The sequence below is a fragment of the Myripristis murdjan genome, chromosome 17 (assembly GCF_902150065.1).
Source record: "Myripristis murdjan chromosome 17, fMyrMur1.1, whole genome shotgun sequence".
Taxonomy (NCBI): Eukaryota; Metazoa; Chordata; class Actinopteri; order Holocentriformes; family Holocentridae; genus Myripristis; species Myripristis murdjan.
Window position 1 is genome coordinate 26,944,625 of NC_043996.1, and position 144,179 is coordinate 27,088,803.

General features: G+C 41.8%; 4 protein-coding genes across 6 annotated transcripts in view; 1 reads left to right on the plus strand and 3 right to left on the minus strand.

Moving 5' to 3' along the window:
• Window positions 1-5,386: 5,386 nt before the first annotated feature.
• On the plus strand, window positions 5,387-24,867 carry LOC115375622 (arylsulfatase I-like). The gene is made up of 11 exons (XM_030075086.1): window positions 5,387-5,574; window positions 7,146-7,353; window positions 8,878-9,017; window positions 12,506-12,655; window positions 14,207-14,281; window positions 14,393-14,567; window positions 16,191-16,427; window positions 17,244-17,390; window positions 19,651-19,819; window positions 20,939-21,579; window positions 22,432-24,867. Exons 2-11 carry the CDS (start codon window positions 7,162-7,164, stop codon window positions 22,861-22,863), a joined length of 2,358 nt encoding a protein of 785 aa, XP_029930946.1. The 5' UTR covers window positions 5,387-5,574; window positions 7,146-7,161; the 3' UTR covers window positions 22,864-24,867.
• A 20,194-nt stretch (window positions 24,868-45,061) lies between these two features.
• Window positions 45,062-83,797, minus strand: LOC115374902 (enhancer of polycomb homolog 1-like). 2 transcript variants are annotated; one of them, XM_030074054.1, is made up of 15 exons: window positions 83,432-83,797; window positions 79,184-79,277; window positions 66,803-66,962; window positions 60,310-60,455; window positions 59,860-60,066; window positions 59,038-59,186; window positions 58,505-58,652; window positions 56,925-57,089; window positions 56,086-56,175; window positions 54,209-54,357; window positions 53,602-54,035; window positions 50,559-50,680; window positions 49,712-49,853; window positions 48,361-48,757; window positions 45,062-46,934 (listed from the first exon to the last, which is right to left on the minus strand). In XM_030074054.1, exons 3-15 carry the CDS (start codon window positions 66,900-66,902, stop codon window positions 46,862-46,864), a joined length of 2,322 nt encoding a protein of 773 aa, XP_029929914.1. In that variant the 5' UTR covers window positions 66,903-66,962; window positions 79,184-79,277; window positions 83,432-83,797; the 3' UTR covers window positions 45,062-46,861. The 2 variants fall into 2 exon arrangements, with proteins under 2 accessions (XP_029929914.1, XP_029929913.1); XM_030074053.1 differs by lacking the exons at window positions 79,184-79,277; window positions 83,432-83,797 and adding an exon at window positions 76,808-77,276.
• Window positions 83,798-85,041: 1,244 nt separating this feature from the next.
• LOC115375120 (integrin beta-1-like) lies at window positions 85,042-114,275 on the minus strand. The gene is made up of 16 exons (XM_030074448.1): window positions 113,975-114,275; window positions 99,571-99,637; window positions 98,729-98,814; window positions 96,750-96,972; window positions 96,046-96,216; window positions 95,697-95,935; window positions 95,159-95,314; window positions 94,771-94,866; window positions 94,508-94,597; window positions 93,973-94,113; window positions 93,579-93,781; window positions 92,467-92,705; window positions 91,675-91,897; window positions 90,907-91,139; window positions 89,468-89,634; window positions 85,042-86,522 (listed from the first exon to the last, which is right to left on the minus strand). The coding sequence occupies exons 2-16, from the start codon at window positions 99,635-99,637 to the stop codon at window positions 86,457-86,459; spliced, it is 2,400 nt and encodes a 799-aa protein (XP_029930308.1). The 5' UTR covers window positions 113,975-114,275; the 3' UTR covers window positions 85,042-86,456.
• Window positions 114,276-119,814: 5,539 nt separating this feature from the next.
• Window positions 119,815-144,179, minus strand: part of LOC115375258 (neuropilin-1a-like) — a 101,530-nt gene continuing 77,165 nt past the window's right edge. The window contains exons 10-19 of one of the 2 annotated variants that reach the window (XR_003929697.1): window positions 143,286-143,441; window positions 138,421-138,565; window positions 131,558-131,740; window positions 131,106-131,147; window positions 128,105-128,242; window positions 126,676-126,983; window positions 124,650-124,746; window positions 124,475-124,519; window positions 120,896-123,385; window positions 119,815-120,853 (exon numbers count right to left, since the gene is read on the minus strand). Coding sequence is in view for 1 of the 2 variants with exons in the window: in XM_030074667.1 (XP_029930527.1) it covers window positions 123,111-123,385; window positions 124,475-124,519; window positions 124,650-124,746; window positions 126,676-126,983; window positions 128,105-128,242; window positions 131,106-131,147; window positions 131,558-131,740; window positions 138,421-138,565; window positions 143,286-143,441 (1,389 nt within the window). In the remaining variant the exon portion in view is untranslated. Of the gene's footprint in view, window positions 123,386-124,474; window positions 124,520-124,649; window positions 124,747-126,675; window positions 126,984-128,104; window positions 128,243-131,105; window positions 131,148-131,557; window positions 131,741-138,420; window positions 138,566-143,285; window positions 143,442-144,179 lie in introns of both variants that reach the window. The other variant, XM_030074667.1, reaches the window with a different exon arrangement.

Below are 144,179 nucleotides of genomic sequence, written 5' to 3' on the forward strand. Positions count from 1 at the left end.
CTACTACTACTACTACTTACTACAAATAATAAGAACAATAACAACAACAATAATATGAAGAAGTAGAAGGTGATGATGATGATGATGATGATGATGATGCTGCTGTGAATTTCCTTCGGGATGAATAAAGTATCTATCTATCTATCTATCTATCTATCTATCTATCTAAGAAGATGAGGATGATGGTGGTGATGATGATGATGATGATGATGAAGAAGAAGAAGAAGAAGAAGTAGAAGAAGAACATGATGATGAAAAGGATGATGAGGATGATGGTAATAGAACAAGAAGACGACGAGGAGGAGGAAGAAGCAGAAGATGATGATGAAGAAGAAGATGATGATGATGTGATGAAGAAGAAGAAGAAGAAGAAGAAACGAAACAAAACTATTATAGAACAAACCACAGGAGGCAAACAGCACAACAGATACAGTATAAACCCATTAACAACACTACAGCAGTCACAATGAGACATTATACAACATTATACTAGCCTACATTAAACTACATTATGCTACCAGCGCTCTTTATTGTGGTGTAAATATAACCTATTTTATCGAGGGCAATATTCATATCTAACTGCTTCATATAATCTCTGAAATCCTTGTGATTTTTTTTTTTCTTTTTTTCAATGTGGAAAAAGTCAGCGATACAAAAGACCATTTTTAAGGCACCAGGCTGTAATTATTCTGTTTGTTTATGCCCAGTAAGCATTTTGGTTACGGACAGCGAACTTGAGCCCTGATTTTTTCTTTTTTTTCTTTTTTTTTTTTTTTTTTTTGGCCAGTGCTGATGGAGCAGGATAATGAGGCCTTAGACTGAGCAAGGAAACCTCAAAACCCAGGACGAAAAAAAAAAAAACACTAAAATATTCCTATAATATTCTTATGATGAATCTGTGGCGCTCACTGGTGAACTCGCAGTGACCTTACAACACTTTGTGGTATTTTTATTATAGCCCACGGTCTCACCATAATATTCCTACAATATTTTTTTGCAGGGGTTTAAAGGTTTTGCGGATCTTGATAGTGAGCTAAAGTGATTTCTGATATTTTTTTAATCTCCTATGGTATGATGATAATATTCCCGTAACATTCATGCGGGATTTCCAGAGTTACTGTAATGCACTCCAGTAGTTTCTCTGTAATATTTGTACAACAACAGCAGCGCAGTGGTTCTCTCTCATAAGTGAGCCATTAACACTGGCAAAATGATCCATGTGCTGCCTCAGGCACGACCATAAATCACCCTCAATAAATCACACACATCTTTTTTCTTTCTTTTCTTTTCTTTTTTTTTCCCCTCCTGGTTCTTGGTTGGTTGGAAACTTGGATCGGGACGCACCGACGGGGCGGCTCTCCAACGTGGACCGGGACAGTGGGTAGGCTGCGTTTCAGGCCGAGAGGTTGAGGGATAAAACAAGTCAGAAGACAAAAATTTGTCTTTAACAGGAACTGTAGGAATTTGGATACGCTCACACGGTAGCATTCCGTGTTTTTTTTTTTTTCTTTCTTTCTTTTTCTGCTTAATTTGAGCGCAGCCTCGGTATTTTAAAAGACAACCTGCTGTCAGTCCAATCAATCAATAAATCCATTGACCCATCCATCCATCGTCAAGTACAGTCAAAGACAAGATGACTTCTGCTTTCAACTTTCAAAATAAAACCCCTAATGATGGGTTGTGTTATTTTACAAAGCAGTACACGCAGTTGGAGAAAAAATACCCACGAAGTGAGGAACAAGATGCCCTGTAAATAAATAAAAATGCTCCCAAAAGATTTGTTTTTTTTTTTTACACCAGAAATATATTGAATATATTTAACTGGGTGAAAAGTTGATTTCATTTTGTGTCCAGGCGCTCACTCCCTGCTCATGTAATCTGTCTAACCTGATAATATGAATACACTGCACATTTTGCACATACACTGTATGGACAAAAGTGTTGGGCCACAGCTCTTAATCAGTGAATTCAGGTGTTTGATTCAGTCCCATTGCCTCAGGTGTATAAAATCCAGCAGCTAGTCATGCAGTCTGCTTTTACAGACATTTATGAAAGAACGTCTGGTTCTAAAGAGCTCACTGAGTTCCAGTGTGCTGCTGTAATAGTAATGTAATAGGAAGCCACCGCTGCAACAAGTCAGCTGGTGAAGTTTCTTCCCTCCTAGATATTCCACCATCAGCTGGAAGTGGGATTATTGCAAAGTGGAAGCGTTTAGGAACCACAGCGACTCAGCCACCAGGGGGCGGCACCACGTAAAGTTACAGAGCGGGGTCATAGTGCGTAAAAGTGTCCGACGCTCTGCTGCCTCAGCAACTGCAGAGCTCGAAACCTCCTCTGGCATCAACATCAGCACAGAAACTGAGCGGCGGACGGAGTGGTGTAAAGCATGCTGCCACCGGACTCTGAAGCGGTGGAAACATGTTCAGTGGAGTGACCAATCAGGCTCCTCTATGTGGCGGTCTGATGGACGAGTCTGGATTTGGGGAATGCCAGGAGAACGTTCCCTACCTGACTGCATTGTGCTGACTGTGCAGTTTCCTGGAGGAGGGATAACGCTGTGGGCTGGTTTTTCTGGGCTCGGCCTCGGCCCCTCAGTTCCAGTGAAGGGAACTGGCTGACTGGCCAATGTAATTTCCTGCAAAGGATTAATAAAGTATCATTCATTCATTCATTCATGTTGGTTATTGTGATTGCGAGCGAGCATCTCGCGCACCCACGTCATCACGTTTTCCGCTGACATATTGACGTGGCTCTGACGTGGCTCTGACGTGGCTCCAGTTGGCTCTTGGCCGGTGGAAAAGCAAACCGGTTCTTTGTTGGAACCAGTTAAGCACCAGCTCTAGCACCAGCACCAAACTAGCACCAGGTTCTTTTTGGTGGAAAAGGGGCAAGAGCCCTGACCTCAATCCCATCCAACACCTTTGGGATCAACTAGAGCAGAGACTGTGAGCCGGTCCCTCTGGTCCAACATCAGTGTCTGAGCTCACAAATGCTCGGGCAGAAACTCCCACAGACAAACTCCAACATCTGGTAGAAAGCCTTCCAGAAGAGTGGAAGCTGTTCTAGCTGCAAAGGACCAACTCCATATTAATGCCTATGGATTTAGAATGGGACGTCAGAAAAGCTTCTGTAGGTGGCCCAAAACTTTTTGTCCATACTTTTTGTTATACTTTCCTTCATTTCTTTTTTTTTTTTTTTTTCATTTTGGCTGCATGCCATCCTTAATTTGTTGCAGCATTGCGTCCATCCCCCCAGAGGCATCATTACAGCGTCATCTTATCTTCAATTTCCCTGAAGTGACGTGTTTAATGCTTCTATTTTTGAGAAGAAAAAAAAAATCGCTTCCGGTCTTTCCCTCGTGTTCTCCCGCTGGTTTTACGCAGCTTTTCTGTCTCTACGTTGCGTAAAGACGGAGAAATTCCTGGTTTGCGGTGGAGAATAAATGCCAGCTGGCTCCTCCGCTGATACAAACCCACAGAGAGTGTTAATAACGCCGGCATAATGTCATTTTTTTATGGTCACACATTTTGACCCTATAAAGAGGCGCGTGTGGGGCGCCGCCGGCGGACAGAGAAATGCAAATGCAAATGAAAATAAGGCAAAGACGCTAAAGAAATGGGTTGGGGGCTTGGTTACATTTTTTTGTTTGTTTTTGCTGCATCAAGTTACACACAGACTGCCCAAAGAGCGGTAGTTTGGCTCTGTTTCCTTCAAAATAAAAGATTTTAATTGCTGGGACTAGAATAACCGGATTAAAATGTAGAAATCATCTGAAAATAACCAGGTGCCCTCTGTGTTCATTTAGCAGCGAGCAAGAGAAGATGTGACATTAAAATAGACAGTGTAGGTGCACTGTGGTTATATTAAAACCTTTTTAGCTCCAAAACTTAAACTTGAATCATAACTTGAGCCATAACAAGACATATATGAGACAAATGTGGGACTGACTCACTCCACAGCTGCTTGCCTGATCTTTTGATTAATCTTCATATTTTTGATCTGCAGCCACAGTTTTATCTTTAAACTTTACAGAAAATCTGCTCGGAAGTGTTTCAAAGGCACACTCAGTAAATGTTTCTTTATGATCAACATGATAATAATTGTTATAAGGAAATGGATTAGCTGATGTTAGTCGATTTAATAGCTTTTCTCTGCTCGGTTGTTGAAGCAGGAGCAAGTATTTTACAAACACTGTGACTATTTGTTGTCTGTGTTCAATATGAAAATGTATACTTACCTTTGAAACTGGCCGTATAAATTAAATAAATGCAAATTAAAAATTTCCGTTGACTTTTTTTTCGTCTGAAAAGAAAACCACAGGGCTTCCCAACATGAGCTGCCTGCTCTCTTACCTCTTGACCCTTTCAGTCTAATTTCAGGCCACAGAGGTCATGTTGTGTTTAATATTTGTTGGCATTTATGAGATTTTAAATAAAAAAAAAAGTTTAAAAAGTTACCAAAAAATGTGCATGAAAATTGAATGTAACTATATTAAAAAATATACTACAGCTTTGCAAATATCTTTCATAATTTACAAAGTTTCTGTAAAGTTTTAAAAAGTAGTTTGCTAATGCCTAAGTGGCTAGCTGCCACTAATTTACAGCAACTGAGCTATAATATACAATCTTATACAGATGATATACTATACTATGTACTATAATTATAGTAGTTACTATACTTACATATATGCTAAATATACTATAATATTGCATACTAAAATATCTTTTTTGTGATTGACAAAGTTTCAGTGAAGTTTTAATTTTTTAAAAAATTTTTTTTATTTATTTATTTTTTTTTAAATCATTATAGTTTGCTAATGGCTAAGTGGTTAGCCATCACTAATTTTAAATGCTATTTTAAATGCTACAATTAAAGTTGCTATAAATAAATATAGACTAAAAATATAGTATCCCATAAAATATAAAATATACTGCACACAGTACTATTTGGGGCATATTAGTGTGTACCATACTGTATAGCTAATGCATGCCTACATATATATATACTTCAATATATATTTAAACATGTTGCATCCTATTATTAAACTACTGATTACAATTATTTCTGTATTATTATTGTAATATTTTTCTAGGATTAATGCACATATCTATACACAATGCATTTTTTTTTTTTTTTTTTTTTTTACAAATTTCTAATGCACATATTTTATATTTCTTGGGACTATTTTTTTCTGGGCCTATTTCACTTATGCTTATAATATATTCCTCTTATGAGAATTTGAACTGCAAGAGATCCATTTTCCCCTCATGGATCGATCATTTTATTTGACACGTTTGTCAGTGGGGAGAGGGGGTCTTATTTTGAAAGGAGGTGCCGGAAGTGCCGCCATGCTATTCTCTCCGTCTTGACGCTCCGTCGGGCCGCGGACGCTCACGGCTGGAGGAGGAAGGTTTTGTGGAAACTTGAGGACATGCGGCGTCTCCCACAAACTTTCCGCAAAGTCAACTTGGTCCGCGGAGCCGGAGGACCCCGGCGCTGACGGCATGAACTGAGGAGAAAGCGGAGAAGAGGAGGAAGAGGAGCCCCGATCACTCCCATTGATCTTCAACCGAGGTAGACATCTATTGATCTGGGCCTGGAGCTCCTCACAGGGATACAGCTGCTGCGGGGTGATGCGTTCACGGTCACATGTATTGATTGAAAACATAAGATGGAAAGGACCGAAATAATATTTTTTTTCCTTTTTTTGTTTGTTTGTTTTTGTTTTTGTTTTCATGATTTGGGGAAAAAAAAAAAAAAAAAAAAAAAACTTATCCTGATACACACGGATATTTGTCAGTGTCACTGAAGTTGGTGTTCATTGTTCAGGCTTCATCACAGCAGATTAATTCAGGACCAGCCTGTACTTGCAGGTCTAAACTAACAAGAAGTAGGCCTGCATGTCAAACAGATCACTCACTCATCTGCTGGAGGGAGAGGTAGAGAGAGAGAGAGAGAGAGAGAGAGAGAGAGAGAGAGAGAGAGAGAGAGTTTGGTTGTGGGAAATCAGTCATACCAGTTCCTGTCATGAATTAGTGTTATTTCAGCAAACACAGCTGTAAATATTGTTGTTAGTTGCCTTATGGAGGAGCCTTATAGAAGTGTGTGTGTGTGTGTGTGTGTGTGTGTGTGTGTGTGTGTGTGTGTAAAACCTAATGGTCACGGGACAGCTGCTATCAATCATCTACCCAGTTATAAAAGATATGATGCTGCAGTAATGCCTGTGTAATGCCGCTTCAGATTGCAGCGTTCTCTGAGAAAACAGCTAATTTCTCTCACAATAGATGCTTGACAGATTATTTTAACACATTTTATACTTAATAACTGGTTCTTGAGAAGGACGGCACTTCAAATTACAGGGTGCAAACAGGATTAAAACTTTATTTTTTAATTGCTTCATTGCAATTATGATTCATTCATGCCTCCAAACAACGGTCTCTTTTGAATACATTGCAAAAATATTCTCTCTCTCTCCTTTTTTTTTTTTTTTTAATAAATCAATGAATACAAAGACCATAACACATAATTAGGGAACTCAGCTCGGATTAAAACTTTGATGTAACTGTGCTTGATTCATTTTGAAGGCAGAGTAGACCGAAGCAAAACAAGGTAATAAGCAGCAGATTATTAATGATGTGAGGTGGATGCCGCTCGGAAAGTCAAAGTTTATGTTTGAATATTTAGGAGCAAAACAACCCGGTGCAGACTCGACCAAAAAAAAAAAAAAAAAAAAAGTAGTTTTGTTGGAAACGAACACAGAAAAATCATCGTCCTGTGAATTCAAAGTAAGGTATTTTGATAAACGGTGTCTTTCCTGTATAAAGTTAATGTGTTTGTCTTTTTTATGCGGTGTTTTATATGTAATATATAGCTCTGCTGATTGTAAATGTATCACAGATCATCACTTGGTAATAAAACCTCCCACTTCCCGCCTCGGGGGGGTTCAGCTCCCTCCACCAGATATTATCTTACGATGACAGCTGCTGCCAAGTTTGAAAGTCTGCTTAATATTTGGTTTTTATGATCTATGCTCTCCAGTGATTGCGTGCTTGTGTGATTTTGTGCCAACTCAAACATATGTGTGTGCTACAGCTCTGGTAATTTTGTTAATGGAGATCCTGGCTGTATTTTGCTCTGTCCTCCAGGGATCTCTCAGTGAAGATGCACACGGCGGCGGCGTCAGTGGCGGCGGCGGCGGCTGTGTGTGTGTGTGTGTGTGTGCTGAGCCTGACTGCAGCGCACTCCACACACAACCTGATGCAAGACCAGGAGGACGCACACACGCAGAGCCATGAAGCGTCCGGGGAGCAGAAGAGGCAGCCGCACATCATATTTATCCTCACTGATGATCAGGTCTGTGTGTGTGTGTGTGTGTGTGTGTGTGTGTGAATGAGCGAGGACTGGAACACGTTTACAACCAACAGAGTGGGGACATTTTTGGGGAAAGGGGACATTTTGGCCGGTCCTCCCACCTTCAAAGGCAAATTGTGTCTCATTGGTTAAGGGTTAGAATTAGATTTAGGTTAAGGTTAAAGTCAGATTATGTTGGGAATCTGTTACTTAATCCTATACTGGCATGGTTAAGATTAAGGTTTAGATTGGTTTGGGTCTAGTTTAGGATTTACGTCTGAGTTTGGTTAAGGTTGGGGTTTTGAGTCTGTTATTTAATCCCATTCTGACCCTGTGGAAAGACTGTAAAAGGCTGCAAAAAATGAATGGAAGTCAATGTAGAGTCCTCGCTAAGACAGAAAAACAAACGTGTGTGTGTGTGTGTGTGTGTTTTACCTGTGCGAATTACCTCTTGCTGTCCACTTGTTTGGTTTGGCAGGCCTGAGGTGTTGCATATAAAAGATAACTATTCATTATATATTTCAATTCAGTATAGTTTATCAGTGTAACCACAAATTCTTGAGATGCATAGTAATCAGATTACAAGTCAGATTACAATCAGATTACAACAGATTGTTCCCTTCAGTTGGGTTTTTCCAAGGCAAAGGGTATCTTGTTCACTGGGATTTTTACATCATTTTACTGCTGCAACTAAAGATTATTTTCACTGTCGATTATTCCATTTATTGCTTTTTTGATTAATTGATGAATAATTTAGCCTGTCAGATGTCACAAAATAACGAGCCCAAAGTGAGTTCTGTATCACAACTTAAACAAAAGCCCAACGTTTTCAGTTTTTTTTTAGTGATCAGCAACAGAGAAAAAAAACAAGCGACCTCTGGCATTTGTGAAGCTGTAACCAGTAAATTTTTTGTGATATTTACTTAATAAATTACTAAAACGATTAGTCAGCTATCAAAATTATAATCAGTTCATTATCTTTCAGTCGGTTAATCAATTCATAAACGAATCCCTTCAGCACTACATCATTTTATGTATTTGACATAAGGGGGATTAGTTCTTTATTAGTTTGTTTGTTCAACCAGGACTACATTGGTAATTGAACTTCTTCATGTTTGGAGGCAAATTAGGTGATAATGTGGATAATTTTCTGAAAATAACTTTCCCGACCCTGCTCATTGTGCACATTTTTGGACGTAAAACACACCACACAATCAGAGGAATGAAAACAGTTTTGTATGGCCTTTGTTTTAATAGCTTTTTAATAGAAAATGATAACATGCCAACATATTGGGATCAGTTCACTTGGTTCTTTTGCTCACTTTATTCAGCAATTTGAGACAAAGTGAAGAAGTTTCCTCGTCTGAAGATACTGACGACATTCTGCAAAAAGGTTTAATGGCGATGAAACAAACATCCGTGCTTTGTCTCAGGCATCAGGGAGGAAAATTAATGACCGATTGCTGGATTGATTGACTGACCGGGTAATAACAGAACTCCTTCGTGCCCCCACCCGCCCATCAACAGGGCTACAACGACATCGGCTACCACAACCCGTCCATCAAGACCCCCACACTGGACAAGCTGGCGGCCGAGGGCGTGAGGTTGGAGAACTACTACGTCCAGCCCATCTGCACTCCGTCACGCAGCCAGCTCATGACCGGCAGGTACCGACCCGTCCGTCCATCACACACAGCATCACACACACCACTGACTGGATTTTCGTGAATGAATTGCATTGCATTACGTTGGTTGGCCTCAGGGGGGAGCTTGTGCAATCAGTTGTCCAGGTGTGGCTCAGGTGTTGGACCAAAGCTCACCTGGTGATCCGCTTGATCCCTTTAAAGGCTCATTTGTACTCAACATTCAGTACATTCAGTTCGTGTCGTTTGTTTTCGTGCGCATTTTCAGAAAGCTTACGGATACGGACGAAAAACGGGGGCAGTGTAGACCAGTCTGTGAACGAGACACAAAGAAGAAATATTTAAAAACTGATAATATTAGAGATTATATCGTCATGTGTTTAATGTCCTCTCAGTCCCCTTTTCCACCAAAGAGGTTCCAGGGCTGGTTCGGAGCCGGTGCCTGACTTAGCACCGGTTCTTTGTTTTTCCCTCCACCCAAGCACGGGCCAAACTGGTTCCAAACTGGTTCCAGGCAAGCACCAACTTCGAGCAGGGGCTAAACAGGAGCCAGAGAAAGAACCGATAACGCAACCCACCACGTCATTGGTGGGTGGGGTTACAGACCCAAACGGGAGCAGCGAACGCTATAAACGTAAAGCTAAACCTCGTCGTCATTCATTCCGACCACGAATACGACGGGTAGCCAGCAATAATTGTGCTTTCCGCTTCTGGATCGCAGTGTAGGCTTGTAAAGACACGAGCAGTATTTGCATCGCCACAATGGCTCGTCCATGTTGGTTATTGTGATTCCGAGTGAGCGTCTCGCACACCCACGTGATCATGTTTTACGATGATGTAATGACGTGGCTCTGACTTGGCCCACTTGGCTCTCGGCCGATGGAAAAGCAAACCGGTTCTTTGTTGGAACCAGTTAAGCACCGAACTAGCACTAGGTTCTTTTTGGTGGAAAAGGGGCACCAGACCACCGCCATCTACAACGCCACCTCAGGTCCATTATTACCCCCTCCTCCACTGTTTGTTGCTGCCTGAACCGTTGACTCTGAGCTGCCCTCTAGTGGGTTTATTGATCAGCATCCATGCCGACATAAAGAATGCATGGAAGTGCGTGGGCAGTTACATCATTTGAAATGGACGTATTTATTTTCATACGCAAAGCACCGTACGTATGAATGAGCCTTAGCGCTGAGTTCATGCGTCCAAGTCGGTCGGTCACAGCGTCTTGGCGTAACGGTGCAGCGAGGTGGTTTCTCAACATGGCTCACCGATGCTCACAGACGAGCCGATGTGCACACGTCTTGAACATTTCTGCAGAACAGACACGACAAGCAGAATCACCATTCGTAGAACTTAGAGGACTTTATTCCCACTGCACATCGTACAATGAAATCCTGTTTGGTAATTTCTCAGCAAACAAGCTCAAACAGACAAACAATCAATAAAACATAAACACAATAATGAATGAGTATAAAAAAAGATAAAGTGACGTCAGTGTAAAAACAGCAGCAAGGTAGGTTCAACAGTGCAGTGCAAAGGATGCTAAAGTGACTCAGTCAGTACTTGGGGGCTGGGGTGTATGTGTGTGTGTGTGTGTGTGCAGAGGGGGTGATGGAGGCCACAGCTCTGGGGAAAAAGCTGTTCCTCAGTCTGTTAGTCCTTGTTTTTAGGGCCCTGTACCTCCGTCCTGAGGGCAGGGGGGGGAAACAGTCTGTGACCCGGGTGGGTGGGGTCTGTGGCGATGCTGCTGGCTCCTCTGGCATACACCGAGTCCAGGTCTGGGAGAGGACTTCCCACAATCCTCTGGGCTGTTTTCACCACCCGGGCCAAGTCTTTCCTGCCCTGTGCCATGCAGCTGGTGTACCACACAGTCATGCCAAGACAGAGGAAGCTTTCAGTGGGGCTTCTGTAGAAGTTTAACATTAGCCTGTTGACCCAAGACCACACAACACGATGGCAAAGGCTGATAAAGGCTTTCATACGATCCTTCAAACAGGCAGTATAGCGATTGCAAAGCTGGAAGGACTTTTGGTCCATCCTGCCACAGCGCCACCTAGTGCACATGTTTATGTGACATACCAGTGTAAAGGCAAACGCTTTATGTGTTACTTCCATGTATAGTGTGCAGGCAGAAAGGCAGATGTGGAACCGTAGAGTGGCCTTAAGAACTGGCCACCAAAGTTTCCACTGGTTGAAAACCAAACATCACAATTTTCCTTTTTGAATTTTTTTTTAATTTACTATTTGGTCTTTAGTTTGAATAATCCCATCTCCTTCCAGCTCACCACAAATCTCCTGGTACACATTTGACTTGTGCTGTATTTCTCTGCTCCTCCAGATTTCCAGCAAAGCGCTGGTGTCTTTGATGGACCGCTGACTGGTTGTTTTGGGAACCGCTTAACAAATTCTTTTCTTGTCATAAGCTAGCTTTGTTGTCTAGTGGCTGAAAGGTTCGTCTGCTCTGGAGGAGCAAAAGGAGCAGCTCCATAAAGAAAGAATTAAGGCTTATCCCAACATTTTGGATTCCTTTTGGACACACTGTCTTTGTCACAGTAATTAGTCTAATCTGCCAGCTGTTTTGGCAGGTGACCAGCCGTTGTTTGTAGGCCCTTTTCTAATCGTAAAATCCTCTTCTACTCTAAGACTTTCTCTTGCTGGTGAAACAGTGGAAGGAGACGGTGAATGTCAGTATATTTGTGCCACTCTGCTTTGTGAACCAATAAAAGACACATGGGGGAAATCTGTGTAAAAAAGAAACACTCAAGCTTGACTGCAGCATCTGGTCGCTGTTTAGCAATAAAATTGCTAAACAATGAGCAGATTGATTTTTTTTCCCCCACTTGACTAAAAGCTGCACTGGCATATTGTCAAAGCCACAGAACATATTTTGGCATTCGGTTGAATAACAGTGGGATTTATGCAAGATGAGGTCTTATTTTACACTGTTTACAGTATGGCAGCTTGTCACTGATGATCATGCAACAACCGAGGAGATATTTTGCAGTGCATCGTGCCTACTGTATGAAAATGAATGAAACGAGGATAATTAATTTGAAAGCAGAGCAGATGAGAACAATCACACTATTCTTTGCTGCGTTGGCCCACATTGTGAGACTGCAGAATATTATCACGGATCTTGATATATTTGCATTTCTCAACAAACAAATCAACAGATAAGAGGTGGATTTATGGCTTATAAATGCTAAACTGTGCGTATTTTGTTTTTTGGGGGATTTTTTTCTTGCCTGCAGTTAAGACGGAGGGTTGTCGTCCTGTTTTGTTTGTCGTGAACTTTGACATAGTTTGATGCCGGAGCTGACGAGGAAGCAGAACAGTTACTGAAATGAGTCACAAGCTAGGATAGAAATGTAGCTGCTCCAAATAAAAAGATTAATGATTGATCAGTCTTAATTGCAATGAGGATAAATGAATCCCCGGTTCTGCTGGGAGGGCCACAGCAGAGCCGGACCATCTGCAGCCTGTCGGGAAGCCAGTAAGCAGTCACTTTCCCGCAGGTACCAGATCCACACGGGACTGCAGCACTCCATCATCAGACCTCGCCAGCCGAGCTGTCTGCCTTCACACATGGACACGCTGCCGCAGAGGCTCCAGCAGGCCGGCTACGCCACGCACATGGTGGGCAAGTGGCACCTGGGTTTCTACAGGTTGGTGTGATGCTCCACAATCTCTGATATCCAGTCAAACTCACTCAAAGCTCAGATTCTGTCCCACATAAAAGGTTTTTGCTGCTCCATTTGAGTGTAATACATCCACCCAGTTTGGTCCATTAACTCCTTCCCTGTCGCAAGAATGAGAGCGTACTGCCTCAAATGAATGAGGTGGCTGTATCATCTTAGAGGCTGAATATGGGAGCAGAGCGCCGCTGTGTGGTGATACAGCGGTAGTGCTACTGCTGAAAACAGAAAACTGCCAGTTTGGGAACCAGGGGACTGGAAAGAGGGTTAAAAGTGAAACCTAAACAAACGTGTGTTGTTGTGCGTCCTTCAAAACAAGCGTTTCAGTGTTGGTGCTCAAAATCATGTTGTTCTGTATCGACTTCATTCATGTTGGACTCTCTTGGTGAAGCTCTGGCTTTTCTTCTCGCGGCAGGAAAGGATTTAATGGACCAAACTTGGTGGATGTGTTAAATTCTCATGGACCAGCCAATACCACTAAACAGGTTATATCACTTTAAAATGGGAAAAGTGCACTGTAAAAGTCCACTATGTAACACTGCAGGTCTAAACAGCCCTTACTTCACTTATCCCACAATTGCGTATACTGCATCTTTAAATACAAACTAATTAAACTAAACACCATAAAAATCTCTGAGGAAGGAATTTTTTTTTTCCTTTTCCCCCAAAACCATCATAGCTGGTTAGGGCAAGCCCCCCAAAATAAAAGCCACTGAATTAGGACTTGGCACCCAGCAGGAACGGTGATGCTGACAGCGAACAGTAGGGGGTGCTGATGTAGCCTAATAATTGTAGGTGCATTTATGTGGAGGCAAACGTTGCAGTGTTCCACCAAAGTGAAATATAACTTAACCCTCCTGTTGACCCCTGCAGTTTAAACTTCCACAAAATTATTATAACTACAATTGTTATCAAAGTTTATGTGTCAAGTACTTTATGTTTCTAAATAATAAATAGCCCTTTAACTAAAACATAACTCCCAACCACCCCCACTTATACATCCAGTATCCATCCTATTACACAACTATGGAAAAATATGCAAATCACCATGAAATCTCACTGATTGATCTAAAATTGGAAAGAAATATGAATTTTTGGTGTTTTAATGGCTTTATATTATTGCATGTACAGATTTTTGTTATTTATGACCATTGCGTTACAAAGTGTGTACAGGACATTGAAAACATATCATCATGTCAATTTCATGTTTACCCGGTAGTGCCCATTACATTAGGAAAACTCATTAAATATGAAGCAAAAAAATGATGTTAATCCTTTATTTAGAGATGTTAAACATTGGCTGGGGTCAAATTGACTCCAAACATAATAGGAGGGTTAAGTAATCAATTAACAGGTGATTATCGAGTCTCAAAACGGAAAAAAAAAAATCATCCAGGAGGGAAAAAGGCACTGCGCAGTGTTATGGCTCATGTACTTTATATATCGTTGATGTGAAATGGATCTGCTCTTTCGTGCGTGTTTTTCTTTTTACATGCTCTCTCTCTAATCTGTCTATTCCAGGAAAGCGTGTCTGCCCACCAGGAAAGGTTTTGACAGTTTCTTTGGCTCCTTAACAGGAAGTGTTGGTTACTACAGGTAAAATATGCAGATATTATCATGAAAATAAACAAGTCGACTGATTCGTCACCTTATCTGCATGTTGTTCACTTGTTTGTTATGTCTCTCTCTCTCTCCGTCCGTCTCCAGCTACGGGTCCTGTGACGGCCCAGGCCTGTGCGGGTTCGATCTCCATGACGACGAGGACGTGGCGTGGGGTCAGGGCGGGAGGTACTCCACCCTGCTGTACACGCAGAGGGTCCGGAAGATTCTGGAGCGCCACGACCCCACAGCCAGGCCGCTCTTCCTGCTGCTGTCCCTGCAGGTATCGCACACGGCACCAGGGCACACCACATTAGTTAAAAAGTTTAGGCCAGACAAAAATAATTTCTGGGTTCCGGTTCCCGACCGAGTGTCCCATTTAACCCCCGAGTCAGGTTATTTTATTGGCCTCTGTGTAAAAATAAAATAAAAAAATAAAATAAAGGCACTATGCGACCGAGTGGGATCTTGTTGGCATTGGTCAAAAGTTAAGCAGGGCTTTTATTTTGATCTATCTATCAGCATCATCTGTTTTGATCTTATGCAAATATTGAATTAATTATATTTAAAAAGCAACCCATGCATCGCTTCCGAAAATAAAAAAAAAAGAATAAAATAAAATAAAATCTCTAATTACCCATCCTTCCCATGAATAAATAAAATAAAATAAATCTCCCCTACCCATCCTTAAAATGCTAAATAAAATAAAAATATAAAATAAAATAAATTCCCTACCTGTTCATGCCCTTAAATGACAAGGAACCGGAACCCAAAGTATTTTTTTGTTTGGCCTTAGAAACACTGCGGCCGTCGCTACGGTGTGGTGGAGTTTGAAGAATGCGTTTGCCAAAAACACACAAAAATTAATGAGAGACTCCAAGCCATTATTAGGAGCTATGAATGACTTCAGGGAAAACGCCAATAAAACACTGCTGCACTGTTAAAAAACAAAACAGCCATTGGTGATGCACTTTGTGTTCCTTGGCCCGTTTGATTGTTTGGTGGGTTATTTATTTATTTTTTTTTTCTGTTCCTGCAGATAACTGCCCAAAAGCAGATGGTGTGACATCATGTTGTATTATTTCCAACACGGCTTCAACAGAGCTTGATAGAATTTTTCCCAGCTATCTGAACGCGCAAAGACAAACACCGCATATGCATCTGTCCCTGTCAAATAGGCATTAAATAAATATATTAACATCAGTTTTGGGTGCCAGTCCTTTTGAATTGTAGCGTTAGAGCTTCTTTCTAGATCTGTCGAGGAGAGAAAGACCAGCGACTGTCCCCTCAGTACATAAGAATGCAGAGCAGCCATGATGCGGCGTGTTGTGAGTCAGGAGAGCGGGAACGACAGTACAGCACCAAATAAAGTCGAAGAAGACGAGCAAGGTTGAGGGAGAGTGGGTGCAACACAAAAGGGACTTGAAACAGATAAAAATACAAGGGAAGGAGGCACTGCTGGGTCTTCTTCTTCTTCTCAGCCTGATGAAGTGACACTAACAAAGACTGTCACCGAGCAACGCATCAGTAGTTTTTGATGTGCGGACAACTAATGAATGAACTAATGAGTGAATAAAGGCTTTGAATTCATAAAAAACAGCTCCAGTGTGCATTGGAGATCTAATTTTCACACCTGAGAAAATGATTTAATACAAGAACATGATCATTCCATGCATCACATGAGAAGTAAATTGAAATACTTCCAACACAAACTAACTCCTGGAATCAGAAACTGGTGATATCGAACATTGCACGAGTGTCCAAAGGGAGATTTTGGTTTAAACAACTGACCTCGTGCATCATTATTTTGAAAAGCCATCCAGTGCATGCAGGCATGAGTTGAAATTGTGCAAGATGAGCACATAACGAAGATAAATTCTCTAAATGCCACTGTGTTGTCGCCCAGGCGGTCCACACCCCCCTGCAGCCCCCCAAGTCCTACATCTACCCCTACCGCGACATGACCAACGTCGTCAGGAGGAAGTTTGCCGCCATGGTTTCCACGGTGGACGAGGCGGTGCGCAACGTCACCTACGCCCTCAGGAAGTTCGGCTACTACCGGAACAGCGTCATCATCTACTCCACCGACAACGGGGCCCAGCCGTTCACAGGCGGCAGCAACTGGCCTCTACGGGGCCGCAAGGTATGGCTAACGTTTGAGTTTGGTGATTTATGTCTGTGGACTTGGGAAGGTGTTCCATCTCAACATGTTTTTATTTGTATTCAGACTTTAAAATCATCTCTCCTGCATTTCATAAAGTTTAATTGTAGTTATCTCATTATGCTTCTGTTTATAATTATGTTCATGTATCTATGATTTTTTTTTCCCCCCAAAAAATGTCGTATTAATTTGAAACAAGTAAAGTTCTGGCTTCAGATGTGTCGCCTGTCAAACTTTAAGAAATTCTGAATGTTACATCTGGTTAGGAAGAGATAGCTTAGAGAGAGCTTGTTGAGTGAAACATCTTTGTAGTTTGAAGGAAAAATATCTTCCTCTGCCAAGAATGTTTAATTTAATGCAGTCAGTTTGAGATTAAAACACTCAGGATTCACATTTGTTACCTGTGTTATCTGCAACAAGTCTAACGAGGGTATGAAGGCGTGAAAAAGGCAGCAGAACCAGGACTTATTAGGTCGAGAAAGATGAGACCCAAGAGTTCGACAAAAGACAACCAACATAAATAAGACGGGTAAATAAAAAAAAGGACGATTAGTGCCAGTAGAGCCAAGAAAGAATGAGGACGCTGTCAAGACCAAAAGAAACAAGACTGATCATTAACAGAGAGGACTTGACAGTGATCGAGCCAAGGCAGAATGAAGGCATGGCAGCAACAGAAACAAACAGAACCAAGTCTCAGCAAAACAACAGCCAGGAGCGATATCAAACCCAGAACACGGCTCTCTGCGGGCTCGTGGCGGCTCAAACAGGCTGGAGGTTGACAGGTTGATGTGTTCCCAGGGTACGTACTGGGAGGGGGGAGTTCGTGGCGTGGCGTTCGTGCACAGCCCCCTGCTGAGGCGCAGGAGGAGAGTCTCCAACGCTCTGCTCCACATCACCGACTGGTTCCCCACGCTGGTGAACCTGGCCGGGGGCAACGTCAGCCAGGTCAGTTCAACTCGACTCGACTCATCAAAACAACTCATGCAGCAAATTCTCACTTTGGGGTCGGACCTTTTAAGTGTTCCTGAATGTGATTTTGTCGCATAGTCACACTGTGTGCGTCTGTCCGTCCTGGGGAGGGATCCCTCCTCTGTTGCTCCCCTGAGGTTTCTTCCTATTTTTCTCCCTGTTAAAGGTTTTTTTTTTAGGGAGTTGTTCCTCATCCGATGTGAGGGTCTAAGGCATAGGTGTCAAACTCGTGCCATGGAGGGCCAAGAGGCTGCAGGTTTTCATTCCAACCAACAACTCCACCAGGTGATTTCACTGATTAGTCCCGCCTCTCTGTTTGGAGGTAGGGTGATCAGTGAAATCACCTGGAGGAGTTTTTGGTTGGAATGAAAACCTGCAGCCTCTTGGCCCTCCATGGCACGAGTTTGACACCCCTGGTCTAAGTACAGGGGATGTTGTATTTCCTGTAAAGCCCTTTGAGACAAATTTGTAATTTGTGATTCTGGGCTATATAAATGAATACAATTGAATTGAATTGAACTGTGTACAGCTTTATAGTGCTCAAACTGAGCCATGACAGCAGATTTTTAACCTCACTGGGACTCCCTGGTTAAAAAAAATAAAGGAGTGCCACGGGGGGCAGCACTATCACTGAGCCCATTGATAAACATTTTACAAGGGTGAAAAGGATTAATAAATGTAGTGTAATTGCAGTGTATTGTAATGTAATTACACCTACATGGACTTGAGTATCCCGGTTATGAGGCTTATCCCGGTTTTGATCCTGTTTGGGATGTGGTGTTTACATGGAACACAGAGAAATCTGGTTATTCGTATCCTGTATATACATGGTCAATATTACTAAACCAGTTACTGATTACTGCAGGCGTCTGTGATGTGTACAGCACAAACTGGCAATTTTGAAATCATTAATAAAAAAATTAATTCATTAATCAATAATAAAGTTACCCTGAAACTTGAACTTTGAAACTTAAGCTGATATTCCTCTGTAACTGTGAATCTTAAATTAATTTGACTGTGGCTGTTGAAAATGAGACCGGTTTGGCTCATAGCAGGTTAAGCACTGTTACAGGCCAACTTTGCACTGCGGTTTTGGCTCGTCCGCCTTATTGCCAGCGATGCGAGAAGAGAGAGCGACAGGAAATATTAAACATGTCCTCCACTTTGAGCGGCGCCGGGCCAGCGCTGCCAGAAACCGGGATAAGATGCAAACATGCAGCAGTTTCTTTGGTAGACCTCCAGCGGGCATAATCAGGATTCTCAAAACCGGGATAAGGGCTTATCCGGGTTTCCGAAATCAGGATGTGATGTTTACATGCGCAAACACAAAAACAGGATAAAAAATGGATTTTAAGGCATAAAATAATGGACATATGAAAGGTTAAACATGTTTGTTAAATACGTTTTAAATGTAGAAATGTAGACAAAGATCCAAAGAGTTTATGAATGATGTTCATGTATATGCATGAGCCCCTTGTCATGGATGCTGCCATATTTGCTGCCACGTTGGTGCAAAACTTCACTTGTTCTAGCTGTCATTTGAACTTTTCCCTCTGCTGGAACACACTGTGGTGATTAAATCTGGCCACTTAATGTTTCCCATATGTTATTTTGTTTTTATTTTTGTTTTCACTGAGTTTGAATGTGACTCTGCGTCTCAAATCCACATTTTTGTCTCAGATTTTTACCAGACTGCAGGTCACAATGCTACTAGGAACCTGTCCTTTTATTATTATTATTGTGTAGATACATCATACCGCTCTTAACTCATCATGAGAGCACCATTTCCGAACACTGGCCTCATATGCCCTTTGTTTTTTTGGCCCAAACATAGTAATTTATTTTATTAGTGAATGCTTTCTGTCGACAGCTCCCAAAGAGCTTCACTGGCTTTGACATGTGAGAGGGTTTATACTGCCAAAGCAGATAAGCAGGACTATCGTCACTACAACCCATTATGATCCCCGTCGAAAGGAGAGGAATTTTTATTGATTTATTCCTCAGTGGTAAAAGTGGAGGAATTTGTCCACGCAACATTTGTGCAAAAACAAAACGGACAATTTACAAGGTTTTCTCAGCGTTGGCCCACGAGGCACAAGGACAAAAGGCCAGTTCTGGTGACAGCAGAGGACGTACGAGGACACCACCCGACACATCACTCTTCTCTCCCTGTTTTTTTTTTTTTTTTTTTTTTGCATGATGCCTCTGTTTTTCATCATTTTCCTCTCCTTCTCAGAGCCAGGGCCTGGACGGGTTTGATGTTTGGCCAGCCATCAGCGAAGGGAAGGAGTCACCTCGTCATGAGATCCTTCACAACATCGACCCTCTGCACAAACCTGCCGCTCCAATGAAGGCCTGGGCCGACCACAAGACGGCCCCTGGGAAGAAGAAGAAGGGAGCCTCAGGTAACTACCAAAACAAAGGCAACACCACCATAATACGCCTTTAGTCCCAGATGTTGTTATTCTTGATAACTGCATGCCAACAGCAAGGTTTATTGCAAGTGAGTGTCTCTCCAGAGGCGAAGGCTTTCGTGGGTGACATCACATTTGGGCCGTTACCTGAACCTGAATCTGAGATTGTTTTGGAGCAATTTTTCACACTTTGAGATTTCCTTTCACACACATGGAAGCATTTTGTGCCACAGTGCACAAAAGTGCGTTTGTGTCACTCTGTATTGTCAGTGTCACTTGGTATTTGTAATTCCTGAATATATGCATCAATACAAACCCCTAACGCACACGTTGTTATTAAAAATCATGCTTATAAGATACAAAACCTTGGCGGTGGTAAAATGATTTGTGGAATCTGAAAAAGTAAATACAGATTTCTTGTGAACTAATTGTTTTTTTTTACATCAAAGCAGTTGTAATAACAATTACTATTTGGGCTCAAACTTTGACCCCAAATGGTTTCTCATGTCTTGGCTTGTAATATGAGGTCGTAAGTTTGCCAAAAAGCCAAAAAGTTTAGAATCTCTGCTCAAAACTCATACTAAGTCTGTACATGAACAAACTGTTGGCAGTGGAGGTGAGTTGGGAAGGCCAAGATCTGAGCACAACCCCCATCCAAGGTAAACCCCCACATGCACATCAGGAGCAAAACACTTGTTTACCTCATTATTAACATTTTTAATGCAACTGTGGAAGCTAATGAGGAGCTCAGAGAATGGTTTATTTTTCCCTGGAAAGAAAAAATAAAGAGAATGGGGAAGTAAGGAAAGAAAGGAGGAAGGTAAATACAGTAAGGGGGAGAGCACAGAAGGAAAGGCAAAGAGAATTTGGGGTGAAAAGAGGGAAAAATACATGAAGAAAGGGAGAAACAGTGAGAGCAGAACAGAGAGAGGGAAATGAACAACAGAGGAAAGGAAGCCAAAGAAGAACAGATAATGAAGCGAGCGGGTCAGTCTCAACGGAAGAGCCTCAACATCAAGGAGAGATTGAAGATTTCTTTGAAGCAATAGAGAGTAGGTATGCTGTACGTTGTATCCCTCATTTATTCGGGTGTTTCCTTTGTTTGAGCAGGTACTACAATTAAAGCCAAGGCCTCCAAGAAGCCCAAGAAGAAGGTCAAGAAGCAGCAACCAAAGCAGTGGTCTAAGTTTGGGTCCAAGTTAAAGACCTCTCTGGAGCCGTGGGACATTTCTCAGCACGTACCTAAGCCCAAGCCCAAATCCAGGCCGCTTCTCAAAGCCAAGATCAAACCCAAAACTCAAAAAACAAAATTCAAACCTAAACCCAGGCCCCTTCCCAAAGCCAAGATTAAACCCAAAGCTGAAAAATCAAAACTCAAACCCTTATCCAAGTCTCAAGTCTTTTCTCAGCCCGAGCCCGTCTCACTGAACCAGCTGCATGTGCGGTCCCAGTCCGGTCCGTCTCTCCACCAGAACCTTTCGCTGTCAGGACCGCCCCGGCCCAAATCCCAAACTCAGACCCACCCGCATTTCAAGTCGAAGCCCAAGCGGGACATTTCCCAGTACCAGAACCTGTCGCTGTCAGGAACACCCCACCCCGACGTCACGACTCGACCCACGCCCCCGCTGACGCTCCAGTCCTCCCAGTCGGCCGAGCCGGTGTGGGACACATCGGTCCAGGCTGCCATCAGAGTCGGGGACTGGAAGCTGCTCACAGGAGACCCGGGCCATGGAGACTGGGTTCCCCCGCAGGTACCGTATCACCAGTGGGGCTGATGGTTTACAGGGATTCAGGCACATCCATCAGCAACGACATCAAATATAGACCTACTGGGACGGGATCAGTTTCCCAAACGGCATTTGAGTCTTAATTGCTTAATTGGGATATCTGTAATTTCTGTATCAAGCACTGACTGTGCTGCCTTCAATCCCCGATGAAGAAAGCTTTACTCGTAAGCCTTCAGGGTTTGATTTGCATTCCAGAAATGCCAGCCATCTCTGATAGAGTGGGAAAAAATTGCATCCTTAATTTTACTTTTTTGCAATCAGTAAATTGCGACTTTTTCAGTGATTTTTTTTTTTTTAAATATATTTGCTTTTATACACTGCATTCATCTACAACTTTAAGTTTTTATTGGCCTTGCTGTCTTGGGAAGGTCTCATGAAGGTCGGGTCCCCTTTTTTTTAATCTCAACACCCTACGAGGGCTGGGCGATACGGACAAAATCAAATATCACGATATCTCTGAATACCTTGATTTCGATATTGTGACAGTATAGTAGCGATGACTGTTCATACTTTGATAAGATATTTATGCACAAGTTGCAGTCATTAGTAGTGTGGATATAATAATAATGCAAATAGACGCAAATAATAGAACAGTGAGAAAAGTCTAAAAACTTGAGGAAACTGCATTCTTTTACTAGAAAACACTGATATCATGATATACAAAAATCTCAGACGATATCCATATCAGAATATCAGTTTAATGTCAATACACAACACCTGGTTTAGGTTTAAAAATTTGTGTAGGACAATAAACTATAACATTTTGCGTTAGATAAATACAGTAAATCAGTAAGACTTTCTGATTTTGACCCCCAGGTGGTCAGCAGTCTCCCCGGCCGCTGGTGGAACCTCGAGCGCGCCTACGCATCCGCGTACAAAACGGCCGCCCAGAAAACCGTGTGGCTGTTCAACATCACAGACGACCCGTACGAGCGCTGGGACCTGGCGGAGCGGCGGCCCGACGTGGTGCAGCGCCTGCTCGCCCGGCTCGCCTTCTACAACCAGACGGCGGTGCCGGTTTACTTCCCGCCGGACGACCCGCGAGCCAATCCCGACCGGCACGGGGGAGCCTGGGTGCCCTGGGTGGACGAAGACGAGGAAGAGGAGCAGTACAAAGGGGTGTACGAGAAAGGCAAGACCAGGAAGAAGAAGAAGAGGGAAAAGAAGAGGAAAAAGAAGTGCATGCTGTGCAAGCTGAAGTCGTTCTTCATGAACCTCAACACCCAGATGATGTCCAATCGGATTTGAGACGGGAAACAATTCAGAGACTGTTTAAAAAAAATGTTTATCTTCAGTGTTTTGTTTTTTGTGGATTCAGATTTTATAGTGTTATTTTTGTGCTTTCCTTCATTTTTACTTCTTAAAACTAGTGAAAAAAGTGATAATGGGCGAGTTAATTCCAGCAGGTTCATCTGAAATGAGCCCGTTTTAAGAATTGTACTATAGCAAAATATGCCATTCCACTTTCTTTTTAGAAAAAATCAAGTCAAAGTCGATAATCGTTTACCTGTTTTGTGCCTTTTTATATATTGTTGGTTACATGTTATCCCCCTGAGGTAAGCATTTCTAAATTGTGTGTACGCTGTTAACAGAAACCTTGTAACACACTGTGACGTAATGATGGGCACATGAAGGATCGCATGCTGTCCAAAATTGTGAATTTACTATTTAAATCATGTTTGTATGTGCTCATCACTATGTCGCAGTGTGTTAGGAAGCATTGGTTAACTGTTTATACTTGATTTATAAATGCTGCTTTGGGCCGAGGAGGGTGGGTCAGTGTAAAATGTTTCTCATGTTTTATTTAGGAAACAGAAGAAAATCTATATGTGGAATGAGTATCTTTTCGACACGACTGTGTATGTCTGAATGACCCATTTGTGGAATTCAATTGCGGTGTACTGTGTCAAGACTTTATGCAATAAGATTTCAGAAATGAGGTGACGGAGACTATCAGTTTGGAGGTGAAGTGCGAGGCTTCAGATTCAGGCTTTTCGGTTCCCAGGAAAAGATGGTTTCCTAATCCCTGTACGAGGGTTACGACCACCGCCCGATGTTTCAGGTGACATCACAGAGTCTGTATCCACTGTTTCTGCGTCAACTGTTTGTTTCACTGACTGTTTTTCACTTACAAATCGACAAGAGTTCTTGATACAAGGACTGACGCTGTGTGACATCTAAATGTATCTTGACACTGTAAATGGTTAAAGGAAAGCTCCAAGGTTTGGGCAAAAAATTTTCCCGACTTCCCCAGACTGAGACAAGATGTTCGATACCATTTTCACCTCTGTACGTCCAGTAATTCAGTTACCATGGGTAGCATTTCGTGTTAGCTTAGCATAAAGACTTGAAGTCTATGGGAGTCGTTAGCCTAGCTCTGTCAAAGTGAACAAAATAAACCCTACAGCAACTCCACAGCTGTCTTATTTACAAAGTGGATCATGGGGATTCAAAATACACATCACTGCTAGCTAGGCTAATGACTCCCATAGACTTCAGTTCTTTATGCTAAGCTAATACAAAATGCTACCCATAGGAATCAAAGCACTGAACGTACAGAGGTGAAAATAGCGTTGAACATCTTGTCTCAGTCGGGGTAAAGGGTCGGAAAAAGGGTACTTTGCCCAAAATGTAGGATTATTCCTTTAAGTTTGTGTTGTTTGTTAACATTTGAACAAAATGGACCGATATTTTTGAGTTGAGTTTGAATCAGAAAGTTGCAAAGAGATTATTTTTTTACCAGAAAGCCATAGTTTTCAAGAATGTATGTGTGAAGCGATATGCAGAGCGTTTTGGTCTATGTTTACACCTGTGATTGATGTACTTAAAAACCCAAATTGGGGCTTTGATACCGATGTTTACCTTATGCAATGAAAATGCATGCATCTTATTTGCATCTCTGTAAATGTCACTTGTAGTGCCAACAGTTTTCCTTTTTCTCTGTTTCTCCGTCTGTCACAAACAAGGAAACAAGATGAGAGATTTTAAGGATTTTTACAGTTTCCAGTTACACACTTGCAGTGATGATAAAGGTTTTTTTTGTTTTGTTTTTTTTGATACTGTGCTCGTATGAACGTATCTGCAGCGCCGTACATCGATGAACTTCAGCATCCTTCCTACTACTGTGAACAGAGCAAAAACCCTCTTGTTGAGAAGTAATTTCACATTGTACTGACTCCCAAAATCTGATTTTCTGCCACTGACTGAAATAATTCAACTTAATAACATTCACCTTGTTGTAAAAAAAAAAAAGTTGCATCTGCCTGTTTTCAATTCATTGTCTCTTTCTGGAAATCTCTGATCGAGCCACATTGCATTGAAGTAATTTAACGTACCGCACACCACAAGCAGATATTTCCATGAAAAACAGGATTTTAAGACTCGAAAGAAGATGAAACGGCTGGTTATGATGGATATTTTTACATTGAATGTGCGACACTTAAAGATGATTTTCTCATTAATGTGCCGCCGTGAAAGTAAATGTGATCCGGGGTGATCAGTGATGCGGTTTTGCTTGTATTTGCTTCATGTTGGGAGCTGCATTCTCTGTGTTTTTTGTACATCAGAAGCAGCCAAAAGGGAAATTAATGTCAGCAGAAATTAGTCCACAGGGGCTGAAACTCAATTCTCAATATCAGTGTTCAGAATTTCATTATTAGATTCAAGTCTGCCAGTGGGACGGGAAAGCTTCACATCTTTCAGCACCGTTTAGGGATTTTCTTTTTTCTTTTTTTTCCCACAAGCATTTTCACAACACGACAGAATATCTGGAAACAGTTGATCTGCCTTATTTTGAAATTCTTGCACCATTTCCAACACCCTGAGGAAGAAGTAAAGTTACTTCACCTGACCAACGCTTTGTTTTGTTTTGTTTTTTTCCACTTGTTTTAGGGAATTATAAAATATCAGGACTCAACACACGCATGTATTCGTTTGCAGATGCGAAGCAGCTTTAAATACATAATTTGCCAATGATGGCGCGGAAAAAGAAGAATTTGTAACTTTGAGTATTTTTTAAAGTCAGTCATTTTACTTTTACTTAAGTCCATTTTTGCTTGAGTTTTGTCCCTCATTACATTTTAAATCAGATCCATTACAGAGAACAAATGATCAATGACAGATTGTGGATCCTTTTCACAATAAAAGCTCAGTCAGCAAAGATGAGAGGAGGAGCCTGCTTGGTTCTACTTTTTATCATTTCCAAATTTCACAATAAAAGCTGCACGATGAAAAACTGCAGATGGCTGATGGACGCGAGCACCGTTTAGACTCAGAAAATGTGGAGTAAGTGTGGAGAAAAGTGAAAAAATGGGTCCTCACTCCAATCAGCCCTCAGCAGTTTTAGTGTAATGTCCCTTTAAAAGCATGTAGTCTGCAGCGTGTTCTCTCCTCCTTTTCTAACTGCATAGAAAAGATCCCAGCTAACACAGTTACTGTTTGGAAAAAGGAGCTCAGTCACTTTTACTGCCAGGACATTTGACATGAGACACTTTGGACTTTTACTGCAGGAGATTTTTACTGCACTACTTCTACTTCTACTGCAGTCACATACCAGCAGAGGAACAGTACTTCTACTTCTACTGCAGTCACATACCAGCAGAGGAACAGTACTTCTACTTCTACTGCAGTCAGATACCAGCAGAGGAACAGTACTTCTACTTCTACTGCAGTCACATACCAGCAGAGGAACAGTACTTCTACTTCTACTGCAGTCAGATACCAGCAGAGGAACAGTACTTCTACTTCTACTGCAGTCACATACCAGCAGAGGAACAGTACCTCTACTTCTACTGCAGTCACATACCAGCAGAGGAACAGTACTTCTACTTCTACTGCAGTCAGATACCAGCAGAGTGACAGTACTTCTACTTCTACTGCAGTCACATACCAGCAGAGGAACAGTACTTCTACTTCTACTGCAGTCACATACCAGCAGAGGAACAGTACTTCTACTTCTACTGCAGTCACATACCAGCAGAGGAACAGTACTTCTACTTCTACTGCAGTCAGATCAGGAAATGTTGGAAAACAGAGCAGAGAATATTTGTAGCAGACAGCAGCCGTTTTCACGTCAAAAACAGCTTTCATAGTTTTGTATTTCTCACTGGTTCTCATTTTTATTTTTGCTCTTAATTTTTGTTGTCAGTTCAGTTTAGTTTCAGTTAGTTTCCAGAGGGAGTTTGCTGGTTTCAGTTTAGCTTTTATTGTTTGAAAATGTCGAGTTTTAGTTTAGTGTTTATCAGTTTCAGCTGTAGTTTTAGTGGGTTTTTTTTTTTTATAATATAGGAGGTATTTGTTCAGAAGAGGTATTTAGATCCTGTATATTTTTATTTTATTTTAGTTATTTTTTTAAGCACACATTATCATTTCTGTTAGTTTTCTTTATTTTTATGAAGTCTATTTTTTCAATTGCTATTCTAGTTGACTAAAAGGTGTTTTTTTTTCCATACCTAGTGTTAGAATTGAGGTAAATGTAAGAATTGAGGAACAGGAATGATGAGAGAGAGAGAGAGAGAGGGAGAGAGAGAGAGAAGGAGAAACCAAAGAAATGCAGAAATTCAGCAGAAACCAAAGTTTTTGTGTGTGAATTACCATCTCCCAATGTCTCCATCATCTCCAAACCAAGGCCTTTCATACATGTGGAAAAGCGGAAGGGACACATTGCCTAATGTCAGTGCAGGGAGCTGTGCTGGAACAAAGCCGCTCCGCCGCTGATTTTGTTTATTTCTGGGTTGACTCGAGACATTTTCTCCACAAGCAAATGGATTAATTAAGCTCCTGCTGCCAGGACGGATGACGTCACAGCTGAGAACGAGCTGCGGCACTGAAACCGAGCCACGGCCGTAAGATTTGCTGTCATAGGAAACATTATTCTCCTATGCAGAGTAGACCTTAACGCCAAACAATGCTCATTTTCAGTTTTAGAAGCAGCCTTGAGTGAAATCGTAGCACTTGACAATCAGACCGAACTCTCAAAATCCCAGGATTATCCATCAGTGCATGTATATTCCACAAGATAATTAATGTTTAATATTGAAAATCAAATGGAAATAACTTAATAAAGACACTAAATTGGCGCATCAAGGATCTCAGCAAAGGGCAGTTAAGTCTCATATTGACTGAAACACACAGAGAATATCTGTCAAATTTTAATTTCTTCCAGCACAGTGAATGATGCTGTCGGCTTTTGCACCTTCACGTGTTGAAATATGACTTTGTGCTAAATGTCATTTGGATTTTATTTGGTTTTTCTTGACTGTTTAATACAACTTTGATCTGTCTTGGCAACGTCTCCTGAACAAATAATAATATCAAATCAATATCAGGTTATCTTATTAAGGAGAGTTTGATTTAAATGAGATAAAATAACATTATAGTACAATGAATATAACGATCTCACTCAGGATGCCAGGTTATAAAAATGACATTATTAATGTTTCCCCTAATTTTTTTTCTTCACATGCTGACATTTTCTCTCTCTTTGAAGTTTTACCTGCACATAGTCAACAGAAAAACTGATTTTTTAATTTAATTTAATTTATTTATTTATTTTTAGAGTTATATTAAATTCGGTGAACGTTGATAATACAAAACATTAGATGCTGCGTTTCATCTGACAAATTTGAATGCATTTCATTCTCTTCACCACTAGGTGGCACCCTCTATCAAGGATCCTGTTAAATTGGCAGCACGCTGAGCTTCTCTCAGTTTGAAAACCTCAGCACACACATCCACCCACATGCACACACACACACACACTTTCTCTCTAGTGCTCTCTCTCTCTCAAACACACACACACACACACACACACACACACACACACACACACACACACACACCCATACATGCATACATGCACAGGAGTCGGGTTAAAATGGGATTTTCCACACCTGGCGTTCCCTTCCTCCTTCCTGCTGTCTCCACGCAGGGATTGACTGATTTGGGGGCCTCCTTTATCCCTGGATACATGTGGGATTATGTAATCTTCTGGGACAGGGATTACCTTCTTCAGGAATCAGATTGGCTGGTGATGCTGCCAAGAGGTCGCCGGTACCTGCTGTTCCCTGCTCTGCTGACGTACCCATGAGCAAAGGCATCAAATGATGATAATGTGTATGTGTTTATGTATATGACTGGCAAGCTCCAAGAAAAGATAATTAACGAATGAAACATTTGACCGATTGAGGGCTGATACAATGAAAGATTTATCTGTCCTTGTAAAAATAAATAAGCGTATATATCCTGTGCCCCTGTGAAGAATCTCCATCTTAACATTTAGTCGCATATTAGGTGTCAAAATCTCATTTTTCTTCAAACAAGTGAATAAATCTGCAAGTTAATCCCACTTGTTTTCCAATCCAGTCTCACTTGCTTTAATAATTTTTTTTGGAAGCAAGTCTAAATATATAAATGTGTTGAAACGAGGCAGAATAAGGCAGATCAGCCCGCCGGGATCAGGAAAAATGACACTGGAGTCGAGAAAATCCTTAAAAACGAGTTGATTAACGTTGGAAACAAGTGGGATTATCTCGTCCCACTGACAGACCTTCTTCTTTTTTTTTTTTTTTTTTTTAAACTTGACTGAAGGAAAACGAGATGTTGACATGTGAAGATGGAGATGAAATTTGCAGTGAGCCTGACCTTTGACCTCCCCGTGAAACTGGAGAAATTCACAATTAAAAAAAGCGTTCATGTTATTATTGTTGTTTGTGTTATTAGCAGGTGAGAGTTTGTTTTGTTTGAGCTTTAACGAATCGGTATGGTGACAAGTAACACCAAAAAATAGGAAAGACCAGACACACACACACACACACACACACTTTCCTCCACATAAACAAGCTCACACATAAATAATCCACTCCTCTCTCTCTCTCTCTTTCTCTCTCTCTCTCTCACACACACACACACCTTGAATGAGCAAGCTTATGCATAAATAGCTCCTTTCTTTCTCACACCCTCTTTCTCTCTCATTCACACACACACACACACACACACACACACAGGCACAGGCACTGTCATGCACTCTCACAGCAGACATAATGCAATCGTGTAACCAATAATCCCGTCTTCATTCTGCTGCCCTCCAGGGGACCAGGGGAGGGGGGGGAGGAGGATGGGAGGAGGGTGAGATCTGAACCGGCTCTCGCTGCTGAGAACCAAAGCGCGTGGGTGGCTGTGAAATTAGGATTCCCTCAGACAATTCAGCGCGGCGTCGCTTTCGGGACGGGTTTTCGCTGACACAATCGAAAACCCATAATTGAGTTCTGCTCTGTGTCGCGGTGACACCCAGCCTCGCTTTCTCAGGGTGTTTTTTTTTTTTTTTTGGGGTCCTCTTTCGGTGGTTAAAATAAAAACTAAAAATGAAAAAACTTCTCTCTCTCTCTCTCTCTGTGTGTGTCTCTCTCTGTTTCAGTGTGTGTGTGTGTGTGGTCGTGTCCTGGATTGTGGCGTCGTTAAACGGCGCGGCGTGACTCAGCTCGTGGGAGTGTGACGCTCCCCTGCGCAAAGTGTCATCGCCGATACATCTGTGTGTCTAATTTGGACCGAGGCGCACGTTTTGAATGTTTTCTTTGCGGCACGTCGAGCATTAGTCACAGCACATATTGCCTGCCTCCACTTCACTTGCAGAATTAGTCACTTCCCAGTTAGACCAGTCTGACACGAGACTGTCAGTTGAATAGAAAATGAAGCCCCCCCCCCCCCCCCCCCCCCCCCCCCCCCCCCCCCCCCACACACACACACACACACACCCACACCCATCCTCGTCCTCCAGGCTAAACTTGTGTTAACTTAAACCTTTTTTTATTATTATTCACAGGTGTCACCTCTTTTCACAATCCTCCCTTCTCGGATTTTGCCCCGTGCTCTCAAAAAGTCGCACCTCTCAGCTTCCCTTCTCCTCACTTTTCGCTCTCTATTATCCTCCTCCCCCTCCCTCGCCTGCAGAAGCTCGGTGGAGTTATTTTTCCACGCAGAAACAGTGCAGTCGTCTATGATCTGTGCCGCCGATGGCGTTAGTGCGCGTCACCGGAACCGGAGTCCGATCTGTGCAACAGGTGTGACCGGCGCTCCTTCCGGTGGTTTCAAACAGGCCTTGCAGGTAAATCACCGGCTCACCTGTTGAAATAGGAGTAAGTGCTGATTAGAGATGGCTGGCAAAAAAAACAAAAAAACAATCCAGGCTCTGATTAACCTGCTGCACGTGTGATCGGTGAGACGAGCTTTGCAAAGGGCGAATTTGTGAGTTTTTTTCCTCTAAAACGGTGATTTCTGCAGCTTTTCCTTAAAGTTCGCCGTATACCTAACCCTAAACATGAAGGATATTATGAGGCACAGCAGCTGCTTCTTATCCGTTTCCCAAAATTACTGACAACCCAGCAGTCCCTGATGTTCACGACAGCGCTGGAGGTGCAGGAGAGGGTTTTGTGATCCACACCGGAGCCTCACCGCAGGCCCGTTCTTCCTAACAGCCCCGTAATAACCACCGACGTTACGTGCAGCTCATCCGACGGGACTTAGAGCCCCAGGCTGTTGCAACACGTAAAGACTCGGGGGACGAGGTGATAAATCGTGGACGTGGGCCGGCGCTTTTTCATCTCCAAAACTCACCTCACACTCACACTCGTGACTTGTACTACCGAATTGGAGATGGGCTTGGTGTGAGGTATCCAGTGTGTCCTTCCTCCTAACACCTAACCTTAACCGGTACGCCAAAACGATGTCACGAAATGTTAAAAAAAAAATCCCATCGCCCTCCTAGGAAGAAAAAGATTCGGTGTGCCCGTTTGGTCATGGCTTCATGGTTGACCTGATGTGACGGCAAACGAGGCGAAGACCACGTGTGCTGCAGCGTGACGAGCAATGATGTCAAGATGTTAAAAAAAAAACAAAAAAAAAACAAGAAAAATGGCTCCGTCATTCTGAGTTTTTAGCCTTGTGTCAGGCAGCCTTCAAACCCTCACAGCGGTTTTTGATTCGGTTCATGAACAGGTGTACTCCGGCTTTGTCCGTCTTTTCAAGCTGTTGTCGGAAGAGCTCGCGGTTTCCGGCGTTTTGACCACGGAGGCGTTCAACGATCCTTTAAGAATTGAATCTTTACACCAAAGAAGCTGTCATCAGCCACAGACCGGCGGTGTCACCAGGGGTGTATTCAACGTTACGGTACGTAACGTTGTGTGACGTTGTCTCATTGAATGGTGTGTTTGGTTGTAACGTCTTGTAACAGAGAGCAACATGTCTCACAGGTAGTTTTCCTCCGTTTTGTGGGCGTGTCACAGGTGTTATCCAATCAGCATCAGCCTGTATTTAAGCCTCCGTGATTTAAAACAATAGTGCTCCATTATGGCTTTCAGTGTAGCCTATGTTTAAAATTTTACCCATCATTTGAGGAGGTAAAAGCACATGTATGTGGTGCGTGTGATGATAGATCAGACAGTTTATTGTTTTTCTTCAATAATATGGCAACTTTTATTCAACTTAAAACTTAAAACATATTTGTGTAGGCTTATGGTACAATTCTTTGAAACAATGTTTAACAATAACTGTGAACTGTTTTTTTCTTTTTTTTTTTTTCATAGCGGACATTGAATGTATTGCAGTACCCCTATAATTAATGATCCATTGAAGGTAATGTCTGCTCACTCCCAAATGCAACAGGTTGTTCAGAGCTTTATCGTTTCTGTTAGCTTGACGTTACGTACCGGTACGTCTGCGCTGAATACACCCCTGATGTGATCCCGACGTGAGGCAAACGTGTGCAGAAAGAAAAGATTCATCACAACCGGAGGGAAACGATCAGATGAGGAGTTTACATGGTTATTAGACGCCAATATTTTCCTTATTGAACAGATGATCAAAACCTTCCAACCCGATTGATATTTCCTTCTGATCAGGTCGGATCGTCTGATTGAGGTGTTTACATGAGGCATTTTTAGTCTGACTGGGCTGTTATTCTGATTATTAGTGGAATATTCCACTAAAAATGCAGCTGATGATGCTTGTGGAGTAAATTTTTTTTTTCTGTTTATCCTCCTTTTTTTATTTTCCTTCAGTTACAAAAAAGAAAAAAAGATATCCAACAGTATTCGTTCGCTTCATGGGTGTACAAGTATGTCCCACGCCTACCCCATTCCACCACCCCATACATATCCACGTAAAAAACAAAAAGAACAGAGAAAAAAAACAATAAATAAATAAATAGATAAAAATACAAAAAGGAAATGAAACAGTACACTGACAAAAAGCTCATCAAAAATCCATTACATGCAATTACAACACACAAACAGTGACCACATGTCTTTCAATTTGAGCGAACGACGGATGCCAAAGGTCACGGAACACGTGACCCGCATTCTGCCTTTCAAGAGTTTTTTTTTTTTTCCAAAGGAAGAAATTGAGCTATGTGTTCCAAAAACATACTAAATGTTGGTAAATGTTCACTTTTCCATAAAAAAAGAATACATTTCTTGGCAAAATAGGTTATGGTAATTAACATTCTGCATTTCTTTGGATCTAAATAACAGTTAATATCATTTAGGAGGTAAATTTAGGAGTAAATTTGATGTTTGGCGTAAAAACGTGTTTATCCGGCTGAAACGGATGCAGCCGGCGCTCCTTCTTAGCGGTTTTCTCCTCCCTTGAAGAGGCGCACCGGCACATCCGAACTGAGCGCGCAATGAGAACCATGTAGATTCATCCATCACATTTGGTACTTATTCCACGTTTTTTGTCAGCGGAGTCCAAACGGTCCTCACTTCACTTTAGAGACACAAATTTAGAGTTGAATTATTAGGACATTTTGTTATTGCTGTTGATGGTGGTGGCTCTTTTCTGAGGCTTACGGTCTGCTTTGCATGTTCTGGGTTTAAAATGTTTAATTGTGCAGGTTTTTTAAGACTTTTTTTGGGGCATTTCTGCTTCATTAGACAGAGACAGCAGGGAGAGATTCAAACTCGCTCTACACGGTTGGCCACCGGGGTGCCCCATAACAGTGCATGTTTATGAGTGGTGGAAAGAGTAGCACAAAAATTATACTCAAGTAGAAGTTCACTGCAAAAACTCAAAATCCACTTGAAACAAGTGAAAATTAGCTTGAAACAAGTGAAAAATGTCTAAAAACAAGTTATTTCTGAGGTATTCATGTCTTATTTTAAGTGTAATGAGATATTTTGACTAGAAATAAGACATTTTGACTTGAAATGAGACAAATATTCTTGGTAAGATTTTGAGTTTTTGCAGTGTATATTATTACTTTTCCTGATATTTTCCTTCAGTAGAATAAAAGCACCACTGTAAAAATCGACTCCGGTAAAAGCAGCTCATTTAAAATGTTGCTCCAAGTAAAAGTTAGTGAGATCCTTTATATACACTTTGTTAGATGCTGTTTTTTTTCTATATTTTCCACGGGGGAGAGTGCAAAGTTTATTATTTAACTGGAAATATTGGAAACAAATCAAAGCAGATGACTCGTCTTGAGGGATGTTTGCTGTGAGCGGCTCCACGGTTTGTCAATACATGACGGCCCAGTTTGTGATGCGTGCACAGAGCCTTCAAACATTTAAAATGCAAGTGGAATATTTCAGCAAAAAGTGAATTACTGACTTAAAAAATAAAGAAAAAGTCCACAAAAAGCTGCTCAATCACAGTAACATGAATAAATGTAATTAGTTACTTCCAGCTCTGATATGATATGGCCCCGTTTGGATACATTTGCTGTAACCTACTACTAATCGCTGCTACGATCGCCAAGTTCAGGGCTCCGTGCCTTGCTCAAGGGCACTTTGACCGAGAGAGTCACAGTTAACGGGCACATATTGTCATGTTTTGTCGCCACAAGCAGCAGAATAATGGAGCCTCAAACAGTCAGAGAGCAGAATCAGAGCTGAGAAAAATAACTCCCATCTTCACAGGCTCACAGGACACACACACACACACACACACACACACTCTGGAGAGGTGGCCCCCTTTTTCTTCCCCCAGCAGAGAGACCAGGGCTACCTCAGAGGGAACGAGGGGCTTCTAGAGGCAAGACAGTCTGCTTTTTATCTCACAGAGAAGAAGAAGAAGAGCCTCTTTGTGCTGCTGTCCGCTCACAAATGCAAAGAGAAGCCCTGGTGAGGCAAGGCATATGCACACACACACACACACACACACACACACACATTTACACACACTTCGGCACACACAAACCATCAGCCAGCTGTGCCCTGGTGAGTTGGTTCAGTAAAACAATCTGTGTGTGTGTGTGTGTGTGTGTGTGTGTGTGTGTGTGTGTGTCCATCAGAGATCCTTGGAGTTTTTTTTTTTTTTTTTTTTTTTCCGAGAGGAGTCTTAAAACGCAGGTGTCCACCTTGGGCCCCCGCGTTATGAAGGGAGACAAAAACGAGGCCGCCCGCTTTCATCTCAGAGAGAGTCTCCGTTGTGCGCTCGAACAGGAGGGCAGTGTCTGTCTCCGCTAGGCATGCTGGGAGTCTGCGCCGGGTTCCCGCTCTCTTTGTGGAGTCGGGACGAGCCGGGGTCAGGCGTGGCCTTTTAACTCGAAAAAAAAAAAAAAGCAGCGTTACAAAACAACTCTTGGTGAAGTCCATTTTGTTCTTCTTTGGTGAGTTTTTTGCTTCTTCACATGGACAAACTGGACAAATGTTGACAACAGAAACATCATCAAGACACTGACAATTTTTAGTTTTTGCACCACAGTTCAGCAATCATATGGGGGGAGAGAGAGACAGACAGCGGGTTTCCATCCACCTATTTATATTCGCATTTTCAGAAATTGCAAAAAGGGTTTTTACGCTTGGAGGGGGTGGATTTCTCAGCATATCGATAAAAGAAAATGTGACTTTTTGCTGTGGAAACAGGTTTTGCGAATAAATGATGACTGGACCGGATACAAGTCACACTTCTACGCTACAGTCTTATTATTAGTTATTGTTATTATTATTATTATTAGTCTCTTATTCCTTATTTAGGATGGTTCGGTACGAGGTTAGCGCTGCCAAAATAGTAAGCAGACTTCTCCCAAGAGCCGACAAGGTCAGCAGGAATCTGTCCCTGATCAGCTGTTGAGTGTCAGCTGAGTGTTTGTTGTTGTTCAGTCGACACACAGACGCTGTCTTATGGCGTCATCTCACGGCGCACTCTCCTCTCAATAATCGCAAAACAAAACTAATGGAAACAGGCATGAATTCGCATTTTCGTTCGCGCGTTTTGACAAAATTCGCTCAAAAATTCCGATATATTTGGATGGAAACCAACCTACAGATACCAATATCAAACCAGACTGCAATAAAGAGAGACATTTTCTCTTTTGAGTAACACGCACGACTCTCACTTTTTCCACCGGACGGCCTCAGACTCGCTGTCGCTTCGTATAAAAACCCCACAGACGAACGCCTCAAGTTCACGTCTGCTCCGGGAGCGTGTTGAGAGGCGAGATGTAGGAAATAAATCACTGATGGAGAAGTAGATGAGGCGTACAGAGAGAAAATGGACACACACACACAAAAAATTCAACACTTCTTCAGAAAGTAACTGGAATGGATTAAACATGAGGAAGAGTCTAACAGCAGAGGAGGATTTTCCCTCTCCGAGACAGACACAATAAATCAAATTTGTCGCTCCGTGGCTCAAAAATGAAAGAGTTTTGCTCCAAAATGAGACCGGAGGCGTTAATAACCACAACAAGAAGCTCAAACTCCCAGCATCGAGTTCATGAGGTTGGTGAGCCGTGTGATCTCGGACGATGAAGCTCAACATCGTCTTCAGTCACATCAACGGGCTGGTCGGTCATTCTTGAACATCGGACACTCCCCCCAACTCCAATAAAATACGCAATTTCATAAAAAGCCACACCTTAGTTATGGATGTGCCTGTATTGATCTTAGCACCTTAGTATTTAAAGGTAGGTTCATTATGAAAACATGTCACAGATGACTTGCAACAAAAATATCTGTCGTTAAATATTACATCAATGGAAGCTCAAGATCAGCAGCTTTCTATCAGGACCTGCAGGGATAAAAGCCTCAGAAAACATTTTTGAGTCGTTTCTGGGTGCAAACTGGGTGACGGTGATCTAAATTCATTTCAAAAAAACGCCCAATATCTTGAAAACACAAACGCAAACGGCACTGGACATCTTCCAGTTTCCTCATAACTTCATAACTGGAAACCACACGAGCTGTGACGCATTTCTCGCTTCAAACTATTTGCAGAATGAGCAAACGGAGCGATATCTCAGATGCACTCTGATGCACTGATGAGGTGAGGGTATTGATTACAGCAGTGGTTCTCAGACTTTTTTCAATAATGTACCCTCTTTGAAACATTTTTTTTCCAGTCACGTACCACCTGACCGGCAGAAAAAAAAAACCCTGTTCTATATAAAGAGATCCAACACAGCGTCATCAGAGTCTGAAACAACAACCTGATACTGATGATATTTTCTTGGCTCTGTTTTTTTTTCTTTTCTTTTTCTCTTCTTTCTGCTTGTATCACTGCCACGTTTCAACCTCTGATCCATTTTCTTGATTTTTGTCCGGTTTCCGGGCAGAGCTATGACATTTGAGGACATTTGACACATGGAGACATTTGTGCAGCAGCTTTAAACCAAAAACACACACACCTGACACCTTCGGGAAACCCAGAGGGAAAACGGAAAATAAAATGCAGCTTATCAAAATTACAGTTACATTTTTTATTTAACTTAAATCATGCATGACATATATTTTTTAAATTAACGATTCCAAAAAAAACCTCCAAAGCACCCCCTTTTGAGAACCGCTGCATCCCAGCATCAGAACCACAACCTGGCCACGGATGCTTTCATGCGCTAAATATTTTCATTAGTAACCGAAAGCAAAGTAGAATAAATCCAAAGCGTGCAACACCTGCATGATGCATAATCTCCTTTCAAAGCAGTGAACTGAGCGACGCATTTGACACATTAAGAGGGGTGAGAGACCGGGCTGGCCTGCGGAGAAAATGATCAGGGATTAGCAGACAACCTTGATCATCCCCTGTTTGCCCTCTGACTCATCAGCCTTAATGAGCTCGCCGGGCCAAAATGGCTCCGCTGTGCATGTCCGCCGTTCATTAGAGCTCTCCCCGCTAACTGAGGGCAGCGACGGAGATGTGGCGGCGGCCGGGAGAGATGGAGCGAGCGAGAGGAGCCGGCCGAGAGGAGAGATAATGATGCCCGGGTGTGAAAGCGTCCATGTGCTCCACTCTCTCTGCCTTCCATTGTGCTTCACGGGGCCTTATAGGAGGTAACCTTGCCCAAAGTGCCTGCCGGTGTCACCCAACTCGCCGCTCCGCGCTGCGGCCGTCGGCCGAGCTGGCAGAGATAATACATTAATACATATGTAAAGAGCAGAAAGGAACTCTTTTTGACTGCTTATGCATTTTTGAAATTATTCATTTGGAGTTTTAATAGATTTCAAGGACACCGGGGTCAACTCAGTGCATGGAAACCAAAGGGAACTTTCAGTTTAAAGGGACACTTCGCCCACTGTGCAGAATTTTTGTAGTAAGCGCTCACGGTGTGCCGCCCTCAACCTCCAAAGAGGAGCGCGACACTCGCACGTCCTCGTGGTGAAAACTTCGATTCCAAAAATACTAGCAATCTCTGCTCCAGTGTAAAAACCTGGCTCTGTAATTGTACAGTTTTACAACAGCAAAACGGCATCATGAGTCTAAAAGGTGTGTGTGCACAAGTGCATACGTTTTGCTGGACTCGCTGACTGTGCATGAGGAGATTTTGGTCTTTTGAAGCGAGACTTGAGTGAAAATGTGTGTGTTTGAGAAGCACCGAGGACGCGACTGGATACCAGAGACTTGGATCACACAGCAGGACGACAGTGAGCTTTTTAAACACAACTTTTGAGCATTTTGCTGTGAAATTGTGCAATTATGGACCTAATTTTTTCCCCCATTGGATCAGACATGGCTGGTGTTTTTGGAAGTTTACCATGAAGGCTTTTGCGAGTAAAGCGTTCTTTGTTCGATGTTAAAAGCGGCGCGCGGTGAGAACTTGATGCAAAAATTATGCATTCTTGCGTGTGAAGTGTCCCTTTAAGTCACAAAAATGCCCAAAAATGCATTTATAGACGTTTCATGCCGCAGCAGTGACACCAGTTTTGTCTCAGTCCAGAGCGGTGGAGTGTCTAACCAGGCAAATCGAGAATATGGATCTTTTTTTTTTTCTGGACATGGAGGGTGCACTCAACTTTCAAGATCAATAACTTGAAGATAAATGCGTGAAAGGGGTGAAGGGGTCAGGCGGCATAACATGCCCATGTCCTCCTCAGCACCACGCCCACATCGGGCACCACAGCAGGTCAAACGCATCGCAGGCTGTTCAAGTCTCAGTCATTATCACTGGCATGAAGCTGAGACCACCTGGGAAAATCTTGGCCCTGTCTGAACGCTGAACCAGGGACAGTGATTCATTGACTGGCACCAGGAATAAAAATAATAATAATAATAAAAAAAAAAAAAATAAAAAAAAAAAAAACCTGGCCCTGGCCGACAAACAAGAGCGGCTCTCCTCGCCCACAACAAGGTGCTCTGCAGCAGGGCCTTAAAGCCCCATCTGCTGAAGTGAGGCCGGCAGCACAGGAGTTCATGTTTGCGTCTGGCAGCTCCCGGGTGTGTGCGTGTGTAAAGTTTCACTGCTGGAAAAAAAAGAGTCTCACATGTGACGGCTTGTAGGAAAAAAAAATGATGGAGCCAGGACAGGGGGTGATATCCTGAGAAAAAAAAAAACTGAGAATTTCTGTTATTAAAGTTGCAGATTTACTAGAAAAAAAACCCTCACAAATTCATGAGAAAAAACTCAGAAAGCTAGTTGTTTTTTTCGTCGGCGGCTCCACGTGTGTCGCCTCTGCTGCTGCTCGCCGTGTGTCAGGCCTGCAGCTGCTGACCTCATCAAATCCTACGTTGCAGTGGGATTTAGGAACAAGGAAATCCTGCTGATTTTAGCCCAGAATCACAAAATAGTTTCCTTCTGAATCGGCCCAAGTCACGACAACGTCTCTTCAAAGTCCAGACGCTGATGAGAAGATTGTGATTCAGCGCTCAAACCACCAGGATTTCCTTCTGACCGAATCCAATAATATAACTATTTTTGAGGGGTTTTTTTCCTTATGAATTTTTGAGTTTCTAATCTCAGGGTTTCTGAGTTTTTTCTCGCAAAATTTTGAGTATAAATCTCTTTTTTTCTAATCGATTTGTGAGGTTTTTTCATGTAAATTTAACATTCAATCTCAGAGAATGTTTAAGTTTTTTTTATCATAAATTTATGAATTTTTTTTTTCTTGGAATATCTCCCTTCCCTCGCCAGATCTGTAATTTTTTCCCCACATACAACGGCCCCAACACGCCATCGTACACACAACCTCCCTGGAAAAGGATTTAAAAAGACAAACGCCACTGAAACCGAGCAATTTGGTCACGTATCCACAAATCTTTAGTTTACAAATTTGATAAAAGCTGCTTGATGGAAAAATATTTTCCTCTATTGCTGGTGCTTTGACTGGCATTTGAAACTGGCTGTTGAGCGAAATGCAGCAGGATGAGCATAAAGGAGGAGAGCTTCATGTTTTCATGGCCATGCATTTCTCTCCTACACCTTTCTGTACCGCTTGCACATGTCCTGTTGAATGTGGCATTTAGTTTCTGCCTGTTCGCCTGTCAATAAGCGACATGGCTTTGCAGTGCTGAATGCCTGTTGGAATGCTGGAGCATCAACCACACTCAAAGTGCTCAAACATCTCCAGTGTGTGTGTGTGTGTGTGTGTGTGTGTGTGTGGGAAGCAGATGTATGCCGCATGCCAGCCGCAGAGAGACAGAGTGTCACAACATTCCTCGAGCCCCCTTGCCATCCGCACGAACAAAATGTCGAACCGCTCCAACCTCTAGGCAGTGTCGGAGGCCGTGAAAAGAACTGCTGTTTCATAAACTTTTATAACAGATGAATGTACAGCTTGCAAGGTCACGCTGCCATAGCAACACAAACCCGGAGCTTTCTGCAGCTTTTGTCCAAGTGAGGTCTTTTGTGCCGGCAGTCTGCGGCTCACCAAGGCTTCACGAGCGCCAGGCTTCCTCGTTAATATCCGATGAAAAGATCTGACTTCGCTGCTCCACTTGCACCAGCATTTTGAAACTCGGGCTGGACTGGAGTGTTACCTCATGAGCTCCTCACTTATTCGTGACATCTTTGATGATAAGCGTTCATTGATGTGGGATTTTTTTTTTTTTTCCCTGCACTGCACTTCCCAGAGATCAATTATCAAACAAATCACAAGGCAAGTGCTGCGGTGTCTCTCTCTCTCTTTGGCCTTGCCATTCAAGTTTCCGTAGCTACAATATTTTATTTTTTTGTGGCTATTGCTGCTCGTGCCAAACTGCTGAATGCTACGTCTATGCATTTCAAACAAGCTGCTGTTGCTGCGCTGCCACAGCTGCGAAAATGCATCACATCCTGTCCGCCAGAGGATTTTCCACAATGAAAAACAGCAAATGAAGATGTCATTGATTAACTGATGCCTTGAGACTGATGCTATGTTATGCTTTTCCTCTGCAGAAAACATTCGAGCAAACAGGCAACAAACGGTAGCTAATCCTGATCATGTCCCTCATAAAGATCATATCATGAGTTGATGCCATCGGTCAGAAAGTGTCAACTGTCAACGTGTTGGAAAAAAAAAAAAAAAAAAAGATTTTCCTTGATCCTGCTGTCAATCAGGCGACTGAACAACAGAGTATGAGTTGACCTCTGGTTGCTCTTATGGGAACTGCATTAATGATGTAATATGGCACATAATGAACTAAGGGAATGTGTATTAACTAGATGAATTGTATTAATTATTTTTGACAATGTGCACTAATTCTTTACTCCTTTTTTTTTTAAAAATATATAAATTGTAGGTGATCAACTGTTGCAATTGAGATCTGCAGCACATCAGGTGTTTTGCATGTTTATGGTGCACATGTGCGTCATGTGCATCTGACAGCAACTCAATTTTCTCTGTGAGGACTAATAAAGCCGACCTTACTTATTAATGTGGATGTGATAACGAAGCAGGTAGAGGCCAATTCGTCCAGTAATTTTAGGCCAAAATTGGGGTCAACCTAGTAACCTTTTAATTCACTGTTTAAATATCTCCTCTGGCTTTTATTCCTTATATTCCATATTAGCCCATATCAAATCAGATAATGTGTGATATGCATGTGTAAACAGAATAATTCAAAGAACTTGTAATTGACCTTTTTTTCTTGTCTTTGTGTGTGTAATCAACTTGTGAATTTTTATAGTGATATCTGAAAGTAAAATTTTGAACCCCTTTCCCCTGTGTGTTAAAAACAGTGTTTTCTGGTATTATATGGTCATATAGAGGTGATTTTCAAAACTTTCCACCAATGGGATTCCTTTGGACTTTTTTTTCCCCTCACTCAGGACAAACTGAGGATACAAAACCAGTTGAGTTTGCTTCTCTTGCAGTTTGTCCTAGGTTTTTTCATAAAATGACTGGCAGGCCAGCTGGGGCAGTCTAACAGGTCACAACAGGTCTCTTTATAGTGACACAGCCTTCGTAAACCAGGAGAAGACAACGCTAACGGGACACCACAATCTCCCAGCTGAAGGATGAACAGTCTCATATGACGGCATTAATATATATCAACATTTGGCCGAGACGTAGCAGGTACACCGCCCCCCTGTTTGTGACTCTGCCAAAGAGCGCTTCATGTTGGCTGCGCTTCCGGAGAGGGAAAGCCAAGCCTCCTCTCTGTACAGTCTCTACATGATCCGCGGTTCTGTGTTCAGTGTGGATAATGATGGCAGCTCACCATCCAGCTGACTCTTGTCCTCGCCTTTACCCGCAGCTCCAGTGTTTTATTCATTTATTTTGAGCTCCTGCTCGGCCGAGGCAAAGCGGACCACCGGCAGATTTGCTGCTTGCAGACTCTTACACGGGTCTTACACTATCCTCGCCGCCCTGAGATCCAATACATGCCCGAGAAGTGCTATCGGTTTCTCTCACATCTCTGAAAACTTTTCGAGCGCTGACACCCCTCCTCCCCCGTTTGGATTTCGACACTTTTGTCAGGACAAGCAATTACAGCTAAAGATCCAAATATGATCAATTCAGAGGCAGAGGCAGAGGCAGAGGCAATCTTCCTCCGCGAGTGAGACTCTGCTCTACTCATTTATTTTCCAGCTCTTATCAACTTTCCTCTTTTGGGCAGCAAGAAGCGAAATTTACATTTAAATGCCGTCCCTTATCCAACCCAATTTGTGTTTACCTCGGTGAATAGGCAGCACAGGTAAACAGCTATTTCAGTCTGGCCTTTCTCAGCTGCTCAAAAGCAACTTTACATTTTCAGAGAACACATTCTTGCTCAATGCCCATCCATAATGAATTCAAGGGCGTGTTGCAATACAGTAAATCTGCTGTAAAAGAACAAGGTTTCTCGATCGCCAGCGCCTTTGCTCCGGGTTTATTGGCTCTTGGTCGTGAAAAATCTCCGTTTGGACCAACCTGACCTTTGCAATGTAACGCTAAGGCCAACACTCTGTCAGCATCAGTGCCAACCACGTCGGCTGCCCCAACAATTTCCTTAAATCAAGGTTCAATCGCTGGTGGATCACAACAAAAAAAAGTAGAAAAGGTGAGTTGAAAAGTAGGATGTGAATATGGGAGGAAAAACTGGAGCACTTTACTGCAGAAAAGCCCGCAGAGAAAAAATAAGCTAAAAGAAAAATTCACATCTCAGTAATGCCTTCAGATGCAGCAATCCCTTATCTCATGTAGAAACCTGGCTCGGCTGTTGGAGCGAGATGAGTGGATGAGAGCGCGGCTGCACCGAGGTTATCCAGAGGGCATCTCCCATCATAGACGTGTCTTTTAATTGGGCCCCGAGCACCTACAGGAGGCTCCACAGGAAATTAAGCATCCTAGAGACCACCACCTCGCTCGGCTCTCTCTCTCTCTCTCCAGCCCGATCAGGCCTGGACTCATTCCCCCGGCACACCTCAAACACAGGAACACAAGCTTTTCTCAAAACAAAAGTCAAAGGAACCTGGAGAACCTGGGCTCCAGTGATAAGTTGTGACTGATTTCCCTCCTTTAACCTTTTTTTCAGTGTTTAAAGACGATGATTAAGGGGACGTTGTCATGTTAAACGTCGAGTTTCATCCATATGTCTCTTCTCCTTTTTGTGGGTGGTGATGTCTTGCAAAGAATGCCTCAACTGTCTACTACCTGCTAAACCGTCTTTCTGGGGTGGATTGTGTGTTGTCAGTCATTTTGCCTCTGACGGTAAAAAAAGCTCTCTGGTTAATCTCATCTCTACGTGCGCACACACAGCCGCCTCCTGTGATCTCTGGGCGCTTTGGGCTGAAACCTCATCCTCCCATCGTCTTCCTCTGGTGACACGATGTCTGCTCGAGCCCACCGACGCGTCCACGGCTCCGGCATCTCGTATCTCGTGTTTCGGTGCCGTCGTCGAACCCGAGACGCCGTGATCCTCATTCCTCAGCTTTTTCGCGTGTAAGGCAGATTGTATCAAACATGTACATGCATGCAAGTTCAGTTTTTTGACTGAAGTAGAGAACTGCAGAAAGCATCTTTTGTCCCAAATTAAATACCCACTGCTTGGAAAATACATGCATCTACTCTTGACCAAACGACTGACAGCACAAAATGTAAACAAATTAAAGGAGCAATGTAGGCAATGCAGGTCTTCAGCCAAAAATGAAAACTGCAATAGGATATCTATGATTTGGCGAGCTTGAATGACATATGAACTTCAGGTTGTTTTTTTTTTTTCCTTCATAATGGAGGTCCAGCTCTTTCAAAAATAACTCATTACACCTCTTCGACTTATGTGCCGTCTGGTCCATTTCACCGTGCCGCTTTTTTTCTTACAATTACCAGCATCCTTGAACAGGCAGAACACAGATGATGCTCTGTCCAGAGGGGAAAAAAAGATAAATATTTTAATGGAGATAAGTGCTAATATCTGAAGAATGCTGCAGCCACCATAACTGTTTTTTTCCTGGTATCACTAAGAACTCCAAGCAAGTAAACTACCAAGGTAAAGCCACCAGTAACTAGCATTCATTTGTCTGGTGGCTCATGCCTTTCCTATCTGCATGCAGACACGCCTTGGGCGAACAAAAACTATTTTTTAAACAATGGTATCTCCGAAAAACAGCTGGTTATCTGCCAGAGAAACTGGCAGAACAGAGAAACTTAGTCAGCATTTTGTTAACTGCATTTGGCTGCTGGCCAGCGGTTATTCCCCACCTGGAAACGGCGCATTCATACTTGTTCCTTCCTGCCTTCACGGACACATTAACGACAAAGATGACAACAACCAAAGGGGGAGGAAAAAAGGAAAGAAAAAAAAAATCAGACACACTGGTCAAAACACATAATGCCCTGGATTTTTATTTCATTTTGTGAGAATTCAAGAGGATTCTTTGTCTTTCCCATGTTTCATGTGGAAGGGGAGGGGGTGGGGGAGGGGGTCTACAAAAACAAACAAACAAAACTCATGAATCAACTCGGCCATTGGAATGGGCACTGGGACTGTGGTACAGACAAAGAGAAACTACAAGTAGCCTTGTTCAGTACCAAACTCTTCACAGAAGAGAGCTCATTTTTATTTTTTAGTATTTTTTTTTTTCCAAAGGAAGGCACCCGATAACTTGTGGTTCATGGCCTTGCAGCCTTCTGGAGAATTCTAAAAGCAGAGAAAACGGTCTTTGTTTTATTTTTTTTTTTCACTTAATACATATTTTCTTTTCTTCTTGTAGTATGTATAAACTGGAATGATGATAAATGTCCAACAGTTACTGCATCTTTCTCCCTTATAGCTTTTTTTGTTTGTTTTGTTTTTTTTTTTCATTTTAGATCAACAAGTAACAAAGAATGAAGTCTTTCGATGAGGAGCATACAATTAAAAAAAAAAAAAAAGGGAGGTACAAAAATAATTCTTTCACAAAATGAGTGGATACTGGGGAGGGGATTATCTTTTAGGGAAAAAAAAAACAACAACAAAAAGGTTAATTAGGCCTGCTGGTGCAAACCAGAGACCGAAAAAAAAAAAAAAAATCATACAAAAAGCAGCATCAACCAACGAAACAAAACAAAAAGTAAAAATTATATAGTGCTTAGATAAGTCAGAAGCAGCAAGGTCTTCTGGGAAAGAGTCTTCATCCCTATTCTTTTTTTTTTTTTGTTTGTTTTTGTTACTTGTCTCAGGAATAATTTATGTATGGAAGAGCTTTTACGGAAACTGATTAACCCACTGACAAACTGATGCCTGGAACAAACAAATTCACACCTTTCTTCTTCTTCTTCTGCCCTGCGTCTGAACCCGTATGAACGCTTGTCGCCGTGGGTTCGACACGACACACTGCAACACCGAACACAACAGGCGAGCCCCCGGCCATGTTCACAACATTTAAAAAAAAAAAAAAAAAAAAAAAAAAAAAAACAGAGAGAAAAGTTTATCTTTAGCTAAACACTGACTGCAACACGGGGAACCAGTGGGGGGAGAGGGGGTACAGTGTACAAAGAACCAAAACAGAAAACAGATGAACAGAACAAAACAAACAAACAAACAAACGGGAAAAAAAAAAAAAAACTTTTGTAAACACGGCACAATAAATAGATCCAACAGCAGGTTCTGCACCATGCACGTGATGACACACACTTTTCTGTGGTACAACTCTCACATCTCACACTCGCACCAGTTGCAGTTTGTCGTTTTCTCTTTTTAATTTGATTTTTTTTTTTTTTTTTTTTTAATATCCCGAGTGCAAAACATCACAAATGAACAATTCTGTATTCAAGTAATGTTATATACAAGAAGAGGAGTGGGGTGGGGGAGGGAGCGGGGGGTATTACAAATATGCAGTACTGTACATATAATTGCCATATTCATAATTTACAGACGTTGATCTCTTATTAACAGTAACAAATAGGGAAATGGGAGGGGAGAAAAAACAAAACAAACAAACAAACAAAAAAAAAAAACAAAACAGAAACATTGTACGAGACGAGCATTGCAATTAAGTCCCAAAACAGTTGCCATGGAAACACAGCGTCGCTGTGCGCATTCCGCCGCCGCTTGCACTCACAACTCTCACAGAAGATGCATAGCACCTAAAAAAAAAAATAAAATAAAAAAAAATAAAAAAATGAAGGAGTTAGGCTTCCCCCGTGCCGCATGCAGGAGGCTACGTAACTTCCATGGCCACTGTGTTCTCTGATAGACTGTTCAGTGCTGGCTTGTCTTGATCGTGATTCTCCCTGAGGAAGAGGAGGAAGAAGAGGAAGAGGAGTCAGTGGGAGTGAGACAGCTGGCAGCGAGTCATCTGTTTCATCAAGGCACAAATAAACGCTCACTTCGGTTCTGTCTACAGAGCCAGCACGACTACAACTGAAGTTAACATTTTGGTTAACCTACTAAGGACTAGTAACCCCCCCAAAAATAAAAAAACAATTACCATCTGAGGATGTTTTATCAAAAAAATTAATAGATACCCAAGCCCATTTTCAGTGCTATTTAGTGTAGCGAGCTGGGTAGTGAGTGAGCAGATTAATTAAAATCCACGTACACATTCATGCACACTTTTTGTTTGGGTCATCACATTTTTTTTTTTTGTGTCACCACTTGGGAGTAACGTTGTTTCTACTAACATCAGGCTGGTAAAGCATCAGTCGGCAGTGGGCAAAGTTTACAAGGCGGTTCCTACAGTCTCGATTTCAGAATTCAATACTTGTTCCCTCATTTCTTCATTTGATATAGCTTTTGGTGTTCAGCGTGATGAGCACAGGGGAAGTGTGATAGGACAAGGATCCTAAACCACAAAAATGTGTTGCCTTGTATATCAGGTGTACAATATTTTTTATCACTGCTTTTTTGAGTGCAATTGCTACGGTTCAACAGTTGAAATTTGCATGTCTTCTTCCACTCATTTCCACACCAAATGTAGCAAACAAAAACTGAAAGATAATAAGCAGCGTATTATCAGTTGCGGCTACAACACATGCTGTCTTAAAACATTACTTGTGCATACTGCATGTGTCTTTGTGGTGGATCCAAGGTCGTGTGTGTCAGCCATGTGTATCAACGTATGATGACACTCTACATCCCCTTTAATAACCTCAGCAACGAATCCCTGCATATTTACTGTAATTTGTTACTGAAGTTTTTTACTGGCAGCCGGGGTGGAAGTTTAGCGCCGGCCATTTTGCCTGTGGCTGAGTGTGTTCCTCCAACTAGCAACTTTGGCAGCAAACACTGTTTAATTTTTCTCTATTCACATTTTGGAGCCGATCAGGAATTGTGGACAAGCGGTGGATAAAAAGATCTGGTTTGCTGCCCTGTCTGTAACTCCTGCATGAGAATCTGAATCTAATTTGCCAAAGCTACACTCTGTTAATTGGTACTGACACTTATTTCTTGTTTCCCACGAGGCATCAAGGTAGTCACTTGCACTCAAAACTTGTGCATTAACCAGTAAGAAAAAAAAAAAAACTCAAAAAAGGTTAACACGTTCTTATTGTATCTGCCTGCAGTCAGACTCGAGTGCTTGCTCTAACTTCCCCTGAATGTTTTCTAAAAAGCAGAGATTTTTTTTGAGGGCAGACCCCTTACTCTTTCTGTTTCCTCACAAAGACTATTAGCGCTTCATTAAAAGCATGAAATCCCCTGCCCATCCTCTTCTCTCACCTGGGCACAATGTCCAACGGCGAGGCCGAGGCCGTGGTGACCTTGGGTTTCTGACAGTTGGCGGTAGCGGCAGCCGCGGCGGCGAGCTTTAAGGCAGACGTCGACACGGCGGTGCTGAGCGTCCGGGGGGCGTGGGCGCGCTTGGCGGTGGGAACACCCAGACGGAGGCTGTTGTTGTTGTTGTTTCCCAGCAGGACCTGAGTGGTGGCGGTGTTAGTGGTAGTGGTGTTGGTGGAGGTGTTGGCGGGGTGGGCGGTGCCGTTGTTGTTACTGGTGGCGGAGGTGGAGGTGGTGGTGGTGCTGGGGTGCAGGAAGGCGGGGCTTGGGGTAGTGGAGGGCGTGGCCGGGGCAGCAGGGGATGGGGACGCTGTGCTCGGGAGCAAGCCCTTGTAGACACCTGAGGGTGGTGGGGGGGTCAAACAGGTGAGGGGGCGGGGTTGGAGGGTTGGGAATGGCAGGAGGAGTTGACAGGATTGGGATTTGGAGACGGAAAGGTCTGGATTATGAACCATTCTTAGAGGAAAAATCCATTTCCCCCCCTAATTGCAATTGTAAGCAAAGCCCTCAAAGTGGAAATAAAATTATTTTTCATTATTCAAGTACATCAATAATCTTATTTGTGCTCCAGCTAATCTTTGCTCACCTACCATTAGACAGAGAAGCTCTTCGAATACCTAAACTGATTATCTTTTAAGTCTAAAGGGATAAAAGACGGAGAAAAAAATGCTCACGCGGTCTCTCAAGAAGAAATATTATCCACTGCAACTAGAAGCCCAAATTCTCTCCTACAAAAGTGACATCATGTCACTTTTCAGAGTTACCTACACAATGCTGCTGCCTGTATTCATTTTCCTCTGGGTTCCTGCTGCTTGTTTTTGTTAAGCTTGTATTGTACTGCGTCTGTATCGGCTCTTTTTGTGCACTCCATGATGGTTTTAGGGCTGCCATTACTTTATCCTCTTTGTTTGCTGTGATTGCTGAGCGTTGCTGTGGCTTCTAGCGCTTTAAATTTGATGTGCTATAAGCCAATGTGATTTGAATTGCTCTTTAAGCATTTTTCCAAGACAAATTACATTTACTGGTTAGGGCTACACAAGTAAATATCCACTGCTTTTTGTCCTACAATTAATGATCACAGAATGCTGGCATATTACAGTAATAAAACAGTTAAGTGATTTTAAGAGGATGACTGCAGACGAGGATAGACAAATGTCCAAAGTCCAGTGAAATAATTTTATTCCTCCAAGTCAACAATAATAATAATAATAATAAATGTGATGAGCAGCAGTAGACCAAAATATCAACTGGAGCACTCGGGGTTAGCCATTTCGGCGGGGCGGGCAAGTCTAACCTGAGGGGGAGAGGACGCCGTTGACTCCGCCTCCCAGGACCAACTCCTCCTTGGTCTTGAGGGCCAGCAGCTGTTCGGCGGTGACGAGGGCCGAGGCGGCAAACTGAGCGCTGACCTGGTCTAACGTCTTCGACACCAGACCCTGGACGGAGAGAGAGGAGGAGGAGGGAGGGCGAGAGACACCAGGTCAACACAGGTGGTGATAGGTGGATGGGGTGACGGGGTTAGCGCAGTGGTTTTCAAAGTGAGGCCTGGGGTCCAACTGCTTGAGGATCTTCCAAGGGGTCCGCAGCAAAATGAGGGGTGGCTTAATTTCACCAACGCAGCCTCACAAACACAAGAAATGTGACGTCAACCCAGCATCACTGATCTGATGTTTAAATATAATTAGAAATACAGGTTTCCTGTAATTGCTTTTGTCAATTTTCTGGGTTTTTTTTTTTTTTTAACTTGAACTTTTTAACGGTAATTTTTACTGATTTCTTACACATTTTCGGATAATTTCTTGCTAATTTGCTAATCACATATTTCCCCACATCTTTGAACAAAATTAAGTCTATTTGCTCAGGTTTCAAAGTGTTAACTCACCAGATATCAAAAATATGTGACTGAATATTTTAACGATATGTTTAAATATTTGTCTGAAAAGTATGACAACACAAAGCAAAGTATCTTTTCGTAACAGGGTGCTGAGGGAAAAATAAATTCAAGTAGGGGTCTGCAGGGTGTAATGAGAGTCAACTTGGAGGTTCAGAACATGAACAAGTTTGAAAGCCCCTGTGTTACACAACAGAGAGGGAAAAAAAGGAGGACAGACAGGTACCTGTCTTCCTGACTGGCGACTGACCTGTGTGCTGTTGGCAGTGGCGGTGCTGTTGGCTTGCTGTTGCTGCTGGACTTGCTCCAGCTGCTGTTTCTGCATCAGGGCCAGCTGATCCTGATGCTGCTGGTACTGTTCGGCCGTGAAAGCTGAATGGGACAGACATCGGATGAGACTTTAAAAAGCTGTAAGGAAATGCTCACAACTTTGTGTGTGTGTGTGTGTTTTGAATTCTGTGTTTTATTGCCTTGTTTCTGCTTCTTCTTCTTTTTTTTTTTTTATCTAACCACAAGAGGCAAGAGAAGTGGAAGTAAATGCAAAGTCCAAATAATTTTAAACTGGGATAATATAGTGACATAAAAAAAACCTTCAGTGTTTTGGCTTAAAATGATGATTGAAATGTGGAGTAAGACAGATACAGTTTTATTTGCATAATACATTCTTTAGTTATAAAATATAGAAAAAAGCATGGGTGGATGTGTGGATGAGGTGCTTCTGCTCAGTTTGAATAAAATGATATGCAAATTGATTTGTAGGATAGGGAGTCTTAACTACCAAAATCTTTATTTTAGGTAGGTGTGTGAAACAGATTTTCTGCTAAGGAACACTGCAGTCTCTTGCTATTTGAAAATTAAAGTATTTATAATCCAATTTCAGTATTTTAACAATTAGTTAAACAGCACCACATGAAATCCTAGGAGACAAAACTTCACAAAAAATGATGCATTAAGCAGTTTAAATCTACCACTTCTCCTTCCTGTCCATCTTGTTGTTACACACACCACCGTCACCCAAGATTACTGAGGCAATACTAATATGAATCTCAAATATTTTCTACAATCCCACTCCTGTTGAGTAAAAAGTCATTAAGCATAAAACAGTCAAATATCAGCCTGCCTGCACTTTCAAGCTGAGACTTTATCAGGCATCGTTTTTCAATGACTAATTGACCAATTTTAATGCTCTCTGGTCGTGCCAATTTGGTGATTCATGCACTCATACACAGGCAACACCACCAACCCCCACCCACCCGGTACAGCCTTGTTCGACAGCGTGCCAGTTAAGAGCAGACTGGGTCATCACTGGATCAAACATCTGAGGCTGATGACATCAGCAGACACTGGGGTTGGCTCATGCAGCGATCCGATCTCATTATTTTCATGTTTCAGTTCCACACTTTTTCACGCATTAGACCTTAAAACATAGCAAACTCATCTCTCCACACTTCTTAAGTCATTAGCAGTGCCCATCATCAATGTCCACTGACATCAAAACCAGTTTTCATTTTTGCCACAACTTCAGATGTTTTGCAGCTGCTGAACCCTTTCATTCCTACCAAAGCAGCTTTTTTGTATGGGGGTGCGAGGGTCAACAGCTTCATCAGGTTTTATAATCAGAAGAAATGTGAAGCCAACAACCAGTCTGTGATCAGCTCTTCCAATCAGAAGGCATTTTGGTTTTCCATCATTGTAGAATGGCACTTAATTTCTAAGTACTGCCCGATACTGGATCAGATTATTGGGGAAAGACAAAAAAACAAAGCAAAACATTAAAGAAATCCAAAAAGGATTGTGTCTGTGCGTTACAGCTGAATTTAAAAAAATACAAAGTTATAGGCCTTGAAGTGTCACAGGTATGGCTACTAAGGCAACACTGCCCTGCTTTGACAGGACTTGGCTTAAAAGAAATGCTCCCATTCTCCCCCCTAATGCTTTACCAAACCTTTACAAAAGTCATGATACCATTTGCCAGAGAATAACGACAAGCCACCCAAGCTCTTCCACCCATGGGCATTTTCACATCCCAGTGATCCAGTCCCAACCCCGACAGCCACGTCACCAGCTCTCTACTGACAAAGAAATCCTATTCCCAAGATTCAAGGCATTGTGGCGGCCTTGCACCTCAATGTGTCATTGATTTAATTTCTCTTCACAAGCCCTCTGGTCCTGTGCTCACAGGACTTGTTGTCATTCAGCACAGGGACAGAGCCGTCTGCTACTGTGCCCTCTCCCTCAGGAACAAGTTTCCTGCTGCTGTCAGACACTGTCATTACTTAAGTCCAGTCTCTAAACCCATTTATTTAGCACGGCCTACAACCTACCTTACCTCTGAGCTGAATGTTGTCTTGCGTCTGCACATTTTGCTGCTGCTCTCATATCTACTCACACACCCACAAGCCTTGGAGAGGGTAATATGCTGGTTTCGTGTCTTATTTATTGTAGTAAACTTGAAACACATGAGCTGCTCCAGAGAAAAAAAACAAGCTAGTGTTTTGCATGCACATAAAAGTGTAACACATAACATGTTAAGTGTTTGTGGGGACACTGAGACAACAGCTGTATGCCTGCCCTGAGCAGCAGCACCGTCGAGGACATGTGGCCTTTAGTTTGTATTCATTGCCCCATGCCTGTGTCCATGCACCCGAACAAATCCTGTGCATCTCATGAATTTATTTATCAAACATTTTTTAATTGACTCCGTGCGGGCTGGAGAAGGTGGGAGGCGATGCAGCGTGAATGCCAAACAATGGCTCTACCTGCCGAACAATACAGCCTTTCAAAATGCCGCCGGGTGGACAGAAGACAGAAACCGGTCACGCTATTAAATACTCCCAGCAAACAACAGAGGTAAATCGATCGCCACTGCAGTCCAGTGAAAAAAAAAAAACACCAGAAAAAATGAAAAGGAAAAAGAGGAAGCAATCTGACACAGTGGAATCCTGAATAATTTCATGGATGGGTACTTGGTAATTACCTCTCTACTAGCTTGAATCCTAAAATGCCAGCAAGCCAAAAGGCAGGAGAGCTGTGGTGCTAATAGTGTGTGTGGGTGTGTATTGTTTATGAAAAGGAAGCTGGCTGGCAAAACAGTGAAAGAGGCTGATGGACAAAGAAAAGCGGTTTCCTTCTTTGAAACTTTAGCATGTTTTTGTTCCATGAACGGAAAGGAACCAGAATATCAAAGCCTGCAACAAAGCAGCCACATCTGTGCTCTGGTATACTTGTTTATGTGAGTGGTCACACATGCCTGGCAGTGTAGCTGCGTTGTTGATAGCGGCAAAGCCACTTACCAGCGACGGGTGTGGGTGCGGCGGCCGCCCTGCCCGAGAGCCGGGTGCCGCCGAGCTGACTCCCCAGTGTGGAGGTGGAGACTGGGCGCTTCAGGCCCCGGCTCAGCCTCCTGAATAGCGGATGGGCATTGTCCAGCTCATGTAGTGGTAGTGTCCGCGGCCTAAAGTGCCTCCATCGGCAAGCCTTTATATTCAACAGTATCTGACTGAGGTCCGTAGAGGAGGGAGAGGAAGAGGGAGGAGAGGAGTTGAAGGAGGAGGAGCTTCTGTTCGAGGTATTTGTTTCTGAGGTACTGGCAAACTTGTCGGCGGCCGGTGAGCGCAAAGTAGTTGTAGGAGGAGGAGGAGAAGGAGAAAGAGGCAGGTCGAGCATTTCTGGATCCAGTCCGTGGAAAACGTTGTCGTAGTCCGTGTGCGCTCTGTCCAGCAGCACCCTAGGAGAGGAGATGGCGGTGAGTATTGGTGCTGATTAGAACACATCAACAGAGTCAACAATAAAAGAGCAAAGACCGATGTGAAGAACTTTAAGTGCTGTAACAAATTCAAGTAAAAAAAACAAACAAAAACAAAGCATGGCGATGTGATTTCCAGCAGCGTCGACACTGACCTGCCCCCTCGTCCCACGCGTCTTCGGGCCATGCCCAGGCAGCGCCGCGGCACAGTGAGCGTGGTGAGACTGTAACGGTAGCGGGCGTCTGCCAAACCGCCCTCCCAGGGTCCACACCACGGCCAGCTGCCCACACGCTCCTGACGCGCCTGCAAACACACAGAGATAAGATGCTGAAGCTCGCTGAATTCACTCTTTTATGTTTTCATGATGCCTCTGACCCCTGCAATGTTTATGGCTCAGTTGTAATCTAGAAATTCTTCTGTCTTCGTATTCGACTGCTGCATTTCAAAGTCGCCAAGAACGAGAACAGCACCTAAATGCCCAGAACATTAACATATAAATTGATATTCAAATATGATGCACTGGTTTTGGCACAATCGTAACAGAACATCGCTCTGTAATACAGCCACAGAGAGGCTTAAAATCTAAAACTACCTCAAGCAGACAGGAACACACTGTATGCAATGTGTGTGCTGCTATTTCTTCTACTAGAAACTGAAATGCTTTCCATAACCCGGCACTCTTTATTTGTTATATTACTTTTTTTACAAATTCCACATAAGACATTTATTTAAATATCTCAATTGTTTTCCCTGTTCTAAGCAGCTCCTGACAACAGCAATCTTCAGGCATCTGCAAACTGTGATTTCCAAACATAACCATTCAAACCAGGGGTGTGTGATATACATCGTCTCTAGCAATATCTCAACTGTTGTTTTAAGGATGTGCAAAATGACAAACTCGAGCAAGGTACTCATTTTGTAAAAAACAATCAAAACACGCCTTGAGATTCCACACACTACACACTGCGACACACTACTGCACATGCACATTGAGAACGCATGGGGCAATGCATCACAACAGGCTAAACTAGCGTAATTGCCTGCATGGCTGAAGTTAAAAATGAGTGAACAAAAAGCACCAGGAGACAAAACACAAAACAGCAACCAGCCCCGGAATCAAGCTCGTTAGATTTAATTGCTCGACGTGGGTCATCCTCACTCGCATAAAAGTGGTTTGGCTTCAAAAAGGACGGATGTTACTCCAAATACGCCAATCTGCAGACTATGTCTGAAAGCAGTTGCCATTAAAGACAGCTCCACAACTAACTTGTTTCACCGTCTGCAAATTAACCACCACACAGAATATGAAAAGCCTCAGCGGTCGACCACAACTGACCAGCTAAGGTACTGGCAAAACAAAAACACACTCAAAGCAAAGTTTGGGAGAGTCATTCTGCAAAAGAGTGCCTTAACGACAAGACGGGCAACAGATGGCAAGAAGTAAACGCTGTCACCAGTTAGATTGTTAGATGTGGTGCCAATTCAAGAGAGATGGTTTCAAACAACTTTTGACCACTTTGGACAGCCTGCCTAGGCGGAAATATTTCAGCCATACAGCTCTGCCTAAATTGTATGATTCGTGTCACCAAACTCTGGAGCATAAACTGGGGAGGGTTTCATATTTTGCCACAACAAAGGATCTGATATCATTAACGGCATCTAATATAGTATTAACAAGAGTGAGCTAGTATAATACAAGACATTTATAAACACATTTGAGTTGTCTTTTGAAGAAGAAAAAAAAACATTTTTGATTTTTGAGGGATGCAAAATATTGTCAATTATCGGCAAAATTCCCAAGAATAGAGATTATTTTTTGGAAGTATCGCACACCCCTAATTTAAATGTTTATTTTTAGCTAAAATCAACATAAGACACAGTGTTTCGGACAAATATTTTTGACATTTGGTTGATCAAGTGGCATTTTGTCCACCATGATCTCACTACTGTAATCATAATTTACAATGAAAGTGTTGTTGTTAGTGTAATAAATATGTAGATGACTGAGCCGTCCGATCCTGAGTAACTTACAGCGTAGTACTGGCAGCCTGCTTTCCTGCGGAAGGCATAGGCACCGTCCGGGTCGTTCTCCTCCTCTGCTTCTGATGAGCCCGAGTGAAGCTGAAAACACAGAGGCCGAAGGTCAACAGCAGAACAGGGTTTACAACGCAGGAACCCAAAGCGCTGGTTTAAAAAACACTTCTATCCCATTTCTACCACATCCCATGTGCTTTTACCATTTTGAGTTGATTCATCATGGCAAAGGGCAGAGAGGGGTAAGAGCAGTGAGGCTCCTGGCCTGCAGTACTCTAAAAATCACCTTAACTGACTGGAGGTATGGAGAAAGGACTGGAGATGTATATAGCGCAGCGGGAAGAAGCTAAGTTTTTAAAGAGGCCAGTCCTCATAACAAGTCTGCAATTTCGATCCCCTGCAACAGGCAAATGTGTCAAGCAAGTGTTGAAGCACTGTCAGTATGTACTGTGTGACCAAAGAGCTGTGAGAAAAAGAAAAAGAAAAAAATCTAAAGTAGAGTAAGGTCAGCCTGCTGGCCTTGCTGTGCCTTGACATTCGAATATCTTCAGCCACTTGGCTAGCCATATTACATAAAAGCATAATTTCAGGATCATGTTTGCCATTCATATGATTACATCTGGTCAAAAATAAGTATGAGAAAATACTAAAATGTAAAATAAACCTAAATAAGCAAATAAACTAAGAATTAGGTCCAGATTGACCTGGCCTCCAAAAAGCTATTTAAATATACACCCACCTCCTCTTTAGTTATCTACCCATCTGCTTCATAGTATACCCATCTCATCAGCTCCTGCTACACAACTAGATGTGTGTGTGTGTGTGTGTGTGTGTACCTGGGAGAATGGCTCGTCATCCGAGCTCGGGAAGTCGTACTGGTTGAGGTCCTTGGCGTTGAAGACGACGGGACCCGGGTGGTGGGCGGCGCCCGACGACAGAGGCAGCACCTTCTGCTTCTTCTCGTACTTCCTCTTCTGCCGGGGGACTTCCGTCTTCTCGGGCTGGAGGAGGCAGAGGAGGAAGAGGAGACCAGTGATTAGCAGTTCATTCTACACCTTTTGTATAAAAGCTTTAGATTATTAGATCAAACTTAAAATGATCCCCATTGGGAAAACTCATAATGGCTACTGACGCAAAAAAATTAAGATAAACTTAATTTTTATTATTGATCCCTGAAGGGAAAGCGAGTCATTTCGTAGCAAAGAACAGATAAAAATATAACAAAATAAATTAGAGATGAAAGATACAATGATGCTAATGCAGGGAATGCTGCTGGGTACAAGAACTCTTCTACTGGTGACAAATGTAAAGCAGATTTCTTTTTTTGCCGTGACGTGTTCTACAATGAAAAAGTGAGACCAATGTTTAAGACACCGACAGTGTTGTGTGCACTGTAGCAATGTATAAACTTAAATACGTCAGTAGTCAATGGCTTTGTTACGGATAACAGAACAAAGATTAAATGGCAGACCTCGAGATAACCTATTCCAATATTTGTCAAAATGCTGTTGGAGAAAAGTGATGGGAGAAAAGACTCCATTTTAAACAACAGCAGCTCCAGTGACCTCATCATCTCTGAGTAATGTAGGTGTCAACTAGATCTTAAAACCCAATTGTCAAGGTTTACATCTGATAATGACAAATACCACACTATGTCAGTGAACAGCTGGTCTTCAACTGGAAACATTTTCCAATTTCCAGTTATTTTTTAACTTCAAAAACTTGCAAAGGAACACAATGTGCCCGACAATTTTAGGGTAAGGAATAACTAGAGAACATAGACAGAAAGAACAATTCATGTTTGTGTATTATTTCTGGCAGAAAAACTAAGGAAATACCACTGAACCCTGTTTTCATTCATTTTACTAGTATGAATCAGAAAAAATGTAAGATGGCACAAGATGTGACCCCTTCCGTAATTGAGGGCAGGAAAGTATAGATCATTTTTTGTGTGTGTTTTGTTTAGAATCAAGGATGAGTTTGTGGGTGTTGAAGAAAACAAGATCAGGAACCATGACTCAAGGTGGCACATCCCATCTGAAATCTTTATAAATGCAGCGCCTGCAGCTTTTATCCTGAGGGGTTGCTATGGAATTGCCTTTTTAAAAAAATCTTTCAACTTTCCCCCTTTAATTCAGTGAATTTAAAGATTCTGGTCACTGTTCAATAAGATGTCTGCTGAGTCTATGTACTATCATATCAAAGGGAACCGCTCAGTACTTTAAAACTCTACAATATAAATAATACCACAATAGGCCCATATTCCAAGCCATATCATGTAGCTTACAAGCAATCATCACATCAACTAATTTCACAAATCAGATGTAATTAGATGTTTATTGACATACACTAAGACAAAGTTAATTTTCCAAACTTTGCACAGTGTCAGATTTCTGCTCTTGGCGGCGGGTCTCACCTTGGACTTGTAGTCCTTGAGGTCCATGTGGTCCTGATGTCGGTACTGGTTGGTGAGGGGGACCAGGGGAATAATCTGTGGCCTCACCAGCGCCCGCTGGGCCAGCACCTCCGCCATCACCTCCCCACCAAAGTCTGACATGACGTTTCTTAGAGGAAAAAAAAAAAACAGGACGGGAAGAGGGTTTAACTGAACAGTCTTTTTTTTGGCTGAACACATCATCTTTTCAAGCTGAGAAAATGCTGCTGGACTGATGGCAGTGATCAATCAGGTGCACGTTTCAAACCATTCCATTTGGTAGTCGCGTGTTTCTCGCCTCAGGCTACATCCCCAAAAGGTTAAAATGAAAATAGTGCTAACTGACACAGTAGCCTATAAAGGGAAAAAGTATTTTGAGCTGTTCATTTTTCCTTGTTTTTTTCCAGACTCACAGCGGTTACTGCTGTTTACCTTTATAAGACAGGCCTGCTGTGAGACTTTTTTTTTTGCTTTACTTCTGTAGTGAGTGTGTGCAGCCCCTGAGGCAAGCTCACCTCTTCTCAAAGATCTCCAGTGTGAGGTGCAGCAGTTCTCTCTTGCTCTTCTCCCGTCTCTTGATCATTTCCAGGATTGTGACGGCTCGGCTCAGGTCCCTGCGCAGCTTCAGCATCTTCTCATACGACGCCTCGTCATTCTTTCGGTTCTGATCAGGGGAAAACAAAACAAAACAGGGATGAGCAATACAACGCCAGAATCTGTGAGTAATACCAAGCACAATACTGAGCGATATTTGATAAACATTGTATTAATGATGATAATTAAATATAAAATATATAAGTGACGAGTGCATTTGCAAAAACATAAATCACATTCCTGAAAAACAACATAAAGAGTGATTACCCTTTTCCAGTTTTGTGAAGCAAACGTAACATACAGCTAGTTTTAAACAGTTACTTCCTAATCAATCACTTTAATAGACTGAAAAGTTGAGCAGAGGAATAATCAACAATTTGCAAATAGAATACAATAAAAATTTTGCTGCTCTATTCGGTTTTTGTTGCAGCACAACTGAAAACGTACTGTTTTGACTCAAAGCTATGCGCACACCATACAACAATGATGCAATGGATTAGGATGTGTGTTGTTCACTCGCACTCTTTCCATGTTTGACATCAGTTTGTCTAAACTGCATCAAGAAGTAACACCAGGTCTGAGGGGCAGCTTTGTGCACCAAAGCAACCAAAAGGCACTTCTACCACAACTATACTTGAGTAACCATTAATGTATAATTTAATTGGTACATAAAAAACTCTATTTAGTCCAGATGTTAAGAAAACATTAATGATTCACCCAAAAAAAACAACATTTTAACCAACCTTTCTGGTCTGCATTTTCTCTGTGCGGCGCCTGAAGGCCACATACGGGTCGCTGGTGCTGGAGCCATCCCGCTTCTCTTGCTTGACGTTGGGGATGAGTGAGCTGCCCTTGCAGCCTTTCCTTTTGCGGCTCCAGTAGTCAAAGACCTCCTTGATGAGCTCATCGTCTTCCTTCAGAAGCAGTTTGGCTTCTGGGAGGCTCACCAGCTGAAAGGACACACAGGAATAACACTTTAATAACTGTATAAATTTAAATATAACACTATACAAATTTACACGCTGGTGAGAAGGAGAAATCTGTTGTGGTGGGAATTCATGCCAATTCTGTCTTCATGAATCTGTCAGTATATTTGATTGACTTATTTGAAAAGTTCAGGTAAGGCTAAATACACCACGTCCAATCAGTTAAATACAAGATCCAGCCAGTAAAAACACAGAGACAGGACCAACCTGCTGTCCGCTGCCTTTCTCCAGCCGGTCCACCATCTCCTCGAACTGCAAGAAGCTGATCTCCATCTTCTTCTTCAACCTAATGACGAAGGCCTCGTCATCAGAGTCCAGGTCGTAGTCGGGCTGCTCTGTGTCCAGGCTGAAAGCTGCAGGGAGACAGAGAACAGGGATCTTTAGAAGTGGACATGGACTAATGAATGGTTTCAAGTTTCACCAAGTCGGCATTAAACATGATGTAAAAATGAAAGCTGCAGACAGAAAAGTTTTTAAAAGGTGCAGTGATGAATCTGCTCACAAGGATATAGTCAGATATTTAAGCAATAAGCAATCTCAGAGTCTTCTAGATAGCCTTCCCCAAAGCATCAGCATACATTTGGGGATTTTTAGTTGATTTTAGTTGAGGCTGTTGGTCAGAATAAATAGCAATGAAGCAACAAACAACTCTAAATCCATTTAGAAATACTAGACAATTATACAGCCAGAAAAACTGACCCCCAAAACAGGGAAAAAAAATAAAAATCAGCGCATTAGGATCAAGCCAGTTGAACTTGCACTCCATGGCAATCTGCCTACAGCCCATTCCCAGAAATTAGTTCACTAGCCCAGACAAGGTGTGGAGGAGATGATCCCTGTAAGTTTTGGCCATTCAATTTTTGATTTTGCTGCCAGACACTGGGAAACGAAAAATGAACCAAAATGGATTTTCTTTAGGCTGTCAGCAAGCAGGATTCTGTTTTTTTTTTTTTTTTTTTAATTTTGTAAAATTAGAAACTGACAACAGCAGCAGACCCCTTTCTTGATTTTTCATTTTCGCTGAATGTAGCCTACCTTTAGCCCCCTCTGATTTCTGATTCTACTGCAGGAAATTTTAAAACAAATAATGACCCAAATGGATTTTTGTTTGTCTACCAGCAAGGCAGCATAAACCAAGTCAGATTTTGTTTCATGAAATCCAAGAGTGGCAACAGACTGCTTTCTTTATTTCCTCTTTTCATCCATGCGCATCTGGATATTAATCTTTTGTTTGTTTGTTTTTAGGTTATCAATATAAAAATGTCAATTTCATAGGCCAGTCCAGTTGGACTGGAGGTAGCGCAGCATGATCAGTCACTGCAGCCTCTGGACATGGACGTTCCTGTCCTGCTGCGCGTAAACCAAATGACTATTCATCTGTTCTGTAAGTAGAACTCATGAGCGGATGGTACGTCATCCTGCTATGGACCAGGGTTGTTGGACAGCTCTGGCACTGGGCTTCCAAGCGGTACTGACCCGAATCTGGCTCCTTGCTCCGCACCGCTGGCCGTGCGTAAACAGATAGTGCAGCTGCTCAACTAAGCCCAACGGGCCCCTCTGCGCCTTCTCCCAGCCGGCAAACACCGACTCACCCTCCAGGGAGCAGCAGCCTCAGGAGCTCCGCTGTCCACAGAAATAAAAAGCAACCTTTGCTACACATTGTCAGCGTGTTAGTCTGACCAAACTTCAAGTCTCAAACCGGCAGACCTGGCAGTTGAAGTGCACTGTGCAGTAGGGCTCAAATTTTATCCCCACGTGGTGAAGAGTTTATGTTGCCTATTCATGGTCTGTACGTTAAAAACGTCTTTCACCATTTCCCACAAATGGTTATAGTAAACACACATTTATTAACAAAATACTATATTTTAAAATTATTTTATACGCATTTTGACATTTTTAATGCCTAAAAAATGTATAATTTGATCTTTTTGTGGGTGCTGTGTGTTTGTAGTTACATTCGACCACTTAAATGTTAGACTATCAGTATGTGTGGGAGGCAGTGAAGGAAAAGTCCTGTCAATATCCTGCGTGTGTGCAGTGTCCGTCTAGCCTGAGCAGACTGAGGATGAGTGCAGGTATATCTGGTGATGATGTTTAATACACTGTAGGCACTTAAATCAACCATAGATCAATGATAGGAGCTACCTACTTAATAACTCAAGTGTTCACTTTCATCTAGCTGCCTTACTTCAAACGTTCAAGCCAGGTTTCTGTATCAGCCCTCGCTAAAGTTTTAACTGCATCAAGGAAACGTAAGATGCTGTGTACAGGGATGCATTGCTATGATATCTAGATTTATTCATATATGCAATTACCCTCCAGTTCATCTATACAAATTGAAGTTGAAAGTATTTGCATCAGCACAAGCATGGTCCACCACACAGAGCAGATTGGGTAGCAGCACGTCTTCAACAGGGAATTACTCTGAACTGAACAGTGAAAGCGATCCATGTCACCAAGAGAAAATTATCCAAGAGCAAAACGACAACATAAAATTCAAACGCTGACCCTGAAATGACAACACTTACCCTCATACTGCTTACAGATACTGGCCAAGTTGTCTTGCCTCTAACCTAAACTGTATAAACACAATAAAACACTGAGACAAGTTCTGGCTGCAGTTTTGAAGATATGCATGTCAAACTGCTTTCTCTCCAGCCCTAAAACTGTAAACAGAGCTTTTCCATTAGCAAGATCGCCACAAAGTCTAACGTGGATGAACACAGATGGCAATTAGGATGCAAAATTAGTCTGCCATTAGAAAAACTGACTGCATCCAGAGTGAGATCTGCCTCCAGACAGCCTTAAACATTCGAGCACCAGTAGTCATTTGGTGCAGCTTTTTAAACACGGTGCCCTCTAGCACCAAACCCTCAGAGCACAGAAACTCAGTATGTGATTTCTCAGCAGGTATGGGACAAGGCCTGGCAGTGTTAGTACTGTCCTCGGCCCACTGAGCTTCTATATTAGCGAAACACACAGATAACATTGGACATATGGATGCTAAAACACCATGACTCATCAGGGGCCCGGCATCACTCAAACCCTAAGGCTGGGGACACATTTGAGGATTATAGAGCGAATGTACGCCAGATTTGTTTGTTCCAACACTGAGGAGAGGAATTCCCCAAAGGCCCCATGGCTGTACATTAATGTACACTACGTTAGGGCATTTTCAGGCCTGATTTGCTTGTTTTTTTCGTGCGAATAAGCCCTCAAATTATTATAGCCTTGTAATTTTGTTTGGGTGCAGATGCATTTCACACACTGCCATCCTCCACCAAAGTTTGGTGGAGGATGGCAGTGTGTGAAATGCAGTGTGTGAAATGCAATGGTCAGAAAAGAAGTGAATTGTCAGCTACATCTTTTAACAGATATTCTTCTTACTTCTTTGGAGTTTACAATAATAGTCAGCCTGAAAATTTTCAGCTACAAGTGTCTTCAAATTGTATGGTTAAGGCTGGATAGTATGGACAAAATCAAATATCAGAATATATTTGACGGAATACCTCTGTCAATATTGTAGGGATGACAAAGGGTGCTGTCACAAAACATTTACACAATGATATTTCTGATAAAACATCATTAGTAATGTAGATATGATGCCCAAGCAGGTAGAAGCAAATAACAGAACTACTACAGTCTAAGAAGTTCAGAAAAGTGCATCCCTTTAATGTAAAGCAGGCCTCAAAATAAGGAAAACAATACTTAAGCAATATAACGATATTAAGATTTCCAAAATCCCAGACGATATCCGGTCTTACAATCAGACAGACACAATATCTATATGCTGCCCAGCACTTCATTTGTGTCGGACTGAATTCACACCTGAACTGAACCACACCGGAGCGTGATTGGTACCATGCTGAGACATCTGACCAGGTTCTGATTTGGGGTTTGGGCACTAGAGTCTGAATAAAATGTTCATGCCTACCAAAAAACAAACAAACTTATGAGAGCCATATACCAGAGTTTGATTGAATTGACCAATTTCGTCAAGTCTCAGTCTTTGTCAAGACTCGCTGGAGTCCTTGCGAGTTTTGAGTTCTGATGGTAAATCATTTATTTTGTGATGCCCTCTCATCATCATCAACTGTGAGCATACAGATTTAAAAAAAAAAAAAAAAATCATCATGTAGGCATTTTGTTGTGTGTTTTCAGTCACTTAGGCTGGGGACACGCTACAAGATTTAAAATCCTAAGTATTCTTCCTCACCAATGAGAACACATAATGTGTCCAACTAGGTGAGACTGATTAAAATCGACTTCTATTTTAAACGATTCTAACTCTGAGCTGCCTCAAAACTGACACCGGGCATTGTCTCTGTGTATTCACCACAAAAAACACTGCCTCGGCCGCTGAGGAAATGTGAAATTAAAACTAGCTGCATGATTCAGCCTGCCACCGAGCACTCACAGCTACTTACAATCACACAGTGAACAAAGAGTGGACAAAACATTTACTGCTCCAGCTTTAAAATGCTAATTGAATCGAGAGTTTAGGTTAAGGCAAAACACTTTTCATCTTGAGCAGCTAACAAGGCATGCAGGTAAGGTTAAGTCATTCCTTTTTTACTGCTGTATGCACTGATTTTCTTGGACTATCAACATCCATCAAGGGACTGGTGTTGAAAATTAACTTTGGTTACACACACACACACACACACACACACACACACACACACACACACACACACACACACACACACACACACACACACACACACACACACACACACACACACACACACACACACACACACACACACACACACACACACACAGTGTACCGTGCAGCAGACACTGCTGTTGCAACTGTCCATGCTCTCTGTACTTGTCCCTTACTAAAAGACTTAACTATGTGACTGGGTGAGCCAGATAGGATATATGGTTACTAAAGTGAGTAATATAGCAAGCTCAGACTCTTTGATATCACAGCATGACAAATCAGTAACAGAGGATGTGGTCTGTGTCATTTACATAGTTTCCAAATGTCTGCTTGTTAAAATTCAATACCACAGTGCTGATATTTGTCCCTTCACTGGATTGGAAGATTTGGGTTAGTGCTCAGTATTTCGCTTGTGTCTAAAATCTTCATGTAAAATGACTCTGGGGCTACAGCTACATGAAATCAATGCATGGAAGAATTTTCACATGTTTTGATGCCCCTAAAACCCCAAAACTTTCAAGAGCTACTTACTATCAAATTAAATTCTCTCTACTTTTACTGACTTCCTAGACCAGCGGTTTTCAAAGTGGGGTCCTTGAGGGTCTTCTAGGGGGGTTAATACTGTGAATAAGCGACATATTGGTCCAAGCCCTATCATTTCAAGACCCTGGAACTATCAAAATTAATTCTCTTTACTTTTACTGACTTTCTAGACCTCTGAGGAAACCCTGAAATTAGTCTCAGCACTGGCAGCCGTTTGACAGGAAAAAAAAAAAAACGTCGGTCATTTCAGCTTTCAACTGATAAACGTCCTGGTGCAGGGTACAGCAAATTGCTTTCATTTGAGAAACAATCAATACAACTGGTTGTGACAGAGACATGGTTATTAAACTGGGCAATCTAGCAAACTCATTCTGTTTGACATTAGAGATATGACAAGTCAGTAAAAGCTCATTAAAGACATGGCCGGTGCCATTAAATGGATGCACAGCTGTCAGAGACAACAAAGTATTGACAAAACCACCACCTCAGTCACAAGGCCTGGCTCGGGAAGTCTTTCCCTGAACTGACCACAGAGACCTATAACTCAAGACAAAACCACAAATTCCTACAGCGATCAGTGCTTTCTTTGCTGGTGAAAAAGCAAGGGCACATTCACAACATAATAGAACAAAATGCCTACAATAGTTTCTTTCATCATGTTTTCATTGTGGAGTTTTAGTGTCTCATGGGTCTAAATGCTGCTTCAGGTCGCCTCTGTTCTCAGACAAGAGAAATTCCTCTGTGAAACTCTGCTATATAGTCCACAAGATGACATAATGAAACAATGCAACTCAGCCGGGCCGCTGTCATGTTTGAGTCTGAATTGATAATACTTGTTTACTCAGAAATTTCTGAAATTGTTCACTTGTTCCAAGCATGATGAAACTAAACTTTCAATTCATGCAAGTAAAACTCAACACAATCACCAAGGGTGCTGACCATGAACACACAAAGTGGGAAATAAACAGAAAAATGCTGTTAATTTTGACTGTTTCAAAAGCAACTGAATGAAGATTTATTTGTACTATAAAATAATGATAACACATCTCTTGCAGGTAAGATAGGGCCCCATCAGGCACTAAAGACAGGGGTCAAAAAAGTCTGTTTTCCTCTCTGAACAGTAGTGAAAAGCTTATAAGGACACTCACACTGAAGGTAAATAAAGATCACAACTCCAGTTATTTCGCCAACATTTTAACTTGAGGTCTTATGATCTTAAGGTCCATGACTCCCTTGGAAAATAAGACTAGAATCACAAACAATATTGTTAGTTTGTGTATTCCCTTGAAATTTCAACAAATACTGCTTAATAAGCCTTTCCACTCAGCTGAGATACATTTATGAGGGACTGTGGGAACCCCGCTACATTTGTTCCACAAACTGTGACCGAATGTATCGACTCAGGTCCCCGAGCTGATGCAGAGCGCCGAAAAGATGGCACAGAGATGTTGATGTGGCAGAAAAACAGTATTAGAAGGGCTCACTCACGCTGTATGTGAATTAGCTGCTTTGGCATCTTGAAGTCCCCGGGGTAGAGGGACTCGTAGTAGGCGATGTTACTCTCCGCCTCGGGGACCGGGATGACCATGTTGTCCCGCTTCTCGCCGTACACCTGCTGCGCTGAGATGGCCCGCTGGAGATGGTGTTCCTGTGGAGACACAGAAGTGAGGAAACTGAACCACAGAGGATGGTTATGCCCTTACTACAGCTGCACAACATACTGAACACATCAAATAAAATTTTGATTTTGTGGCACATTTTATTCAACAATGCATCCCGAAAAGCGTTACAAAACAACTAGAAACAACTAAGAACACATCAAAGTCATGAGTAAGTACTTATAGAAATTATGAAAAAAGGGACACAACAATAGGATATGCAATGTCTTCAAGTCTAAAAAGTTTATTATACAGAAAAGGTGTGGGTCAAAACTGACAAAAATGCTTAATTCAAAACTAGCAGCAATGAGTAATGCTGCATGATTTCTTCCTTTTAGACAAACTGGCATTTTGGACAGAGGGTTCTCCAAAGGCTCAAGGACACTTATTGGATGAACATTACGTGCCACATCACTAACAGATTTGCTAAATACAATCACTTTAAAATTGCTTCTAGGGTTTATCAAAATATTTGAAGATTTCAGAAACAGTGCAAAGTGGATGGACTTCCTCGTATTAGTTAAAAACGTCTCAAAGACGCATAATATTTCTCCAGAGAGAAAGCTATGCTGCAGTTATCTGATCTGCTGTCTGTGATTTTGCAGCATCAAACAAAACCAAACTAAAAACATGACCAGAAACACTGTCAGTGGGAAATACAGCCTGGCCACCAGTCAGAAGTTGGTCAACTCTACCAGACACTTGTGTCAAATACAAAGTCTTCATTTTGTTAACATAATTTAATCCCTACAATTACACAGTAAAAATGGCACGTAAAACATACAATCTACTAGTTTGAGGAAAAAAACATTTTCAATTAATTTTGCTACAATGACAACTGTTTTACATACAACAAATTAAAGAGTGGAAGAAACTGTTTCAACAGCTGACAATGGTCACAAGTACAATTTGTTGATGTGATTAGTAGAACAATAACAAGTCCAGGTCTTGCATCTGACACACAATAGAAAGCGTGGGAAAATCTGCCAGGCTGGGAGTAAACAACACGCTGATCCATTTAAAAGCGAGCCAAGTACACCTGCAAGTCGGGTTGCTCGAGGTAACTGACAGTTTGCATATCCAGTTACACAATAAAGAACACTGGGCGGCCAGTCAGGTTGGGTGATTTCAACAGAGCTGGCATATGACGATGGATGATGAAATGGGGGTGTGGGGGCTGAACAACTACCAGATGAGAACAAACAGTTTCTGTGAAAAGTTTTCATTAACATTTCATCACTCATTTCAAAGTGAATGCACATTAGCAGTGTAAAATATTTACTGAAAACAACAGAAATGACTAATTATTCTTCACAATATTCATTAGAATAATCAGAATGTTCATTTTTGCCAAAACCACAGGGTGTTAGTTTTGATATATGCATCAGTGAATTATTTAAAATACTAAAAACATATGACAAGTTAAAGCACAGCTGCAGTACTACAACTTGCGCAGGAACCAAAGACAAAAATTTTCCTCCCACCTCATCACTACCATGGCTACACAACAAATACAAAGGAAACCTGACACTGTCCTTCGGCTCTGCACGTTAGTCAGTAAGCTGGCCTTATCTTCCCGCCACAAGTGTGATGAGCGCCTGCCAAGCCCATGGGGGGGGGGGATGTGCCGGAAGCAAGGCAGGCTGACTGACTGGCTTGCTGGCTGCTTGTCTGAGCAGTCACAGTCAGCCGTAGTAGTAGAAGAGCCTTTGGCCTAGAGCTGGGCATTGTGCCACCGCAGGCAGTCTGTCAACAAGACAGCGTGCTGCCGGACTCGTACAGCAGCTCACTGGAGAGAAAGTGTGTGTTTATGGTTTTCCCTGCGGCTGTCAGAGACACCGGGGTGGGGAGGTGGAGAGCCACAGAGCGACTATCTCTCTGCCAGTGGGAGGCAGGCAGGTGGAGTATGAGTGAATGAGTCAGCGTGCGAGTGCTGGTAAGTGAATGAGTGAAACGGTGCGATGACAATCTAATGTTTTTATGTTGCTGCAGAGTGTGTGCAGATTTGTACACAAGGTTCCTGCTGCTCGTGTATTGAGAGATAACACAGTAAACATGGTCAGTGACTGCATCTTTCCTTTGGGAGGCACTAAGAAAAGCAGGGTACGACAGCAATCTGTTTGATATATTCTTCGCCAAAAATTACATCAAGTATCGGGTTGCATTTCTTGTACCGTTCATGCTCAGCAAATGCACCATCCTCCTACTCACCCTGAGTGCAACCAGTCTGTTGTGACTGCAGGCTGCACATTTACTTTCTTATTAGAAGCTTAAAACTTTGCATAATTGCAAAACCACTCAAGTTTGAGCTAGCACTTGCACAATTGTTGAAACAGACGATCACTGTTAAGGACAAAACAGAACAAATATGCATCCATAGTGCAGGATGGGGACAGAAACCCAAAAGGACTTTTAACAGACCCTCAAATGAAAAATTTAACTGCCCAAAAAGGCTGAAAACATGACAGAGGACACATGCAACCAACAGCTATATTCATCTGATGCATCTCATTCTAGGCTTTGCAATTTAGACAGGACCAACACATTGTTTGGACACTGAACATCACATCTCCATTTGTCCATTCTGCACTGCATGTGATGCTGTGCTGGTCATGTGTTTCAGTATCTCCAGATTGTCTCTATAGTCGTATCCACAAGAATTCTCTCTATTTACTGCTTTTGGCAGACGGTATAGTATAACCATCAGGATTACAAGCAGACAGTGCCTGTAATTCCAATTCTGACATTTCTAAAAGAAAACCTACTTTACAAAGAAAAGCAGCAACTCCAACAGCCCTCTAATCCTCGGATGCATTAACATATAACCATTAACTAAATCACTTTAAAGTGCAAAAAATTTAAGCATTTTAAAGTCTAAGAATAGAGCTCTTACTACCCTCTCCATTTCAGAAAGTCTTTCCCTTTGGTGGTCAGCCTCAAACCACAGCCCCCACAGCATAACCAATAATATATATTTAATTTTCATATTCATTCATGTATATTTTTAGTTTTTAGTCTTTATTGAATATATTTAGCCTTTATTCTATTTTATTTAACTTTATTATATGTTTCTACTGTTGCTGCTGGAACACCAGAATTTCCCTGGTTGGGATCAATAAAGTATACCTATCTATCTATCTATCTATAACTTCCCAGGGTTCTTTGGGGACATTCCAGGTCCCGCGTAATGTACAAAACATCTTATCTATAAATATTGTGTAATTGACTAAAAATAACTACACCTTCACGGGCAGTGATTTGAGCTAATGCACAGGGGACCACTAGCACCCACTCATAAGCAGACAGTGTTTTTTCTATATTTATTTATCTAAGGAAGGCTGACTGAGCATGTATCCTGCAACGCCCTGCTAAACATTCATTCAGTGTGGCCACAGCCCACACTGCTGGAGCCTGAGAAAATCCACTGGAGCTGGGAGTTAAATGCCTTGCTCAGGAGCATCTCTGCAGTCTTTTCTGGGAATGGGCAGAGGTTTTTATTCACTTTTTGTACCCAGATTTTTCAATCTAGTCTCCATACAATTACTGGACATCCTCTGTTACCAAAGATCTGCTTGGAGCATTTCTCAAACTCAGGTCTGGGGACTGGTGATGGTGCCTGGGAAACAGCTGGGCAGCCCCACCATATTAATATACCATTTTCTACTTACAGCTTTAATATAAAAAGTGGTTTTACAGGTCGTGTCTACAGCTTAAAACTCAATATAAAGAGGATTTAGTTTTAATGTTAGCTGCCCCTGAAGGTGGCAATACCATTATCTGTCAGCACAGCGAGACCACAGGACAAGAGAAAGACAGCTGCTTGGACAGGCAACATGGAGGACTCCAAACTGTGAACACAAAATACACAAGCCTGTTTCACAGATGCACACTTTTAGCTGGAAACGAACTCAAGGGCATTCTGGTCTTTTGCAGCCTTTATTATAAAAAAAAAAAAAAAAAAAAAAAAAAAGATGAAGCTCTCAATACAACAGTTTCAGGGTTAGGTATTATCCAAACTAGGGGTGGGAATCACAGGGTAACACTATCACAATGTTCTAGCTAAAATATCATCACACCACAATACAGGGGGTTCTGCCATGTGCAATATACTGTGAGAAAATCAGCAGATACATCGCGATATCTCGAACTGAAAAAGAAAAAATACCCTGGAAAAAGCAAAATAATTTCTTCAATATGCAGTGAATCAATCGTGTTTTTCAGTGTGAAGGCAGGGGACAAACGCACCCTACAGTAATTCAAATGTCCCATCTGTCCAAATTAAGTTAAAAACTCAATTATAAATACTTGGCAACAATGTATCCATAATCTCTCATAAGACAAAGCATTGCAATATCAGTCAACAGTATTCCATGTGGTCTATAGTATTTTGTGCAGTCCAAAGAAAGCAGGAAACAACTTTTCACTCTACTGGCAACAGCAGCTCATGGATCTCAGAAATGACAAGCCATATACAGTACTGAATATTTCACCAGTCAAATAAACAGGGCTGACCTAAGAGAGAAGGGCTGTTGCCTTCCTAAGTGGCTGTGAAAGTAAACTCACTCACCACAGCCACAAATTTACCAGCGTTTGACTTGTGGTCGGCGTTAATATCCAATTTTCACAGTGGTCTGCAGTATTTTAAGTCTGCTATGGTGTGTCTTACAATAACAAACAGCTTACAACACACCATTTGTTTTACGCAGTCGACTGCGCTCTAGACAGTCTTTAGTGTTGTTATGTTACAGTGCTACATGTTCCAGCGCTCTGAACTGGAGTGAGGATGCTGTTACTCCCTTAAAGCAGGAAAATCTACTGCGGATGAGCTTTCAGTTTAATTCTCTGAGCTGCTGCCCTAAGGCGTCCACATAGGAAACTCAAAATTCTCCTTCCACATTAAACCTATACGAAGCGCTCACCGTGACCTCCCCCTACACATGAGGGCTTGCATAACCTTCAAGTTCCTATCCAGTTTCCACTGAATCATTCCCCTGGCGAGCGCCTGAACCCCAAGTCAACTTCCTCTGGCTTCTCCACAATGAGGAAAAACTCATAAAATCCAACAGCCTTGAGCGAAAGCGCCTTCACTGCCAAACCCAATCAAGCGTTGCGTTTGTTTACTTTCCCAGCCGTGGCTATTTGCCTGAAAATAAATGGAGTTAGATTGAGGTGAACGGTCAGAAAACAGAGAATAGGCGGATGCCCTCATACACACTTTTTCTGTGTTGGTCTGCCCCCCACCCACCCCCCCTCACAGACACACAGTCCAGAAATAGCCTTTTAAATGACCGTATCGATCACTGTCAAGTCTGCTGAGGCAGCCCAAGCCTCTTCACCTCTCCCAGTCTCGCCTCTGACAGCTACTGTCCCAGACACTGTAAATGCCACTTAACATGATGGACAGCCACAGGGGACAGGCTGGCCAGGCTGTCGAGGGATGCACAGCTACAGCAGGAGAAGGCTGGCGTCGTGCACTGCGTGGGAGACACTGATTTTTCAACACCAAATGTTAAGCGAGGTGGGAAATTAACAGCCATCAGCCTGTGTTTTTGGCTGTGGATACATCTCTGCCTGACTCTTCTTTGTCAGGTAACCAACCATGGACTGGAGTTTACTTTCCATTCCAAAAAAAAAAAATAACACAGCTGGGAAAGTAATTAATGTGTCTACTGGGCAGGAAAGATTATTTACAAAGTAAAGGCACTAGGCAATAAGGCCAAGTCACAGCATCTTTGACCCTACAGCTTGATCAGTGTAGCAATATTGCTGAAATTAATGTTTTCATAAAATATTTAAGCACCAGAGATTGATAAACAGTCATTAGTAATGCAGATATGATGACCAAGCAGGTAAAGACAAATAACAGAACAATCTAACAGGCTCCAAGTGTCGCTTCTCATTTACTGAAACCTTGAAATCCAGGAAAAATCAACACTCATGCCACATTACATCACATAATATTCAGTATGAGACAATGTTTAGTCTCATTTCACAATATCAATATATCGGCCCTATCCTGAGTGCACACCATCTGCATAAAAAAGGGAATTTATGTGATCAAACAAGCAGGGAAACTGGGTTGTTGTTTACTGGTCAGTGTGTGGCCAATTCCAAAATTTACACATATCGGTCTCGCTAATTTCCCAGTTGATGCCTGCTTACCTGGCAGACTGGCTGGTAAAGTCGACCCCTATCGTGTGACTTTGGCCCAGTACAAATTTCAAACACTGTCCATGTATTGATCAACGTAAAACGATGTTCTAAGCGACACAAATGGAAACGGCTGCTATGGACCACTTTCAATTTTGCCCTATCTCAGCTGCACAGATTTTGGACAGGTGACATGCCCCACATTTCAACACAGCAAGGCCGCACAGTGGGAAACTGGTGGCCTGCCAGTGTGTGTGTGTGTGCGCGTGTGTCTACTTGCAAGAACTCTGTCTGGCACAGAGGCAAACACAACAGATGCCTGTGGGTTCCCACCGGGGCCGCAGACACTGACCTCGCTTTCACCCAAACGTAAACACAAGACAAAGTGTCTGGCCCAACACAAACAAGCCGCACGTGCTGAGGGAGTTTCAGCAAGTCCGGCTCTTCTGTCAAGCCACAGTACATGCACACTGCCTGCAAATTACAAAACCATATGCCGGTGTAAACTATGATTTATAACACGCGAGTCCAGCGGTGACACAGACTGTAAGGCTGCAGTTTTATGCTTGGTAAAAGCTAAAAATGAAGGCAGGCTAAATGCATGCTAGGAAAAAAAAAAAAGAGCTAAACCTACAACTTTGCTTTGTGGTCTGAGTTCAGCAGCTCACAAATTTAAGAGCCCCACTACGAGACAGACGAGTGCAAGGCACACCACATTTTCACCCTGCAGACCACTGAACTCAGTGTGGGAAGTCAAATGTGGTTGACGTGGCGGAAGGGGAAGCATGAGTTAGAATAACCAAACACTCTCGCAGAACACGACGTGCTCAGTCTGACGCTGAAATACCTTTTACCATTCATTTCAATGGGTAGAGCAATCAGCAATGCCAGGATTAAGATTTCCATTCTCTGTGTAAGTCAATGGGCTAAGCATTTGAGGCTTGAACTCCACACTAAATTAAATGCATTTATCATACCCTATGGGAAAAAACGGACTAGAATACATTAAGACTAGTCACTTCCATGAGTCTGTGGTGGCTTTCTTTATTGTGTTAGGGCGCAATTCTGTTTATCCATTGATACAGTCGCCATATCAAAACATAGCTTCGTGCCATCCCGTCTCTCTGCCCTGTCTTTCCTGTCTCTCCCCCTTGTGACTGTCCAGTAAAGCAGAAATACCCAAAAGATAATCTTAAAATAACCGTGTTCGTGGTTTAAGGCGGGAATTTAGATTTACAACCACAATCCACATGCTGAAAAAAATTGATCGCATTCACCAGAGGACATGGGTTACACCAGGAAAGGCAACCATGTGCAAGAGCGCTGAGAGTCTGCAGGTTTTTATTCCAACCCATCAATACGGCAGGTGATTGCAATGATTAACACACCTTCAACCAGCGAGGGGGAGCTAATCAGTGACATGACCTGGTGAAATCTTTGGAATGAAAAGATACGACCTCGCTACACTGCATGCCACATGGCTGCCCGTCCCGTGGATTACACTGCATCCAACAGGGATGATTCAGAGAACATTCCTCTGTGCGATACACCATATTTTCATCTCACTCAGTCTTGGAAATGCAAAAACAAGACAGCTCCAAACCCTGAGCAGTTGGCATGCGGCGGGCCCTGGCCTACCTCTTATGATAATATGACTGTTACATAACTGAGCACTCCAGCTGAGCGAAGCGCAGACTTTGAAGTGACAGCCGTCCCCCTTCCCCCTCCTCCTCCTGCCCTGAGCTCCTCGTGCCACTGGTCTGCCAGCCTGCTGTGCCATCTGACACACTGAACCTCTAATGCAGGGCTTCCAGGAGAGCTGGACAGCAGAACAGCTCCAATCTGTACATAGTAAATGATAATAATGATAACAATAATATTTCCCAATGACCTTAAAGGGAAAATCACCTTGCTGTCATTTACAAAAAGTCAGATTACTTGATCAGCTACAAATTTGCACTAATGGAGAAAGCAGGGACTGAGGAGTCTTGCTCAATGACACTTCAGCTGAGCCGGGTCCCCCAGCCGCAAGGCCTCACCACACCACCCTGATGTCCATTTAAAAAATAAATAAATAAATAAATAAATAAATAAATAAATTGCAATGTAAAAAAAAAAAAAAAAAAAAAAAAAAAAATTCTCAGGATGTGCACATAGTCTGCTGCATCCTATGATAATCACACACCACCCCTGTGGGATGCTACAATAATCCAGCACAGGAAACACACTGTTTGTCCACCTGCTTCAGCGGTCGGTGCATCCCCAACTCCGTCCCCAGACACTTCCACTATTTCACCTGCCAAATGTTTTTTTTTTTTTTTTTTTTTTTTTAACAATAGTAGAGGAACCTCCAAAGGTTGGCTGGTTACCTGCCAAAACGGCTGGTAAGCAGACAAACATGCCACTGCCAATATTAACTATCACTGGACAATCTGGTTGGTGGATGGGGCTCATGTCCCTGCATGGCAATGAGTACAGCCTAAAATGTTAACAGTGGCAAAGTAAAAAGAAGCTCTGCTGTACTGGAATAGCTCACTTCCCCCAACTGAACCCCTCTGGCATGGCAGCACGGGTTAATACACTATTATATAAACTTATTCTGGGTAACGTTGTCAGGCTGGGAGGCGAGATGTGATGAATTCAGTGCCTTTAATATCCAAAGCAGCGGGTGAGGCTGTAATAGTAAATTAGACAAGCAGTGTAATAGGACTTGACAATAATTCAACAGTGCAATATCTCTGTGTATAAAGGTAAACTTTTTAAACACATGCTCAATTTGTTATTTCTCTGCTCAATGTTGTAATATTTTGTAGCACTGATGCATATATTTAGACACAATGCACTCACTTTGAACAAATTTCTAAGGCACATTTTTATTTATTTCTTATAATTTGAGCAATTGAATGCAATTTAGTATTTCTAGGACTAATGAAGTAATAACACTTGCAGTAAATATATAATGTAGGACCAAACCTTCATCTTGAATGCATGCACCCTGAGTGACTACAGAGAGTCATAAGGCAACGATATCAATTCAAAACATAACCGAGAGTACCTGCACTGTGAGGTTACCTGCAATATTGCAAGTAACACCATCCTGCTAACACGTCAACCCACACAAAATTAAGTGCAAACACACACACACACACACACACACACACACACACACACACACACACACATGAACACGCACACACACTCGGGCTGTGTATCCTGTTCTAGATGACTAAGATGCAGATTTTTCCCCCAAAGCATGGCAGCGGTGTTGACATTTCTGTCACCGATGCCACATGCAATCTGAAATCACTAGCTCCCCCTTGCCCCGGTCCCTCGCAATTACGCCAACACAAGGCCCGATCCCGACAGACAAGACAAAATGTCGGAATCGCAAAAGTCACATGACTCCTTTGTACTCCGAAAACCGTCTCACGCATAAACAAACCATTCAAACCGGGCAATTTTATCCGATAATGACACAACGCATCCCCGCTTTGCCCAAACGGGAGTCCAAGTCCCCGCATTTGAGCTGTTTACACTAGAAATCCGTCGTGTTTCTGGTGAGAAAATTGGCGGCCATTTTGTGAAAGCTTGCGCAGAAAAAAAGAGGGACACCTCGTATCATGTAAAAAAATATTAAACACATAAACACGTTTGTTGGAAGATTTTTCGAACGGTGAAAGCATACCGATTCCTCTTCTTTCTCCATCCCCGTAGGCATCTGCGGCACTGCCCGGTTAATGGATGCATATTCGTGTAGGTCGGGTAAATCCTCACAACGGAAGACGGGTAGTGGCTTGGAAGCGTCCAGCGCCCGTGCCCGAAACGACAATTTACTCATTCTTTTTTCACAATTCGAGATGCAATATAAATCTATCCGGTCTCCTAATAGTCACAACGGTGCCGAGTGGAGCTTTCATGGATGTTTCTGTGCGGTTTTTGTCTCTATTCTAACGTTCGGCTGCTTGTAGCTTGTATTTAGGGCGTCGCCAACGGAGCCGGGGGAAGGCCCGGATCTTGGTCGCTCTCTCTCGGACTATTTTTTTCCGACGCTCCGCTCCCTACCGCTGGTTCAGTGCGCCATGGACAACATGGCGGACATTTAAAACTCTTTTGCTCGGTTTCGCTTGTAGCGGTCCAACCCCCAGCTCGCGGACCGACCATTCCCACACGGTCCCGAGCGCTTGCGCGTTCGCGACGGTGGGGGGAAGGGGGCACATCTCGCAAACTAACTCCTTTACACACACATACACACACACACACACACGAATGAATTATTGAAATAAACATAGGCATGCCCAAAATATAAATTGAGGGGGGAAAAAAAAATCAATACGAAGATTCATAATAACAAAAATGTAAATAAAATACACTGACATTAAATAAAGCCTTACTGAATCGAGATTAATAAAAAATAAAAAGAAAATATTATATTTTATAGTATAGTTATATTTTATATTATAGTTACAATTATTATATTAATATTAAAAATAAATCAAATGGCACATAAATCAGTGCATAGCAATTACACAAATACTTTAAATATATACAATGATTAGAAATGAATGAAATAAGCAATACATATATTCCAAAAATAAATTATGCACAAGTAGATATATTAACAAAATTGAAAAGTCTTGAAAGTGTGTGCAAATAATACTAAAGGTTAAGAAGAAATAGGCTGAATATATGGAATGTACATTTATTATTGTTACAATTTATTATTGTTACAGTTTGTATGATTTGCATCACTGGTAAAAGGATTACTTACAGAAGCTCAGTGTTGTCTATTATTAGGGCTGAGGATGACTGACATGACAATATTAAGAAATGTCTTCTTTGATGATGATTATTATTACAATTATTCATAAACTCTCCTGAAAATAATTGTAGTTTTTTTTTTTTTTTTTTTTTTTTTAAAGTGCAGGTTTATCCCTTCATTATGTCTGCTCTGTCTCAATGAGTATCCCCTCAATAACAGGGAATCCTTTAGCAACTATACGTATCTAAAATATCTGTAGCTAAAAGACTTGCAAAACTGCAAAATTATTGATTTTTGAACAGCACTAATTCATATTCCATAGGTGTTCAGTTTAGTCATTTTATTCTTCAGTGAATATTCAACCTGGTGGCAATAAAATGCTTGTCAGGGGATCCTGAGGGTTGCAAATACAACATTTCCCATCACAGACCAAAGCTCCAACTATCAACGAGTTAAATGTTCTTCTCAGTAGATCTGAAAGAACAACTAAGATCTAGGAGAACTGCAAAAATAACGATTACTTTAATTTTCAATTAATCTGTCAAAAATGGTGAAAAATGTTGTTCACAATTCCCCACAGCCCAAGGCGACATCCTTAAACGGCTTCTTTTGTCCCAGCCAACAGTCCATTACCCAAACATATCCAGTTTACAGTCACGGAGGACTAAAGAATCCAGAAAATATTCACATTTGAGAAGATGGAATCAGAGAAATTGGGAAATTCCCTCAAAAAGAAGAAAAAAAATGCTCAAAACGAGTAATCAATTATGAAAAAGTTGATAGTTAATTTGACAGTTGGCCGCTGAGTGGTTATTCGAGTAATCTCTGCAGCTCTAAGATCTAGTGAACATAATGCCTGCGGATTTTGATCCTGTTCTCCACAATCAACAACCCACAATAAAAGAGTGTTTATTCCAGATGAAATGGGACCTGAGCGCTGGCACTTGGTTCAGCATGTGAACAATGTCGCCCTCTGCTGTCCACACAGGTGAACAAAACCACTGCCAGCACCAGGGTGATGGAGGGAGGTGAGGACACAACACTGTGCAGACCATTTGGTGGATATCTGAGTCTCCACCACCTTATCAATACCAGGAGTACACACATTTTTTTACATGTTCCCCATGTGGAGCTCAAACCCCGTAACCCAGACAGTTTCCCCCTGGATTTGGGGAATGAAGAACTGATCTGAGGTCGGTACTTCAAGGATCCTCAACTCCCAAAGCCCCGCACCTTGAGCAACAACAAAAAAAGCCTGTATCAAAGCTTAGAGTAAAACTGTGTAGTATGAATGCATCTTACCTAGTGATGACATCGAGGTTCAGCCGGTGTCCATCCAGAGGCACTGAGGCGTCTTTCCTTTGCTTTCCATCATTGAATTCTCTTTCATGAGGACCTGAGTGGGAGCACATTCACAGGGAAAGAGCAACCAGGACATTTAATCCAAATGCAATACTTTGTGTCAGTCTAGTTTCACACCATGGTTTAAAAAAAATGCAATCAACATACCACCGGAGAGCTTTATAAAACAAGAACCATCTTAGTCGCTCTCTCGCTTTTCCCTTTGATGTAGACCAGTGGTTCTCAATATTTTTGGCTAAAACAAACCAGTGCTGACTGGTGCCTCCCCTGTTACAGGCTGCGTATCCCCAGTGGTGAACAGCCCAGTTAAAACATGACAGCCTTTTCATGTTGTTTAATTTGCCTAATTATCTGGAGGAGGCCTTGATGATGATGATTCAGATCCGGGATTTCTTCGACTTAACAATTAGCATCTTTGAAGCGTAACTGCTACGCTGTGTTCAAGTGCTGATAAGAGAGGCAGACATCTGCAACACAGCACCACATTCACAGTTTTCTCTGAAAAACAAAACCCTGTACACACTCTATTTTGTCGTTGTACTTCATAAATGAACTGATTATGAAGGTTACTTTAAAAGCAGCTATGTGCTGCATTCCTATATATGAGGATGTCATTTTCAAATTAATTGCAATATCTTACTACAGTAATTATAGTGTTATACTGCCTTTAACTGCCACTGTGTGTTTGCTTGTCAGTCAGTCGAAATTTTCACTTTGCCATGTTCACCACTCCCAAATACACCTTCACCTGTGATTACTCGACAATGTCACATGACTGGTTGCTGATTTCCATATGTCCTTTGGGACCTGTGTTTCTGCTTATTTTATTATTAGTCGTATTATTATTTTGTTTTCATTACATTTGCCGTTCTTCTGCCATTAGGGTCATTCGAAATACATGCTTATATGACCACGCATGCAGAGAATAGGCCTATAAGGTCACGAAACAAACTCCAGAAGAGATTACTCAAACAAATTAAGCATTAATCCCTGTTTGTGCAAGACAGCATGGAGAAAGCTGCATGGCTAATTTGGGCTTCTTCATTGCAAAGCGATTTATTTCTGGTTTCTTCGCAGCATTGATGAACCCAAGATTGACGAGGTCCTCCATCTGGCGTGAGATGTCATTAAACAAACAAGTCGCAAAAAATAAACATATCTGCTAACGTTCAGCAGCAGTTTGACAGGAACACAAATTCATGTTTCTTCTATCCATATTATTTTGGAATGCAGCAGTGAACAATCCTTCCATCTGATCGTTTCCCCTGATAACTACCTTGACTGGATTATTTGACGATGTTGTGAGATGTTGTGTTAGCCGCTGCGGTGAAAAGTGAGTTAGCTGGCCAATGACCAGAAGTGCCTATCTGGAGGTCTCGCACAAGAAAAAAAAAAAAAAACGTCTGTGTTCATATTTCCATTTAAAATAAGGTGAATATATCCAGCTTATGAGTTACAGCCCTTAAGGTGGTAACACAACAGAAACCAAGTTGAACGCCTCCCGTTTCAAATACAAAAAGTGAACCAGAACTTTCCATAACCCATCAAGTTCTGGGATCGGCTTTTGTTTCCATTTCAATGTATGAACACTCTTACTGTGAAGGGTAGAAAGTGCATTTCAAAAACATTTTTCATTTCTCATCGCCACTGTGACCTGTGATACTTTCTTCTCTCCAAATCCGGATGAGACCAAGAGCTTCTTTATTTGTCCAACTTGTAACTTCCACCGTTTTGCAGTTTGTTGTTTGGCATTTGCCAAGTTGTAGCCCTCTTATGACGTTTACAGGAGTGACATCCCATCACGTCCCATGTCGTTACCTATGGAAAAAATACCAAACACTGGGAAATAGGTACGCTGTGCTGAGTTCCTACAGTCTGAGAGGCCGGTAAGTGTTTAAAGGCCCTGACGCTGAAAGCCAACCACTAACCTTTATTGGGCCGCCGCAAGCATCTGTGACTGACAATCATCTAAAGTTTCCGCAGCATAAGTAATAAACAATAAGTGTTAAAGCCAACATGAATCGGGGCACATGAGCAAAGCAAGCAAACTACAAGAAGCCTCTTCTTTTCTTCTTCCACCAGCGGATATCCAAGGATGATAATGCCAGTGCCAGCTGCATATTCTTATTACACTCAGTCTTGATTCATATAACCAGACTGAAAAATGTTTCTTTAAGTTTCCTCAGTCCCAAGGTTTCCAGTTTACTTTTTCAAAAGACTGCTGCCCCCTCTCCTAGAATGAAGCATGTCCTCCATGAAGGCACAGAACTTGCTGCACGTCAGCCCTCAATGGTAGTCTTCGCAGCATATTAGAGGACAGCTCTTAGCAGGTGATGCAAAGCAGTCTGAACACTGGCCTCGGTCAGTGCTAGCTCTTTCTTGCTGGCTTGGTGTGTATCAAGCCTGAATGTCAGACAAATTCAGCAGTGTTGGGGTAAAGTCAGTCGAAAGGGCTTAAAAAAAAAAAAAAAAAGACGACTGAATAAAGGACAGAGTCATAAATGTAGGAGCCATGTTCCTGGCTTTGGTCAAAGGTTTCGCTTTGGCATTAGTACAAAGGATAATTGTGTCCCAGATGATTTTTCCATCGGTCTTAAACCCATTAACTGCTGCCGTCTGAATCTCTGGAAGAACTGCGCCCTCTTGCTGTTGTGTTTTATAAGGTGATCCAGTGGATTTTTTGCCAAACCTGACCTGTGGTTAAAAACTAAAATGCTGACATAGGCTGACAGTCGTCATAGTGATGGGACCTGACTGTTTACAGTAATTACACCTCAAAATGAATCTAATCATGATTTACTGATGTTAAATGATGCATGCAGCACCTTTAATAGGCCTATGAGGACAAGCTAGCAAAAAATTTCCCTTTCCAAACATAATTCCCCCCAGTATAGTATCAGCAGTATTTAATGGACACTCAAAAGGTAAGGTGTAAGGGATCAAATGTTATATTAAATTTTACATCATGGATGTCTATAGATACTCTTTTAGGGATTTACATCGAGCACAGTGGCTGAGTAACACTGAATTTACAGATCACCAAATTAAGAGCAGCCAACTTTAACAAGAGCTAGTCCACAAACGGATTGTGTTAAGTGACATAAGACAAATTAAGAGCCAAAGACAGAGAGAGGCAAAGGATTTTCTTTTTCGTGGATGGCTGTTGGTGAATTTGACCTTTACGCTGCTAGACAGACTTATTCGGAAGGATCAACAAACCTACAAATAATACTTGTTAATACTTTATTTACTACAAGTACATATCAACCCACACAAGTGCCATGTGGGTGGGGTTGGTACACCATGATTGGTGCCAGAGTTTACACAATCACATTAAAGCGCTGGGCATTGAATGTAGCACACTTTTCTGTGATTTACAGCTTACCCAGTGTAGTCAACCCCACCCCATCTGGTACTCCAAGCAGATTTAAAACATGCCAAGAATTTGCCAATGCATGACTGCTCACCAGTGCTACCTCCACTACAAGTCAGACCGAGGCAGCTCCTGCCCTAAATGCAGGTATTGTGAGGCTAATCCTTATCATATCTAAAAAGTATTCAGCCTTTTGAGTCCATGTAGGGAGCGGATGGGTGCTGTGTGGGGAGGGGAGGCAGGTTAGATAATGCAGGGGATATTGTAGGATCCAGATCCATGCAGGGCCAAGCAGTTCCATTACAGACCACAGAGCTGCCTGGCACTGTTCAGCCACGCAGCTTTTACCCCCACGATCAAACAATGTTATCCATCTGACCAAAAATCATAAAAATCCTCCAGGTTAGATGGTCTTATACAGGTATTTGAAGCGCAGCACTGTTACTGTACCACCTACGCCTTCTACAGATGTCATTTCACCCCCCTACTAGATTAGGTTTCCGGCTCTGTAATTTTGCTCTTAATGTAATGTAACTGGATTAGTGAGTGAACATTTTGAAATACACACACAAGACATTTTTTTTTTTTTTTTTTTTTTTTTTTTACTTTGATCACACCACCATCGATGCAGCTATGAGGGTCGGCTTTGAGGGTGATTAGTAACTTGTGGTTTTAGTGCTGAATTTCGAGCCAGCTGACCAGTCAGGAATTTGATTGCGTGTATGAAATCATCTGATGCCAGAAACACACTATTCACGATGGGCCTTTACTCGGCCAACGGTTTTAAGTTTAGGAAGCTGACGAGAAATACTCACCAAGTCGACAAACCAGCAAACGTTTGGGATTCCGAAAAGACGGGCAAACATTTGTCCAGGTCAGAAGTGGATATAAAAAAAAATAGAAAAGGAGAAAAAAAAAACGCCAGGCAAGAGAGGGCACACGACGTAGCTAGCCAGAGAGGGAGCTAACTCACATTAACCGTAGCCGGAGCCAGCTCTCCTACACTTGTTTCCATAAGAGTAACAAAATAAAAACGACACTGCCGGGAAGATCCGCTATCTGTTTTCTTAATCCGCTCCGTCGGAGAGCGTTTCTGTCGATTTTAAAAGTCCTTATTTTCCTGTCGATGTAACAGCAAGGCTGAAACTAGAGAGAGGTGGAAACCAAAGTGCTACTGTTGGGGGTTAACAACTTTACTGTGAGAGGCGGCTGCTGATTGGCTGGCGCGGGCCACCAATCACCTGTGGAGAGCCCTGGCTCGGTGACGTCACGGCCCAGGGGCGATGAAGCCTCCTGTGATTGGCTGGCGCTACTCTCACAAATTCACTCCGAGCTAAGCGTTTATTTTATTTTACCGCACTCTTTATTGTTGATTTCTTGTGGGTAATTAAAAATTATACATGTCCCCATTTTTAAAACTTTTTTTTATTATTATTATTTTTAACTAAATTTTAAGCTTGAATTGATTTTGCCTACAAGTGCTATATAAGGTTTATAATTTATTGATTTAATTTCCAGTTTCAGATTCTATATTCTCTTCAGTTGCTGCAGTTTGCTGGAGAATCTCTCCTTAGCCCCCTGCTGTATATTTTAGCAGATGACACTGCAAACAACCATTTCTTTTTACATTTTTATTTTATTGTACTCATTTTATTGTTGATGTCTTGTAATTCAGATTACACATTTTTCCTTTTTTATTTTTATTTTTTATTTATTTTTTTATTTTTTTAAAGTTCGTTTGCCTTCATGTGAAGTATTCTGCTTTTAGGTAAGTGCTATATAAGGTTTATAATTCACTGATTTTATTTCTATATTCCATTAGCTTGCTGCAGTTTGCTGAAGAGGCTTTCCATTAACCCCCTCCTATATATTTTAGCAGATGACACTGCAAATGATCATTTGTTTTTTATTGTACTCCATTTTATTGTTTTCCTCTTGTAATACAGATTATCCTTTTTTTTTATTATTATTATTTCTACCCAATTTCTGAGTTTGAATTGATTTTTCTAAGCTGTGTTGGCTTCATGTAAATTATTCTGCTTTAGGTAAATGCTATGGAAGGTTCAGGATTGTCAGGATTATCTACAGAGCTGAGGCAAAAACGAGGCGGAAATTGCGTCAGGTATGAATTATACATGACCCCATATTAATATAACCATTATTCACCATGGAGTTTGAGTTTAAAGTTCGTTTCTGAGGAAAATAAGGTGCATGGGATCAGTTGAGCACCTCCCCCTGAACAGTGAGGAGTTGACTGCCATGCTCAAGGGCGCCTTGAGCTTTGTTCGGGTTCTGGTTCTGTTTTCCGCATCTGATCCAGAGATTACAATGAAATATATACATACTGAATGTACCAATGAAAAAAAAAAATAACATCACGACACAATAATAATTACACAACAATAAAGTAACAATATCAGGGTGATTTGTTTTGGGTCTTTATTCAATAAATAAATTCAGAGATAAGGAATTGCAAATGTGAATGTGTTGACGAAATTAAAAAGGCACTTAAAAACAAGGGTGACAAATGTAACCTTTTTTTTGTTTGTTTGTTTGTGTGTTTGTTTCCTTTACAAAATTGGACAGTCTATCATGAGCTGAGATCATTCCCTTAACACTGATCTTTTAAAACTGGATGAAATGTGATCACCATTGTTTGATTAAAAAAACAAAACAAAACAAAACAACACAAAACAAAAAGAAAACTTTGATCTAGGCACCAGATAAGAACTGAGTGAGAATTTCTAACATTTAAAAGAGGCAAGCTGGGATAATTCCCAATTCAGTTCCTGCAGGTAAAACAAGGCATTTCGATACAAGCTTTTTTAGTTAGCACATAAGTTTACGTGTATTTGGCATTGCTGTGAAAAATTAGGGACCTGAGTTGGCTTTTAAATTAAGCAATTATAACCCGGAGCCAAACAGTAATACTACTGTAAACTGATGTCCTTTCATCTAGAAAGACAGCCCAAGAAAATATCTTTTTTTTTTTTTTTTTAGAGAAAGATACATTTCAAATGATTGTTCGGATGGAATACATCGCTCAGAGAAAACATGCTATCGCCTTCAACCCTATTCTGTGACTACATATTACGAATATGGCTTTACACAGAATCCAAACTAACTGTACACAATTCACTGCTGCCTCACGGGGTCAGCCTGCGCTACATTTAAAGAGTTGCATTCCAAAATGAGATACCCACCGTTGGAAAAAGGTGACATCTACTCAAAGTGAATTTTTGACATGATTGCAAAGCACACCGTGGAATACTAATACAGTTTTGCACCAGCTGAAAGACCTTTGCTTACAACATATTTCACAATAAAATCATCTGTATGTTTTAAACACTGACTGACGATTTTCAGGTAGCAATTTTTTTCCCCCCCAAACAAAATTGGGTAGGCGGCGATTTGGAATGGAACCCTTCATTTCCTGTCCCGTTATCGACATCCAATTCAACCCTCAACAAAACACTAATGGCTCGGTGGTTTTATGAAAGGCACAACTAGGCTTTCCGTTACCTTGCCAGTCCTGTGGCGAAAAAAAAAAATTACAAATCAGTCTACAACATTCTCTCAAGTTCCGCAAAAGGAAAACACAAAAATAAAAACCCACGTTTATACAGACTGTACAATTTCCAAATGATGCATAGAGAAAAACAAGTTAGTAAAACGTACTGAAACAGTGGCAAAATGCATTGCTATCATTTGGTGGCTACACAACAACAACAACAACAACAACAACAACAAACAGTGAGAGCATTAAAAAACCCACCCTCCCCTCTCCCCGGCCCCCTGTTCTTTTGCATACAGTGTTATCATGAGGAGCACAAAGCTGCATCATTTGCCCTCGTACTTTGGATTGACGACAGTTGTAACGGCACTCTTGTAGATCGGATTCTCGCCCTGAGAAACACAAAGAGAGAGACAGAAGGAGAACAGGAGTGAGTAAAACTGTCGCAAACTGGAAACGAGTAATCAGGTTAAGAAAACAAATCACAGCACTCGTCAAAAACCTTAACGTGGGTTAACTTTTTGTTGTGACAAAACCTCAATTTTGATCGTGATAGAGAAGTTAAATATCTGAAAATTCATTTTTTGCTACAATATCACAGCAAACACACAAAAAAAGAAAACATCAAGCAATTTGTCATCGCATGGAGCTGGACAGTTTTGAAGCTTTTGCACAAAGCTTTCTCGGCTCGCTTGGCAAAATAATTCCACGTTTTTCTCCTGGCACAGAGTTTTTCGAGCTGTTCAAGATGTGGTGGACTGTCTGATGCTGCTGTGTTTTCAGCTGTTGCAGTCCACTGGCTGCACTTCATGTCTGCCATTTCAGTTTAAAAACATTTCAGTTAAGGCAAGTCAGCACAAACCAGTTATACTCAGCTGACACACAGAGAGCCGCCCAGTCAGTTGTGTTTACCAGCTACCAGTAATGTAGTCGAGCAAGACCGTGCTCTCGACTGTCATTATGGTGACAGTGATGATGATGATGAAGACAGTATAAGGCTGAGCCAAGTACGGTTGGCAGCACCAAAGTCCCCATAATCACTGGATAAAAAAAAAAAACATGCTTGCGGTGTTTTTTTTTTGTTTTTTTTTGTTAACTGGCAATTTTTTAGCCTTGTGGACTGTGTACAGTTTTACTCAAAGTAGTATAAACACATGTAAGAGCAAATAACATGAGAAAACCAGACAGATCCCTAACTAGCTCAATATACACTATATAAGTTGGAACAACAGCCAAGACAGCATGGCTAACCAGAATTAAGAAATTATGCATGATGTGACTGATCAATCAGACTGATAGGCTGAAAAAGTTGTGAAACAGGTTGCTGTCCATTTTAAAAAAGGTGGTACAAATGGTTATGATATAAATTCATTACTATTCATGAAAGTAAGGGGTGTTGGAGTGTTTTAAGTTACATCAAATAACAGGAAAATATTTCAATGATAAATTTATTATATTATACTATCAATATAAGTACTGATATTTTTTTCCACTGGAGTTTGTAGTTCATCACCCTTTTCCTTGACCGTTGTTTAGATCACTGCTGACTGCTATGCAGGCAAAAACCAAACTCAAAAACATACCATAATGTGTAACACTCTCCCTTTTAGTTAAGCATGCATATACCACCACGACGTGCAGTTAAAGAAACCTTCAAATTCAGTCCAGCCCAACCCAAAGTAAAACCTAGTCATTTTAAAATACTGGGATCTTCTTAATCTCTGTCCTCAGTGCAGATATTAGTCATACAAGGTATGAAGAGCTGACTGTGAAGACTCTGCAAGAGGAGAAGCACATGCAGGAAAACAAGACGCCAACAGGTGATACCAACTTTGACCTATAGGGCAGCGCCTTTATTCCCATAGCTGGGATTCTGGAATTGGTTAATGGGACTCTTGTAAATGGGGTTCCCTTGCTTTGGTGGAGAATCACAGCGGAGAGAGGAAAGATGAGGGAAAAAAAGGGGGAGGAAACAGCAGTAAAAAGGAAAAACAACAAAAAAAGATCATTAAGAGAATAATGGCAGGAAAAGGCACAAGAAAGAATGGACACAAAAGTCTGAAGGAAAATGTTCAGTGTAGAGCAGAAAGAATCAGGGAATATAGGAGCTCATACAAGAAATTGTGCTGCTGCATTAATTATTTTTCTATTTCTTTTTCTCTCACTTTTCCTGTTAGACTTGTTTATCTATCTCTGCTTGACCCTAGTAAGCACATTATAAAAAGGACATAACCTCATATAATGGCATTTGATTGAATAATGCAGCGGTAACGTGACTCAAATTACTTTTTTTGTGGGACATAATAACCTGAAGCATCCGTTTTTCAATTACTGTAAACTGCAAAAAGTTCTCTAACAAGTTACTTTTGCTAAAGTGTAAAACGTGGCGACTTTTTCAGGTAAGTAACAAAGTAAAGTAACTAATTACATCCATATGCAACTTTTCCCTGCACTGGCTGTGATGAATCTGTGCTTCCTTCAAATGAAGCCACTTTTACTGCCAAACTAGACTCTGTTGCTGTGTGACCACCAGACAACAATGACCTGCTGTGGAGTGTTTTTCTTTTTTTTTTTTTTTCTTGTCAGTGGTGGCCCAGCAGCCAGCAGCCCCCCTCCTCCTCTCTGCCTCACTGCCTTTTCTGGTCATGCAGTAGCGCTGTGTGGACAGAGAGTGGCAGCACTGACAGCAGAGGGGAAGGCCGCTCCCTCGGCGGATGGAGGCTGAGCAGAGCAGCGTGCAGGAACTGAGGCTGATCCAGCAACAAAATCACTCAGAATGTGTCGATCAGAGCAGGGATCCAGCATCCCGTTTCTTTTTAAATCTCTTCCCTGATAACATGCTTTAACCTCTGTGTTTTGCATTTTCCTGACAGTTTAATAAATTCTCAAAATTATTGGCCCCGAACATTTCTATAGTGTCCATAATATATGAACCTCTCTCTACAATTCAGCCTAGTCACCTTTAGCTTAGAAATTGGGCATCTTGAATATGATCTTCACATTCCCTTCATTCACTGTTTATTCAAACACACACACACATTTATACATGTCTACATGTCTGTTTTGTTTTGTTGTTTTTTTTACTGTATTTACACATGAATTTCTTTTAACACATATTTCTGCACAATGTTGAAAGTGCTGATATCAAAGACTCAAAAAACCAGTACTGCCTTAATTTTTATGCTATACATTCACCTTTCCATTCCCATTGAGGGTTTCTCTTTACCTCCCTCTGCTGTGACTGACCCTGACCCAGCACACCATCTTGATATGGGAACGTCCATATGAGTGTCGATAATGAACTGTGGATCCTAGAGCTCTGCTGTGACTGACTCACCGTGTCCCACTTGGCGTTCATCTTCTCCTTCTCAAACTTGGCAAACTCTCGGCGGTCGTGGATGATCATCAGCAGTTTCCAGATGAGCAGCAGGGCGAGGCCGATCAGCACGATGCCCGCCACCACACCGGCCACGATGGGGATGATGTCAGGTCCTGCCGGGCACTCTGAAGCATAAAAAAAACATCCAGAGTTATGAACAAAAGTCACTGCTAATGTTCATAAATCCCAATCTGCACTACCTAGAAATGCCAGGGTTTCAAAGTGCAAACTTCTTACTAGGGCGGCATGATATTGGAAAAAAACTGACATTGCGATATTTTGCTCTGCGATAAATATTATAATATGAAAAAATACACAATTTTGAATACTCTGTTTACAAACCGCAACTGACAAATCCTACTCACTCTGCCTTTAAGTTGGATAAAATTGGACTTGTAGATTAGTCATGAAAAATGAGAAGCTTGCACGTTTTCCGTTTGTATTCAGCAAGAAAAAAGCCGTAGCACCAACTGTTTGAGTTAATTTGCCTTATGTGACTACTGCACACGCCCACATCGAGATGCCAGTGCTGAAATGATATTTCATGCAACCCCACTTCTTGATTTGATTTGATTTATTTATTTTTTGAAAACAGGGACAAGGTACAGGGGACATTAACCCGAAAGGGAGAGATGCACTGTACAAGGCTATAGCCCTAGAGCTAATTTCCACCCTTAGTCCCTGAACAAACAAATGTACAATCATTAAAATATTGTAAACTAATAAACCATCGGCCATAGTTACTTACAAAGCTAATACAAAGCTCAGACCCTTAAAACCCAAAATTTCCCCCCCCCGCATGTGCTTACACACACACACACACACACGCACACAGCCGCCGGTGCGACTACAGGTGCGAGCAGCTCTGGTGTGACAGTAGCCACTGCTTTGTTAAGCGGGAAAAAATGTGTAGATTTGTTGTGGTTGTGAGTTTGGTTGGGAGGCTATTCCACTGTTTTATGGCAGTTTTTACGTTGAGCTCCCTCAAATTTCACTATTAAATGGTATATGTGTATAGCATCATCTATTCTTTTGATGAAAACTGCTAACCACGAGGAAAGCTACAATACTTAGTTGATGTCACCTATCAACTGAACCTCTGTGATGAAGGACAGTGTAAATGAAGGGAAGACGACATGTGTTGATATAACTGAAGTAACTGAACTGTGCAACAGGGTTGCAGCTGAATGTTAAAGTCAGCGTATAGTCTATCATGCATATTAAGTATAAACAACAGAGTGATTACAGAGTGTATCGCCAAGGTCCAGTACTCACAGGCGTGTTTTGTATGAGTACTGTAAGGGTGTTAAGAAACATGTACGCACATGGCCAAAATGTTGCTTTATCCCATTTACAATGAGGTATTGCAAATATATCTGTCTAACCCGATCACTCACCCAGTGTCTCCACCACATAGACCTCCTTGGTATTGTTCCTGATGGCGTAGGTGAAGTAGAACCAGCAGTCGTTGGCGTCGCGCTCCTTACAATGGCTCAGTGGGAAGCTCTGGTCAGTGGGCTGGGGCAGCTTGTCGCGATCCTTCACCTTGATGAGCAGGTAGTCGCTGCAGTTCTGCTTGCACGTGTCCTTCTTTTCACCGGCCTCGAACGCCAGGCACTGCACGCAATCCCTGCGCAGAAAGAAAAAGCTCTGTTCAATCTCCTTGGTGTATTTTCTTAAATTTCTCTGAGCTTCCTCTTACTGGAAGGCAGGAAAACACTCTGGACAGGTAAAGCATCCACAACATAATGTTTGTAATTGTGATTATCAGTACTGACTGGACTGGAGATAGGAGGTTGTATCTGTGGAGTGCTGGAGTCCTCCATGACTAACTGGAGAAAATGAGACCCATAATTGCAAAGACTGTTGGCTGGCGTCATCCCTAAGAATTAAACTGAGAGCTATATGACTTCCTTAACTCAACTAGAGCACAAAATTAAGAATAATTGTCCTTTCTGGTTTGATAATGTTATTTTCAAGCTCCACTGCTATTCCTTGTTTGGAGTGAAAGCCCACAGTCCTAGGCCTCAATAGACTAAATGCATTCTGTTCTTTTCCTGTAAAGTGACCCATTTGTAAAATTCCCTGAATTCACCAGAAAACCCATCACACTCTATAGATAAATATTTTGCCCTTCTGTCAAACTGCCAGTGCTTCAGACTCACTTGTGTTCAGTGCAGACTCCAGGGCAGGTGGGGCAGATCTCACAGGTGGGACCCTGGAATTTGGGCTTGGTGCATTTGCAGACGCCGCACTCGCAGTCGCCACGGCCGTTGCAGATCTGCCCATTCTTGGCCAGGCAGGTGGAAGTGTCAAGTGAGCAGTCGCAGGCGCTGCCGGTGTAGTTAGCGTCGCAGATGCACACCTTGCACTCACAGCGGCCATGTCCTGATATGGCAGAGGAAATGAAATGAGTTACCACAAGACTTAGCAATGGGAAGTCCATTTTTCCTATAAAAATACAATTTACGAAGGAAAAAATAAAAGAAATAAAACCATACAATTGAGAGCAAATGCAATACAGCAAGGTTAGTAAGGCAAGAAACCAATCTGAGCAAACTCATATAAAGGAGAGTCGATAAAATAAAATTTAAGATTTTAAGCTCCTTATATAGGTCATCCCAAAGTCTTGGATCTCTGCTAGCAGAGGCCTAACTACCTCTTATGTAAAAATACAAATACAAGTTACTTATGTTGTGCCACTTTTCTCGAAATAATTTCAGTCATCAAGCCAAACCATTTTTCCTGGTCAGTAACAAAGAATTTCATATCAAGATGTAAGGAAATAATTATGGGTGTAGAAGGCAGGAAATATTTTTCTAACATGATTTCCCATTATGTATGAATGTAATAAATTCTTAAAACCTGAATTATCACCTGCTTGAAAATAAGACTCATTATAAGCAGAAAGCTACAATAGCCTAAAAGAAACCCAGGACAGCAGTTACAGTCCTCACCTCCGCAGAGCTGGTTGTTGGATCGGTCACAGCTGAAGTTGTCACACTCGCAGAACTTGCCGCTGTAGATCTCATTAGGGTTGTCCCTCTTCTTGCATTCGCAGGTCCCGCACACACAGTCCCCGTTGTTGCTGCAGATATCCGTCCCGTTGTCTTTACGGCAGTTGGCGTCCAGGTCTTCCGTCCGCACATCATCCTTGCTGCACTCGCACAGATGCCCGATGCGACCCTCGTTACACCTGACAGAGCACAAAAGGAGTTTAAATGATACAGCAACAATTCACAAGATTTTCAAACACATAAATGCCTGCTTAGCTGCTGACAAGTAGGTCTTTACCGGGTAAAAGCCTGTTGTGCACAGCAAATAAGATTTTTAATGTGTCTGGTTTGTTTGGGATAAACAGAAGAATAACTGGGTTAGCATGAGCAGCAATAGCCACTTGACCAGACTCAGATAATAGTGACACCTACAGAAACTCAAAGCTCATAAGCAGCAAATTTAAAGAAAAAGATGTTACAGTGTCGCCCACACATTAAACCTTAAATGACAGAAGATCAGACAAAACATTAAAGTAGCATAAATTAAATAATGTTAATTCAACAACAAGAAAGTGGCAGTAAATCGGGCGACTGAACAACAAACCCTCTCCTCTTAATTTTCAACAAATGTTGTTGAGGTTCACCAGAGCAATTATTACACTGGATGTTTGTGATTTTTCTTTGTGGCTACCAGAGCAAATCAAAGTCATTGCATGAATGTCAAGCAGGGAATTGGTGAAAAAGACTTTGCATGTTCAATAAACATGCCCTGAAGAAAATTTAGTCCAAAGAAGCTGAAACATATAAACCTAAAAAAGGTAGTTTCATCTTAGAGCATTGGTTCTCTCCAGATTAATATTAGAGCTCTTGTCTTAGATAGTGAGTTGCCCAAGAAACTAAAGGTTTTCATCCCAGCCAATCACTACACCAGCTTTTTTCAATAATCACAGTTCCTCCTCTGATTGAAGGTATGCAAATCAGTCCTATCAGCTGAGGTAGTGCTTTGTTGAAATGAAAACGTGCACACTCTTAGGCCTCCATGGTTCACTGAATCCCTCCGTCTTATTACTTACTTGCAGGCTCCACACTCAAAGGTCCCGTTGCCTTCGTGGCACTTCTCACTGTTCGCCTCGCCTCCTTTGGAGCATTCGCATTCACAGATGAACTTCAGGACAATCTCCACCTCCTCAGTGAAGCCCAGTGGTTTGATCTTAATGGTCTCAGGTTTGCCATGTGATGGACACTTCTGAGCCTCTACAGAAATCTCAAAGGACACCTGGGGAGCAGAGAAACTCCAATGAAAAGATGTACTTTTGCCAGACATTACTCATAACTTCTATCTTCATGATTTTGTTTCATATTTCTTCTAAGGCGAAATACTTTAATCACTGGTACAACCACTAAACTTTCCTTATCTTTCTTTCTTGTTTACAAGTGCAAATAAAAATCCAGAGTGATCTTATCTACCTCGTCTCCGATAGAGATGTTGGAGCACTTCCTCCCGTTCTCTCCTGTTCCCACCACACCGTTCTTACAGATGGACTTGTAGGTGATGGAAACTCCCTCAGGCAGCCTGCTGTTCTCCAGAATGACCTCAGATGACAGAGACTAACCAAGAGAAAAGAGAAGGAAATCCAGTACCGCTTCAGCTTTCTGTTCTTGTTTTGCATGAATTCAGTGACACTGCATTTATTTTTTTCCATTTTCTTTGGTTAGTTTTGTCCACACAACGGATGTTATTGTGGTGGTCTGATTGAGTATTCAAGCCCAACATTCAACAATGCACTACAAATGAATTATCAGTGCTGGAGCATGGTTAATGGCATGCATGGAGCCTCTGGGTTTTAACACAAAGTGCTAACTATTCATATAAGCGGTCTTACATAATCTCTAGTACAAATGTAATAAAGAATTATACTGTGGGAGGAAAAAAAAAAATCAAACTAAACCCAAAATGTCTGGGAAAGCCAGACAAACGTGAACTTAGTGAAGTTTGACTTACATTGTAAGCATCAATAATGAGCTTGATCACGTTGCTGGAGTTGGAGGACAGTGTGCCAACAGCTGATTTAGGAATAAGATTTTTCAGCTCCTGTTAAGAGACGAAACACAAACATCAGTAAGTTTAATATCACAGACAAAGAGCACACTCCAGGCAACATTTATGAAACTAGGGCATTCACTAATACTAATACTAATTTTTAATGCTTGTAGCACATTTTGTAACCACATGCTGTAAATTATGCAAAAAAAAATCAAGTTTACCTTGTAAACGGGCTGGAACTCCTCAGTGACAGCGAAGATCGTTTGGATATTGTGGTCGCTCAGTTTCTGGACCAAATGTGCAATGGAGGGGTAGTCCTACCAAATGAAAAAACAATGCAGAAAAAAAAACATGTAAGTGAAGGCACAGTCCAGGCTTCAAGATCAAAGCTAATTAGAGAAATGTTTGTGACAAAACTTCACTGATTGGCATATTAGCAAAGTGGTGGCTGCCATCTCTCTACAACTACAAAAGGTGTCCTTTCATAATAAGATGTCTTTTACTGAACAAGAGTGAAGCAAAGAGTCCCTGAAGTGACAGACATTCTTAGTAAACTCCCCGTGTGCATATACAGAAAGAGCAGGCTAACAAATAAATTACAATACATACATAGTAGTGGCTCATGGTGTACATGTTGTCCTCCAGGTGGCATTTTCCATCGTTGGGCAGGACAATTCCACCCAGCTTCCCATCTCCAGCAAAGTGGAAGCCAGCATCGGTGGAGAACACCAGCAGACGGGTCACGTTCCTCCAGCCTATTTGATCCTGACCGAGACAGAGAGAGAGGATTAGCTCAAACTCTTGCCCGGGTGCAACGGCAGCATGAACTTAAATTCCTCAATTTGTGATATTAGAAAGCAGCTGGTAAAAAGCAGAAGTCAAATGAAAGCCACATCATTTTTGTAAGGGCAAGGGTTTTAAAGTTAACCCCACCCTACTTCAATGCTGTTCAGCTGCCTTTAGCTTTAACTTATGTAGACTTTGGTAGAAAGACTATCACTCTCATGACTAAACTTCCTTAGGGTCCCGGAGGCTCAAACAGAGACAGAAGAGTAAACTTCTGCAGGCTTACACCAGTGCAATTTTCAACTCTCTCACTAATATTTGATGCATAAAAGTCTATAACATGAGGTCTGCTGATTCTTACCTCACAGACCGCCACCTGCATGATAGCGTCGAAGCCGCCCTCCGGAGAGTCCAGGTTGCCTGAGATCTGCTGCTGACTGACCAGCCGATTGAACTCATCGCCCTTGTCTGTCAGCTTCAGGACATTCTTGTAGCTGAAGGGGCTGGTGCAGTTCTGGTTTCCCGTGCAGGGGTTGATGAGTCTGGCCGGCGTGGTGCTGATGTAAGGCATGACCGTCTTCTCCACAAAGGAACCAAAACCTATGGAGGAAAATAAGGGATTAGATTTCAGCAGGAATCATGAGGGGAAAAAAGGTTTGGGAACACAATTTTTCAGTCACATTGTATCGAGCAAGTTGAGTCTCTCCTACCAATTCTGAAGTCTGAGGTGATTTCCTGCATTTCCCTCATAAGGTCCGTCCCCAGGTTCTTGACATTCTCCAGATCGTCCTTCATGGAGAAGGAGAGGTCCATAAGGTAGTAAAGGTCGATGGGATAGTCCTCAGCGCGCTTGAACTTCAGCGAGAAGGTCTGGGGCTCACCTGGGTGGAAAACGACACCACATGTATCAGTAGTGCAACATGACCGCAACAAATACAGCCCGTTTCATCCTGGACAACCCTAACTCTAACCCTAACCCTTTCCATGTGTCACTAATGCTGAACCAGCTTAGATGGAGCAACAGCATGTCTCAAAATCAGGTCCACGTCATGAAATATGAAAAAATACTGAAATCTGAAGATTGTGACATCTACTCTGGAAGAAAATAGTTCAACATTCAGTTTATCTAAAAGATAAAGAATAAAGTCTGTTCTTATTTTTCAACTTGCTATTCTGCAAAACATACCGTAACAAAATATATATTTTTTTAAATGGCAAAAAACTACCTTTGAAACAAAACTCCATTTTCAAGACATTTTTCCTTTGGCCTGTAGTTATGATTGTCTGTGAAGCAGCATTGTATGACCATGAGCAGCACGAACAAGTTCATCTAGACTTTTCTCCTGTGACCTCAAAGCATTCAAACATAACGAGAAGAACGGTTTGTCCACAGGAGAAGGAGGAGAGCGTTTACCAGATCTGAGAGTCAGGGTGAGTTTCTGCGGCTGGATCTGGGTGATCTGCTCGGGCTTCAATTTCTCAGCCACGTCTTTCTTGCGATTGGTGACAGACTTGTTCTTGTCGATTTTTATAGACCCATGGGGGCTCTCGATTTTGGCTTCGGTGCAATTCTTGCTTTTCAAGGATTCAATATCATCACAGCGGGCAGACTTGGACTGACCCTGGTTGAGAAAGTTCTGTGTGGGAAACAAGACAGAATGGATTATATTCAGGGACTTCTCAGCACTACAATGACCATACAATCACCAAGAATTAGTTTCACTGAATATTGCTCTTTGACTCTTTGCCATGTTCGACACCTTTAATACTGCAGAGATCAATCCTGTGACACAGTATTTATGAAATGGTCTTTCAACAATTAAGCCACCTATTGCAAGCCACATTAATCAGCCTTTTAAACCATCCAATCAAAGCTCATTGGTCAACACATTAAAAGGGTGTTGTGGTTTGATCAAAAAGGACATTTTCACTCTAGATGACATAAACCACAACTAAAAATAAAAATCCGAATGGCTAAGTATAAAAAATATATAGGAGTTTCCACTGGTAACATTAATGTAGAGGCACATATTAGTATCTGTAGTGTAGTTACCGGACTTTGTCTTGTGGAACAGACACATTCAAAGTTCTTCATGTAAAATCACACATAATTCTTTTTTAACTTCATGCTTTCCTCTAACTTCAGCCAAAATGGTCCCCTATGCCCTCTCATTTTTTCAGTGAACTTCTGAAGCCTTATATATAAAAGAAATTACACTGTTCTTATCTCAACTAAAACTTTCCATTATCCAATATATGAACACTGGAGATGCAATATTCATGATTTTTGACGTGATAAAACATGTAGTGCACTATAACAAATGCGGCCCCTGAATTCAATCCAGTTTACGTCAAAGGTTTTAAATTCTCCAGTACGTAGGCCATTGTTTTCCACAGCAGGAGAAAAGGAGAAACAGATGACCGGGAGGCCTGGCTAACAATATAGATTGGATGCACATGATATCCCACAAGGCACAGGCGGTGCAGAGCTTCAGAAATTCAGAAACAATGAGCTCAGTCAACACGACAACAAAAAATAGTGCTCTGGCCTAATTTTCAAAAATCACATGACATGAGGATGCCGTTTCTGCACTGCACCAAACTTTAGAGATCAGGAATGGGTTTTTTTCTTTTTTTTTTTTTTTTTGGAGGGAAATAAATACTGTATTATTTACTCTCCTGGGGGGAAAATTACTTAACCATCAGATAATCAGTCTGATCAGGCAAAACATGCCAAGCCACAAGAGGAAGTGCACAATGTACTCAGCAGTGGGCAGCATACACAACATCACTTATAGCAGTTCAAGCAAGTACAACCAAGAGCAGAAGCAGAAGATGAAACCAGCTCTATTAAACATTTGCAGAAATGTATCAGCTTTATCTGGTAAAATGACTGCTAAACCATGAATTATACTATGATTTCACAAGATTTTTTAAGGTCCTCCAGAAAAAGAAGGAAATTATGCCAGTTAAAATACTGAAATAATCTAATATTTTATACTCGTTTGATTAGTATCACCTGTTATTTAGCTTGTTTCTCTTAAATATTAAAATATCTCATTCTCACTTGTTTTCTCTGCTCTGTCTCCATGTGGAGAAAAAGGAGAGTCAACAAGTTGGGCTAATTCTCTGTGTTTGAATGGCAACTTGGTTTCTCAATTTCTTTGTGAGAAAAAGGGACAAAGCACAAAACAAAGTATGAAAATGGGCCACAACTGAGACCAAATCAACTAATGTAAATTCAAACCTAAAACCAACCCTCAAGCAGCCCAGGCATACGAAATTACAAAGGAAATAGTCAAAGTGCCACTCCCACAGTTTAAGATCCGCTAGATAAGAAGCTCATTCATACAATGACATAGGTTTGGTGGCAGCTTCAGCGCTTGGACTTACTTCATCTGTGCACCAACCACACGTCGCAGCGACCTGGATGCATTCTCCGCATGACTGTGCATTTGCATTGATGCATGCGCTCCCCTCTGAAACAGACAATGCGCACCCTTTTATCCAAGAGAAAGCTTTATTCCTGTACACTTGGTAACTCAATCCAGCCTCTGTTTCTGGCTGCAAAACATAAAATGCTTTCCAGTTCAAAAGATTGAGTCATGCTGAGAAAAAGCTCTAGGCACTTCATCAGGTGGTGACATCAACTCATAAAAAACCCTCCGACCATTTGGCCAGCAGAATCCAAATGGTAATAAAACTATGAATGAAAAACTAAGAGTGAAAGAGTGCAGAATAGCTGAGAGCAAGCAGGTTTATAACCCATTACATTAGGGTAATGTATCGTGCTTAAAGTTTGCAAACTCTGCAAAATGTGTGTCATAATTGGCCAAATGCAGTGAGGATGAAAAACTAGTAAAAAAAAAATGATAGCCAATGGAAACAAGGTTCCCAGACTATGTCAAATGTAAAATTTATCTCACTTTTCATGGCTTTCCATGGTAAAAATGTTCAATTTCCATGACCTACTTAGAGTACATGTGGCCTGAAGTTAACACTTTAGTTCATCATTCTGTTTAATGGTGTTAATGCCTTGTTTCCAAGTAGTTCACATACAGGTAACATGAACACATTGGAATATGTTTGGGGAATAGTTATAGACTTTTTAAAATAGAAATTGACAGAGTTCATGAAATTTATACATGTAACGGGCTATGTACACTGTTTGAAACTGAGTGAATAGATATGCTATAGTTAAATGGAAAAAGAAAGCAAACATGCAGTGGTCTTACTTTGCTGTGCCTCGCTGCCACCAAGGACTGCTAATAATGTCGTGATCAACAGTAGCCGCAAAGCCATCTGTATGGAGACAAACACAGAGAAACAGAAAGGGTTGAGTCAAACAGAGAGGAACAGAAACATAAAAACAAGATTTACTAGGCCATGGTTGTGTGTGTGGGTCCTGATGTATTCTGTTGTGGTTGTGAGGGGAGAAGTGGGAACACACAACAACGCCTTCAAACATGCAGTTCCTGGGTAGTCAATCTGACAGGGAAATAAAAATAAAAATCCTCCGTCTTAATCACTTGATAAAGATTTGTCTATTTGACTACCAACTGCACTAAAAGTAGCACTGCAGTATCTCCATACCACAGCAACAGGAAACATACAGCAAGTTAGGTCTTCAGTAGCATTTCTACCCCAACTGCGGCTGAGTGGCCCTCTTTTTTTGTCTATTTACATCGTGCTCCATTTTTGTCTGCATGCTTTGTTTCTCATGATACCTCTTTATATGGCCTGGAAAAAAATCTAGTCATATTAAGCTGAAGAAATAGAGATATCTAAGAACCATATTGTCTTTAATTCTGTCTCTTTATAGTGCGTCCTATAATGTACGTTTTATAGACGCTATAACCGACAGTTGCAGCAAAATGCCTCAGCGGCTGTTACTTGGCAGAGGGGAGCAGCCATTCATTTTGCTTATTCCAAATATGGAGGAATTATTAGGCCATGTTCGGCTGGCGTCAGCTGGCAGCCCTGTCAGTATTACCACAAACCACAGCACTGCATACTTTCTGACAGGGCTCTGGAAACTTACATGCCACCACGGGCCTACGTACATAAAGGTAGTTGCTATCTCTACAGGGCATCTTCAGATAAGAAGTGACACGGTGGAATAGACATAATAATGTAGAGGAGAAGAGAATATTCACGTTTACAATTAGGCTAAAGTCCTTCATCTTTAGAATGACTTACAATGAGCGTGACAGCTGATTTCCAATGAGTCTAACAGCGGCAGACTTGCAACGACTGTAACAGAGCAGCGGCATTGGTGGCAGTCGCTTAAAATGCCAAGAAAGCCAACATTTTACACAAGACAACAGTGAGGAATGCAAAACAGGGAGGGAGGTATTTGTGGCTTCTTTGAGCAGTTTTCTGTTGCCTCTCTCCGTGCACGAGAGCTTACCACGCAGCTACAACATAAAACGCTTAATGGAGAGCAAGGACTGAGATCATCAGTGTGTCTGAAGATCACCTCGTTCAGGGGTTTTCAAACTTTTCATGATCTGAACATCCAAGTTGTCTGTTCAATAAGTTGCAGACCCACGTTTGAAGTGGTGTTGCCCTACAGACCGTTATATCAAGACACCTTTTAAAAACATTTAACCACATGAAATCTGACATTAATCCAGCATCACTGATCTGACCTTTAAATATATCATTTTACTAATCACATATATAGTTTTCTGGTAATTAAAAAATATGCTCCTTTCAAGTTCTTCCCCCCTGATTTTCTAGAAATTTCTATATGATTTTTTTTTTAATGCATGGTATTTTTTTGTTTATGAAAAATATTGTTTTATTTTCAGGTGTTTCTTCCTTCCTAATTTTTACAAATGTTCCCTGTCATTTTTTTTTTTTTTGTTACTAATTTGCCAATCACCTTTTCAACACATGGTTTTGAATAAAATCAAATGAATATGCACAGATTTCACATGCAGACAAATAGCGGTGCGGTGACATTTAACCAGAAAATGAAACCAGAAAAAAGAAAATGTTAACATCATCATTCATGTTTTCTGCACTACAACAAATTCTAGTGAATGAAATCACAATGAATTTAAAGTTTTTATTGAACTAGGTCAGTGATTTTTTTTTTTTCGTAAGTGGAGATTTTCAGTCTAAGAATTACAATTCAGCATGACAACACCTTGGACGCTGCCTCTGTGGTGGGCCGACATTCCTATCAAGCTAGGTCTGAGCAGGCAAACCTCCAGCCGGGGCCACAGCTCCATAACAGAGGAGAGAACAGAGGTAGGTGTATTCGCGTTTGTGTGTCTGTGTGTGTCTGTGCGTTCCCATATTTGGTCAGACAGTTTCATGCCTCCCCCTCAGTCTTTGCCATTCCCCGCAACCCCGATGACACACTTCCTGACTGCCTGCCCAAGCCGCAAAATTAGAAGCTCAGACCAGATCTCTCTCTCTTTCTCTTTCTCTCTCTCTCCCTCTCTCTCTCTGTCCCAGTAAGATACACAAAGCAAGTACAGCAGAGATGACGGCAGCTCCGCCAACAGCTGAGAGATGACTCAAAAGACATTTTCCCTCGTTGCACGATAAAATGTTTGACTCATTTTATGATCTTTCATAAGTGTCAGTGGATAAAGAGGTCATTTTAAGTTACACTGCACAAGATCACTGCTAATTCAAGATAATGTATCAGCCGAAACTGTTTACCTCACGTGTGTCTGCAGAGGTCCTAGCAGAAACTCATACATCAGTTCTAACTGTGGCTCGGACAAACCACCGCAGCACTGGGGGTGAGAGGCCTCTACAGTGCAACCACATCCTGTGAAGCAAGAAGTAATGGCAAACTTCCATTTGAGTTTCCCCATGAGCTTTGCTGATAGCAATCACACTGCCTGTGTAGGGGTGACCTCACAAAAAAAAAAAGCGAGGGAACCAGGAAAGACAAAATCCTAACAGATCTAACAGAAGAACACCGGAAAACTCTATCTACTGTATCTCAAGAAATAGTTCCCAATGAAACTCTTTGCCCCTAAGAGCTGTGGATTATGCTGTTAAAAGCTGTTGCTGCTGAATTTTTACATGTAAATTTCTGATGATTTGAGCTCATGGCAGATCGGAAACCAAATCACACAGAAACTATCGGCGATACCAAAGGTAACCGTAACATACGTTGTTTTGCATTTCGGCTGAACTGTTCCTGATGTATAATCGGACAGAATTGTGGGATGGAAAAAAAAAATCTGCCCAATCTTGGAAGTTGCAAGACAAAAATCATGCCCCACAGTTACAGTGATTGAAGGAGTTTCTGCCTTTCACGTCCCTTTGTGGGACTTTTCTGTAGTTAAAAGGTATGCCAAAGTTTCATCAAGTGAGACGCTTCACAAAATTCAACCCAACACCAACTGCAAACACTCTCCACACCAGCGAGGCTCCTCCCCAACATTCCTGCAGACCAGCTTTGTTTACAGCTCTGGGGTTCATCTTGCACAGAGCGGCAAATTGCGGGGAGTTGACAGATTGTGAAGCATTCAGGGTCTTCCCTCCCAGTGCAATAGGGAGGTGCTGGTAATTTTGGCAATCATCTTGGGGGAGGATAATTTTGGAAACAGGCCTAAACTGTATGTAAAAAACCTCCTGATGTTGAGCTGCAGCCCCTTTCACATGACGGATGACAAAAGAAGCGTGTCTGCTTCTCTTTATTTATATCTCCTCCTTTGTGACTGGAAGAGATATAATTAGGGAAATCAATAAGGGATAATGGCTTTTTCCTGGATTTGTTTTTGCACATGCGTTAAAGTTTGTGTTAAAGACAAAAGCTGAAGTTGACAGCTGGCCTGGTGTTTGCTCATTTTGCATTCAAAGCCTAGTTGAACTGAATTTTCATCGCCTTTCATTTCTACAACGGCTGCAACCCTGAAATGACCGTTAAGACATGGAAACATCACTGGTTCAACACAGACAGCATTGCTTCCACCCAGTCACCTACTTGACTGATAACAGCTGATAGCAGATTGGGCCAGACACACATAGTCAGCCAAATCCATAACAGAATGTGGCAAAACTGCTTCAAGGAACTGTGAAACCTGATAAAAAAAAAAAAAAGGCCAACTGGACAATGAATGTGCCACATTCAGCAGAAAGAGCAAAGTCAAAACAAGCGTCTCAGTCAGTGAGTTTCAATGAACAAGGACGTCTGCTAGTCTGGACTACATTCATATCAATGAGCCCTTTCACGCGTGGGATATGTAACTGCTGGGTCAACTCTGCCAGCAAAGGTGGCAGATCTGAGTTGTTCACGTAACACAGTTTCCTCAAAGAGAGTGGCAGAGCTAGAAATAGGACAAATTTATTCATTTCCTAAGGTTGTTTTTTTTTTTTTGTACGTACGTTAACATTCCAGGTATCCACATGCAAAAAGAAGAGAGAAGGGCTTCCAAGGGCCACAGGATATAAAAACAAAAAATGCACCAGCCTGCAAGCACCTTTCACAAAGTGAAATATTTATTCGAGCACTTACAGCACCAAAAACAACAAAAAAGTGCACGAAAGGAACAATGAATCATCTTGTTCATCGCTGCCTTTCATGCATTTTGTTGTTTCTGGCACTCTATGAACATTTGTGCAAGATGCTTCCAATCTTCTTTTTTACATCATTGATTGTGATTTTTTAAAATTACTGCCAGGGGTGCCACGGTCCAAGGAAGTTGATTATATTGCTGAAAAATGCATTGTTCACCATCCTGATAGCTGCCAGATAATCTCTTCTTATGCCTGCATGCTGAGAAGACCTTGTACTTTTGGGTTCACCACCTTTAAGCTTAAAGCATAAAGGTGGTGTAGCTATTTTAGTAACTGCATGAAGAATGCGGGGGAAAAATTTGTACAATATAGTCATAGCAGAAACCCCATGTAGACTTTACTATGCTAATAATTTAGCAGATCAACGGAAAACTACTACCATCTCTCTCTTCTTACCCTTCAAGTTTCAGACCACTCATCACAGCCAACAAGAAGAACTTTACAGAGACTCGGAGCAAATGTACGCCTCTGGGGTTTTTGAAGATGAAGACCCTGTCACACACAGATAGAAGAGGCATAATTCATTCCTGATTGATCCACTACTGTGATGGTTTTGCTCTGATAATTTAGAACACCTACAGAAATACTAAACGCTGACACGGCAAACTCCAAAAGCTGAGTTGCCAGGATTTTGAGATCATCATTTGTGCAACAGCTAAACAGCACAAAGGTTTTTAAAGTGGGCTCTGGGGAAACACAAAGGACCTTGAGGGGCTGCCAGGGGGTCCACAGCAAAAATGAGGAAGGGTTACATTTCAAAATCATTTAATTTACTAGAAACTATTACAAAAATGAAAAAGCTTGAATTGTGTGTACGTACAGTATGTGTTTTGGAAAACGATCTTGTGAATTGATCCTTGGGAATCCGTTTTCAATATGATTAGCAGGTCTTGTAATGCTCTGATTTTGATCTGCTGCATGAGGCATAGAGCTGGAGTGGCCTGTCCCACGACACAGATGGGAAAATTAGTTGACGACGTACGGGAAACCATGACACAACCTGGCTGGCAGCCAAGACATGACCAGTCGAGGGGGGATATCAGGTTTAAAAAAATGCTGTGAATCAGTCACGGGAAACTGCCAGTGAGTTTAAGATGTAACTCAAGTCCACATCACTATTAGGAACGGCTTTGGCAAATGACCGAAGAGAAGCATGATGAAAGATGACAACTGTTCAAGTGAAAAAAGATTGTTTAAAAGTCTGTCATTTGCTGTTAGGGCATCTCTTATACAAAATCTCACTTCTCTGTTAAAAAGTACAACTTTCGACTCCACCTCCTTTCGAAACTCGACCTCTCTCTCTGACTAACTTTCTGTCCCGCCTGACTCTCATTCTGTAACAAATTGCTTGTCAGGCAGAAACTATGGACTATGAGTTAGTCAAAATGACAGACTGGTGAGCCTAATATTTAGAGTAGCAGGAATAAACTCGGTTCCCAATCATGACTTTGTATGGTCAAGTTGGGGAAGACAGAGACAGCGCGTGCTTTGTGTGTGTGGCTCTGAATGTCACCACGATAATTACTCATTTACACTGCTAACTCCATTGCAACAGACCCTTCTTTTACTTTGATGATAGCCCAAGCTGATCATGCTTTTCAAATCAAGAGCATAGAGATGTATAAAGTACAGTTACTGGAAGAAAACCCTGGGTTTACCAGCTCCCAAATATGATGCAGGGAACCAACCTTCCATGAATAATTTAGGTATAAAGTTCCTGCAGGTTAATTTTTCTGTAGCAAACTAAATTACAAAGTAGGTCTGCAAAAGTTCCAATTCCCCATTTTTTCTAAATTAAATTCTGATGTCAGGCATTGTAATGGGTGAAAAATCTTCATACAGGAAGTGAAGAACCAAAACTAATGAGAGAATGCAACATTAGTAATTACTTGATCGATAGATATAAGCTAAATATCAACTAAAATGAGATACTAAAAGATACTGGAATGGATGCTGCCTTTGTGGTTTTATTAGTGACACTCCAATCTCAACTGGCCTATGCCATATGGTTTGTAATGGTGTGGTAAGGTAACTGTACATTTAATAAAGTTCATAACTATGCTAATCAAAGAATCAATCCTGAGTCCTCAAATCATTTACTTCTTTTTCACCGTCTCACCTTTTAGATCAAGCCCTGGTTTAGCTCAGTATTCTGGATATGGACACACCTTGCTAAAAATCAGTTTCATAGCAGAGTTTTCAACGCAAGGAGCGGGAATAACTCACAGGCCCAGACAAATGTTTTTATCAGGAATTTTTCCCAACAGCTGCGGGGGAGGACCGGCTGTAACTCAATGCTGCAGAGACGCTTGTTCCACTCCGCCGCTTCGGGCAGGTCAGAGGCGTTTGATTCAATCTGCAGTCTGAGAGCACGCCTTGGGGACCCGAGGCACGCTCTCTGTGATGTAAATTCAGCATGCATTCCTCTAGTAGCCTTGCAAAGAATTGAGCCCCTGTGTGACGTCTCCGCATGCAAACTGTACCTCAGAGTGACACAGTTTTAGTAGAGTTTCTGTACTGAGACAACAGTGGAAAATGGCTTCAACAAATCATGTGCAAATGGACACGGCTATTTGAGAAAGGAAATGTTGAGGAAAGGCTGAATTACTCAAGTATCGAAATTCAAAATATCTAAAACAGGCATCTGCACTTGTCCTGAAATGCCTTGTCTAGTCTAATTTACAGAAGGGATGCAAGTAAGACTAGAGACTGCTAGACTTGGCCGATATGAGCTTTAAAAAGCATTTTTCTTGTTGATATTTGGTTAACCATGAAACTGGTGCTTGTGTCACCATTTGATCACCTCAAGACAGGCCTGTCTGTGAGGCAAGCAGAGACAGGCCTGTTTCTGTTGTGCCTGTATTCCTGTTTGCCTAAAGTTGTATTGCTAATTTACAGACCAAATATTTTATTTGCATGTGATCAAGAAAATTTCTCTGAGAAAATTCAACAACCAGCACAAGCTTCTCCCCCTCATGGTGCCCTTTACACAAACACACTTTTAAGCAGGCAGAGGTGGGAATAAATAACCTGACTTCCTATAGTTCCAGACAACATGACTAAGACTATTAGCTGGCAATCTGCTCAACATAATTATGACTTGTCTCAGCTACCAACAATGTCTGCTAGGCTGCTGGTTTCCAAAGTGGGACCCAGGGACCCCCAAAGGTCCTTGGAGGGGCTTGTAGAAGTCTCAGGAAAATGATTAACTTTTAATATCGCTGTCACTTCATTCAGCAGCACACAGCACAATTAGAGAGTTTGTAAAAATGACTGTTTTGATCATCATTTTATTTTCCACTCTTGCTGTTCCATCTACAGTATAAGCACTTTCTGTACTAAACAAAGTCTGCCAACAAAATGGATCTCAAATGGGGCTGCCTTCGACAAAATCTTCAGAAACCACGGCCTTTATATGCATCTGTGCAAGGACCTGTGTAACCAACTATGGAAATCATTTTGGAGGAAACAGATTACTTTTGCACCTAAAAGAGCACTGGGATTTTCCCCAATGGTGGCTTTGGTGGCACAAAGCAAGAGTTGAACATGAGGGCACTGAGTCAGTCTGGGCAAATGTGTTTTACTATTAGCCCCGCTGTCAAAAACTTCCCCTGTTTACTGATAGTGTTGAAGTGCCTTATTGACAGGAATTAAGTAAGAAAACACACTAAGCAAAGTCTGGGAGGAAGAGAAAGACTTCTTCTGTCAGAGGGTAAAAAGATCGTTCCCAAACGGTGTAAATGGGGCCCCTCAAGGACCTTTAAGAGGGCTGCATTGGGGACCCATGACTGGTGATTCGTGCATCCAGGTTCTGTGTAGATGAGTGAACTGGGGTTAGTTTGAAAGAGTGCTCAGTGGCTGTTATAACATATATATAGTCAAAATCTTGATTTTACAATTCAGATGTTTTTTTGCATTGATTCAAAACATAAATTAAAATTAATCGAATTAACCAATTTATCATTCACCCCTTATGTAACACTATTAAATCAAATATAACCACAAAAATATCCTCAGATTGCTGGTCTTCCTAACTCTTGGCATGTCCCTGCAACCCATATGCTTTCGACAGACTGGCCGAATGTTTGCTTAAGGTGGAGCAGAGCATATCTGTGGATGTTTGGTAATCCTTAACAAAGTCCCGGTTTAGACTGAGGAAGACCATAGTCCAACACAGAATAATGTTCCACCAAATGTCTACATTTATGGTATATGTTGTGTGGTCACAACACACCTGACTTCATAATCATAACTTACATGAGACATAAACCATGAGGTTGTTCAAATGCAACACTTGTATACAGGATTGCATAATATGGGAAAAACTGACTTTTTCTGCAATATGAATAGCAAAATTTCACCATAAACAGCACATGTTGCTCATGTACAGATATACTATTAACAATCATCATTTTCATCTTTTGGGTACTTTAGAAGCCTACTGTCTTTTAACTAAACAAAAAAATCCTTCTACTTCAACCGCTTTTGGTTCAGCCCTCTGCCACCCCTCCAGAAATCAGATTGGACTCATCCACTCGGTTTCACGTCAGCAACTCGGCCACTGGTTTGGACAACATATGTTTATTAATAAACTTTAACATGCAATCAACTTTTTCTAGCGATGTTCAAATGTATGCTTAATCTGCATGATGAAACCAGCAGACTAACTTTTAATCAGCACCAGGACGGGGTATCGCTGTTAACAGGAATACATTCACTCAAAAGCCACTTTGCATCACTAAATGCCTGCCTGCAGCATCCAGGAGACATTATCTGTGAGAGTAGCCAGGTCTCATGCATGTTTACAGGCAGGTATCACACAGGATCTGCAGCACAGAGATCAGTTCGCTATGTGCTGTGGTGAGGGTGTGGACTGGATCAGTTTATCAAATAACTAAAACAGCCAGTGCTCATTTTCAAGTTGTGGTCAGTGGCTAGTGGGTGCCATCACTGTGCATGCAGAGCCTCTGTGTCACTATCAAAAAACCATGTGTATCCAAGAACCCTTAAATCAAGCAAAATTATTTATTATCACATGCACTTTTCTTGTAGATTAGTCTTGAATAATAATAGTTTTCCTTCTGTATCAAGCAAAAAAAAGTTGTAGCATGACATCCTTGAGTTAATTCTCATCACTTGACATTGTGCATCCTTCAATGTGACTGTTGCACATGTGCACATTACAATGTCAATGCCTCAACAATACACAGCCCTAGAGTTAACTTTGTTTAACATCTCTCCGACCCTAGTCAAATTATCTTATGGCAGGAAGTACAAAATGCATTTCTTGCAGGATATACTTCACTGATGCACAACTTCCTCCGATGTTGGGGGCTGGTAGCAAAACATTACAGGTGTACCAACAGAGGAAGTGAACATCTACAGCTGCCTCGTTCCTGATTTTCAGTCAAAATGAAGGGCATACATAACATGTGTTGTATGTTTTACAAGGCTTCACACTGCTGACTGTGAATCTTGTGCAAGCTGAGGCTGGTAATTATGGCTTGAAGCAAACAAAGTTCTGAAAAAAGAACACCAACAAAATCCTTTTTTCTAGTTAGTACTGGTGTGAAATAGTTGTACAGAAACACAGCAAAACAAACTGTAATTAATTAGTTATTGCTTGCCAGTTCGCATGCAAGTTGTCTACAGATCAGAAACGTAAGGCTGAAAATACCCACCATGCTCTTATTGCACAAAACACCACAAGTGTATTTGGTTTCGCAGAGCTCTGTCTCATGTGAACGGTGGTTAACCACGGTAGGCATCCTCAACCACGCAGGGCAACACAATTCTATTTTCCCATGAAAAAGAGAAGTACACACTGGCCAGCTTCCACATCTGAAAATGTGCATGTGAAGCAGCATCCATGCTGCATGCATCTTTCCTTGGATGAATTAAGGTTGGGAAAAAAAAAATCGTAACACATTCATTTTGTACGTCCACTCAAGCTGCATTAGCAAGCTTGTTTATAGTCCGTCATAAGAGTCTGTCAAGGAAGACTGCATGCTATTGGTTGCTTCTTATATTACAAACGCAATAATTCGGCTCAACCCAGCTCATTTTATAATGGCAGTAAATAGAGGCTACGTTACCCTGGATACCAATATCAGCTGCATGGCTAAATTGAGAATATAATTAAAGAGGATAAAGACAGGCATGCCAGCCTAGTTTGGGAAAACTGGTGGAGTCACATCTTATTAAAGGGGCTTCTCATATTAGACTTTGTTGCGGCAAGCAGTCCACAACAATATCACACAAGCTCGCTCACCACAAATAAGATTTGCTGAACTGGCACAATAACATTATAAACACATCTTGTGCTGCATGTAGTTTGCCACTGGTCATTAATTTTCCGTACCCAATTATTCCTAAAGACGTCTGAGCTGCTGAAATGCGCCATATCCCAGCACGCATTGGGCGGCCATTAGGGAAGCCTGCAATTAAACTGACAAATTCAGGGGTGATAAAGACCAAACTGTGCTCAAGAAGAGCTGATCAATGTCTGTGGTTACACCTGGGATTTTAATATTTCATTAGATTACATCTGCATCAACACTTGTGTCCAAAATGGCTTTCATGTGCCTCCTGTGGCTACGCAGAATTCATATTGCAGTGTGAATCTGAAAAGGTGTTTGTGCACCCTAACTTGTCATTTAATGCATCCTCGTGTGATCAGATGATAAAAGTCACACTGAAATACCAAAAGTAGCCAAAGAGGCTCCATGAGCAACAGGGAAAATGAAAAGTGGTATTAAGAACAAGTAAGCATTGTTCATGCTGGGTGGGTCAGCTGGTAGTCCATAAAATGAGATGGGTGCCCATCCCCCCGCCTCTCTTTGCCACCCGGCCGGCCAACCAGCCAGCCGGTCTCCACCTGCTGTTGAAAGTCACAGTCCACTCTGTCCATTAGGTCCCTTAACAGCTCAGCAGGACACCGCATCCATTTCCTTAATTAAACTATAGCCAGCCTGTCCTCTGTTTTCCTTAATGGGCTGTGTGGATGGATCAGGAAGATCACCTCACTTCTGACTGCAAATGCAGCGTGTTCAAAGGAAACCCAACCTAAACACAGGAATGTATGCTGAGATTTGATACTGAGCTTTAGCCATGTCCCACCATCCTGTCCGTCTCTTTAGCCTGTGGTTTTGTCTGTTTGAGACCAGACAACAGAAAAGGAAATAAGTGATTTATGCTGACAAATGTTATCTTGTGCAGCTTAAAATGAGTTTCAATTGCTATATCACCAACATTAACTAGTCTAATGAGTGCCATCAGACCAGAACCACAATATCTAAACCTGGTTTTTGAAAACTGTCCAGTAACAAAAAGGCTTAAGTTGTGTGCTAAGCAAATGTAAGGGTTAAAATCCTCCTGCTGTTGTGTTCGGAGCTCATCTGTCATGTGGGGCTGGGGGAGATCCCAATCTGCAACCCTCCTCAGAGGGATGAGATAACACATTCCATACTAACAAGTACCATACCATGTCCTGGAAAAAAATGCATAACTGCAATTAAGGTGTTTTTCCATTTCTTAGCTGAGGTCAGACGTTTAGGCTACACGGCCATTTAGGTGTTGAGTGAGTTTCACGACCCTTCCTGCAGTGGGAGCTTGTTAAAATTTCTGTCACATGGGGCCGGGATGGATACCAAATTTCAAAATAAACCTGGGAATCCTCTGTATTTGCTTTAAAACCCAGTACTTACAACACCAGATGACAGGACTGGTTAGTTGTAGACACCCCACTATGAGACTTCAAATTGATTGACGGATTGATTTGCAAAGCACTTTGAAATTTGATTTTCTTGTTCTTCTGCTGTATTGATTCCCTCAATTGTTTCGGTATAGTCAAATTTTAATATCTATCACTTGCCTTAATCTCTGGGATTAGCTCATAATGCCTCTCTGTTTGTTGTCTGAATATTTTTTGGAACGCCTGACTTAAGTGTACTGGTCTGTTTATTAGATTTATGGAATTTTTTTTTCCCTGTGCTCATATGTCTCTTGGAAAAGACTTTGATCTCGGTGAAACTACCTGAAGAAAGAGAAGGATTTAAATCAATCAGAGCATACACACCCTGTGCCCTACTGAAGACGACATCCTGTCAAAGCTTGAGTTTCTGGTAAATATCCGACCAATAACATGAACATGCAGTTTTCGTCCGCTGCATCTCGTCTAGCCGTTTGACAGTTTTCGGGCGTTTTCTGTGATGACTTCTGAATATTTACCACCAGTTCAGGTCTCGCTAGACACTCCCTCCTACATACCGCACCTTCCCTCCCGTGTTCCTTCGCTCTGCTTATCACTGCTACTCTGTCATCCATGACTCATGTCTGGCTCACCGGGGACCGGGCTTGCTGTTGAGTAACGCTGACAACAGCGAGGGGACTGACCACTCACACTGCACCGGACACTCCTAGCCAACCCGCGCACCATTGTGCTCAAACACCAAAACAATGTAACTAAGGGAAGTGACTCAAGTTGAGCGTTGCGGGCGGCTCTGGCAAGACATCTTCCATCCAGCCTGCGATTACAAAACCCTGGCGTATGCTGTGCCCGTCTATGTGATCTTTCTACTTTGTCCAAGATCAAAGACACATGTGACTTCACACTTCGATACGGCGCTGTTGCTATGTCATTACTATGTAGTCTACACGGCACGCCAAGCCCATGATTAAACCGAGCCATTTTAGCCCCCCTGTCACTAAATTAGGCCTTGCGGCAAGAACATGGTGAGCGTGGATTACTACTTTCACGCACTTTGACAAATCATTCCCAGCAACAGGACAGCTTCTTCTTAAGACTTCGGCAGAGGAAAAAACAAGCCCCGGGGCTAGGTTTCTTACAGGAATAACACAAGGTAGGCATGACCTGTCTTGTCAGGCCTACATACTCCACAGCTGAATGTCCTGAATCAGAACTGTGGGCAAGGCTGAACAAGAGCCTCTGGTTAACCAATCTGGCTTGTTGGAAAGAGCCGTGATCTTCCTGTGTCCTTAACCACAGTTTACACAGTCCATGATGCAGTTTGACCAGACTGGGCTCCAAGCTGTGGTCTTAATCAAGACGTTCTATACAAACCTAACTTCATTCACATTTTGTGATTTTTGCCTTTCAAAGGGATGTCACTTAGGTCTTCCTCTGTATGTAGACTCTTGGTAACTGAATCTGAAGCTTTTTGGAGGGTGTCAATAAAAAAAGGAAATGCTCCTCTTCATCTACATAGACACATCAAACAATGTGTGACTTCCTGGTGAATCTTGAAATAAGTCTGGACGGACAATTACACCTAAATCTTGTAATTCTCACCCTCCAAAACTGTCACCCTGCCTTGAAAGGCTTTTAAAGAGCAGAATGATTCACCGACTGAGTCCAATTCCTCTGGTAAAACACCCAAGTACTCATTCTCTCAAGTTGTAAATATAAATAAAAATAAATAAATATATAAAACCCCTCTATAAAGGAACAACTCAAATCCTACAGTGTATTTCACAAGGATGCTATACGAATATCACAGCAAATGCTTAAACATCTATCCTAACAGACACCAAGAGACATCATTTGGTGTGAGGCGGCTTATATTCACACTTTAAAGACACAAAAAGTGGATTAAAGTCCCTTGAGGAATATGATAGTGATTTTTCAATCCCAAACCAAGTAATTACCCTGAACTATTTATAAATCAGGAAGAATCCCACCCATACTGCCCTCTTTGGCCACACAAAGCAGCTCTATGGCCTAGTTAGTACAAAGCTGGAAAGGAGAGTTTTCAGAGGGAGGTTGAAAGAAAAAAAAAAAAAAACACACACACACACATTTATGACCTTGAAATGCACCGACAACTCAACAGATTAGAGCCACAGTTGTTTAAAAAAACACCAGTGAACGGGCTCGGATGAATAAAACAGGCTGTCTTTGTACCACTGTAAGATAATCCACACCCAAACTTTGCTTTCGCCCCGAAGAAACGCATTCCTCCTTCTTTTTTTTTTTCTTTCTTTCCTCCTCCTCTCGTCGTTCACGTTGTGGTTTCAGTCGCCCTTTAAAACGTCAATGAAAGCGGATGGAAAAAAAACGACAAAACTCACCTTGTTCGCTGCAAATATGTCGTCTTTTCCTTGCGGATTCAGGGAAACATCGCCCACCGAGTATCCTCTTTTTCAAGAAATAAAAACGATGGCACTGAGGCGAGGACCTAACACACTAATATTTCAGCCTTTTTTACCTAATTAAAAAAAAAGAAACGCACCCGTACTGGTAAATACGTCACGTTTCCACTTAAAACCGAGGTTATCTTATTATTAAAATACTAAAAAAAATAATAATAATCAGTTAAAGGGCGACGGGTCCGGCTCGGTGGAGCACGTTACAGCCGCCGCTTGTGTCTCTGTTTTTTTCTTCCCCAACGTTCAACATACCTCCTCTTATCAAGACCCGCCCACACCGGAAGTGCTGCGGCTCGTCGGGAGCAACGGAACAAGCACACACACCGGAGGGTCGTGAACCCGTCCGCGACCCCGCGCCGGACCGTTGACCCACTTTCACTCGCACACGCGCAGCAGCAGCACGCGCACACACCGGTAAAGAAGGCGCATTAAAAAAAAAAAAAAAAAAAAAAATGCGATACTTTTAGATAGATTTGAGCATTAGTATTGTAGTTATATTGGTAATAACACTATGAAATATAAATAAATGTCATTACAGTATTTTATGATTGTTTAGGTGCTATTTTTGAAACTAAATGGTGTTGTTTTTTTTGTTTGTTTGTTTGTTTGTTTGTTTTTTTGCAAAACTCTACAAACTAACCACAAAACCTCACACTAAACCAGCAAAACATTATACAAGAGCAAACAGTTCTTGCAAAACTCTTAAAAATGTGTGTTTTGCACAGAAACCAGTTACACACTGATAGTACAAATGAAAAAAAAAAAATGTGGCTTTCGCTTTCTCTGAGGCAGCAGTTTGTCATACATGTAAAAGCACACACACACACACAGGTATCCAAGTGTATGTAAAGTGTGGATGTGTTTTCCAAACCTAACCTAAGTTTTTTTTTTCTCTCTCTCTCTATGATGCCTCTCAAACAGCAGTAGAAGACAACAAAGACACTTGTGCAAGAAAAAAAAGGCCAAATCTCATCTTCTTTGCAGGTCTGGAAATAAGACCTGCTCTTCTTCACCTCCTCATCCCCTTCCTCCTCCTCATCTTCCTCCAAACTAAATGTTTAGCGTCAGTGAACCCACTATTGAGGTCAAAGTGTTTTTACGTGTGTCCGTGTGAGAAGGCCAGTGGCAAAACAGTGCAGCGATGTGGAGACGGTGTTTACAGGTTTGCCAGAGGTGACACTACAAGCTGAGTGTAAAGCAGAGAGTGTGTGACACACGGCGTTAAAGTGTTAAAGGCTTCAGAAAAAAAAAAAAAACTCTAAGTACTATAACCAGACCACTGAGCACCACAGGCACTGTTTTAGGTTTATTATAGGAATATTATACTGATGCTACAAGTTTACTGGCACAGGATACTGCAATTCTCCATGGACTTAGTGTACATTTTGTTTGTGTGTGTATGTGTCTAAGTGTACACACATGCACACGCTGTTTAGTCTCAAATATCGTTGGTAAGACAATAGCCTATTAATTATCCAGCTCCTCTGTTTTGTATGAGATTAACACTACAATAAAAAGCTCTAAATACAGGTAGTTGCACAAGGCTGGTAGATCTTTACTTTACAAGGGAGGCCTTTGAGTTGCATGACGGTGGGCGATGTGTGAAAAATCATTTCTGGTGAAGTGAATCACCGTGAGCGAGATGATTCACGGAGATGTAACGATCAGACACCAGATGACAGGCCAGTGATGATTTTATCAAGTGAGCTGATGCGAAATGTGGCTTCGAGATGTGTTTTTTTTTTTTTCCAGTTCATGTTGAGCTGGAGGTCTGTCTCCAGTCTCAAGCAGAAAAGGACATTTCCGTGTGAGAGTTTGCTTCTCAACTTGAAGGATCACACAGAGGGAGGTTCTTTCGGCCTGTTTGTCAGCCTGCCCTGTGAGTGACGACAACACAGACACCAAAACCATCCTCATGTCCCCAGTGGGACTTTATAAGTAACATAACTGGTCTGTCTTTCATAGTGTTTCTATTTTACGGTCTGTTGTAAATTCATGATCTTAAAAAAAAAAGACAAAACAGTAACTCCATATAGCTGATGACACTAGTAATTTTTAGCAGTGTGCAGTCTCTCATCACCGCCAGACACACTCCTACAGAAACAGTGGAAACAGTGGCTAGTAGTTTGAAACATTATGTTGTTTTTATGTCATATTTCATCTGACTTTTGTCATTTCTCTACACAAAACTGCCAGACATTGTTGTATACAATTGAAGATCACTTGGCTATAAGCTTTAACGCTGCTTTGATTTCTCAGTTTCTGGCTTTTGAGATGTTACCTCGACATATTTTATGCTAAACTGTGTTCATATAAAATGAGAAAGTGTGCAAGTAATAGGGCTAGGACGATATGCTAATCTTCTGATTTGTGTTGGGATTCAATATTCTGGTTTACTGTGATTCTCATTTTTTAAATCATCTTCTAGTTTGTGTTTGTAAAGTTTCATGAGGCTGTGATGATCCTAGAGGTCACTATAGGTCGTTTTATACAGTGACGTCAACTTCCAAAAAATGGCTTCACTGCAATATAATGGTTACCATTAGGGCTAACATCATCACATCCACAAGAGTCTCAGCTTTCCAGTGAAACCCAATTTTATGCAGCTCCAAGACTGTTTAGGCCCCAGTCTGCACAAATACACCACTTTACCATTTGGACTGCATAGAAACCTGCATGGGATTCGCAGAAGGTGGGCATGTCTGCAAAGAGGAGACCCTAAAACCCATTTTCATTCTGATATTTGGAGGTCAGAGGTCAAGGAAATGCCAGTTTTTCCCTTTACAAAATTAATCCTAATTTGGAGCAACACTTCAATATCGAGGTCATCGAGGTTCATATGATAAACAATATCTTTACTTGATTAAACCAACTCAGTGATAAAAAATCAGTTAAAAAATCATAAAAAAGAATCATGATAGTTAAGTGAATCATGTTTTTCCATCCCTTGAGGATTATATAAAAAACAAGAGCTAAAAAGTACATCTTCTCATGCAAAAACTGGACAAAGACGAATCTTAACGTCACCAAAAAGTGGTGGGAACCAGCAAAACGACAGCATTAAAATGACCAGGGAGACACACACACACACGCACACACACACACACACAGCAGGCTTCATTAATACTGATGTGCGCTGTCTCGTCTGACAGATGAGTCGAAGATGACACTTGAACCAGCGAGGGAACTACGACCTGACACCAGCTTCCCAGATTTAGCCTCTGTAATCACTGCATGATGTATGATTGTGATGTGTGTGTGTGTGTGTGTGTGTGTGTGTGTGTGTGCAGCAGCTGTATGCTCTGGCGCCCCCACATGGCTAAATGGCAGATGACGTCACCATACCCTCCATGCTGGTTCATGTCAGCACACACTCGTCCCACCACATCACCGTGTGTCAACCATCCATCCAGGGGGGGTGGGGGTTGCTGTTGAAGCTGTTAAAGGCCTTGCTTAACGGCACCTCGGTGGGAAATGTTGAGCCAGGTTGCGAGAGGGTCACTAATTTCCTTTTCCTAACAAGATTTTTGACAGGATTGGAACCGGTGAGCTTCCAGTTACAGACCGGCTTTCTCAGCCTTTAGGCTCCTGAAGCCTGTGGGAACTTTAAAGGTGACTTATGTTATCTTTTTATCTACGTATTTGTTTGTTTGTTTACTTGTTTACTTGTCATATCATACTCATCACTACTTTTATTTTGTTGAGTTTTTCTTACTGGTTTTGATCCTGCTTCTGGTGGTTTCCTCATTGCAAATTGATGAGATTTATGATAGTGTTTCCTTCAGCTCCTGTTTTTATTGACTTTGTCTTTTTTTTTTTTTTTTTTAGAGTGGGTGGGGGCTGGTTGTCTGTGGGGTATTGTTTTATTGTTTTACTACATTTTACTGGTGTTTGCTTTTCTCAAAATGAGCAGCACTTTCCTCTTTCAAGGCAGTAGCACTGATCTTTCAAAAATAATATCCTAATGATTTAGTGATTTTAAAATGCTGCACAAACTAACACATAAAATAAATCACAGATTTAATATGTATAATTATCACTTTTTTTTTTTTTAATTATTTAACTGACCATATTGTGTAATGTGCCTCCAAATGTAATTTTTCTGCCTGCACCCGCTAGTCTTATTATTAAAAAAATACTCATGCAAGTTGATGAGCATTTTTCCAACGACAGGGTGGTTTTATTTCCATGCATAATTACCTCAGAATTTGACTTTTGATTAACAAAATACCTTTAAATAATGTATGATTATATATTTCAGGAGATTTTATAACCTGTGGTTCATCAGTCAGTATTTACAGCTAAAAGCATAACTATAGTGTGAGTCATAACTTTAACAGTCACTTGTTATGTTTTACTGTTTTATGCCAGCAGAAACTGAAAGAGCAAGGGAAACTGTTTTCAAATGATGGATATCTCATTTTGTACTGAAACTCTATAAACTGCAAATATAGAAGCTGAAACATCTCAACAGTGTCTAATTTTATCTTTGGCCACTGGATTTTTAAGAATACCCACATCATTTACGGCTCGTTTACATTTCCTCATGACTAATTTGCAGTGCATGTCATGGTTCATTACGTTTGTTCACACTTTACTTTTTTTTTTTGTTTTCTTTGTTGGGTCCTTTAAAAAACACCAGCTTTACGCTTTCAAACTCAAGTTGAAATTAGATGCTGTGGAAACCAAGAGACACATTGAATTTTAAAAAGCAGATGTGATGTGTTTACGCCGCCTCGTCCGCAGACTGTGAAACGAACAGGGGATGGGAAAGTGGCTCAGCCAGCAGTCTGGGCAGGAAACCTCACCCGAGCTGCGACCGCACGGCCGAGTTTCACACAACATCTGCCTTTTGTAGCTGTTTACCAGAGCCGAGGCACGCCAGCTCATGTATGTAGTGAAACATGTAGAGGCAGTTTTATGTGTCTGATATTCTGGATATACTGTACACACTGATGCTGTGCAGAAAAAAACCCTGCAGGAGCAATACTGCCACCCTGTGTTCAAAGAGTGTTATGGCATACAAACACTCGAAACACTCGATCAAAATCTAATTTTCTTCCACATTTACCCAACTTCAAAGCAAGACTGAACTGTTTTTTCCGTATTGTATGACAATTTCCCATCCATATTCCTCTCATTGAACCTAAATCACATTTATATTGAGTTAAATATTAAAACCGAAGACGCTGTTGTTTTATAGCTGCAGCGTTACAGCAAATAGGAAATTTCTACATGTCTTTTACATCATTTTATACACATTTCCATGTAATTCAGCAGGACTTAACTGGTATCTTTAGAAACTATTAGATCTTTACTATAATTTAAAATAAAGATTTGTGGGTTTGAACCAAGGTGGGCCATGCAGGGTAGATCTATCTTGGTGGACTCAGTGACAGGGCTGGCAAGATTAAAGAGATTTTCAATATCATTTTGAATGCTTATAATGCAGCATTTTTTCATTATTGTGTGAAACTTTTTCTTGAGTAAAGAATTTGACTGCTTTTTACACCACTAACACACACAAAATAGAGATATCGATCCATAATCACGACCTTTTTTTGAGGTTTTGTCTCGTCAAACACAAACGAGACACAGATTATGTTTAAAATGATGATAATCTTCATGACCGTTCTCTCCGAGGCAGAGGAAATCAGCGCAACGGGTCTTAATTAAAACATTTATTTGATCCAATTCTTTGGAATGTAGTAGTCAATGATCAGAGTCTGAGACAACAGAGACGGATGAGTCTGGGTGCTGACCAGAAAGTTAAAGTACAAACAATACTTTTAGTCACTTAAGGCCTCACTGCTTGTCCATTTTTTTTTTTAAAACTTCCTTCTTTCCTTTCTTATTTTTTTTTTCTAGATCTGAGACAGCAAAAATTACAGAAGCAGTATTGAAAATAAAACAATCTCTTCATCATAGAAAGAAAAAGTAAAACGATGGCACGTACATCAGTGACGGTACAAAAACACAAGGTGATATTATACCAAGTAAATAAAACTGTTACGTTTCAAAGAGACGCGTATAAGCTTTTTCGAGAATGAAAAACAGCTCCGTAAAATTGTACATTTCAGAATTACACCATGTCATCTGAAACCATGTTAAAAAAAAAAAAAGAGTCAACAATAACACTGTCTTCTCCTTCCTTCTTTCTCTCTTTTCATACATCAACATCATAAACACATAGATCTTTTTAAATATATCAGTGCAACATTTGTTTTCACGTGTAGCGCTGCAGCATCCTTTCTCGTTTAAAGGGGCAGGAGCCCTAATTAACGCCTGGCTGAAACATCAGAAACACACAGCACGGTCCTCACCCCCATCCCTTTAAAGTCAGACTGAATCGAGATTTTTTTTTTTTTCCTGTTTGGATCGTGAACACATGCATTTTTTATTGGACCGACAGAGTGATCCAGTGGAGGGTTTAATTAAAAAAAAAAAAAAAAAACACGAGTGATGAGCATCCAGAGCAACTACAGCACCTTCGTGTGATCAGAGGAGTTCCCTCAGTGAGTCAGACAGCAACTTGGTTTGAACTCTCGTTGCTGAGGTGACAGCGAGCAGCGGTGGCTTCAAACTGAACCACAACCAGGATGTTTCTCGAAAATCAAAACCGTAAAAAAAAAATTTCCCCTCGGCTTCATGCATCCGATCTTGAAGAAATTGAGGCCATTGGCGGTTTTCGCTTTACATTTTGACCTCACTGGATGGCACACGATGCTACATTAGATCAAATCACCACAATCACTCAATAACACCTGCGCTTTCACCAAACTTAAAGACTTTTACTGCCCCCTGTGTCATGAAGACTTGATAGGATCGGTCAGGTGCTGCAACCCCTGGCTTTCGAAACTCACTTTCAAGCCTGTAAGGATTTTTTTTTGTTTGTGTCCGGTGATTAAAAACTCTCCGCCCGTTGCAGTTTTCATGAGGGAAGCCAGTGAGCGAGTAGCACCGCAAGATTTCTCAGCTACAAAGGCTACAAGGCCTCACTGTCGGGCCAACACAGCAACCGAGAAAGCGTTTCAAATTCTGCATCCTGATGTATCACCTCTTCGCCGGAAATTTCTATCAAATCTCAGCTCTGATTAGCTAATTAGACTTGTCTCTATGGTAAAAATGTGACCGTCCTGTTTATGTCAGCTGCAGGCCACCGTAGCTCAAGGGAATGCTGTTGCAGTTCTTACTAGTCGCCCATAAAGTTGATAGATTACCTCATGCCCCCCTCTGATAGTCAACACTGGAAACACATTCATGAAAAATACAAACAGTACTGTCAGGACGTTGATTGACTGGGTTTTCAGGCGAGCCGGGCGGATTCAGAGGCTTTTCCAAAACAATATTCTTGCCGTCGATGATGACGAGCCGTCCGGGGATGTGAAGTTTTCTGAAACTCCTCAGACCACTGGCCAAGATTTAGTTTATTGGCTTAACAGTCAACTCTTGTGCCAGTGAGCTTGAAGGTGAAGTCACGGTGTCCCGGGACGATCCATGTCCCCGACGTGCTGCCAGTCTCTCACAGTAGCACTGGATGTATTGGTTTTTTCCATTTTACCCTGTACAAAAACGTCATCCCCCATGAGGCATTTCTCCATGATCTTAAAGCCACTGCCGTCATCTGAAAAACTCAAGAAATTAAAAAAAAAAACAAAAAAAAACAAAAACACAACTTTTAAAGCAAACACAAACGGTGGTTTTTGTCGTCCGTCTCCGCTTGCATTTGTGTTAAAACGAACATCGAGACAAAAGTTCCTGTACATTTGTTTGAGCTCAGAGTGATTCTGATTCCGCCGTAAGAAAGGATACTGCAGCACTTGTGTCTTTTTCTATAGAAAAGGGCGCCCAAATATATTAAAACCTATGTACAATATGTTGGATGTGTCATGTGCCATGAAAAGGAGGCAAACAGGGTTCCTACACTTCCTCCCTTCCTGAAGTCCATACTTTTTTTTCCACCAAAACACTTTCCAGACCCCCCAAATCGTAATTTCTTGACTTGTTTTTCAACATTTTGGTTGGTGTTGAGCGTGACTGTCGTCTAGGTGATCTAAATCTACAGCTGAAGATTGTTCTCCACGCCAGAAAAATACCGCAAAATGTGAAACGACGGCCGGAAGTGAACGCCTACGGAAAAAAAAAAAAATCATCACACCTGTCCTGTTCTTGCTTTTTTTTTTTTTTTTTTTTTTTTTTTCACAGCATGGAACGTATCAAATTCTCTTTCCAGGCTTTTCCAGCCTCGTGTAGGAACCCTGGACGACATGCCAGCCGATGCCAACGTGCTGCTTTGATGGGAAAACAACCAGCAGAAAACAAGGCAACAGAAAAGTCTGAGGAAAAAAAAGGCACTGTCGGAACTAGACACAGGTCAACGGGGCCGGGATGGTACCCCCACTCCCCCCACCTTAAATGGACACACACACACACACACACAAACACACACACTCAGACTGACAAAACACTTCATGCTAAACAGGTCAACATGAGTGTAATGCACACACACACACACACACACATAAATGAAGACGGAATCACACATACACTCCATGTATACAAGTGTATGTCACTGTAACACACACACACACACACACACACACACACAGGAACATATCATGGTCAGCCCAAGAGCCAGATATCAGGATAGCAAATCGAAGTTCACACATTCGGCTCTTTCCGTGAAACAATGACCTCTGGAAAAAAAAAAAAAAAAAAAAAAATCAATTCTTATCTTTCCATAAAAGTACACAAACGATAAATACTTTCATCTGAATTGGTCTCAACACCAGCATGTGATTACATGAAATCAACAAAGCACACCGAGAAAACAAATATAATCCTTAGTTTTCTTTTTTTCGCTGTACAGATTCTTTATACACAGTGCCCCCTACAGGTCAGTCCCTTCCACTGCAGCTCCTGAGAAAAAAAATTACATCGGCTCAATCATTTTCAGCCCGCCCTGCCGTCCCATCGGTGGCTTCAGCCCCCGTTCCTCTCGCTGATTGGCTGCATTAAGTGTCTCCTCGGAGCGTCGGAGCCCCGCGCCGCTTTCCCCTCACGCCTCTGAGTAGTTGCTCTGTCCGTTCATCTTGTCCTTCTTTAGCTTGACGCCGTCCACCAGCTCAAAGTTATAGTTTTCCAGGGCGGATAAGTTCCTGTCCGTCATGCTGCCCTGCGAGCAGGCGCAGTAGAGGACCACGCCGCAGATGGCGCCCAGGAAGACGCCCAGGGCCGACATGGCGATGATGGTGATGAGGATGGGGTCCAGCGTCTTCAGCATGTTGCCCGGGCTGCCGAGCTCCCGGGTCTCCTGCGAGAAGGAGTCCATGGCTGCAAAAGACAGAAACAGGCACGCGAGGTAAGTCTCCATTTAGTCGTCAAGTGATGTTTAAAGTTAAAAAAAAAAAAAAATGGCAAAAATCTCAATCAAGTGGATCTATTATCTGTATTTTTAATTTTTCATATTTATTATTTTCATCAGTATATCTTACATTTCTTACATTTCAACACTTAAACATCTCATATTCTCAGGCTACTTTATTGTATATACTTAGCCCTTATTGTCTTCAGTGTATATATTTCACATATTTAGTCTCTATTGTATATACTTTTAATTTGAATTTTTAATTTTTAATTTTTAATTTTTAATTTTTAATTTTTAATTTTTAATTTTTAATTTTTATTTTTTATAAAAAAATTTTTGGTTTGTTTTTATTGATGCTGCTGCTGTAACGTGTGAATTTCCCAGTCTGGGATCAATAAAGTATACCTATTTATCTATCTATCTATCTATCTATCTCCATCAGCTGAGCTAAAACAAACAGGGTTCCTGAATGGAGAAGGTATGAAGGAAGGAGACTCGAACAACAAAAACACACGCAAAAAAATTATTATGCCCCAAAAACAAGCATAGAGACGTGTGTAACACTGAGGATATTTTACCCAAAATGTTTCATTTCCATTCAGGCTTTCTAAGGAAACTCTGCTCAACAGACATGAAAATCTGAATATGGTTGGAACAGATGGGAAAGCTCTAATGTTAAAGACAAATAGAAAATCACGTCATTGGAGATTAACAGGAATCCTTTGAGTCTTAAACCGGCATTAAGTGCAAATATTTCATTTTGATTCATTCTTATTTCACTTTGGTGCACGCACCTCACTCCCTCTTACTTTTATTGTGAAAACCTTCTCACATAATCATTCTGTCAACACACATACGGTGTTGTTCAGGGTAATACTTTCATCATTTCACACTTTTTTTTTTTTTTTTCCAGAAGATGCTTTTGGCCTTCTCCACATGTAGAGCTGGAGAAAAAACAACAAAAAAAACAAAAACAAAAACAAAACTGGATGCTGAAACATCGCTTCAGGGATGACAAGATCGTAACAGCAAAACGGTAATCCAAAGGTACGTACGAAGGATGAAGATCTCAGTTGGCGAAGACGTAGGAGCTTCTGGATCTAGAAGAAATGAAAACACTCCCCATTAGACTGAGACGCAGCGACCACATGCCTTTTCCAGCACCAGAATACAATATAATCCAATATAATCCAATACAATCCAATACAATGTACTGTTGCCATCACACACCTTTGCACTCCTCGGCGTTGAGCACGTCTATGATCTGGATGTTGTCCACAGCGATGTGGCCCATGCTGCGTCTGTCTGCGACGCCCTCCACCACCACCTGCAACACACACACACACACACACAGACACACAGTGTTAATGAGCCTCACGCACTCATTTAAATAGGAGTTTCACAGGCACAGGTGACTACAAAGTGTTGTTTTCTTAGCTATGATGCTCGACGCTCATTGGCAGATCAGCGTTTTTTTATTTTATCATTTTAACCTCACCACTTTGAATCCACAGTATGCGATCAAGTACGACAGCTACAAAGAACTGAACATAAAGCGAATTTTTTTTTTTTTTTATCAAGGCCCCTAAGGCAAATCACGTCAAATGGGGGGGTGTGCTGCTTCATAAAAGTCAACTTGGGGGTTAGGAATATAAAAAAATGTTTGAAAAGTGACAATTATGAATAAACATGGATATATTCTACATAATAAGTGTTTGTCAGTCTGTGACCCGGTGTGTCGAGGCCCTTAAATCCCCTGCATGCTTGATTCGCTTTTTGATGATGGTGTTCTGCATACTATTTGCTATTTACGAGGCTTGTGGTCATGTTAAAATGGCAGAGAGCAGAACAAAGAAAGGATTTGCAAAAACATACTCAACACCAGCATCACTTTTTTAAAAAAAAAACAAAAAACAAAAAACAACTGCAATTTGCCAGGGTTTGCTCTGTGCGTCTGCGATGCCTGTGGTGGATTAATTGATGCCGTTCACCTCGGCCTCGGGCTAGATGCTGTTTGGTGCCGTGCAGATGGACGGCTCATCAGGATGAGGGACGAGAGGTGAGGAAAGAGTCTGGCAACATTAGGTGGAAAGAGGCAGAGCTAACACATTTCTTCCTGCCTCAAGGCCATTAGTCGCAAGTTGTTGCTTTAATGCAGGAGTTTTCAAAGTGGGAGGTGGGCCAACCCGGAGGCTCAGAGGCTGAAGGTGAAAAAGGTGTTCATGACGTTGTTAGAATCAACTGATTTTTATTGGTTATCAAAAGAAGCGGTGTGGCATCGCTGAAATGTTCATCGTTTGGTTAAAAGAGATAATTCGGAGATAGTCCCGAGGGATTTTACTTTTTTTTCCGGCTTTCCCAGAGTCAGAAAAATTAATGGGACACTTTTATTTACACTGCAAAAACTCAAAATCTTACCAAGATTATTTGTCTTATTTCAAGTCAAAAATGTCTTATTACTAGTCAAAATATCTCATTGCACTTAAAATAAGACTTGATCGCCTCAGAAGTAACTTGTTTTTAGATAATTGTCTCTTGTTTCAAGTGAAAATTTGCTTGAAACAACTGAAAATTTGCTTGTTTCATTGGCAAAATTTGTTTCTTGTTTCTAGCTAATTTTCACTTATTTCAAGTGAATTTTCACTTTTTCCACTGGCAAATTTTGCCAATGAAACAAGCAAATTTTCACTTGTTTCAAGTGAATTTTCACTTGAAACGAGGGAAAATTTTCTAAAAACAATTTACTTCTGAGGTGATCATGTCTTATTTTAAGTGTAATGAGATATTTTGACTAGAAATAAGACATTTTTGACTTGAAATAAGACAAATAATCTTGGTAAGATTTTGCGTTTTTGCAGTGTATGTGTTTGCATGCAATTTGAAGTTATGTCAAGCAGCAATATCAGGCTAAGTTAGTTCAAATGTTGCGTGTCGGTGGGATCAAACAGCGGCGACGTAATCCCTAAGACATCCAGGAACGGAGCCAAGCTAAATTAGGGCGCCTTTTCCGAGGCTTTGTCCACGGGAAGCCCGCAGTCTCAGACTTTGAAAGCCCCTGTTTTAATGGATTTTCAAAATGTTTTTCTCTGCCTTAATTTGATGGTCCCAGTGGGGAAAGACAGGAAGGAGCGGAACAGAGGAGGATGACATGAGGCAAGGATCCCACTGCTGTCACATGGCGTGCACTGAAGCCAGTGGAGCCAGCAGGACACAGCGTTGTACTCCTAATTTAGAGTGTGTTTAGTGCTCACGGTACCTGGTAGGAGATGCTGGAGTGGGGCAGTAACACTCGTCCTTCTCTCCAGCGGCTGCCCTGGTGGCCGCTGACCGTCCACAGGATCTGCCCTCCCTCCGCCTCCTTCCTCTGCTTGATGTGCAGGGCGCCCGCGTGCTCGCCGAACATGTGATACCAGAAGGACATGCACAGGTCGGTGTCGGGCGCCGTGATGGGCAGGCTGGCCAACCTCGCCGCCTTCTCCCCCTCCTCCTCCTCTTCCTCCTCGTCTTCGTTGCCGTCGCTCGGCGTTTCTGAGAGCTGCATGTAGATGAAGTTCCCCGGTCCTCCTGCGGGTGGCAGTACAAGACAAGGGAAGAGTTGAGTGTGTGTTGGGGTTCAGGGGGTATGAGTGCTGCTGGCTGCTGGTGAACACAACACATCAATCCAGATAGTAGCAGATATGTTTCTTCTATGAAAATCATCTTTTTTAGCATAAATGCAAAAAAGGAAGTTTAAGAAATGCAGCCAGTTTTTTCCAGCAAAAGATGTCAAATGACACTCAAACACACATTATTGTCACTTGGTCTTGCACAGAAATAATCTTGATGAACTCTCCCTGAACATTATTTTGTATCCATCAGGGTTCCCAACCTCACCTGGACATCAAATTCAAAGACTTTTCCATGACTTTCAGTAATGCTGCTTAGTGAAATTCAAAATTGCATTTGCAGTTGTTTGGGATCAGCGGTTATTTTTCAAATTAGACACCATGGAGACCTAAAAAGACGTTTTTAGTTTCTTTTGGTCAGACATAAGTTAAGGGATGTTATTCACCTTGACAGTTTCGGAGAGATAACTTCCTCCTTCCTCAGAAAGCGTCCAGCTGACAGCCAGAGGAGGAAGTTTCTGAGGAAGGAGGAAGTTACCTCCGAAACTGTCAAGGTGAATGACATCGCTTAACTTATGTCTGACCACAAGAAACTAAAGACATGACCAGAACAAACGAGTGAAGAACAAACAAGTGATGAATTTGTTGCTTTATTTTGATTTAAAAAAAAGTATTTTAGGGTGATCCAATCATTTTCAAAAGCTTTTGAGGCCTTAATTTATGTTTTCCAATCAAGAAACTCTCCAGGATTTTCAAGTTCTATGGAAAATCAACCAAAGCATCCCCAACGTTTTGTATTCTATGCTGAGTATCTATATATTTGTAGGGTGATATGTCTAGTGTACTGTGGCTTTACACTGCATGCTGATTTCCACTGTCCTGGCTCTGTATATGTCAGTATGCACTGTGTTGGTGTGCACTGCAACTCCTGAGTTTTTCAACCTCCAGCAAAAGAGCTTTGTGCTTCAGACAATAGCTGCTTAGTGCCAATAAGAGCCACAGCAAATGTTTCCCCAAAAGCATCTGTTGAGCATTACAGCCCAAAAAAAAAAAAAAAAAAAAGACCACGGGGTCTCCTACCTGTGTGGTCCAAGGTGGGTACTTTGTGAATTGCCGGCGCTCCGTTGGTCTGGATGAGCCACTCAGCGCCCGTGCCGCTCTCTCTGGTCCAACCGCAGTATGACGAGAAGTCAAAGTTACAGGCAAACCACAGGTACTCTGCAGGAGAGAGAGAGAGAGAGAGAGAGAGAGAGAGAGAGAGAGAGAGAGAGATCAGCGGTCAGACGAGGGTCAGCAGAGGGAGGAGGCGTTCAGATAAGATGTGTCAGGGTTATATCACATTCACTTTTATATTTGAGAGTGTGAGCGCAAGAGAGGATCTTTGAACACCAAGGTTACAGAGCAGGAGCAGATGTAAGAAACCATCACTGTCAGGCAAAAAAAAAAAAAAGAAAGAAAAAGAAAGAAACACTTGTATCTCCAAAATGTCGCCTTCTGAGGAGCACAGAAAAGCCGTCTTGTTTTTTTAGCTCGACTGTCATGTATTTTTGAGTTTATCCAATGGGGAACGAAAGATTTCGCAAAAGCCCAAGAGGATTGCGCAATCTTTCAACTTTAAACACAAAAATCATGACAAAATCGGGGCTGGGGGCTTGTCAAAAAGCGGCAGCCAAAAAATATTTCTGGAATTGTCAACTATTTCGTTAACCGAGCTGGTTAACCTAAATCCCACCTGTCACATGAATAAGCTCCTGTCTCTTCCTATAAAAACATTAAGACGGCCAAATCGAATGTTCCTACAACTATTAGCCGCCGGGGTCGGCTCTTGAGAGGCTGCTACGGTTCAACCTGTATGACTCACTCAGCATTTTACTCCGTGCATAATGACTGTACAAAATGCCATAACCATCGACTCCAGCCATAAAACAGGCCGACCCGGTGAGCTGCAGGTAAAAGCTGTGAAATCGCTTGAAGGGGACCGAGGGAAGGAGGAATTTTAAACCTTGAAGGAAAATGATTGTGCAAAAGGGAGGGGCGCAAATCTATAGGTCTGAGTGGCTCCAGCTGTTTTGCGATGCTAAAAGTATGTCGTGTAGCCTGTGCAAAGCATGCCATCGCAGACAAAAGGCTCACACAGACGGACGCGGAGTGAGGACGAGAGGGACAGTAGTGATTTCATACATGCGTGCAGCGCCGCGGGGCATTTTCCATCACAGCTTCAATGAAACGCAGGAACTACGATGTCACCACTGAGAGAAAACAGCTCCAGTACATACATATGTTTAGGATCATGACACAGACATGGGGAGGCAGCGATAGGGAGAGAGAGAGGGAGAGAGAGAGAAGGGCGTGGTGCCACCAACAGGCGGATGTGGCCCCGAAAAACACAAAAAACAACCACCTCCCATTCCCAGACGGAGAAATAACACAAACCCTCCTTCCCTCCCGCCGAGCATGCCAGCAGTAGACTGGCGGCAGCGGTTCACCGCAGCATCTAAACGAATGCAGAAAACTCTGAACAGTGGACGTTTTTTTTTTTTTTTTTTTGTTCCTGCGAGGCTAATAGGATGCAGAGATGACCATGGAGCTGCCGAGGCTGGCGAGCCCTCCAGCTGTCTTCACGTGAGGCTCGGGCTCGCCTAATTGAGACCCAGGAGGCCTCTGTTCTCTCTCTCCCTCTATTCATCTCTCCTCCCTTCTCTTTCACCTCGTGTCTCTCTCCTCTCCTCCATCCACCACCTCTCTTCCTCTCATTTCTCTCTCTAGTTCCCTTGTTCCCCTTCTCATTCTCTTCTCTCTCCATCTTTTCCCCTACCTGTTTTTACCTCCGACCACAAGGTTACGTGATGTCCTCTGCCTGTCTTGTCTTATATCTGTCTGTCCATCTGTCTGTCAGCGGGATGACTCAAAAACTCAAAATGAAACCCGGTGGAAAGGTTGCTCATGGGCCGGCAAAGGCGTGATTAACATTTCGGGCCAATTGGCCTGGGGTGTGGCAGTGGGTGGGGATTAGTACCAACTGGGCCGTAGTTTCCAATCTTTCCAGTGCGTACACAAACATCATGAAACCTGGCGGGGAGGTTGGTCACGGGTCACAGCAGCAGCGACCGACTTTCCATGCTAATTGGCTTAAAGGGTCATGTCCTAAGTATGGAACGCTGCCTATATGGGGCGTGGCTTAGCTCAAACAGGGCCATGGTTTCCATGTAACATCACCAAACCTAACACAGAGGGGTTGGTCACGGGCCAGTGAAGAGGTGGTTAACTTTTCGGGCCAATCGGCATCAAGGAGGCATTGCAATGGGGGCGGGAATTGGCCCAAACAGGGACGTAATTTCCAAATGCATCCATGTAACATCACGAAACCCGGTGTGAAGGTTGTTCATTGGTCAAGGCATGTCTGGCCAACTTTCCATGCTCATAGGCAGAAAGGGGCGTGTCCCATGGAAACAAAATTTCCAAAAGGGGGTGGGGCTTAGCACAAAAAGGGCCTTAACCTTGGCAGAGGTGCATTCTTGTTCTCTCTACAACTTTCACTGCAAAAAGTCAAAATCTTACCAAGATTATTTGTCTTATTTCAAGTAAAAAATGTCTTATTTCTAGTCAAAATATCTCATTACACTTTAAATAAGACATGATCAGCTCAGAAATAACTTGTCTTTAAACAATTTTCACTTGTTTCAAGTGAAAATCTACTTGAAACAAGTGAAAATTAGCTTGAAACAAGAAACAAATTTCGCCAATGGAACAAGCAAATTTTTACTTGTGACACAAGTGAAAAAGTAAAAATTTGCTTGTTCCATTGGCAAAATTTGTTTTTTATATTTTGACTAGAAATAAGACATTTTTACTTGAAATAAGACAAATAATCTTGGTAAGATTTTGACTTTTTGCAGTGTTCTTCTCTTGCTCTTTTAACTCTGTCTTTGTGTCTCCATCTCTGTCAACCTCAACCTCTCTCCCTTCTTTGTCTCCAGCTCTCTCTTTCTCCATTTCCATCTCTTGCTGTTGCTTTTATACCCTCCCTCTTCACAAAGCCAAAGAGGAGGTGAAAGAAGACGAGAAGAGAAAACATCCTCACCTGGTATGAAGTCCATGATGGGGTCGGACACTGTGGTTCCTCCTGAAAGAGACAGATGGGATAGCCAGGGAGGGGTTATAGGGGTCATGCAGGCTGGTTCCACCCACACAGATGTACACACTCCCCACTACGCTGGAAATCATCACCATCCATTAATGTGTACGACTCAAAAAACATCAAAACTGCAATAACAACTCCTGCAATCTCCAAATTGGCAAGAAGATTATATATGTGGAGGGAAAGGTGCAGAAAGCTTTTATATGTGTGGAGATTGGTGGGTATAGGTGGAGTTTACCCCAAACAAAACAACAGGGATGGGCACGATTGGCTAATTTCAAAGCTCAGAATCTCAGCAGCCATCACAGTAACATTGAAAAGTGAATGGTACAGATCAACTCGTGAACCCCAAGTGCATCTATATTGACATCTAGTTTTGGGTTTGGACGGTTTACCTATCCCTGGGTCACTGTCCTCGGGTTCCTCGACCTCACCGGGACAGTCCTGTTGTCCCCCCTCACATCTGGCAGCCGTAGTCGTACCGGGGACGGTGATCGGCGCTGTGGTGGTCGCACCAAACGTGGTCAGGGGGTGCGTAGAGGAGACTGGTGTGGTGGGAGGCGGGATAGTCGTCGGCTCTGAATGGGCAGAGAGATAAAGGCAAATCGGTGAAGGGAAGAAACAAGCGGGGAGATCAACAAGGACAGTCTTAAAAGATAAAGTAAACCATTATTCTCAATTGGATTAAAGGTCCAGTACCCCAATTTTCCTTGATCAGTTTGGCACTGCTTTTGGAAGCCTATACTTGGTGTCTTGGTGCAGTGGAAGCTCTGTATTCTCCACAGTGTGAGAGGCATCTAACAGCGGGCATAAAGACACGGCGATGACCCACCTTCGGGAACACCCCCCTCATCCTAACCCTAACCGCATCACACCGCAACTGTGTGCTTTCTTTATATGAGATTGTACATGAACATGCATGAAAAGAATAATCTGTGACAGTAAGTGAAGCAAAATAAACATCCAGGCCCATAGCCGGTTCATCAAAGCTTTCATCCATTCGGCGTCTGGTAGGAAAAATCTCTGCCCCGCACAGGAAGTGATGCATTTTATATTTCTGATTTGATTGGAATAAACCGAACACTGCAAAAACTCAAAATCTTACCAAGAATATTTGTCTTATTTCAAGCCAAAATATCTCATTACACTTAAAATAAGACATGATCACCTCAGAAGTAACTTGTTTTTTGACAATTTGCTTGTTTCATTGGCAAAATTTGCCAGTGGAAAAAGTGAAAATTCACTTGAAACAAGTGAAAACTGTCTAAAAACAAGTTATTTCTGAGGTGATCACGTCTTATTTTAAGTGTAATGAGATATTTTGACTAGACATAAGATATTTTGACTTGAAATAAGACAAATATTCTTGGTAAGATTTTGAGTTTTTGCAGTGAAGAGGAAGATCTGGGTAACTAGCATGAGTAGCAACAGCCACCAAGGCTGAACAGACAAAGAAAAGAGCGCCATCTGCAGCAAATCCGAAGAAGAGGACTCCACTATCGCCGCAGCAGACACAACAGGAATGAGCCCTTCAGCAGCTCAGATCTGGTGGATTACCTTATCCATGTTTGTTTCCTTTCAGACAGCAGTGAGTGTGACTCCACAAATCCCCGGAGTCCTCGGTTTGTGTTTGGTTTGGTAATCCAGTAATACGAGCTACCAGGCGCTGGTGTGTAGGTGCTGATAGCCGGATACCAGCAGGTAGCAGATAACACAAAACAAAGTCAACCAGCCTTCCTTGCGTGACGGTTTCCAAGCTCTCTGCCGCAGGTTTTGGCTTCTACGATCGCCGTCCCGGGGCATCACATTTGATATTTTGCTCTTTATTTCAATTACTAACTCTTAATTCTGTGAGCGATAAGGTGTAAGAAGTAATTTACAGATGAAGGGTGTTTTATCACAGTCTGCCTGGTTTGCTGCCTCTCATGTTACCCACGCACAAGAAAAAACAGTATTTGGTTTAATTCTACCTCCACAGCTAGAATGGATGTGCACCGGGAGCAAATTTAACTGGTTACATGTCTAAAAAACTAAACATGTAGTGTAAAATGGGTTTGCCACATTTTGAGTGGTGTTTGCATTAACTTTGCACTGCAAAAACTCAAAATCTTACCAAGATTATTTGTCTTTTTTCAAATCAAAAATGTCTTATTTCTAGTCAAAATATCTCATTACACTTAAAATAAGACATGATCACCTCAGAAGTAACTTGTTTTTAGACAATCGTCTCTTGTTTCAAGTGAAAATTTGCTTGTTTCATTGGCAAAATTTGTTTCTTGTTTCTAGCTAATTTTCACTCATTTCAAGTGAATTTTCACTTTTTCCACTGGCAAATTTTGCCAATGAAACAAGCAAATTGTCTAAAAACAAGTTACTTCTGAGGTGATCATGTCTTATTTTAAGTGTAAAGAGACAATTTGACTTGAAATAAGACATTTTTGACTTGAAATAAGACAAATAATCTTGGTAAGATTTTGCGTTTTTGCAGTAGTGGTGTACACCGGACTCAGAGTTGGGCAGCCAAATTCAAATTTTCAGCTTTTCGAGCAACAAAACAACCGACTGACGTCTAGAAATGACGGCCTGCTGAAATCCAGCAGCATTCATTTGATGTTAATCTCCCTCCACGGTGGCGGGCCACTTTTGAACTTGCTCGTCTGCCTCTCCTTTGTGTTCGCATGAGGTTTTGATCTATTAATAGAACTGAAGTGTCAGTTCCACATCTTTTTGCAGAAACGGGACTCATGTATCCGCCTGGCAGGATTTATGGTTATTATTTGTTGAACTTCTGAGTGTGAGCGACGCAGTGAATCAAAAAGAAATCTTAGTAAAGTGATCTTGTGCCTTACAACCCCACTCTTACTTAAATTAAAGGTTTTTTTGATAATATCCTTGGTACTTTTTTCTGATTTAATTGTATGAATTGGGCTTATTTAGCTGTGGAGAGCGCTTGAGATTAAAGCTTTGTCGTCACGTATGTTAATCGAGCTCCGATAAGAAGCTGCAGAAACCATCAAGGTACCAGAAAGCTGTGATTTGGATAATTGGGCATGATTGCCAATCTGTGTGTGTGTGTGTGTGTGTGTGTGTGTGTGTGTGTGTGTGCAGGCAAACCAAATCAGAGTAGTCCATATGTGCATGCATCATATGTTTAGTTTGTATTTGTGTGTGTGCGTCTAGTACTCAAGTGTGTTTATGTAGCATGTGTATAGGCCTTGAGAGTGGGTGGGTATGTGTGCACTCGTGTGTGTGTGTGTGTGTGTGTGTGAGTGTGTGTGTGTGTGTGGATGCATGTGTTCTGCAGGTCTGACTGCGTGCGTGTGTGCATGCCTGTGTGTGAGTGTGTGTGTGTTTTGTGCAGTAACCAATCTGTTTGAAGTCTCTCAGCGTGTGCCTGTGTCTTGCCTCTTGAGAGGACGTGTGTGTGTGTGTGTGTGTGTGTGTCGTCTTTGTTCTCTCCTTTTGATGTGAAACTGTGTTGATCTGGGACAGACAGAGACGAGCTGCAGCAAATATTTCAGTCTCACCTCTTTTTTTTCTTTTCTTTCACTCCTTTCACCTCCTTTCCACACACACACACATTCGTACACACACACACACACACACACACACACACACACACACACACACCACCCCCTCCCCTCATCCTCGTCTGCGCTGCAGTCTGGCCTGTTTTAGCTGATTCTTATCATTCTCCCTGCAGGGCAACCAGACACTCAAACCAGACCTGAGAGCCTCCCACCTCCTCCCTCCCCTACTGTGACAGGCCGACCCCTCCTCACACACTCACACACACACACACACACACACACACACACACACATCCACTCACACCCGTCCTGTCCAGTTCAGCAGTAGAGATAGTAGCCTGCTCTGGCATGCGTCAGCCTTTTATGTGCCGGCCTTTCCCTCTCATTACAGCAAACACTTGAGATAAGCAGTCTGAGGCGTAAGCAGTTTAAGACGGACCGACTGACTGACTGACTGACTGACCGACCGACCGAGGCCTAAAGCTGAAAACACATCGATTTCTCTCAGCGCTAAGCCGTCGTGTTCGGCTTTTCATTTGGATTTGGAAAACGCCACGTGATCTGATGCTGTAGTTGGGACGGAGGAAACAGAGCCTCCTGAAAACAGAGACGCTGGATTGTCATGTGATCCGACCACACACACCTCGACCACAGAGGGCAACGCTGTTATCCCCTTTACTCTCTATGAGTGATGCACTGCCACTGCAAAAACTCAAAATCTTACCCAGAATATTTGTCTTATTTCAAGTCAAAATGTCTTATTTCTAGTCAAAAAATCTCATTACACTTAAAATAAGACATGATCAGCTCAGAAATAACTTGGTTTTAGACTATTTTTGCTTGTTTCATTGGCAAAATTTGCCAGTGGAACAAGTGAATTTCCCTGGTTGGGATCAATAAAGTATATCTATCTATCTATCTATCTATATTATTTTTTTTTTTACTATTTTATTGCAGGTTTTCATATCATCTGTAATTGCTTTCATCAATTATATCATTCATCCTGCTACATTTATACATTTTTACAATGCACTTAGAAAACATAACAAAAATAGGAAAAGAAAAAAAAAGACAAAATAAAGAGTACAACATGGAAATGACAACTACAAGTGCGAGACAAACAGCAGCAATACACAAGAGAAAAAAAAAATCTATCTATCTATCTGAGTGAAAATTAGCTTGAAACAAGTGAATATTGCCAAAAACAAGTTACTTCTTAGGTGATCATGTCTTATATTAAGTGTAATGAGATATTTTGACTAGAAATAAGACATTTTGACTTGAAATAAGACAAATAATCTTGGTAAGATTTTGAGTTTTTGCAGTGTGGTCACCTCTAAGTTAACAACATGATAAAAACCCAGCCTGCATCTGTATGAACCCACTTGATACTGAAATGACCTAATACAGTAAAGAATAAATTCCTTACATTGTTATTATTTTAATCTTTTCAGCCTGTGACCCACCTGCAATTCTAACTTTGCGGTCCAACAAAGCTACGCTCGTGTTGAGCTCCGTAGAGTGGAAGTCATGCAGGCCTGTGTGCGCTTGATAAGGGACTTTAAACATTTTGGGCCCGGACAGAAAGTGCAGAAAGGGTTTATGCAACACCAAAACAGCATTTACAACCTGACTGACCGGCAACAAAACTGAGTGAGGAGCTGACTTACCGGCTGCAGAAATGGACAAACTAATATACACAGTGCACACAATTATTACACATTTTTCCCCTTGCAGGAGCTATCCTTGCATCACAGGAGCCATTTATGAAAGGAAGCAGGAACCCAGAGTTTTAGTGCTGCATGGCCCTGACTGGTTACATGTATGACGCAAAGCAAGAAATTATTAGACGACAGAAAAAGCAACATGGACTGAAAACGAGCTGCTTTGATATCTTCGATGTTTACTTTTATGCTTTTGCCGGTCGCATGCAGAATGACACCGGGATTGGGATTTCCTCTACTTTGCTGCCAGCTTAGAGCGGACGTCTCCGCCTCATTTGCATGAGGTTTGCTGCTTTTTCAGGGCGCGGCGGAGAGAGAGGCGAACACACAAGAGCTCAGCGTTCCCGGTTTGCCTCGTAACCTCTTTTGAAGAGCAAGACGCAGGAACGGTGGCAACAGGCCATGCGGCTCTGTGTAAACGTACATCTGGAGGGAAGCAGCCTCTCATTCAGCCTTCGAGCCCTGTGTGTTATTACATAGTCGATCACAGCCCGGTCACAATTCACGACCAAAGAGCAACTCCACCAAAACCAGAAACCGCGGGAGCTCTTCCCTTTAATATCAGCCGCTGTGTAATACGCCGATATTAAATGTAACACGCTGAGATGAATCGCCTCAGGGTGGACGGTTGGGTTTTCCACTGCAATTTGATCGAAATCTAAATTTGCACTGCATGCTGTTGGTTGCGTGTCACGTCAGCAATTAAGGAATTTAAGGCTTTTCTACCCATGTAAAGCATTGAAGCAGCTCCTTATGAGAGCATCAGGTGTCTAAAGCATGAACTGCATTTACATGTCAGGTATTAAGCACCTCAGGCTGATTTGCAGAGAGAGGGCAGCGGCAGTCCTCTTCATCGCCAACACCGAAGGAACCGGCGGTGTGTAATGCCCGGGCAGCAGATATGACAAATTTATTCTGCATCCCAGACAGCTCAGAAAGACGGAATTTCCCTGTTGGCAGGCTGTAATTACTTCTGTTCCACTCATTTTAAAACTGGAAGTCTGAATTTCCTAGTTGCAACTCTGTTGCCATGGAGACGCTCGCTCCAGTGTCTGGCCAGGTTGGACGAGCAGGAGAAATGAGGATGCTGGCGAAAGGCCTGGCTGCTGGGTTGTTGCCACTAACCATGTCTGAACAAGCTGAAAAACTCGACTTAAGAATTTGACTTAACCGGCTAAAATAGATGTTTTTTTTTTTTGTTTTTTTTTTGACAGGGCCGGTTTTATACAATGCAAACTGCACTGTTAAAGATTAAGGAAGTTAAAAGATGAGTCATTGTTTTAACAGTGATTTAACAGAGCTGGTTTTATACAATGCAAACTGCACTGTTAAAGTAAGGAAGTTAAAAGATGATTCATTGTCTTAACAGTAATTGTACCATTTTCAGTGTAATTCACCATGATGACATGATGTCACTCTGAGGCATCTTGGAAAGGGTTGAGGAACCTCGCCTATTGTAGGAGCAGTTTAATTTAGTGTTGGCATATTATTGTTTTTTATTCTTTTTTATCTTTAGACTTAGCGTTCACTATTATTTCTAACACATGGTGGCAGTGATTAGAGACAGGATATATGTTGGGCATAGGTGACAGGAAGAGGTGGGCACATAAGTTTTCACCAGACCTGAGGCAGGGAGGATGGGCAAGAGCTGGTATGTCATATAATTCTGTCTCTTCAATAAAACAAGTAAAGATATGAGGATTGACTGGACCTTCTGTCTTTTGGGTCTGCGTAAAGATCACTAATGCCCTTCCTATGTAGCCTATGCAATGACAAGAGTGCAAATGTTTGAAGGGAAAGGAGAAATTGCCATTACACCTATATTGAGTTCCCTATTTCAACTTAAACAACTGTACTGCTGCATTTTTCCCAGCTGGAAATGGGAAATTCAAACTTTCTTGAATTTCAGCATAAGGGTACATAAACGTCATCAGCTGATTCACTGCTCAAAATTGAAAATAAAATACAGATTAATGACTGTTCCAGGAGTCAAGCGGGACTCACCCTCCAGCTCGCAGCCCAGCAGCTCCAGTCTGAGACCCAGGCCTTCGTTGGTGGCTCTTTCCGGGTAGATCCGGACGAAGCGGGTCAGCAGCGGCCCGACGGCCCGCAGCTCCGGTGTGTCGTGGTTCTGATTCCCTGTGAAGATCTGCGGGAGGGGACACAGGACACAAGACGGCTCGGGGTTAACTGTGTTTGTCTGGAAGTTAATTGAGTTTTATCAGAGTTCATCACGCCGTAATTATCCGGTTAGAGAGCCGTTCCGCGGCGTTTGTTTTATTACAAAGCCTCTTTACAACAAAATAACTGCACGTCGGAGGTGTTTTCTAAACGCTACCTGAGGACGAGATGTAATTAGAGACGCACAAGTTGCGAAATGCAGCTACTGATCCGACCCGGGGGCAAACGGTGGCTGCAAATAATCCTTTTGTGTTCGTTTTTTACGCTCCTCGGGGTACCAGATGGGTGGGGTTTACAAGGTGTCTGCAAATGCCATCAAGGTGCCATCGAAGACTTTTTAAAATCTTTATGATGCCAGTTAAGAGTGAAATAAAAGCTACGTTTTGCAAATAAAATGAACATAAAACATATGAATTATCCCATAACTCTAACACTTTAACACCTCACCGGAGGGCTGAGGAGTTTAAGACCGTATTTAACAATATTCAGGGACTTTTGGGGACTTTAAAACTCATCAGGTAGATAATTCAGATCGTGTCAGGTAGGAGATAAATCATGGAGAAGCAGATTGTCTCAACGCTCTAGCACTCAGCGCGCCGTCCTTTGTGGTGCAGCCCATCCATCTGGCGCCGAGAGAGATAAAACAAACCATAACACGTATTTGCGTGTCGCTGTTTGATCTAGATGTGCTTCCAGATGAAACACCAGTCCGTTTGATAAGAAACTGAGACAAAATGAAGGGAGGGAAACAAAGGGAAGAGGCCAGGAAATCAGAACCAGAGAGCAGGCTTTCGGATTTCCAGCACAGATGAAAATGGTTACGCTCGTGCCGGGAGCCAAGGAGCAGGACACCGAACACACCCGACACACTGCTGCCAGTCGGCTGAGGGTAGATATAACTATGTGTGTGTGTGTGTGTGTGTGTGTGTGCATGTGTGTGTGTGTAAGAGAGAGAAAGTATGTGTATTTACGCTCTTAAAGAAATACAGAAAGTTTTTAGGAGATTGGCCCACTGGTCAGCATAAGAACACTTTAGTTTATTTATTTTTTATCATTATTATTATTATTATTTATATTTTTATATTCTTCTTCTTGTCCTTCTTCTTTTTAATTTTTATTTTTTTACTACTTTTTTAATTTTTTTTTTTTTTTTTACTATTTTTTACTATTACTTGAACTTTTATTTTGCTGTTGTGAAGCACTTTGTAACCTCTGTTTTGAAAGGTGCTACACAAATTAAGTTTATTATCATCATCATTATTATTATTATTATTATTCATTACTTAGCATGCACTCTGTTGAGCTACATTGCAAGTAATCCTCATTATATGTGGCTGAGTCTGACACTTCTGTTCAGGATATTGATCAAATTGGTGCAAAACACAATCTAATATTGAGGCATAATCAATCTGTGTTTGTTTTTAATTGATCTATTGGATGGCGATGCGCCGTAAGCTCATGTCTGATGTACGTGTGGACGTGTTTATGTACAGTATGCAGGTATATGTGTGTTTAACTTGTATATATATGTAGGTATACACATTGTAGTGCTGTTTTGTTTTATATCCATGTGCCGATTTTATTCATTCCTGCACATTCAATATCGCTGACAATGAGGAGCAATTCTCAGATGACGTGTGAGTTTACAAAAAGGTTGCACGAATAAAGGAATGAATGAATGTTTACACTGGAAATGAATGCGCTGGGCGATAGGACCATGTGCACACCAAAAAAAAAAAAAAAAAAAAAAAAAAAATCACTGCAGAGCTGATCAATACCTGGGTTCTCAGCTGAAATTAGCTCCACATACTGAGTTAATGAAACATTATTTTTTTAAATGTATTAATCTATGGGATACTAACAACTTTGAAATATTAAAAAGTCAATTTTTTATGCCCAATAATGCCAGTGGCGTATGATCACGAAGACCACAAGCACTTACTACCACCAGAGAGGTTTATGAGTGTGTGTGTGTGTGTCCATCCAGGCATGTACGAGTGCATGTACCACCAGGGCCTCCCTAAGCCTTCCTGCCTTGTCTTTTGAAGAGGGTTTATATAAAGACACAGGAAACAGGCCAGAGAGCCGCAGAGAAGGGACAGAGGAGCGTCTAGATCTCCGTCTGCAGTAAATCAGCGGGAGTCCGATGGCTAACCCCGTCCCGTCCCCTGCCATCTGGAACACATACAGGAGGATGTCACACCAACGGGGCCCGTCCAGGCACAGGAAGCCCGGGGCTTTTTGGAAGAAATGAAATGAATTTCCTCTCGGGGATCAGAAAGGGAATCACTTTAATCGCCGGGCGAGCGGGGTTGGGAACTGACATCAGTGGGTTGTAATGTTTCCAGAGACAAAAGGATTGAAAATCTTTGGCATTATCAAACACTTTTTTTTTTTTTTTTTTGGTTTTTTTTTTTTTATTTCCCATGTGTGTGTTTTCTGTTCTGAACTCTAACTAATTACTGTGCTTGTCCCAGAGATCACCTGTCGATCAAACCGCGAGGGGGGCGGGACTCGGAGTTTCGGCTGACGGAGTCTGACTTTCTGTAGGTGGCGCTGTTTTCTTTGCACATGCAGCTCGTGCTTTGACTGCATATTCCAATGAAGCTGCTGCTGTCTCAATGAACACACACTGGCACTCAAAGGCACTGCTGGTAAGACAATAATAAAACTGTATGGCATGAGCATTTATATACAGGGTGACCCAAAAAAACGGGAATCTTTGAAGTGCGTATTGGCAGACATGAGCAAGTGGCAGCACAATTTTTAAAAAATGAATATTCTATCATTGTTTCTTAAATGGCATGTTTTAAGGTTTCAATTACTATGAATAAAATATTTTTCTTCCATCACTCTTGGTTTTATTGGATTGTTAAAAAGTTCCCGTTTTTTTGGGTCACCCTGTATTTACCCCATAGCTCAAAATGACCATCACAACCACAATAACCATAATATAATTCTCATCTGTTATGAAAAAATCTCACTTAACCTGAAATTTCCAGGGTGCTATTATGGTGATATAAGCAGTGACCTGATAAGAAAACTGTTATGGAATCAGCGCCTCAAATCTTATCATCTCCCATCCCGGCCACCAAGAATGACAAAGGCGTCTCCGTGTGCAGAGGCACCGCGGCGGCGGAGTTTCACAGTGCATACTAACACACATGGTGTGAGGATGACAGCACTGCACATCCAGAGCGACGGGACACACTGCGATGCCGGAGCGAACGCGCAAAAGAGGAAATCAATCAGCGAGTGAACGGTCGAGTGATAAACTGAATGGATGTGTTTCTCGTAAGGCTCAGTGGATGGAATAAAGCAGGGATATTGCCAGGCTCCTGGGGTCACTGTGCGCGCTGCGGTTTGCCACTTTATAAACCCGATTGCCATCATTTTTCACATCCTAGTAATAGTGTAACCTCTACTTTTCCCTGCGCTTTTTCATTTATACACTCAATGTACACATTTTAGAGCTGAAATCGATGGTTGTGCAACTTTACATCTCCTCGCGTCCACTATTATCTTGTTTTCTTTCCAGTTCCCCAATTTCTGCACTATTTGTCTCTGCTGTTTCCTGTTACGACTTGGCCAATTTTCCCACAGCAATCACGCGAGCCTAATCTTTCCTTATCTCATGCCGGCCACGCAGGAGCACTTCGGTGAGAAGCCATCAAGCAGCAAACAGAGTAGCTGTGTTCCACCGAACGGCGCGGATACGAATAGTAGCCTGTAATTTTGGTGCTAAACGTTGCACTGCAGGAGCGGTGTTGTGGCGACCCGAGCGGTAGTTTCGATAGCTTCCAGGAATTACAGCCAGAGGTTTCCCTTTTCATGTCAACAGCCTTTTATCTGGCCACCCCATAATTCACTTCTCATCGATTTGTGCTGGCCGTGCTGCCACTGAATGAGACGCTGGAGAGGCGGTGGGCAGGGTTGTGGGATGAAGAAAGAGAGAGAACGTGAAGGGGAACCAAATTTGTTTTGGAGGAAGTGGCACCGTTTCACTTCTGAAATACAAGGATCGGAAAGGCTTTACTGTGCTTTTGAGAAAGATTTTCCTGGTCTTTATAAATTATAACTTTGGATTATTAACTCAAGGCGTTCCCAAAGTTGTTGTACACTGCAAAAACGCAAAATCTTACCAAGATTATTTGTCTTATTTCAAGTCAAAAATGTCTTATTTCTAGTCAAAATATCTCATTACACTTAAAATAAGACATGATCACCTCAGAAGTAGCTTGTTTTTAGACAATTTTCACTTGTTTCAAGTGAAAATTCACTTGAAACAAGTGAAAATTTGCTTGTTTCATTGGCAAAATTTGCCAGTGGAAAAAGTGAAAATTCACTTGAAATGAGTGAAAATTAGCTAGAAACAAGAAACAAATTTTGCCAATGAAACAAGCAAATTTTCACTTGTTTCAAGCAAATTTTCACTTGAAACAAGAGACAATTGTCTAAAAACAAGTTACTTCTGAGGTGATCATGTCTTATTTTAAGTGTATTGAGATATTTTGACTAGGAATAAGACATTTTTGACTTGAAACAAGACAAATAATCTTGGTAAGATTTTGAGTTTTTGCAGTGTACCCCCTCCAACACCTCCTCCCCAACCACTTTAATATAATTTGGTCCTTTATCAGTTTGCTAAAAAAAATCAAGCAGCCTGACAGCTTGATCAAGCGACCCACCTTGGGCCTGGTGGTGTTGTCCTCCTTCACCATGGTCCATTCGTCTCCGTCCAGGCTGTAGCCCACCTTAAACCTCTTCATGAAGACGTTCCTGTCGCGGTGTTTCCCCCCCTGGATCACCACGCCGCTCACCATCTTATCCTGGCCCAGGTCCACCTGCGAAGGAGCATGCGAAAGGCAAAATTAGTCAGTTTTTGGGCAAGGCTCCCAAAAAGAATGGAAAATGGACCTTATTTTGACTGAGGAATCCCCTTTGAGAAGATTTTTGTTTTAAGATGGGGAGAAATTATGATCACAACAGTCATTCCTATACATTTTCTTGTTAGTTTGTCTGAGATAACGCCATAAAAGTCAAATTAATGTGTTCCTTCTCATGGTGATCTCTGGACCCTGGTTTAGGAACCACTGGGTTGAGGTTAACAGCCAAACTAACTGACAGACAGACTTTTTGACTGAAACTCACTCACTAAGCAGCTGACAGACCGACTGACTGATAATGTGTTTCTGACTGACTGAATGACAACAAATACGCCAATAAACAGAGACAAGCTGCATTTGTCTGGTGGTCGCACCACAGGCCTCAACTTATACACACGAATCCAATTATCCAGTGCTTCTCCGGATTTTACACAACCACTCCGAATGATATTCAAATGTTTTTGTGTAATTTTTTAGTCTTTTGCAGTTGAATAGGTTGTATATATATCACAGCAGCATTGTAAAGAATCTGCACTAGAGGTAACAATACAGAATTCCTCATAATTTAATTACAGAAGACATCAAAGAGAAATCACAACACAATCTAATTTATTGAAATTTAAAAAAAAAAAAAAAAAAAAAAAAAAAAACAGCTAGTATTTGTTGTTCACTTTCTGGTTAGGGCTCACAAATCTT

Bases quoted from the DNA above. Each gene is read 5' to 3' on its own strand.
- LOC115375622 (XM_030075086.1), top strand. From the start codon at position 7,162: ATGCACACGGCGGCGGCGTCAGTGGCGGCGGCGGCGGCTGTGTGTGTG. The intron at 14,568-16,190 runs GTATCGCACACG...GTTGTCGCCCAG, and splicing joins TCCTGCTGCTGTCCCTGCAG to GCGGTCCACACCCCCCTGCA. The intron at 21,580-22,431 runs GTACCGTATCAC...TTTGACCCCCAG, and splicing joins GAGACTGGGTTCCCCCGCAG to GTGGTCAGCAGTCTCCCCGG.
- LOC115374902 (XM_030074053.1), bottom strand. From the start codon at position 76,960: ATGAGTAAATTGTCGTTTCGGGCACGGGCGCTGGACGCTTCCAAGCCA. The intron at 60,067-60,309 runs GTTGGTCCTGTC...GTGTCCTTTCAG, and splicing joins AGAAAGGCAGCGGACAGCAG to CTGGTGAGCCTCCCAGAAGC. The intron at 54,358-56,085 runs GTAAGTTACTCA...GTGTGTTTGCAG, and splicing joins CAGGCTGCCAGTACTACGCT to GCGCGTCAGGAGCGTGTGGG.
- LOC115375120 (XM_030074448.1), bottom strand. From the start codon at position 99,637: ATGGCTTTGCGGCTACTGTTGATCACGACATTATTAGCAGTCCTTGGT. The intron at 96,217-96,749 runs GTAAACGCTCTC...TTTTCCACCCAG, and splicing joins CACCCTGACTCTCAGATCTG to GTGAGCCCCAGACCTTCTCG. The intron at 91,898-92,466 runs GTGAGGACTGTA...CTGCCATATCAG, and splicing joins CAACAACCAGCTCTGCGGAG to GACATGGCCGCTGTGAGTGC.